The sequence below is a fragment of the Panulirus ornatus genome, chromosome 50, assembly GCF_036320965.1.
Source record: "Panulirus ornatus isolate Po-2019 chromosome 50, ASM3632096v1, whole genome shotgun sequence".
Classification (NCBI taxonomy): domain Eukaryota; kingdom Metazoa; phylum Arthropoda; class Malacostraca; order Decapoda; family Palinuridae; genus Panulirus; species Panulirus ornatus.
In genome coordinates, this window is record NC_092273.1 from 20,762,808 (window position 1) to 20,906,986 (window position 144,179).

The 144,179-nt window shown below is 41.2% G+C and overlaps 1 protein-coding gene and 1 long non-coding RNA gene across 7 annotated transcripts; both read left to right on the forward strand.

Moving 5' to 3' along the window:
* Positions 1 to 18,971: 18,971 nt before the first annotated feature.
* Positions 18,972 to 83,826, forward strand: LOC139764647 (uncharacterized). 5 transcript variants are annotated; one of them, XR_011716437.1, is made up of 14 exons: positions 18,972 to 19,162; positions 48,333 to 48,492; positions 52,028 to 52,191; positions 52,499 to 52,691; positions 59,306 to 59,418; positions 59,517 to 59,733; positions 74,119 to 74,285; positions 75,495 to 75,591; positions 77,764 to 77,923; positions 79,182 to 79,292; positions 80,706 to 80,864; positions 81,915 to 82,078; positions 83,148 to 83,270; positions 83,523 to 83,826. XR_011716437.1 is itself a non-coding variant. In XM_071691507.1 (8 exons), exons 1-7 carry the CDS (start codon positions 42,918 to 42,920, stop codon positions 74,238 to 74,240), a joined length of 990 nt encoding a protein of 329 aa, XP_071547608.1. In that variant the 5' UTR covers positions 42,847 to 42,917; the 3' UTR covers positions 74,241 to 74,285; positions 75,131 to 75,488. The 5 variants fall into 5 exon arrangements, 1 of the variants encoding a protein (XP_071547608.1); XR_011716434.1 differs by lacking the exon at positions 18,972 to 19,162 and adding an exon at positions 42,847 to 42,938; XR_011716435.1 differs by lacking the exons at positions 18,972 to 19,162; positions 77,764 to 77,923 and adding an exon at positions 42,833 to 42,938.
* Positions 83,827 to 86,828: 3,002 nt separating this feature from the next.
* LOC139764649 (uncharacterized) lies at positions 86,829 to 119,424 on the forward strand. 2 transcript variants are annotated; one of them, XR_011716438.1, is made up of 4 exons: positions 86,829 to 88,780; positions 90,059 to 90,202; positions 99,757 to 99,892; positions 118,354 to 119,424. It is a non-coding gene; the product is annotated as an uncharacterized lncRNA (long non-coding RNA). The 2 variants fall into 2 exon arrangements; XR_011716439.1 differs by lacking the exon at positions 118,354 to 119,424 and adding an exon at positions 100,875 to 101,009.
* Positions 119,425 to 144,179: the final 24,755 nt, after the last annotated feature.

A 144,179-nucleotide genomic window follows, 5' to 3' on the forward strand; every position in this document is an offset into this window, starting at 1 on the left:
GCTCTGTACATGCCTTCACCCTCTCAATCAATACCCTCCCATATAATCTACCAGGAATACTCAACAAACTTATACCTCTGTAATTTGAGCACTCACTCTTATCCCCTTTGCCTTTATACAATGGCACTATGCAAGCATTCCGCCAATCTTCAGGCACCTCACCATGAATCATACATACATTTAATAACCTTACCATCCAGTCAACAATACAGTCTCCCCCTATTTTAATAAATTTCACTGCAATACCATCCAAACCTTCTGCCTTGCCGGCTTTCATTTTCCGTAAAGCTTTTACTACCTCTTCTCTATTTACCAAATAATTTTCCCTAACCCTCTCACTTTGCACACTACCTCGACCAAAACACCCTATATCTGCCACTCTATCATCAAACACATTCAACAAACCTTCAAAATACTCACTCCATCTCCTTCTCACATCACCACTACTTGTTATCACCTCCCCATTAGCTCCCTTCACTGAAGTTCTCATTTGCTCCCTTGTCTTACGCATTTTATTTACCTCCTTCCAAAACATCTTTTTATTCTCCCTGAATTTTAATGATACTCTCTCACCCCAACTCTCATTTGCCCTCTTTTTCACCTCTTGCACCTTTCTCTTGACCTCCTACCTCTTTCTTTTATACCTCTTCCACTCATTTGCTTTTTTTTTTCCATGCAAAAATCGTCCAAATGCCTCTCTCTTCTCTTTCACTAAAAATCTTCTTCCTTCATCCCACCACTCACTACCTTTTCTAATCAATCCAGGAATAGAATGAATTGGAGCGATGTGGTATACCGGGGTTGACGTGCTGTCAGTGGATTGAATCAAGGCATGTGAAGCGTCTGGGGTAAACCATGGAAAGCTGTGTAGGTATGTATATTTGCGTGTGTGGACGTATGTATATACATGTGTATGGGGGTGGGTTGGGCCATTTCTTTCGTCTGTTTCCTTGCGCTACCTCGCAAACGCGGGAGACAGCGACAAAGCAAAAAAAAAAAAAAAAGAATTAATAATAATAATAATAATAGTAATAATAATAATAATAATAATAATAATAATAATAATAATAATAATAATAATAATCATAATGATAATAATAGTAATAATAATTATGATACATCATCTGGAGTCCATTTATTGTTGTCAGTATCCAACAATGGTGAGTTATCACTGTTATCAGCCAACAGTCTCTGTTTTGACTGGCCACTGCCAATATTGGATTGTTGGCTTCACTGGTCGATGGTGAATTTAGTTAGCTGTGGTTTTAGCCGCTAGCGACAATGTGCGTTGGCAACAATGGCCGGTGATGAGATCGGTTGGTCGCATGAATGATTATGGTAATGTTAGTCCCAGACAAAACTAGAGGTTGATACATTATAATTTTGGTCATAACACTCGTGTTGATTTTGATGTTTTCATCTTGCATATCATTCACTCATTTGTGATAATTTCATAACGATTTTTGTATATCTATAATTAATTTTATGACATCAGATCTAGACAATGGCTGACATTCAGAGTAAAAAGCTAAAACTATCATGAAAGAAACCGCAGAGAAATCATGCAATAGTATCTAGCGTAAGGCCAACGTGGCCCCGGCCTGGGAAGTCAGCCCCAGGGGTTCTGGTCTGTCAAATGTCAACATACCTCAGCCATCAGGGAAGAAGTCTTCATATGCTAGAATCATTTTCACTTTTGCCCTTGAGTCCTGATCCCAGTTTTCTCATACAAATTCTGCTCAGTACAAAAGCTGGCGCTGGTCTCGTTCACGAGGCCAGACGTGTTTGAGATGAAGTGGCGAGAGACGTGATATTGCTGATGTGGCGTGTATCAAGTGCCTGTCTCAAATGGTGGTTATCAAGGTGTAATAAGAGAGAGAGAGAGAGAGAGAGAGAGAGAGAGAGAGAGAGAGAGAGAGAGAGAGAGAGAGAGAGAGAGAGAGAGAGAGAGTGTGTGTAGGAGGGTTTATATCTTCACTTAACCTGGAATACCAGTAACCTATCATTATGTAATTTCAATCAACCTGGTTTATGTCCTCACATTTCAGTTACATCCTCAAGCTATTGGATGTCGTCCATAAGGATCATATTGTAACTCCCATCTAAATCTCTACGGTACCAGAGGCGCCATTTACCCATGGCCACAGTGCCAGTAACTTAAGCTATGCCTCGCATGGTATAGATTCTGTCCTCACCTCCACCATGGATAACCAAGATCATCCACGTACCAACGTAAGAGTTTTTCGTCGCCTTCATCGTTATAACCTTCCTCTGCAACACCATCCAACACACGGATCTGCAAAGTTTCTGTTGTACTTATTTCTTCAATTTGGACGTAGTTGTTTTGATCAATGTGAGGCAAGTAAATATGTTAACACCAACTTAATGATAATATTTCTATAATGTTCTGGGATCAGCTGGTGAATTGGTTATCGGTACTTAGGTTAGATTGAAAGTGCATGTGTATGTCCCTTAGTGTGTGTAAGTACCCATTTGTAATAGCTATTTCTTCTGTACAGGAAGGGAGTTTTACGTTCGCCTCTCCCCATCTCTTGAACATCCTCTGCTCTCCCATAACTTAACAAATGTATGTAGTCTGTCTGCATGAAGTATATCCTCAATCCTTCTATTCCATTTATCCACAGATGTTATACCATAGAAGTACTTCCTTACATCCCTATCAACAAATTTCTAGTTTAGTTTCTTGCAATGTCCTCTGGTTGTCCTAATCCTCTGTCTGTCTAAACATTGTTCGGTAGCGAGGATAGACATTCATATGAGGGTAGTGAGAAGTTGTTGATCCATGAGAAAAAATTCTGCCAAAAGGTTTGGATTCTCTGAGCAGAGGTGCTCAAAAATCGAAAAATGAGGCTTTTAAAACGCGCCTTTATAGAAAAATTCTAGAGCTGAAAATATGTTTATTCATAAGTAGGGAATGATTGATTTTATAGCAATACACTTAATTAAAGTAATGCTGAAATCTGGAAATAACTGAACAATCCTTTCAGTTCCTCACCGAAATTGAAAATATAGCATTTTTACTAAAAATACCAACTAAAATATAGCCAATGATGATAAGGGATATTGAGGAAAAAAGACAGAGGATGACGTAAGCATATGTGACCGAATAACAAGTTCAAATGTGTTTTCACAGTGGATGACACTATAGCTCCAACATCACTGAGGTGGAATGGCGAAGAGGCTTTGGAAATCATTGAAATATCTGGAACACGATATTAATTGAACACTAAAAGGACGTAACCCAAGACTCATAGTCATGATGAAATAACACCATATGTGCTTGGTAATCACTGGATGTCATTGGAGAAACAAAGTGTTATGGGGATGGAAAATTGCAAATGTCGTACCTATCTTTAAGAAAGAAGACTCAGAACAGACGCTAAATTACAGCCCTGTCTCACTACGAGTGTGGTGTGTAAGGTTCTGGGCAGATTATTAGAAAGAAAATAGACGACTCTTTACGGAGGAGAAATTACCGAATTGAGAGACAGCAAGGTGTTAGTGAAGGAAGGTTATCATGTGTAATTAATCTCTTCGGGCTCTACGAGAGAGTGAGCTCAGTACTAAGACATAATGTATGGCTGGGTGTGTTGTTTGTGTCGGGATTGCCAGAAAGACTTTGTGACACTGTGATGCATGGGTGACTGAATAAGAGGCTGGATCACCATGCAAGAAAAAATGGGAAACTCCCTCGATGGATAGAAGATTGCCTCTGTGGAGGGAAGAGAGAACGCATGTAATGGGAGTCTTCTCCAGATGGGTGAAGGTGACCAGCAGAGACACACAGGGTTCTGTTCTGGGACTATTACACTTCATGATCTTTTCTTCTTTTCTTTCGTACTATTCGCCATTTCCCGCGATAGCGAGGTAGCATTAAGAACAGAGGACTGAGCCTTTGAGGGAATATCCTCACCTGGCCCCCTTCTCTGTTCCTTCTTTTGGAAAATTGAAAAAAATGAGAGGGGAGGATTTCCAGCCACCCGCTCCCTCCCCTTTTAGTCGCCTTCTACGACACGCAGGGAATACGCGGGAAGCATTCTTTCTCCCCTATCCCCTATGTGAAGAAATGCCTGAAGATGTGAACTCCTACCTGAACATATCCGTAGGTAATACAAAGGTAATAAGGAAATTGAAAAGCTATGAGGATTACATCAGTTTACAGGGAAGCTAAACGGACTCCAAAGTTGCTCTGATACTTGGTTAATAGAATTCAAACTAATGAGGATGGGATAAAGTGAAAGAAGACTTCAGGATAATTGCTATCTATCAGGAAATGGGCTTCAGTATTCGGTGTATCAGAAAGGTTTAGGAGTCGACACCGTCCCAGATCTGCTGCTAATGGGAAAATCAATAAGGGGACAAACTGTCCACTGACGATGATTAGAATACATTCACATATATGATAACAATTACCAAGCTGCTCATATCTAACATAAAGTTGAAATATGATCCTGCTGCTTAAGTTTGGTCACTGGATCTCAAGGAGCACAAAGCTAATAGAGATGGTCCAGAGGAAATAAACGAAGGTAGTTTCGGAACTAGGAAAGCTGCACCACAGAGACTCTAAAGACTATAGATTTTTCTTCCTTACAAGAGAGAAGAGTAAGATGTGACCTGATCACAAACTTAAAGAGTTCACAACAGATCGCTGATGTAGACAGTGAACATTTCCTCAAGAGATGTTGGGATAGAACAACCAGAGGACATCACAGGAAATTATGCAACACTGTTGTTAAAATAGATGGACAGAAATACTTTTATATTATAAGAATGGTGGATCACTCGAATCAGATGACTGAAGATATGGTTAATGCAGACAGCATACACATGTTTAAGATGTGTATGACAGTGGAGGATGTTCAAGAGATGTGGGCCCACGAGCGTTAAACTTCTCCACATAGTACAAATAGGTAATGGTAAATAGATAATCACACACACACACACACACACACACACACACACACACACACACACACACACACACACACACATATACACATACACACACAAAAAATGTGTATATTCTGTTCGAAACAGACCGTTATATCTAACCATCCTCGAACATTCCTGTACTCACAAAAGATAACGTATTTTCTGGTTCACTTTTCACACCAGAGGGTCACATGATGTAAACATACCATACATCACCTCCAAAAGTAACCCTAATCAGAACACATTTAGAGTCTACCTGATAATGTAAAACTAAGTGGAACACTCTCAATTCCCGAATAGAAAATGTAGCTATGAAGAGTGAGGGTTATGTAAGACATGATACAATCTTCTCTTAAGCCACAACTATTCCATTCATTCTAGACTGTTTATCAAACCACCTGAACTCACTACTGTTGGCTCCTTCATATAAAGATGTGGTAAATTTCTAGTTCCAAGTAAATTATTGTTTGATCCAGCAACCATCTCTATCCTCACGTCAGCCGGCCACTCAGTCATTATGTATGTAGTGTCTTTTCACTCGGTGATATGTACATGCCCAACAAAGCTCCTGGTGCAGGACACATTCCTCCTCACATTCTGAAGGCAGGTTCCTCGGAGAGTCTCAGTCTTGTGTCATCAACCTCCAGACGAGAGACCCTCGCATCTCAGTCATCCTCTGAGTCACAGAGGAAACTTTCATAAACAAACAACTTTTCCATTACTTCGGAGCACACACACACACACACACACACACACACACACACACACACACACACACACAGTATTTTCTTCTTACCGAAGACGTTGTCCTTCAGATCTTTCTCTCTGCAATTACAACTTGGTCTCCGCTTTCAAAGACACAAGTGGATCTTTTCTTCACGTCTTTTCTTGACAAAGTTAGGCATCAGGCCTTTATGTCTGTGATAGACAGTTATTTACATCGGCAGCATCTCTTCTTTGTCCTGGTAAATGGCAGACATTCTATTTTGCCGCTGATTCTGGAGTGTCCCTTTACCAACTTTCTTTGATACGTCAGCCACATTTTCTAAGAACCCACACACATCAACGCAGTCTCTTTCACTGCTCTGCTCAATAGGGCTCCAGCCATCTCCCCAGAGAGATCATAAGCGTCATATCCACTCACTGTGTTTGGTGTCGGAGCCATTGATCACAAGAGGTTCACCAGCCTGGTAACATCTAACGGAAACACAAAGGCAAGTCATATCCTGCAATCAAGACAAACACTTGGTTTGTCTCTAATGCATTGAAGAAGTGATGATTCATGAGTCACACACACTCTGAAGGCCACTCCAGGTAAGAGAATAATTTGCATCTAACATAGAGATACCAAAATGTTATCGGTTTCAGTGTTCTTTATCGTATCATCTGCCTACGTCAGCCTCCAAAAATAAACACATCTCTGAATACGATGTTCAGTTCTATTCTTTTTCTTCCAGCTGTTCACACTTTTAAACAGTTTACTTCCTTCTCACACAAGATTCTGGTTCTACCTTTAAATGGTTACATTCTAGTCACTCGTGGTTTTAATTATTCTAATTTCGTCGTTTAACTGGTCTGTCTTCATCCATGAGATAAAGATATTCTTGTAAATGAAAGGTGCTTGTGTGTGTGTGTGTGTGTGTGTGTGTGTGTGTGTAGTGCGCGTCGCACTTGGCGTTCAGTGGACGTGTTAGGTAATGTGGTGGTGTAAGAGGCAAACTGCATCTCATCTCGTCGTGTGGAAGGATAAATTTGTTTCTTGCTACATCGAGTGATCTCAGGAGAAAACTTTTGATCACATATCAGCTGTGGTGAACTTGTGATCACATGTCGAGCACAGTGATCACTGTGGGTTGGAATCACTGTTGCAGGGGTCAAGTTACCTTGTCTCTGAGGGGGAATTACGTGACCTTTAATTAAGCTAACTTAACCTTTGAATAAAGGTAATGAACTGATGGAAATTGAAGCGATGCTTGAAAATTAACTTACGTTACTGAAAAACAGAACAATGACTCACGCCAACAAAATAAGAAAACCTATTTTTGTTTCTCGCTTTAAGTTACGAAGGTAATTGTTTGTGTTAGTGACAAACTTCCTGTACGTTAGGTTGCTTTAGACAATAAGCTGCTCTGGTCACCAAGCGAACAGCCTCTGTGCTGTATTCACGTATCTTCCCGTCTTAAGGAATACACGTAATCATAGGGAGAAGATGAGGGGGAATCTTAATGTTTTTAATGATTTTATTTGTGTATTTGCTTTCATATCTTGCGTGCAACATACGGATTCGTTTACATATTACAGATACGGGAATGTCACAATCATCGTTACACGTAGACATACAGTAGATTCACAATTACAAAATATAATTTCTTTCTTCTCGTCGCCGACATGGCACAGGTAAAGGTATGTGACAAATTTGATTGAAAAGGTCGGATAATGTGACAGCTTTAAACAAATGCAAATCCTAACAAAGAAGTGTTCTTAGTTACAGCCAGAGCAGTAAGAAGACACCTAAACAAGTTCCTTTCATAAAAGAGGCTTCTGGGGCTTGTTAAAACCCTCTGAATTTTATTAAGGTTTATATAGGAGGCAGGATTGGTAGGGAAGTAAATGGACTTTATGGGAAGAGAATTATCTCTTGCATTTCATGATGAAGATATCTATCTCAAGTAATTATTTAAACACCTTATCTTCCTATCATAAGACTGAAGACATACATAGTGATACCATAGTAACTAGTTTTCACACAGGAAATTCAAGCAACAGTGAGTTGTGTATCGTCAGGTAATATCAAATATGATAAAACATTATTTACTGAATATATAAAGAATTTTCGTTTATTGTGGAGGTTATTCTTCCCCTCAAAATATGTAAGCTCTACTTTTTTTTGCAAATCTGTCTCTTCTGCAAGTTGTTGTCTATGTGATATGTTTAGTGAGAGATTACACAGAGGAGGGAGTTTTCTGTGTTTTGCCTCTAATACTCAAGTTTACATTTTACATTCGCGTCTTACACGTCGAGTTTAATGTTCGACAGAACTTATGCAAGCTGTTCCTCAGCCCAGCAGTCGTTCCAATGGCTACTCATCTAAGTTCCCATTGCTAATCAGTTCCTCAACCCACCCCTCCAGTGGTTACTCGGCTCAGTTCTTACTGGTACAGTTGCTTTACTGAATTTTCAGTAACGTGTTGACACGTGATCATATAAGCATACCTCACTAATGTGACTCTCCCATGTGCTCTGAGTACTCGTCTTCCAGTACTCCACATCAATAAACTTTACTGATATTACTTACCCAAGTGCCCCTTCTAAGAAACTCTCCCAGGTGCTCAACTTTGGTAACTCCCCAAGTACTCTATTTTAAGTAGTTTTCCAAGTACTTTGACTAAGCTATCGTGGGAAGGTAACAGCCACAGATATAGAACCTCATCCCACGCTTGCCGTTTTGCCAAGATTGCATGGACGAAAATATGTCATCTGAATGTCAAGCCTCCAGCCGGAGCGTAATTCCGAAGAGCGTAAAGGCTGATGGAATTCGTCCTATGCAGGTGAATAAGAACAAGAAGAAAAACTCCAGATATCATGGCTGTATATGACTAGACCCCGAAAGAGAATCTATTATAACATTAATATGATGTCAAGTTATGGGATCATTATGGTCAGCAAGTATCGTTCTCAACTTTCCCACCATAAGTCAGGTGTGGTCTGAGGGCCTCCTCTTTCACGACCGTTACACAGGTCTTGGCTGTTTCCTGTGTGGCGGAATGGCTAAGGAAATGGATTAAGGCAGCAAGTATGCATATGTATACATACCGTGATATATATATATATATATATATATATATATATATATATATATATATATATATATATATATATATATATATATATATATTTTTCTTTATTATACTTTGTCGCTGTCTCCCGCGTTTGCGAGGTAGCGCAAGGAAACAGACGAAAGAAATGGCCCAACCCCCCCCCATACACATGTATATACATACGTCCACACACGCAAATATACATACCTACACGGCTTTCCATGGTTTACCCCAGACGCTTCACATGCCTTGATTCAATCCACTGACAGCACGTCAACCCCGGTATACCACATCGCTCCAATTCACTCTATTCCTTGCCCTCCTTTCACCCTCCTGCATGTTCAGGCCCCGATCACACAAAATCTTTTTCACTCCATCTTTCCACCGCCAATTTGGTCTCCCTCTTCTCCTCGTTCCCTCTACCTCCGACACATATATCCTCTTGGTCAATCTTTCCTCACTCATTCTCTCCATGTGCCCAAACCACTTCAAAACACCCTCTTCTGCTCTCTCAACCACGCTCTTTTTATTTCCACACATCTCTCTTACCCTTACGTTACTCACTCGATCAAACCACCTCACACCACACATTGTCCTCAAACATCTCATTTCCAGCACATCCATCCTCCTGCGCACAACTCTATCCATAGCCCACGCCTCGCAACCATACAACATTGTTGGAACCACTATATATATATATATTTATTATATGATCATTTTGCTTTGTCGCTGTCTCCCGCGTTTGCGAGGTAGCGCAAGGAAACAGACGAAAGAAATGGCCCAACCCACCCCGATACACATGTACATACATACACCTCCACACACGCAAATATACATACCCATACATCTCAATGTACACATATATATACACACACAGACACATACATATATACACATGCACACAATTCACACTGTCTGCCTTTATTCATTCCCATCGCCACCTCGCCACACATGCAATAACATCCCCCTCCCCCCTCATGTGTGCGAGGTAGCGCTAGGAAAAAACAACAAAGGCCCCATTCGTTCACACTCAGTCTCTAGTTGCCATGCAATAATGCCCGAAACCATAGCTCCCTTTCCACATCCAGACCCCACAGAACTTTCATTGGTTTGACCCAGACGCTACACATGCCCTGATTAAATCCATTGACAGCACGTCGACCCCGGCATACCACATCGATCCAATTCACTCTATTCCTTGCCCGCCTTTCACCCTCCAACATGTTCAGGCCCCGATCACTCAAAATCTTTTTCACTCCATCTTCCCACCTCCAATTTGGTCTCCCACTTCTGGTTCCCTCCACCTCCGACACATATATCCTCTTGGTCAATCTTTCCCCACTCTCTCTCTCTCTCTCTCTCTCTCTCTCTCTATATATATATATATATATATATATATATATATATATATATATATATATATATATATATATATATATATATATATATATATATATATATATATATATATATATATATATATATATATATATTGGGAGGTAAGTTTGAATGGAAAAAAACTGGCGGAAGTAAAGTTTTTTAGATATCTGGGAGTGGATCTGGCAGAGGATGGAACCATGGAAGCGGAAGTGGATCATAGGGTGGGGGAGGGGGCGAAAATCCTGGGAGCCTTGAAGAATGTGTGGAAGTCGAGAACATTATCTCGGAAAGCAAAAATGGGTATGTTTGAAGGAATAGTGGTTCCAACAATGTTGTATGGTTGCGAGGCGTGGGCTATGGATAGAGTTGTGCGCAGGAGGATGGATGTGCTGGAAATGAGATGTTTGAGGACAATGTGTGGTGTGAGGTGGTTTGATCGAGTGAGTAATAATAGGGTAAGAGAGATGTGTGGAAATAAAAAGAGCGTGGTTGAGAGAGCAGAAGAGGGTGTTTTGAAATGGTTTGGGCACATAGAGAGAATGAGTGAGGAAAGATTGACCAAGAGGATGTATGTGTCGGAGGTGGAGGGAACGAGAAGTGGGAGACCAAATTGGAGGTGGAAAGATGGAGTGAAAAAGATTTTGTGTGATCGGGGCCTGAACATGCAGGAGGGTGAAAGGAGGGCAAGGAATAGAGTGAATTGGAGCGATGTGGTATACCGGGGTTGACGTGCTGTCAGTGGATTGAATCAAGACATGTGAAGCGTCTGGGGTAAATCATGGAAAGCTGTGTAGGTATGTATATTTGCGTGTGTGGACGTATGTATATACATGTGTATGGGGGTGGGTTGGGCCATTTCTTTCGTCTGTTTCCTTGCGCTACCTCGCAAACGCGGGAGACAGCGACAAAGCAAAAAAAAAAAAAGAAATTATATATATATATATATATATATATATATATATATATATATATATATATATATATATATATATATATATATATATCCCTGGGGATGGGGGGGAAAGAATACTTCCCACGTATTCCCTGCGTGTCGTAGAAGGCGACTAAAAGGGAAGGGAGCGGGGGGCTGGAAATCCTCCCCTATCGGTTTTTTTTTTTTTCAAAAGAAGGAACAGAGAAGGGGGCCAGGAGAAGATATTCCCTCAAAGGCCCAGTCCTCTGTTCTTAACGCTACCTCGCTATCGCGGGAAATGGCGAATAGTATGAAAAAAAAAGATATATATATATATATATATATATATATATATATATATATATATATATATATATATATATTTCATTATACTTTGTCGCTGTCTCCCGCGTTAGCGAGGTAGCGCAAAGAAGCAGACGAAAGAATGGCCCAGTCCACCCACATACACATGTATATACATACACGTCCACACACGCACATATACATACCTATATATCTCAACGCATACATATATATATATATATATACATACACACACAGACATATACATATATACACATATACATAATTCATACTGTCTGCCCTTGTTCATTCCCGTCGCCACCCCGCCACACATGAAATGACAACCCCATCCCCCCGAATGTGCACGAGTCTCTAGCTGTCATGTATAATGCACCGAAACCATAGCTCCCTTTCCACATCCAGGCCCCACCAAACTTTTCCTGGTTTACCCCAGACGTTTCACATACTCTGGTTCAATCCATTGGCAGCACGTCGACCCCGGTATACCATATCGTTCCAATTCACTTTATTCCTTACAGGCCTTTCACCCTCCGGTATGTTCAAGCCCCGATCACTCAAGATCTTTTTCACTCCATCTTTCCACTTCCAATTTGGTCTCCCACTTCTCCTCGTTTCCTCCACCTCTGACACATATATCCTCTCCATGTGACCAAACCATTTCAAAATACCCTCTTCTACTCTCTCAACCACACACTTTTTATTACCAGACATCTCTCTTACCCTTTCCTTACTTAATCGATCAAACCACCTCACACCACATATTGCCCTCAAACATCTCATTTCCAGCACATCCACCCTCCTCCGCACAACTCTGTCTATAGCCCACGCCTTGCAACCATATAACATTGTTGGAACCACTAATCCTTCAAACATACCCATTTTTGCTTTCCAAGATAACGTTCTCGACTTCCACACAACTTTCGATGCTCCCAGAACTTTCTCCCCCTCCCCAACTCTATTTTCACTTCCGCTTCCATGGTTCCATCCGCTGCCAGATCCACTACCAGATATCTAAAACACTTCACTTCCTCCAGTTTTTCTCCAATCAAACTTACCTCCCAGATGACTTGTCCCTCAACCCTACTGTGCCTAATAACCTTGCTCTAATTCACATTTATTCTCAGCTTTCTTCTTTCACACACTTTACTAAACTCAGTCACCAGCTTCTGCAGTTTCTCACCCGAATCAGCCACCAGCGCTGTATCATCAGCGAACCACAACTGACTCACTTCCCAAGCACTCTCATCCACAACAGGCTGCATACTTGACCTTCTTTCCAAAATTCTTGCATTAACCTCCCTACCGACCCCATCCATCAACAAATCTAACATCCATAGAGATATCAAGCACCCCTGCCGGAAACCAACATTCACTGAGAATCAATCCCTTTCCTTTCTCTCTACACGTACACATGCCTTATATCCTCGATAAAAACTCTTCACTGCTTCTAACAACTTGCCCCCCACACCATATATTCTTAATTCCTTCCACAGAGCATCTCTATCAACTCTATCGTATGCTTTCTCCATATATATATATATATATATATATATATATATATATATATATATATATATATATATATATATATATATATATATATATTATATTATTATCATTATTATTTTGCCTAGTCGCTGTCTTCCGCGTTTGCGAGGTAGCGCAAGGAAACAGACGAAAAAATGGCCCAACCCACCCACATACATGTATATACATACACATCCACACCCACAAATGTACATACCTATACAATTCAATGCATACATATATTTACACACACAGACATATACATATATACACATGTACATAATTCATACTGTCTGCCTTTATTCATTCCCATCGCCACCCTGCCACACATGAAATACCAGCCCACTCCCCCCTAGCGTGCGCGAGGTATCGCTAGGAAAACAACAAAGACAACATGCATTCACACTCAGCCTCTAGCTGTCATGTAATAATGCAACGAAACCACAGTTTCCTTTCCACATCCAAGCCCCATAGAACTTTCTTTGGTTTACCCCAGACGCTTTACATGCCCTGGTTCAATCCATTGACAGCAGGTCGACCCCACTATACCACATCGTTCCGATTCACTTTATTCCTTGCACGCCTTTCACCCTCCTGCATGTTCAGGCCCCGATCACTAAAAATCTTTTTCACTCCATCTTTCCACCTCCAATTTGGTCTTCCACTTCTCGTTCCCTCAACCTCAGACACATATATCCTCTTGGGCAATCTTTCCTCACTCTTTCCCTCCAAATGGCCAAACCATTTCAAAACACCCTCTTCTGGTCTCTCAACTACATTCTTTTTATTACCACACATCTCTCTTACCCTATTATTACTTACTCGATCAAACCACCTCACACCACATATTGTGCGCAAACATCTCATTTCCAGCAGCGGATGTAACCATGAACCCGGAAGTGAATCATAGGGTGGGGGAGGAGGCGAAAATTCTGGGAGCCTTGAAGAATGTTTGGAAGTCGAGAACATTATCTCGGAAAGCAAAAATGGGTATGTTTGAAGGAAAAGTGGTTCCAACAATGTTGTTTGGTTGCGAGGCGTGGGCTATGGATAGAGTTGTGCGCAGGAGGGTGGATGTGCTGGAAATGAGATGTTTGAGGACAATATGTGGTGTGAGGTGGTTTGATCGAGTAAGTAATGTAAGGGTGAGAGAGATGTGTGGAAATAAAAAGAGTGTGGCTGAGAGAGCAGAAGAGGGTGTTTTGAAATGGTTTGGTCACATGGAGAGAATGAGTGGGGAAAGATTGACCAAGAGGATATATGTGTCAGAGGTCGAGGGAACGAGGAGAAGTGGGAGACCAAATTGGAAGTGGAAAGATGGAGTGAAAAAGATTTTGAGTGATCGGGGCCTGAACATGCAGGAGGGTGAAAGGCGTGCAAGGAATAAAGTGAATCGGAACGATGTGGTATAGTGGGGTCGACCTGCTGTCAATGGATTGAACCAGGGCATGTGAAGCGTCTGGGGTAAACCACGCAAAGTGTGTGGGGCCTGGATGTGGAAAGGGAGCTGTGGTTTCGGTGCATTATTACACGGCAGCTAGAGACTGAGTGTGAACGAATGGGGCCTTTGGTGTCTTTCCTAGCGCTACCTGGCACACATGAGGGGGGAGGGGGTTGTTATTCCATATGTGGCGAGGTGGCGATGCGAACAAATAAAGGCAGACAGTATGAATTATGAGCATGTGTATATATGTATATGTCTGCGTGTATATATATATATATGTGTACATTGAGATGTATAGGTATGTATATTTGCGTGTGTGGACGTGTATGTATATAATGTGTATGTGGGCGGGTTGGGCCATTCTTTCGTCTGTTTCCTTGCGCTACCTCGCTAACGCGGGAGACAGCGACAAAGCAGAATAGATAGAAATAATAAATATATATATATATATATATATATATATATATATATATATATATATATATATATATATATTTTTATTTATATTTTATTAACGCGTAATCCAATAACGCTCTGTTGTCATCTCTCCTACTTACATACGTATACTTATGTATATCTCGTTTTTTAAACCAGGTATTCCCAATCACCAGTTCTTTTTCAGCACATAAATCTACAAGCTCTTCACCATTTCCATTTACAACACTGAACACCCCATGCATACCAATTATTCCCTCAACTGCCACATTACTCACCTTTGCATTCAAATCACCCAAGACTGTAACCCGGTCTTATGCATCAAAACCACAACACACTCATTCAGGTGCTCCCAAAACACTTGCCTCTCATGATCTTTCTTCTCATGCCCAGGTGGATATGCACCAATAATCACCCATCTCTCTCCATCAACTTTCAGTTTTACCCATATCGATCTAGAATTTACTTTCTTACACTCTATCACATACTCCCACCACTCCTGTTTCAGGAGTAGTGCTACTCCTTCCCTTGCTCTCGTCCTCTCACTAATCCCTGACTTTACTCCCAAGACATTCCCAAACCACTCTTCCCGTTTACCCTTGAGCTTCTTTTCACTCAGAGCCAAAACATCCAGGTTCCTTTCTTCAAACATACTACCTATCTCTCCTTTTTTCTCATCATCGTTACATCCACACACATTTAGACACCCCAATCTGAGCGTTCGAGGAGGATGAGCACTCCCCGCGTGACTCATTCTGTTTCCTCTTTTAGAAAGTTAAAATGCAAGGAAAGGAGGGTTACTGGCCCCACGCTCCCGTCCCCTTTAGTCGCCTTCTACGACACGTGAGGAATGCGTGGGAAGTATTCTTTCTCCCCTCTCCCCAAGGATAGGGGAGAGAGAGAGACTTTTGGATGTTAATGTGCTGAGAGGTGCAACTGAAGGGATATCTGATCATTATCTTGTGGAGGCGAAGGTGAAGATTTGTAGTTTTCAGAAAAGAAGAGAGAATGTTCGGGTGAAGAGAGTGGTGAGAGCAAGTGAGCTTGGGAAGGAGACTGAGTACATAATGGAAAAAGGTGAGAACAAAGGAGGTAAGGGGAGTGGGGGAGGAATGGGATGTAATTAGGGAAGCAGTGATAGCTTGCGCAAAAGATGCTTGTGGTATGAGAAGCGTGGGAGGTGGGTTGATTAGAAAGGTAGTGAGTGGTGGGATGAGGAAGTAAGATTATTAGTGAAAGAGAAGAGAGAGGCATTTGGATGATTTTTGCAGGGAAAAAATGCAAATGAGTGGGAGATGTATAAAAGAAAGAGGCAGGAAGTCAAGAGAAAGGTGCAAGAGGTGAAAAAGAGGGCAAATGAGAGTTGGGGTGAGAGAGTATCATTAGATTTTAGGGAGAATAAAAGGATGTTTTGGAAGGAGGTAAATAAAGTGCGTAAGACAATGGAGCAAATGGAAACTTCAGTGAAGGGGGCTAATGGAGAGGTGATAACAAGTAATGGTGATGTGAGAAGGAGATGGAGTGAGTATTTTGAAGGTTTGTTGAATGTGTTTGATGATAGAGTGGCAGATATAGGGTGTTTTGGTCGAGGTGGTGTGCAAGTGAGAGGGTTAGGGACAATGATTTGGTAAACAGAGAAGAGGTAGTAAAAGCCTTGCGGAAGATGAAAGCCGGCAAGGCAGCAGGTTTAGATGGTATTGCAGTGGAATTTATCAAAAAAGGGGGTGACTGTATTGTTGACTGGTTGGTAAGGTTATTTAATGTATGTATGACTCATGTTGAGGTGCCTGAGGATTGGTGGAATGCTTGCATAGTGCCATTGTAAGAAAGGAAAGGGGATAAGAGTGAGTACTCAAATTACAGAGGTATAAGTTTGTTGAGTATTCCTGGTAAATCATATGTGAGGGTATTGATTTAGTGGGTGAAGGCATGTACAGAGCATCGGATTGGGGAAGAGCAATGTGGTTTCAGAAGTGGTAGAGGATGTGTAGATCAGGTGTTTGCTTTGAAGAATGTATGTGAGAAATACTTAGAAAAGCAAATGGATTTGTATGTAGCAATTATTGGAGAAGGCATTGATAGAGTTGATAGAGATGCTCTGTGGAAGGTATTAAGAATATATGGTGTGAGAGGAAAGTTGTTAGAAGCAGTGAAAAGTTTTTATTGAGGATGTAAGGCATGTGCACGTGTAGGAAGAGAGGAAAGTGATTGGTTCTCAGTGAATGTAGGTTTGCGGCAGGGATGTGTGATGTCTCCATGGTTGTTTAATTTGTTTATGGATGGGGTTGTTAGGGAGGTGAATGCAATAGTTTTGGAAAGAGAGGCAAGTATGCAGTGTGCTGTGGATGAAAGAGCTTGGGAAGTGAGTCAGTTGGTGTTCGCTGATGATATGTAAGACTCACGCATACTACCATTAATTTTTCATTAACTATTTGTTATTATCATTTTACTGTGAGTTACATAGAGTTAGATGCATGTTCCCACGGGCCCACTGTTCCCACGGGCTACTGTTACTCAGAATGTTTGAACACATAAGAGCTGACCTGTTATTTGAACACGTTGTTGAATGGGTGTTGACGGACTCCCATATAACTCCTGTCAGTGTGACCCGAGGGGACACACTGGCCAGCATCGTCACACTGTTCACTAGGGTGTGTCGTGGTGTGTCACAAGACTATATCCCAGAGTACTACAGATGTATGTACATATTCTTTTGTAATAAATCTACAAAGGCCGCCTGATCTTCATTGACTACCATCCACGAAGAAGACCTGTATTCATTCCTGACAACTCAACCTTACAAAATAACCTTACCAACCAGTCAACAATACAGTCACCCCCTTTTTCAATAAATTCCACTGCAATACCATCCAAACTGCTGCCTTGCCGGCTTTCATCTTCCGTGAAGCTTTTACTACCTCCTCTCTATTTACCAAATCATTTCCCCTAACCCTCTCACTTTGCACACCACCTCGACCAAAACACCCTATATCTGCCACTCTATCATCAAACACATTCAACAAACCTTCAACATACTCACTCCATCTCCTTCTCACATCACTACTACTTGTTATCACCTCCCCATTAGCCCCCTTCACTGAAGTTCCCATTTGCTCCCTTGTCTTACGCACTTTATTTACCTCCTTCCAAAACACCTTTTTATTCTCCCTGAAATTTAATGATACTCTCTCACCCCAACTCTCATTTGCCCTCTTTTTCACCTCTTGCACCTTTCTCTTGACCTCCCGCCTCTTTCTTTTATACCTCTCCCACTCATTTGCATTTTTTCCCTGCAAAAATCGTCCAAATGCCTCTCTTCTCTTTCACTAATAATCTTACTTCTTCATCCCACCACTCACTACCTTTTCTAATCAACCCACCTCCCACGCTTCTCATGCCACAAGCATCTTTTGCGCAAGCCATCACTGCTTCCCTAAATACATCCCATTCCTCCCCCACTCCCCTTACCTCCTTTGTTCTCACCTTTTTGCATTCTGTACTCAGTCTCTCCTAGTACTTCCTAACACAAGACTCCTTCCCAAGCTCACTTACTCTCACCACTCTCTTCACCCCAACATTCTCTCTTCTTGTCTGAAAACCCCCACAAATCTTCACCTTCGCTTCCACAAGATAATGATCAGACATCCCTCCAGTTGCACCTCTCAGCACATTAACATCCAAAAGTCTCTCTTTCGTATGTCTATCAATTAACACGTAATCCAATAACGCTCTCTGGCCATCTCTCCTACTTACATACGTATAGTAGGGAGAGGGATTAAAAGAAACATAAGTGGCGCCAAGCTATTGTTATTGTTCCAACAGTACAGAATTGCACCTTAATCTTGTGCATCATGACAAGTCCTTTTAAAAGAAATATGATATAATTGCCTGCTACAAAAGCAACAAATAATACAAATATGTCATATAATGAAAATATAATTTCCATATAAACTGAAATGATTATCATTACATCTGGAACATATCTTGAAATCTCAGAGAAATTGGAGAACAAAAATTTTTTGTTATTGACGTTTTCAGATTCTCTTTAAGAAATGAGAATGTGATTAGGTTTGTCCTGATTTTTTTCAGCTCTTCAAAGAATTGAAATGCAATATGGTTTAAATGCAGTTCTTTATTGTAGGGCTACAAAATTAATATTTTATATTGTGACATACGCACATGAAAGAAATGATCTACACCTCAGTAAGTAATCTTCATGCATTTCTTCAGGTGACTGCATGCTGCTGCCTTTTTCTTGCTGGTAAGGTAGAGGAAACACCCAAGAAATGCAGAGACATAATGAAGACTGCCAAAAGCCTTATGGATGAAGTGACGTGAGCTGAGTTTGGCACTGATGCACGTGAGGAGGTAAGATAACTTGGATTTAGTACCTTATTGGAGATGTCAGATAAAGCCAGGGTAGGCCTCACACTACTGTTAAGTTGTTATGAGTGCCCTCAGCCAATAGAGCACTGATTGGCACCACTTTCACTGAAGAGGCGCTGATCCACGTGAGGAGGTAAGATAACTTGGATTTAGTGCCTTATTGGAGATGTCAGATAAAGCCAGGGTAAGCCTCACACTACTCCTAAGTTGTTATAAGTGTCTTTAGCCATTATAGCACTGATTGGCACCACTTTCACTGCTGTCACCTCCTGCCACCTAGACCTCTCATTACCAAGTGGGAGTCTGGCAGCCCAGGTGCATCAAGCCCACCCAGGTTTGAACAAACCAATGCTAGAACAGCTGTATCCCCTCTTTTAAGAAAATCTTCAGTAGATAATAGACTGCACCCCTAGTTTTTGTATAGGCTGTTTAGTACACCATTACTTTATTTATTTATTTATTTTGCTTTGTTGCTGTCTCCCGCGTTAGCGAGGTAGCACAAGGAAACAGACAAAAGAATGGCCCGACCCACCCACATACACATGTATATACATACACGTCACCACACGCAAATATACATACCTATACATCTCAACGTATACATATATATACACACACAGACATATACATGTATACACATGTACGTAATTCATACTGTCTGCCTGCCTTTATTCATTCCCATCGCCACCCCGCCACACATGAAATAACAACCCCTTCCCCTCTCATGTGCACGAGGTAGCGCTGGGAAAAGACAACAAAGGCCACACTAGTTCACACTCAGTCTCTACCTGTCTTGTAATAATGCACCGAAACCACAGTTCCCTTTCCACATCCAGGCCCCACACCACTTTCCATGGATTGCCCCAGACACTTCACATTCCCTGGTTCAATCCATTGACAGCACGTCAACCCTGGTATACCACATGGTTCCAATTCACTCTATTCCTTGCACGCCTTTCACCCTCCTGCATGTTCAGGCCCCGGTCACTCAAAATCTTTTTCACTCCATCTTTCCACCTAAATTTTGGTCTCCCACTTCTCCTCGTTCCCTTCACCTCTGTCACATATATCCTCTTGGTCAATCTTTCTTCACTCATTCTCTCCATGTGACCAAACCATTTCAAAACACCCTTTGCTCTCTCAACCACACTCTTTTTATTACCACACATCTCTCTTACCCTATTATTACTTACTCGATCAAACCACCTCACACCACATATTGTCCTCAAACATCTCATTTCCAGCACATCCACCCTCTTGCGCACAACTCTATCCATAGCCCATGCCTCGCAGCCATATAACATGGTTGGAACCACTATTCCTTCAGACATACCCATTTTTGCTTTCCGAGATAATGTTCTCGACTTCCACACATTCTTCAATGCTCCCAGAACTTTCGCCCCCTCCCCTACCTTATGATTCACTTCCGCTTCCATGGTTCCATCCGCTGCCAGATCCACTCCCAGATATCTAAAACACTTTACTTCCTCCAGTTTTTCTCCATTCAAACTTACCTCTCAGTTGACTTGACCCTCAACCCTACTGTACCTAATAACCTTGCTCTTATTCACATTTACTCTTAACTTTCTTCTTTCACACACTTTACCAAACTCAGTCACCAGCTTCTGCAGTTCTCACATGAATCAGCCACCAGCGCTGTATCATCACGAACAACAACTGACTCACTTCCCAAGCTCTCTCATCCACAACAGACTTCATACTTGCCCCTCTTTCCAAAACTCTTGCATTCACCTCCCTAACAACCCCGTCCATAAACAAATTAAACAACCATGGAGACATCACACACCCCTGCCGCAAGCCTACATTCACTGAGAACCAGTCACTTTCCTCTCTTCCTACACGTACACATGCCTTACATCCTCGATAAAAACTTTTCACTGCTTCTAACAACTTGCCTCCCACACCATATATTCTTAATACCTTCCACAGAGCACCTCTATCAACTCTATCATATGCCTTCTCCAGATCCATAAATGCTACATACAAATCCATTTGCTTTTCTAAGTATTTCTCACATACATTCTTCAAAGCAAACACCTGATCCACACATCCTCTACCACTTCTGAAACCACACTGCTCTTCCCCAATCTAATGCTCTGTACATGCCTTCACCCTCTCAATCAATACCCTCCCATATAATTTACCAGGAATACTCAACAAACTTATACCTCTGTAATTTGAGCACTCACTCTTATCCCCTTTGCCTTTGTACAATGGCACTATGCACGCATTCCGCCAATCCTCAGGCACCTCACCATGAGTCATACATACATTAAATAAACTTACCAGCCAGTCAACAATACAGTCACCCCCTTTTTTTAATAGATTCCACTGCAATACCATCCAAACCTGCTGCCTTGCCTGCTTTCATCTTCTGCAAAGCTTTTACTACCTCTTCTCTCTAATTTATTTAGTACTCAAAAAGTCAATGGTGTGAGTAGGATATTGAAGTAAGCTAGGGAGGTACGGTGATGTATTGCAGTTAATTGGTTTTGAAGGCAATGTAAAAAATGTATAATAGCTTTATTAGTTGTATAGTAGGTGTATTACATTGGTAATATTAAGTTGAATGAATGAATGATGTCAAAAATGTATGAAGTACTGGAAGTGGGTCTTTTTAAGATGATAATGTAGCGCATAAGATTTTTTATCAGTAATTGATTTAGATGTGTAGAGGAAGTGATTTTACGGTGGTATTGGGGTGTGTTTTTGAGAGTGTCTTAACAGATGGAGAAAGTATATGGAAGTGTTAATTGTTGTGAAAGATCCGAGTGATGGGTGATATTAGTGAGGGCTGTGTAAAATATGGGTTAAGATTTGGTTTGTGATGTAAAATTAGGTAAAATAGTTGTATTGAATGAAGATGAGCTTTTGAAATTTGACCTAAGTTAACATCCGTGGTGACAAGTGCCAAAATTGACATGTTTAATGAATGTTTATATATATTATTATTTTGCTTTGTCGCTGTCTCCTGCATTAGCGAGGTAGCGCAAGGAAACAGACGAAAGAATGGCCCAACCCACCCACATACACATGTATATATATACACGTCCACACACGCAAATATACATACCTCTACATCCCAACGTATACATGTATATACACACACAGACATATACATATATACACGTGTACATACTTCATACTGTCTGACTTTATTCATTTCCATCGCCACCTCGCCACACATGTAATAACAACCCCCTTCCCCCCTCGTGTGTGAGGTAGTGCTAGGAAAGACAACAAAGGCCCCATTCGTTCACACTCAGTCTCTAGCTGTCATGTAATAGTGCACTGAAACCACAGCTCCCTCTCCACAGCCAGGCCCAACAGAACTTTCAATGCTTTACCCCAGACGCTTCACATGCCCTGGTTCAATCCACTGACAGCACATCGGCCCCGGTATACCACATCGTTCCAATTCACTCTATTCCTTGCACGCCTTTCACCCTCCTGCATGCTCAGGCCCCAATCACTCAAAATCTTTTTTACTCCATCTTTCCACCTCCAATTTGGTCTCCCACTTCTCCTCGTTCCCTCCACCTCTGACACATTATTCTCTTGGTCAATCTTTCCTCTCTCATTCTCTCCATGTGACCAAACCATTTCCAAACACCCTTTTCTGCTCTCTCAACCACACTTTTTATTTCCACACATCTCTCTTACCCTTACATTACTTACTCGATCAAACCACCTCTCCACATATTGTCCTTAAACATCTCATTTCCAGCACATCCACCCTCTTGCGCACAACTCTTATCCATAGCCCACGCCTCGCAACCATACAACATTGTTGGAACCACTATTCCTTCAAATATACCCATTTTTGATTTCCGAGATAATGTTTTCGACTTCCACACACTCTTCAACGCTCCCAGAATTTTTGCTCCCTCCCCCACCCTATGATTCACTTCCGCTTCCATGGTTCCATCCGCTGCCAAATCCACTCCCATATATCTAAAACACTTCACTTCCTCCACTTTTTCTCCATTCAAACTTACCTCCCAATTGACTTGACCCTCAACCCTACTGTACCTAATAACCTTGCTCTTATTCACATTTACTCTCAACTTTCTTCTCTCACACTCTTTACCAAACTCAGTCACCAGCTTCTGCAGTTTCTCACATGAATCAGCCACCAGCGCTGTATCATCAGCGAACGACAACTGACTCACTTCCCACGCTCTCTCATCCACCACAGACTGCATACTTGCCCCTCTTTCCAAAACTCTTGCATTCACCTCCCTAACAACCCCATCCATAAACAAATTAAACAACCATGGAGACATCACACATCCCTGCCGCTTTATAAATTCAAGAAAAGTTATTGAAACCTAACAAGAGTTCACATAGCTGTTGAAATATGATTATGAGTGTAGTAGGAATAATTTTAATTGCCATTTTGACACTTCTTTTTTATTAGTATTTGTGAGTGAAGGGTGTGGATTGTATATTGCAGTAGAAGATAGATTAACTGAGGTAGGCTATGTGAAAATGTATGTGCCTGGTTAGTGTTTTTGAATCAATAATTATTTCCTTTTGTTAATGTTATAAGTTACTGATTTGAATGTAGTTAAAATGTATTTGGTAATGTTTATTGAAGGAGGAGGTAAGGATGTATGAACTGCAATATTTGCCTGTGTTAGATTTAAAATTTACCAAGTATCACATAAAGAAATTATTATTTTACGTGATTTGTTGAGTTTTTTTATACTAATCGCCATTTCCCGCATTAGCGAGGTAGCGTTAAGAACAGAGGATGAGGACTGGGCCTTTGAGGGAATATCCTCACCTGGCCCCCTTCTCTGTTTCTTCTTGTGGAAAAAAAAAGAGAGAGGGGAGGATTTCCAGCCTCCTGCTCCCTTCCCTTTTAGTCGCCTTCTACGACACGCAGGGAATACGTGGGAAGTATTCTTTCTCCCCTATCCCCAGGGATATTTGTTGAGTTATCTTGTATAAATGTCGTATGGAATGTCTTGAGAATGTCTTGAGATGGAGAATATGAATGTAAGTGTTAATTGATAATGTTGTTAAGTGTAAAATGGTTATGGTTATATTAAATGAACAGTAGGTGAAATGTATAGATTTCAGAGAATGTAAAATTATGTATTTGATACAAAAAGTCCACCTAATCTCTTGAAACCTTATCAGACCTTATGTTGGAGGTAAATTATTATTAATCGAAATGTAGGGTGTAAGTTGTGTTTGTTGTGGGGTTAGTTGACGTAAGTGCATTTCAAATGTAACTTGTTGAAGAGTAGAAATTAAGCTGTCATAGGATTGTTATTGTTTTTTGAGGTAGAAGAATATTTTGCGCGTTACTGTTGCGTTATATTAATTGGAAAATATCATTATAAGATGTATTAAGTATATAGGTTGTAGTATTTTGATATGATTAGATGTAGGGATTGAGTAGGTGCAAATGTGTAAAAGTTCAATACATGGATATGTTTAATTTATTGACCAAGTATACTTTTTAGATAAGTAATGTACCTTTTTATTAAATGATTTATGTGTTGCATTGGTAGGTGTGTATATGTGTTTTGAGAATAAATGAAAGTGTTGATTTAGCATAAATGGTGATGATTTTTTCTTATGGGAAATGTTATGAATGTAAGATAATTATGTTTTTTAAAGTAATTTATTAAAGCGTTGCATGACCTGACCATTAATGCAGGACATGTACACAGTAAGAATAACACATTTAATTGTTAGTTATTATCGTAACCTATGTAATGGAAGATAAGGCAGTGAGATGTAACTTCCTGACATATGAGGTGAATTTTTAGTATTATTTATATATTTATTATTTATTTTGCTTTGCCGCTGTCTCCCGCGTTTGCGAGGTAGCGCAAGGAAACAGACGAAAGAAATGGCCCAACCCACCCCCATACACATGTATATATATACACGTCCACACATGCAAATATACATACCTATACATCTCAATGTACACATATATATATATACACACAGACACATACATATATACCCATGCACACAATTCACACTGTCTGCCTTTATTCATTCCCATCGCCACCTCGCCACACATGGAATACCATCCCCCTCCTCCCTCATGTGTGCGAGGTAGTGCTAGGAAAAGACAACAAAGGCCCCATTCGTTCACACTCAGTCTCTAGCTATCATGCAATAATGCCCGAAACCACAGCTCCCTTTCCACATCCATGCCCCACACCACTTTCCATGGATTACCCAAGACGCTTCACATGCCCTGATTCAATCCACTGACAGCACGTCAACCCCGGTATACCACATTAATCCAATTCACTCTATTCCTTGCCCGCCTTTCACCCTCCTGCATGTTCAGGCCCCGATCACTCAAAATCTTTTTCACTCCATCTTTCCACCTCCAATTTGGTCTCCCACTTCTCCTCGTTCCCTCCACCTCCGACACATATATCCTCTTGGTCAATCTTTCCTCACTCATTCTCTCCATGTGCCCAAACCATTTCAAAACACCCTTTTCTGCTCTCTCAACCACGATCTTTTTATTTCCACACATCTCTCTTACCCTTACATTACTTACTCGATCAAACCACCTCACACCACACATTGTCCTCAAACATCTCATTTCCAGCACATCCATCCTCCTGCACACAACTCTTATCCATAGGCCACGCCTCGCAACCATACAACATTGTTGGAACCACTATTCCTTCAAATATACCCATTTTTACTTTCCGAGATAATGTTCTCGACTTCCAAACATTCTTCAAGGCTCCCAGGATTTTCGCCCCCTCCCCCACCCTATGATTCACTTCCGCTTCCATGGTTCCATCCGCTGCCAGATCCACTCCCAGATATCTAAAACACTTTACTTCCTCCAGTTTTTCTCCATTCAAACTTACCTCCCAATTGACTTGACCCTCAACCCTACTGTACCTAATAACTTTGCTCTCATTCACATTTACTCTTAACTTTCTTCTTTCACACACTTTACCAAACTCAGTCACCAGCTTCTGCAGTTCTCACATGAATCAGCCACCAGCGCTGTATCATCAGCGAACAACAACTGACTCACTTCCCAAGCTCTCTCATCCACAACAGACTTCATACTTGCCCCTCTTTCCAAAACTCTTGCATTCACCTCCCTAACAACCCCATCCATAAACAAATTAAACAACCATGGAGACATCACACACCCCTGCCGCAAACCTACATTCACTGAGAACCAATCACTTTCCTCTCTTCCTACACGTACACATGCCTTACATCCTCGATAAAAACTTTTCACTGCTTCTAACAACTTGCCTCCCACACCATATATTCTTAATACCTTCCACAGAGCATCTCTATCAACTCTATCATATGCCTTCTCCAGATCCATAAATGCTACATACAAATCCATTTGCTTTTCTAAGTATTACTCACATACATTCTTCAAAGCAAACACCTGATCCACACATCCTCTACCACTTCTGAAACCACACTGCTCTTCCCCAATCTAATGCTCTGTACATGCCTTCACCCTCTCAATCAATACCCTCCCATATGATTTACCAGGAATACTCAACAAACTTATACCTCTGTAATTTGAGCACTCACTCTTATCCCCTTTGCCTTTGTACAATGGCACTATGCACGCATTCCGCCAATCCTCAGGCACCTTACCAACCAGTCAACAATACAGTCACCCCCTTTTTTTAATAAATTCCACTGCAATACCATCCAAACCTGCTGCCTTGCCGGCTTTCATCTTACGCAAAGCTTTTACTACCTCTTCTCTGTTTACCAAATCATTTTCCCTAACCCTCTCACTTTGCACACCACCTCGACCAAAACACCCTATATCTGCCACTCTATCATCAAACACATTCAACAAACCTTCAAAATACTCACTCCATCTCCTTCTCACATCACCAATACTTGTTATCACCTCCCCATTTGCTCCCTTCACTGAAGTTCCCATTTGCTCCCTTGTCTTACGCACTTTATTTACCTCCTTCCAGAACATCTTTTTATTCTCCCTAAAATTTAATGATACTCTCTCACCCCAACTCTCATTTGCCCTCTTTTTCACCTCTTGCACCTTTCTCTTGACCTCCTGCCTCTTCCTTTTATACATCTCCCACTCATTTGCATTTTTTCCCTGCAAAAGTCGTCCAAATGCCTCTCTCTTCTCTTTCACTAATAATCTTACTTCTTCATCCCACCACTCACTACCCTTTCTAATCAACCCACCTCCCACGCTTCTCATGCCACAAGCATCTTTTGCGCAATCCATCACTGATTCCCTAAATACATCCCATTCCTCCCCCACTCCCCTTACTTCCATTGTTCTCACCTTCTTCCATTCTGTACTCAGTCTCTCCTGGTACTTCCTCACACAAGTCTCCTTCCCAAGCTCACTTACTCTCACCACCCTCTTCACCCCAACATTCACTCTTCTGAAAACCCATACAAATCTTCACCTTAGCCTCCACAAGATAATGATCAGACATCCCTCCAGTTGCACCTCTCAGCACATTTACATCCAAAAGTCTCTCTTTCGCGCGCCTGTCAATTAACACGTAATCCAATAACGCTCTCTAGCCATCTCTCCTACTTACATACTATTTATTTATTTATTTTCTTTTTTTCCTGTCCTCCCCCCGTTACAAAGGTAGCCAAGGAAACAACAAAAGAATGGCCCAACCCACCCCCCCATCTAAAATTTAAAATTACATACCCCCCCAAAACACGCAAATTTACTCCCTTTAACATCTAACGTAACATATATATACAAACAACAGACTTATACATTTTTACACATGACAAAATTCAACGGGTTCCTGCCTTTATTCTTTCCCCATCGCCACCCCCCCACCAAAAATAAAAACCCCCCCACCCCTCTCATGGGGGCCCAGGTACGGGGGGAAAAAGACAACAAAGGCCACATTAGTTCACACTCAGCCCTCTACCTTTTCTTTAAAAATGCACCAAAACCCACACCCCTTTTCCCTTTCCGGGCCCCAAAATTTTCCCCCAGGGTTTCCCCAAAACCTTTCACTTCCCGGGGTTCAATCCATTAAAAACACGTCAACCCGGTTTTACCAAAAATCTTTCCCAATTACTCAAATTCCTTGCACGCCGTTTCACCCCCCGCATGTTCAAAGCCCCGTTCCCATTTCAAAATTTTTTTCCCACTCCATTTTTTCACCTAAATTTTTTGGTCCCCCCCCCAACCTTCCCCCCTTCCCTTCCACCTCGGGCCAAAAAACCTTTTGGGTTCAATTTTTTTTCCCTTCCTCATTCTCCCCATGTAAACCCAAACCATTTCAAAACACCCCTTTGCTCTCTCAACCAACCCCTTTTTTATTCCCAACATCCCCTTTTACCCTAATTACTTACTCGATCAAAACCCCTCACACCACATATTTTCCCCCAAAAAATCTCATTTCCAGCACATCCACCCCCCCTTGCCCAACTCATCCATAGCCCCTGCCTCGCAACCATATAACATTTGGGTTTGGGAAAAACTATTCCTTCCAAAAAACCCATTTTTGCTTTCCGGGGGAAAAAATTCTCGACTTCCAACCCTTCTTTAAAGCTTCCCCGAACTTTCGCCCCCCCCCCCAACCCTTTTGATTCACTTCCGCTTCCCTGGGTTCCCTTTCCCCCTGCCAGATCCACTCCCCAATATCTAAAACCCCTTTAAATTCCCCCCCAAATTTTTCTCCCCTTTAAACTTTCCTCCCCCCGTTTACTTTTTTCCCTCAAAAACCCCAAATGTACCAAAAAAACCTTGCTCTTATTCACATTTACTCTCAACTTTCTTCTCTCACACCCTTTTTACCAAACTCAGTCACCAGCTTCTGCGGGTGTCTCACAAGAATCGCCACCGCGCTGTATCATCAGCGAACGACAACTGACTCCTTCCCACGCTCTCATCATCCACCACAGACTGCATACTTGCCCCTCTTTCCAAAACTTCTTGCATTAACCTACCCGAAACCAAACGCCCATCCAGAAACAAATTAAACAACCATGAGACATCACACATCCCTGCCGCTTATAAATTACAAGAAAAGTGATTGAAACCTAACAAGATTTCACAATAGCTGTTGATAATAATATTATGAGTGTATAGAATAATTTAATCGCCATTTGTGACACTTCTTGTAATTAGTAATTTTGAGTGAAGGGGTGTGGATTGTATATTGCAGTAGAAGATAGATTAACTGTGGTAGGCTACTGTGAATATGTATGTGCCTGGTTAAGTGTTTTGAATCAATAATTATTGTCCTTTTTTGTTAATGTATAAGTTACTTACTTTGAATGTAGTTAAAATGTTATTTTGGGTAAATAGTTTATTGAAGGAGAGGTTAAGAATAGTATGAACTTGCAATATATGCCTTGTAAGAATTTTCAAATTTACCATATTCACATAAAAGAAATTATTATTTTTACGTGATTTGTTGAGTTTTTCATTTATACTAATCGCCATTTCCCGCTTAGCGAGGTAGCGTAAGAACAGAGGATGAGGACTGGGCGCTTGTGAGGAAATATCCTCACCTGCTCCCTTCTCTGTTTCTTCTTGTGTAAAAAAAAAAAAAAACGAGAGGGGAGATGTCCAGCCTACCTGCTACCTTCCATTTAGACGCCTTCTACGACAGAACGCAGGGAATACGTGGGAAGGTAATCCTTTCTCCCCTATCCCCAGGGATATTTGTTGAGTTATCTTGTATAAATTCTGTATGGAAGTGTCTTGAGAATGTCTTGAGATGGGAAATAGAATGTAAGTGGTTAATGATAATGTTGTTAAGTGTAAAATGGTATGGTTATATAAATGAACAGTAGGAGAAATGTATAGATTTCAAGACAAAAGTCAAAGTTATGTAATTGAACAAAAAGACCCACCTAATCTCTTGAAACCTTATCAGACCTTATGTTGGAGGTAAATTATTATTAATCGAAATGTAGGGTGAAGTTGTGTTTGTTGAGGGGTTAGTTGACGTAAGTGCATTTCAAATGTAACTTGTGAGAGTAGAATTAAGACTGTCATAGATTGTTTATTGCTTTTTGAGTTAGAAGAAAATTTTGTGCGTTACTGTTTATTTTTATTTTTTTTTTTGTTTTTGCGTTATATTAATTGGAAAATACATAATATGATTGTGATAAAGTATATAAGATGTTAGTAATTTTGATATGATTAGATGTAGGGATTGAGTTAGGTGCAAAATGTGTACAAGTTCAATACATGATATATTTAATTTAATTGACCAAGTAACTTTTAATAAGTAATGTACCTTTTTATTAAAAGATTTATGTGTTTGCATTGGTAGGATGTTTATATGTGTTTGAGAATAAATGAAAAGTGTGATTTAGCATAAATGGTGATTGATTTTTTCTATGGGAAATGCTAATGAAGTAAGATAATTATGTTTTTTAAAGTGATTTATTAAGCGGTTGCATGACCTGACCCTTAATAGCTGACATGTACACGTAAGAATAACACCTTTAATTGTTATTATTATCGTAACCTATGAAATGGAAGATAAGGCAGTGAATGTAACTTCCTGACAGAAGAGTGAATTTGTATGTATTATTTATATATTTTTATTATTGATTTTGCTTTGCCGCTGTCTCCCCGCGTTTGCGATGTAGCGCAAAGACACAGACGAAAGATATGGCCCAACCCACCCCCATAATCACCATGTATATACATACACTCCACACACGCAAATATACAAAACCTATACATCTCAATGTACAACATATATATATACACACAAGACCCATACTATATACCCATCACACAATTCCACACTGTCTGCCTTTATTCATATCCCATCGCCCACCTCGCCACACATGAATACAATCCCCCTCCCCCCTCATGTGTGCGAGGTAGTGCTAGGAAAAGACACAAAGGATCCATTCGTTCACAACTCATCTCTACTGTCCATGCAATAATGCCCCAAACCACAGCTCCCTCTCCACAGCCAGGCCCAACAGAACTTTCAATGGTTTACCCCAGACGCTTCACATGCCCTGGTTCAATCCACTGACAGCACATCGGCCCCGGTATACCACATCGTTCCAATTCACTCTATTCCTTGCACGCCTTTCACCCTCCTGCATGCTCAGGCCCCAATCACTCAAAATCTTTTTTACTCCATCTTTCCACCTCCAATTTGGTCTCCCACTTCTCCTCGTTCCCTCCACCTCTGACACATTATCCTCTTGGTCAATCTTTCCTCTCTCATTCTCTCCATGTGACCAAACCATTTCCAAACACCCTTTTCTGCTCTCTCAACCACGATCTTTTTATTTCCACACATCTCTCTTACCCTTACATTACTTACTCGATCAAACCACCTCTCCACATATTGTCCTTAAACATCTCATTTCCAGCACATCCACCCTCTTGCGCACAACTCTTATCCATAGCCCACGCCTCGCAACCATACAACATTGTTGGAACCACTATTCCTTCAAATATACCCATTTTTGATTTCCGAGATAATGTTTTCGACTTCCACACACTCTTCAACGCTCCCAGAATTTTTGCTCCCTCCCCCACCCTATGATTCACTTCCGCTTCCATGGTTCCATCCGCTGCCAAATCCACTCCCAGATATCTAAAACACTTCACTTCCTCCACTTTTTCTCCATTCAAACTTACCTCCCAATTGACTTGACCCTCAACCCTACTGTACCTAATAACCTTGCTCTTATTCACATTTACTCTCAACTTTCTTCTCTCACACTCTTTACCAAACTCAGTCACCAGCTTCTGCGGTTTCTCACATGAATCAGCCACCAGCGCTGTATCATCAGCGAACGACAACTGACTCACTTCCCACGCTCTCTCATCCACCACAGACTGCATACTTGCCCCTCTTTCCAAAACTCTTGCATTCACCTCCCTAACAACCCCATCCATAAACAAATTAAACAACCATGGAGACATCACACATCCCTGCCGCTTTATAAATTCAAGAAAAGTTATTGAAACCTAACAAGAGTTCACATAGCTGTTGAAATATGATTATGAGTGTAGTAGGAATAATTTTAATTGCCATTTTGACACTTCTTTTTTATTAGTATTTGTGAGTGAAGGGTGTGGATTGTATATTGCAGTAGAAGATAGATTAACTGAGGTAGGCTATGTGAAAATGTATGTGCCTGGTTAGTGTTTTTGAATCAATAATTATTTCCTTTTGTTAATGTTATAAGTTACTGACTTTGAATGTAGTTAAAATGTATTTGGTAATGTTTATTGAAGGAGGAGGTAAGAATGTATGAACTGCAATATTTGCCTGTGTTAGATTTAAAATTTACCAAGTATCACATAAAGAAATTATTATTTTACGTGATTTGTTGAGTTTTTTTTTATACTAATCGCCATTTCCCGCATTAGCGAGGTAGCGTTAAGAACAGAGGATGAGGACTGGGCCTTTGAGGGAATATCCTCACCTGGCCCCCTTCTCTGTTTCTTCTTGTGGTAAAAAAAAAAAAAAAAGAGAGGGGAGGATTTCCAGCCTCCTGCTCCCTTCCCTTTTAGTCGCCTTCTACGACACGCAGGGAATACGTGGGAAGTATCCTTTCTCCCCTATCCCCAGGGATATTTGTTGAGTTATCTTGTATAAATGTCGTATGGAATGTCTTGAGAATGTCTTGAGATGGAGAATATGAATGTAAGTGTTAATTGATAATGTTGTTAAGTGTAAAATGGTTATGGTTATATTAAATGAACAGTAGGTGAAATGTATAGATTTCAGAGAATGTAAAATTATGTATTTGATACAAAAAGTCCACCTAATCTCTTGAAACCTTATCAGACCTTATGTTGGAGGTAAATTATTATTAATCGAAATGTAGGGTGTAAGTTGTGTTTGTTGTGGGGTTAGTTGACGTAAGTGCATTTCAAATGTAACTTGTTGAAGAGTAGAAATTAAGCTGTCATAGGATTGTTATTGCTTTTTGAGTTAGAAGAATATTTTGTGCGTTACTGTTGCGTTATATTAATTGGAAAATATCATTATAAGATGTATTAAGTATATAGGATGTAGTATTTTGATATGATTAGATGTAGGGATTGAGTAGGTGCAAATGTGTAAAAGTTCAATACATGGATATATTTAATTTATTGACCAAGTATACTTTTTAGATAAGTAATGTACCTTTTTATTAAATGATTTATGTGTTGCATTGGTAGGTGTGTATATGTGTTTTGAGAATAAATGAAAGTGTTGATTTAGCATAAATGGTGATGATTTTTTCTTATGGGAAATGCTATGAATGTAAGATAATTATGTTTTTTAAAGTGATTTATTAAAGCGTTGCATGACCTGACCTTTAATGCATGACATGTACACAGTAAGAATAACACATTTAATTGTTAGTTATTATCGTAACCTATGTAATGGAAGATAAGGCAGTGAGATGTAACTTCCTGACATAGGAGGTGAATTTTTAGTATTATTTATATATTTATTATTGATTTTGCTTTGCCGCTGTCTCCCGCGTTTGCGAGGTAGCGCAAGGAAACAGACGAAAGAAATGGCCCAACCCACCCCCATACACATGTATATACATACACGTCCACACACGCAAATATACATACCTATACATCTCAATGTACACATATATATATACACACACAGACACATACATATATACCCATGCACACAATTCACACTGTCTGCCTTTATTCATTCCCATCGCCACCTCGCCACACATGGAATACCATCCCCCTCCCCCCTCATGTGTGCGAGGTAGTGCTAGGAAAAGACAACAAAGGCACCATTCGTTCACACTCAGTCTCTAGCTGTCATGCAATAATGCCCGAAACCACAGCTCCCTTTCCACATCCAGGCCCCACACCACTTTCCATGGATTACCCCAGACGCTTCACATGCCCTGATTCAATCCACTGACAGCACGTCAACCCCGGTATACCACATTAATCCAATTCACTCTATTCCTTGCCCTCCTTTCACCCTCCTGCATGTTCAGGCCCCGATCACTCAAAATCTTTTTCACTCCATCTTTCCACCTCCAATTTGGTCTCCCACTTCTCGTTCCCTCCACCTCTGACACATATATCCTCTTGGTCAATCTTTCCTCACTCATTCTCTCCATGTGCCCAAACCATTTCAAAACACCCTTTTCTGCTCTCTCAACCACGCTCTTTTTATTTCCACATATCTCTCTTACCCTTACATTACTTACTCGATCAAACCACCTCACACCACACATTGTCCTCAAACATCTCATTTCCAGCACATCCATCCTCCTGCACACAACTCTTATCCATAGCCCACGCCTCACAACCATACAACATTGTTGGAACCACTATTCCTTCAAACATACCCATTTTTACTTTCCGAGATAATGTTCTCGACTTCCAAACATTCTTCAAGGCTCCCAGGATTTTCGCCCCCTCCCCCACCTTATGATTCCCTTCCGCTTCCATGGTTCCATCCGCTGCCAGATCCACTCCCAGATATCTAAAACACTTTACTTCCTCCAGTTTTTCTCCATTCAAACTTACCTCCCAATTGACTTGACCCTCAACCCTACTGTACCTAATAACCTTGCTCTCATTCACATTTACTCTTAACTTTCTTCTTTCACACACTTTACCAAACTCAGTCACCAGCTTCTGCAGTTCTCACATGAATCAGCCACCAGCGCTGTATCATCAGCGAACAACAACTGACTCACTTCCCAAGCTCTCTCATCCACAACAGACTTCATACTTGCCCCTCTTTCCAAAACTCTTGCATTCACCTCCCTAACAACCCCATCCATAAACAAATTAAACAACCATGGAGACATCACACACCCCTGCCGCAAACCTACATTCACTGAGAACCAATCACTTTCCTCTCTTCCTACACGTACACATGCCTTACATCCTCGATAAAAACTTTTCACTGCTTCTAACAACTTGCCTCCCACACCATATATTCTTAATACCTTCCACAGAGCATCTCTATCAACTCTATCATATGCCTTCTCCAGATCCATAAATGCTACATACAAATCCATTTGCTTTTCTAAGTATTACTCACATACATTCTTCAAAGCAAACACCTGATCCACACATCCTCTACCACTTCTGAAACCACACTGCTCTTCCCCAATCTGATGCTCTGTACATGCCTTCACCCTCTCAATCAATACCCTCCCATATGATTTACCAGGAATACTCAACAAACTTATACCTCTGTAATTTGAGCACTCACTCTTATCCCCTTTGCCTTTGTACAATGGCACTATGCACGCATTCTGCCAATCCTCAGGCACCTCACCATGAGTCATACATACATTAAATAACCTTACCAACCAGTCAACAATACAGTCACCCCCTTTTTTAATAAATTCCACTGCAATACCATCCAAACCTGATGCCTTGCCGGCTTTCATCTTCCGCAAAGCTTTTACTACCTCTTCTCTGTTTACCAAATCATTTTCCCTAACCCTCTCACTTTGCACACCACCTCGACCAAAACACCCTATATCTGCCACTCTATCATCAAACACATTCAACAAACCTTCAAAATACTCACTCCATCTCCTTCTCACATCACCAATACTTGTTATCACCTCCCCATTTGCTCCCTTCAGTGAAGTTCCCATTTGCTCCCTTGTCTTACGCACTTTATTTACCTCCTTCCAGAACATCTTTTTATTCTCCCTAAAATTTAATGATACTCTCTCACCCCCAACTCTCATTTGCCCTCTTTTTCACCTCTTGCACCTTTCTCTTGACCTCCTGCCTCTTCCTTTTATACATCTCCCACTCAATTGCATTTTTTCCCTGCAAAAGTCGTCCAAATGCCTCTCTCTTCTCTTTCACTAATAATCTTACTTCTTCATCCCACCACTCACTACCCTTTCTAATCAACCCACCTCCAACGCTTCTCATGCCACAAGCATCTATTGCGCAATCCATCACTGATTCCCTAAATACATCCTATTCCTCCCCCACTCCCCTTACTTCCATTGTTCTCACCTTTTTCCATTCTGTACTCAGTCTCTCCTGGTACTTCCTCACACAAGTCTCCTTCCCAAGCTCACTTACTCTCACCACCCTCTTCACCCCAACATTCACTCTTCTTTTCTGAAAACCCATACAAATCTTCACCTTAGCCTCCACAAGATAATGATCAGACATCCCTCCAGTTGCACCTCTCAGCACATTTACATCCATAAGTCTCTCTTTCGCGCGCCTGTCAATTAACACGTAATCCAATAACGCTCTCTAGCCATCTCTCCTACTTACATACGTTTACTTATGTATATCTCGCTTTTTAAACCAGGTATACCCAATCACCAGTCCTTTTTCAGCACATAAATCTACAAGCTCTTCACCATTTCCATTTACAACACTGAACACCCCATGTATACCAATTATTTCCTCAACTGCCACATTACTCACCTTTGCATTCAAATCACCCATCACTATAACCCGGTCTCGTGCATCAAAACCACTAACACACTCATTCAGCTGCTCCCAAAACACTTGCCTCTCATGATCTTTCTTCTCATGCCCAGGTGCATATCCACCAATAATCACCCATCTCTCTCCATCAACTTTCAGTTTTACCCATATTAATCGAGAATTTACTTTCTTACATTCTATCACATACTCCCACAACTCCTGTTTCAGAAGTACTGCTACTCCTTCCCTTGCTCTTGTCCTCTCACTAACCCCTGACTTTACTCCCAAGACATTCCCAAACCACTCTTCCCCTTTACCCTTGAGCTTCGTTTCACTCAGAGCCAAAACATCCAGGTTCCTTTCCTCAAACATACTACCTATCTCTCCTTTTTTCACATCTTGGTTACATCCACACACATTTAGACACCCCAATCTGAGTCTACGAGGAGGATGAGCACTCCCTGCGTGACTCCTTCTGTTTCCCATTTTTTTAGAAAGTTAAAAATACAAGGAGGGGAGGATTTCTGGCCCCCGCTCCCGTCCCCTCTAGGCGCCTTCTACGACACGTGAGGAATGCGTGGGAAGTATTCTTTCACCCCTATCCCCAGGGACAATATATATATACACATACACACACACATACACACATATACACATATACACACACACATACACACACACACACATATATATATACATATGAAAAATATAAGAAATAATTTAGAAAACTGAAACTTCTAGCTTGAAATGAACTGAAAAATTAATGTCACATAATAGTTCAGCCTCTGGCTCTGGAAAAGGGAAATGTATAATTTATTTACACAAACGTCAATAGTAGTTTTCATCAATTTAACCACTGTATCCTACTGCCTGGTCCACTTCTCTTAACATGAAACTGGAATATTGGCTTATGATGTTTCTCAATTGTCTTCATTACACAAAGTACAACCATATCTTGGATACATAAGGGTAGGTAGTTGGTCATCCACCATAATAAAAGCCTTGACAGACCAAAAGTTTATATATATTTATATATATATATATATATATATATATATATATATATATATATATATATATATATATATATATATATATATATATATATATATATATATATATATATATGGTGAAATCGTACTTCAGTAGGAGTTCTGAAGTACGATTTCACCATATATATATATATATATATATATATATATATATATATATATATATATATATATATATATATATATGGTGAAATCGTACTTCAGTAGGAGTTCTGAAGTACGATTTCACCATATATATATATATATATATATATATATATATATATATATATATATATATATATATATATATATATATATATATGGTGAAATCGTACTTCAGTAGGAGTTCCTACAATCATATATAACATGTGATATTTCTCTCTATGTAGCACGACGTTTCATGGTGACAGTGCACCTCATCAGGAGATGCCAGGCAATACTTAAAGTTATTTACATCCTAACATCACACTCTAGATACCCGCCGTCTAGTGATGTTTGATGTGACCTTACGACTCTAGTGATGTTTGATGTGACCTTACGACTCTAGTGATGTTTGATGTGACCTTACGACTCTCGTGATGTTTGATGTGACCTTACGACTCTAGTGATGTTTGATGTGACCTTACGACTCTAGTGATCTTTGATGTGACCTTACGACTCTAGTGATGTTTGATGTGACCTTACGACTCTAGTGATGTCTGATGTGACCTTACGACTCTAGTGATATTTGATGTGACCTTATGACTCTAGTGATGTGTTTGATGTGACCTTATGACCAATAATGTGCTTAATGTGACCTTGTGACATGTGATGAGATTTTATGAATCTAGTGATATCTCTGACGAGGTCGTATAACCAGGTGATGTTTATCATGTGACCTTATGACTCAGGTGATGTTTATCATGTGACCTTATGACTCAGGTGATGTTTATCATGTGACCTTATGACTCAGATGATGTTTATCATGTGACCTTATGACTCAGGTGATGTTTATCATGTGACCTTATGACTCAGGTGATGTTTATCATGTGACCTTATGACGCAGGTGATGTTTATCATGTGACCTTATGACTCAGGTGATGTTTATCATGTGACCCTATGACTCAGGTGACGTTTATCATGTGACCTTATGACTCAGGTGATGTTTATCATGTGACCTTATGACTCAGGTGATGTTTATCATGTGACCTTATGACTCAGGTGATGTTTATCATGTGACCTTATGACTCAGGTGATGTTTATCATGTGACCTTATGACTCAGGTGATGTTTATCATGTGACCTTATGACTCAGGTGATACCTTATGACTCAGGTGATGTTTATCATGTGACCTTATGACTCAGGTTATGTATGTTATATGATTTCATCATAGTGATATTTGTGATGACCTTATAGTACTGATATTGATGTGTGACATTACATGGGAATGGCAGTAACGTTTGATGTATGTGGTTACAATAATGCTGGGTTGGGAGCTATATGTATCATGTTCAGGTAAATATGGGCATGACTTTATACGTCCTAGCAAACAAGTCAGGTAGGTATGGCTGAGAGGAAGCATTAACAATTCACTACAAAGTCCATCAAGGAGACTCCACTCTACCTACACACACACACACATACAAACACACACACACACACACACACACACACACACACACACACACACACACACACACACACACACACACACACAAACACTCACACACGATGGTTTTATTTGTTCAGTGACTTTATTTAGGAGGGATAACTGTGTCTACCGTTGTACTTGTCTACTGTATATGTATAGAATACGAATAGGTAAAGTGAGACAATACATTTTCGTTTTTGAAGGCTGGATGTTCAAGAAGACGGGACCTTAATGTGAGGTATGTTGATGTCATGAGGTAGTAAGTTGACCTCGGCTAACATGAGGAGAGACATGAGTGGTAACATTGTGATGATGGTGTATGTGTGTGTGTGTGTGTGTGTGTGTGTGTGTGTGTGTGTGTGTGACCAATGATGGCGAAGTTAATGTGTTGAACATGATAATGGGTCAGCCCACCATACATGTAGCCCACACCTGGTGTAGGCGGTCCACACCATGTGTAGGCGAGCCACACCAGGTGTACGCGGGTCACACCAGGTGTAGGCGGGCCACACCTGGAGTAGGCGGGCCACATCTGGTGTAGGCGGGCCACACCATGTGTAGGCGGGCCACACCAGGTGTAGTCGGGCCACACCCTGTGGACGCGGGCCACACCAGGTGTAGGCGGGCCACACCAGGTGTAGGCGGGCCACACCAGGTGTAGGCGGGCCACACCAGGTGTAGGCGGGCCACACCTGGTGTACGCGGGCCACACCAGCTGTAGGCGGGCCACACCAGCTGTATGCGGGCCACATCTGGTGTAGGCGGGCCACACCAACTGTAGGCGGGCCACACCAGGTGTATGCGGGCCACATCTGCTGTAGGCGGGCCACACCCGGTGTAGGCGGGTCACACCTGGTGTAGGCGGGCCACGCCAGGTGTAGGCGGGCCACACCAGGTGTAGGCGGGCCACACCTGGTGTAGGCGGGCCATACCTGGTGTAGGCGGTCCACACCATGTGTAGGCGGGCCACACCTGGTGTACGCGGGCCACACCAGGTGTAGGCGGGCCACAACATATGGTTGGGGTGAACCATACCAAATATATATATATATATATATATATATATATATATATATATATATATATATATATATATATATATATATATATATATATATATATAGGGAGAATAAAAAGATGTTCTGGAAGGAGGTAAATAAAGTGCGTAAGACAAGGGAGCAAATGGGAACTTCAGTGAAGGGCGCAAATGGGGAGGTGATAACAAGTAGTGGTGATGTCAGAAGGAGATGGAGTGAGTATTTTGAAGGTTTGTTGAATGTGTTTGATGATAGAGTGGCAGATATAGGGTGTTTTGATCGAGGTGGTGTGCAAAGTGAGAGGGTTAGGGAAAATGATTTGGTAAACAGAGAAGAGGTAGTAAAAGCTTTCCGGAAGATGAAAGCCGGCAAGGCAGCGGGTTTGGATGGTATTGCAGTGGAATTTATTAAAAAAGGGGGTGACTGTATTGTTAACTGGTTGGTAAGGTTATTTAATGTATGTATGACTCATGGTCAGGTGCCTGAGGATTGGCGGAATGCTTGCATAGTGCCATTGTACAAAGGCAAAGGGGATAAGAGTGAGTGCTCAAATTACAGAGGTATAAGTTTGTTGAGTATTCCTGGTAAATTATATGGGAGGGTATTGATTGAGAGGGTCAAGGCATGTACAGAGCATCAGATTGGGGAAGAGCAGTGTGGTTTCAGAAGTGGTAGAGGATGTGTGGATCAGGTGTTTGCTTTGAAGAATGTATGTGAGAAATACTTAGAAAAGCAAATGGATTTGTATGTAGCATTTATGGATCTGGAGAAGGAATATGATAGAGTTGATAGAGATGCTCTGTGGAAGGTATTAAGAATATATGGTGTGGGAGACAAGTTGTTAGAAGCAGTGAAAAGTTTTTATCGAGGATGTAAGGCATGTGTACGTGTAGGAAGAGAGGAAAGTGATTGGTTCTCAGTGAATGTAGGTTTGCGGCAGGAGTGTGTGATGTCTCCATGGTTGTTTAATTTGTTTATGGATGGGGTTGTTAGAGTTTTGGAAAGAGGGGCAAGTATGAAGTCTGTTGGGGATGAGAGAGCTTGGGAAGTGAGTCAGTTGTTGTTCGCTGATGATACAGCGCTGGTGGCTGATTCATGTGAGAAACTGCAGAAGCTGGTGACTGAGTTTCGTAAAGTGTGTGAAAGAAGAAAGTTAAGAGTAAATGTGAATAAGAGCAAGGTTATTTGGTACCGTAGGGTTGAGGGTCAAGTCAATTGGGAGGTGAGTTTGAATGGAGAAAAACTGGAGGAAGTGAAGTGTTTTAGATATCTGGGAGTGGATCTGGCAGCGGATGGAACCATGGAAGCGGAAGTGGATCATAGGGTGGGGGAGAGGGCGAAAATTCTGGGAGCCTTGAAGAATGTGTGGAAGTCGAGAACATTATCTCGGAGAGCAAAAATGGGTATGTTTGAAGGAATAGTGGTTCCAACAATGTTGTATGGTTGCGAGGCGTGGGCTATGGATAGAATTGTGCGCAGGAGGATGGATGTGCTGGAAATGAGATGTTTGAGGACAATGTGTGGTGTGAGGTGGTTTGATCGAGTAAGTAACGTAAGGGTAAGAGAGATGTGTGGAAATAAAAAGAGCGTGGTTGAGAGAGCAGAAGAGGGTGTTTTGAAATGGTTTGGGCACATGGAGAGAATGAGTGAGGAAAGATTGACCAAGAGGATATATGTGTCGGAGGTGGAGGGAACGAGGAGAAGAGGGAGACCAAATTGGAGGTGGAAAGATGGAGTGAAAAAGATTTTGTGTGATCGGGGCCTGAACATGCAGGAGGGTGAAAGGAGGGCAAGGAATAGAGTGAATTGGAGCGATGTGGTATAGCGGGGTTGACGTGCTGTCATTGGATTGAATCAAGGCATGTGAAGCGTCTGGGGTAAACCATGGAAAGCTGTGTAGGTATGTATATTTGCGTGTGTGGACGTATGTATATACATGTGTATGGGGGTGGGTTGGGCCATTTCTTTCGTCTGTTTCCTTGCGCTACCTCGCAAACGCGGGAGACATATATATATATATATATATATATATATATATATATATATATATATATATATATATATATATATATATGAGAGAGAGAGAGAGCGTTAGGGTGACCCTGGAATGAATAGGACCTGAAATTTCTTAATTATTTACAAGAGTATGTGAGGGGGATGCAAGAAATCGAGTGTCCTTTGATAATTTCCTTATGTTTTTATCGTGAAATTTAGAGAAGTATAGAAATATTCCGCGTTGTAAAATACGTTGTTGATTCATTAGGTGTATATGTTACATATGGTACCTTGAAATTTATCCAAGATTTGTTAATTGTGGGGTTTTTTTACCGACACTTGAATATAGCAATGTTTAATTGAAATAGTGGCTACTATGATAACTGAATTTTCAACATTTGTAGTTACTACGAATTACAGTAACTTAGATGAAATATTAAAAAAAGATACCCATCTATCAGCCATTTCCGGCAATAAAAACGATATATCTATTATAGTTGAGTTAGCGCTATAAGAACACAGTTTTCTCTGGGAAGGTTTCCATTTTCTTTAATGACGTCACGGCGTGAATCAAGTTGGAGGACAATACCCAGTCACTGGCGTTTCCTGGAAAATATTGTGTTTTCGGATGGTAATTAAGTGCTTAGAGGTAAAAAGAAATAACGTTGTAATGAGTATGAGGTGTTATTGACTATAATTAGTGTTTAATAGGTTACGGTTATAATAGAGCGTAGGGCAGAGGGTAAAGTGGATGATGGGTTTGGGGGATGGTAGTGATCGGAAGCCAAATGGTGGATTGTTTTGGTTTCGGCGTCGGGAGAAAATGGTTCCCTTTATGTGTTTTACATTTTATTGTTGTGAAAATAGATAAGGGTTGTGGCATGTGGTGTATTTTTGTTTTGTTTTTAGAAGGCAATGGGTCAGGAGTGAGTTGTGTGCGTTATGGGGGTTACGTTTTCCCTGATCTTCAACGAGTAATGAACACTTTGAGTCGAGTTATATATTTAAAGGTGGAATTTCCATCATGTGCATGTTGCAGGTGATGTAGTAATTGGTTTTTAAATTTATTGTTCTTTTAATAGCCAGTTTGTGGCATGTGAGGTGGTAATATGTAGGCCAGAAGCTGTATGTAGGAAATGTACATATTTCTTGTGGGGAAGGTGTTTGGGGTTACGTTTTCCCTGATCTTCAACGAGTAATGAGCACTTTGAGTCTAGTTATATATTTAAAGGTGGAATTTCCATCATGGGAAATATTTATAATGGAATAATTGTTTTTTTAATTGTTTTTTTTGGTTGATTTTGATTGAGTTTGTGGTATGTAATAGGGTAATAAGTAGGTCAGAGGCTGTATGTAGGAAATGTACATATTTGTAGTGAGGAAGGTGATAGGATCTGCTTCCTTGGTATGTTGTTAGTAATATTTAGATTTTTGACTCGACATTTTTCTAGAATGGAGACGGTTAATGGCTGGCTGGCATGTGTAAGTGGATTTATAATTTGTAATATAATTTGAGGTCACACATAAAATATTACACATTATATTAGTTTATTAGACCGTAATGAATGAATAGATAGGAATATAAGAAAACCGAAAAGTTGTATCATTTGAATATATATATATATATATATATATATATGTATATATATATATATATATATATTTTTTTTTTTTTTTGCCGCTGTCTCCCGCGTTTGCGAGGTAGCGCAAGGAAACAGACGAAAGGAATGCCCAACCCACCCCCATACACATGTATATACATACGTCCACACACGCAAATATACATACCTACACAGCTTTCCATGGTTTACCCCAGTCGCTTCACATGCCTTGATTCACTCCACTGACAGCACGTCAACCCCGGTATACCACATCGCTCCAGTTCACTCTATTCCTTGCCCTCCTTTCACCCTCCTGCATGTTCAGGCCCCGATCACACAAAATCTTTTTCACTCCATCTTTCCACCTCCAATTTGGTCTTCCTCTTCTCCTCGTTCCCTCCACCTCCGACACATATATTCTCTTGGTCAGTCTTTCCTCACTCATTCTCTCCATGTGCCCGAACCATTTCAAAACACCCTCTTCTGCTCTCTCAACCACGCTCTTTTTATTTCCACACATCTCTCTTACCCTTACGTTACTTACTCGATCAAACCACCTCACACCACACATTGTCCTCAAACATCTCATTTCCAGCACATCCATCCTCCTGCGCACAACTCTATCCATAGCCCACGCCTCGCAACCATACAACATTGTTGGAACCACTATTCCTTCAAACATAGCCATTTTTGCTCTCCGAGATAATGTTCTCGACTTCCACACATTCTTCAAGGCTCCCAGGATTTTCGCCCCCTCCCCCACCCTATGATTCACTTCCGCTTCCATGGTTCCATCCGCTGCCAGATCCACTCCCACATATCTAAAACACTTTACTTCCCCCAGTTTTTCTCCATTCAAACTTACCTCCCAATTGACTTGACCCTCAACCCTACTGTACCTGATAAACTTGCTCTTATTCACATTTACTCTTAACTTTCTTCTTTCACACACTTTACCAAACTCAGTCACCAGCTTCTGCAGTTTCTCACGTGAATCAGCCACCAGCGCTGTATCATCAGCGAACAACAACTGATTCACTTCCCAAGCTCTCTCATCCCCAACAGACTTCATACTTGCCCCTCTTTCCAAAACTCTTGCATTCACCTCCCTAACAACCCCATCCATAAACAAATTAACCATGGAGACATCACACACCCCTGCTGCAAACCTACATTCTTTGAGAACCAATCAATTTCCTCTCTTCCTACACGTACACATGCCTTACATCCTCGATAAAAACTTTTCACTGCTTCTAACAACTTGCCTCCCACACCATATATTCTTAATACCTTCCACAGAGCATCTCTATCTCTTATCTCCATCTCTTATCATATGCCATCTCCAGATCCATAAATGCTACATACAGGTCCATTTGCTTTTCTAAGTATTTCTCACATACATTCTTCAAAGCAAACACCTGATCCACACATCCTCTACCACTTCTGAAACCACACTGCTCTTCCCCAATCTGATGCTCTGTACATGCCTTCACCCTCTCAATCAATACCCTCCCATATAATTTACCAGGAATACTCAACAAACTTATACCTCTGTAATTTGAGCACTCACTCTTATCCCCTTTGCCTTTGTACAATGGCACTATGCACGCATTCCGCCAATCCTCAGGCACCTGACCATGAGTCATACATACATTAAATAACCTTACCAACCAGTCAATAATAGTCACCCCCTTTTTTAATAAATTCCACTGCAGTACCATCCAAACCTGCTGCCTTGCCGGCTTTCATCTTCCGCAAAGCTTTTACTACCTCTTCTCTGCTTACCAAATCATTTTCCCTAACCCTCTCACTTTGCACAACACCTTGACCAAAACACACTATATCTGCCACTCTGTCATCAAACACATTCAACAAACCTTCAAAATACTCACTCCATCTCCTTCTGACATCACCACTACTTGTTATCACCTCCCCATTTGTGCCCTTCACTGAAGTTCCCATTTGCTCCCATGTCTTACGCACTTTATTTACCTCCTTCCAGAACATCTTTTTATTCTCCCTAAAATTTAATGATACTCTCTCACCCCAACTCTCATTTGCCCTCTTTTTCACCTCCTGCACCTTTCTCTTGACCTCCTGTCTCTTTCTTTTATACATCTCCCACTCAATTGCATTTTTTCCCTGCAAAAATTGTCCAAATGCCTTTCTCTTCTCTTTCACTAATAATCTTACTTCTTCATCCCTCCACTCACTACCCTTTCTAATCAACCCACCTCCCACTCTTCTCATGCCACAAGCATCTTTTGCGCAATCCATCACTGATTCCCTAAATACATCCCATTCCTCCCCCACTCCCCTTACTTCCATTGTTCTCACCTTTTTCCATTCTGTACTCAGTCTCTCCTGGTACTTCCTCACACAAGTCTCCTTCCCAAGCTCACTTACTCTCACCACCCTCTTCACCCCAACATTCACTCTTCTTTTCTGAAAACCCATACAAATCTTCACCTTATCCTCCACAAGATAATGATCAGACATCCCTCCAGTTGCACCTCTCAGCACATTAACATCCAAAAGTCTCTTTCGCGCGCCTGTTTATTAACACGTAATTAATAACGCTCTCTGGCCATCTCTCCTACTTACATACGTTTACATATGTATACCTCGCTTTTTAAACCAGGTATTCCCAGTCACCAGTCCTTTTTCAGCACATGAATATACAAGCTCTTCACCATTTCCATTTACAACACTGAACACCCCATGTATACCAATTATTCCCTCAACTGCCACATTACTCACCTTTGCATTCAAATCACCCATCACTATAACCCGGTCTTGTGCATCAAAACCACTAACACACTCATTCAGCTGCTCCCAAAACACTTGCCTCTCATGGTCTTTCTTCTCATGCCCAGGTGCATATGCACCAATAGTCACCCATCTCTCTCCATCAACTTTCAGTTTTACCCATATTAATCGAGAATTTACTTTCTTACATTCTATCACATAATCCCACAACTCCTGTTTCAGGAGTACTGCTACTCCTTCCCTTGCTCTTGTCCTCTCACTAACCCCTGACTTTACTCCCAAGACATTCCCAAACCACTCTTCCCCTTTACCCTTGAGCTTCGTTTCACTCAGAGCCAAAACATCCAGGTTCCTTTCCTCAAACATACTACCTATCTCTCCTTTTTTCACATCTTGGTTACATCCACACACATTTAGACACCCCAGTCTGAGCCTTCGAGGAGGTTGAGCACTCCCCGTGTGACTCATTCTTCTGTTTCTCATTTTAGATATTGATAGGTGTGTTATTTTTATATGTATATTGTGTGTGTATTCTATTACGTGTATTTGTTGTATTTCAGCTGTATTATTTGTTTAATTACAGTTGCATTTGTATTGAATATTAAGTGTATTAGTTTGATATGATTATAAGTAGTATGTTAGTATGTGTCTTACTTGTATATTAGCGTAAGTGTAACTTTCATATTATAAGGTATATTGTAATTGCTATATATAGTGAAATATTTGCATTTATTGTATACTATTGTAGATGATTTTATTATTTGCTGATATGTAGTAATTGAATAATATTAATATGATGTTTATTGGTGTTATATTATCATGTGTATTACTGTTTTCAAATGTATTATGTTTTTTGCAAGGTTTATTGCTGTTTTATTTTGAATGTTACAAATTGTAAAATTTATAATGAATAATGTATTTTAAGAGCTTATGTACATTTGTGTTTGTATATATGTACTTGGATGGCATTGCAGTGGAATTTATTAAAAAAGGGGGTGACCATGTTGTTGACTGGTTGGTGAGGATATTCAATGTATGTTTGGTTCATGGTGCAGTGCCTGAGGATTGGCGGAATGCATGCATAGCGCTGTTGTACAAAGGCATAGGGGATGATAAAGGTGAGTGTTCAAATTACAGAGGTATAAGTTTGTTGAGTATTCCTGGGAAAGTATATGTTAAAAAGATTATTAAACCAATGGAAATTTTTTTGAGAATTTGAGGTGATATCACTTTGTAAATGTGGATTCAAGTAGGCATACTTCTTGTATTGCAAACCAGTATGACACTGGTGTCCTTTATATGGCTAATACTGCTTTATACTGGCTACTTAACATGTTGTGTTATATACATAGGATGTCTATATTTGGTTTCCTGTTTATCGAATAGATCACGTGCACAGTTGGCTAACTCGTGTATTCCTGCACTTTAAGTCGATGTATGTGAGCAAACCAAAGCTGTATGCTCATGATTTAATACATAATTGGGAACCAAAAACTGTCGTGTTGGCCTTCATAATTTTAGACAAACTAGCAGGCATAGCTGTAGATGAGTGGTGTTCAGTGGTAATGATAGGAATAGTTGAGGAAATGGAGTTTAGTGGTTCTGACATGTTGGGGTAAAGGAATATAATCAATAGTATGTGGTTGCTTTTGGTTAAGCATTTCACTTTGCAGGTGAATGGCCACTCGCTAGACAGCATAACCCGGGAGTTCCTACTAGATGGTGTAGATCAGAATGTACAGGAAAGTTGGCGTGCAAACTACATGGAAGTGGATGTATTCACCATCCGTGGCAGTCCCATAGCAGGAATGATCTCTGGAGTGCTAACTAGTGGTAGGTTTTCTGCTACATAATGGTCTCGTTTTGATCTAGTTGGGCATAGGAACGGGATAAGGAACCTCCTAATTTTTCTGATGGAAAGTTCCACTATTTCCTAATATTTTCTAACCATAAAAGTGTGCTGCGAGGTGCAACTGGAGGGATGTCTGATCATTATCTTGTAGAGGCGAAGGTGAAGATTTGTATGGGTTTTCAGAAAAGAAGACGGAATGTTGGGGTGAAGAGGGTGGTGAGAGTAAGTGAGCTTGGGAAGGAGACGTGTGTGAGGAAGTACCAGGAGAGACTGAGTACAGAATGGAAAAAGGTGAGAACAATGGAAGTAAGGGGAGTGGGGGAGGAATGGGATGTATTTAGGGAATCAGTGATGGATTGCGCAAAAGATGCTTGTGGCATGAGAAGAGTGGGAGGTGGGTTGATTAGAAAGGGTAGTGAGTGGTGGGATGAAGAAGTAAGATTATTAGTGAAAGAGAAGAGGGAGGCATTTGGATGATTTTTGCAGGGAAAAAATGCATTTGAGTGGGAGATGTATAAAAGAAAGAGACAGGAGGTCAAGAGAAAGGTGCAAGAGGTGAAAAAGAGGGCAAATGAGAGTTGGGGTGAGAGAGTATCATTAAATTTTAGGGAGAATAAAAAGATGTTCTGGAAGGAGGTAAATAAAGTGCGTAAGACAAGTGAGCAAACGGGAACTTCAGTGAGGGGCGCAAATGGGGAGGTGATAACAAGTAGTGGTGATGTGAGAAGGAGATGGAGCAAGTATTTTGAAGGTTTGTTGAATGTGTTTGATGATAGAGTGGCAGATATAGGGTGTTTTGGTCGAGGTGGTGTGCAAAGTGAGAGGGTTAGGGAAAATGATTTGGTAAACAGAGAAGAGGTAGTAAAAACTTTGCGTAAGATGAAAGCTGGCAAGGCAGCAGGTTTAGATGGTATTGCAGTGGAATTTATTAAAAAAGGGGGTGACTGTATTGTTGACTGGTTGGTAAGGTTATTTAATGTATGTATGACTCATGGTGAGGTGCCTGAGGATTGGCGGAATGCTTGCATAGTGCCATTGTACAAAGGCAAAGGGGATAAGAGTGAGTGCTCAAATTACAGGGGTATAAGTTTGTTGAGTATTCCTGGTAAATTATATGGGAGGGTATTGATTGAGAGGGTCAAGGCATGTACAGAGCATCAGATTGGGGAAGAGCAGTGTGGTTTCAGAAGTGGTAGAGGATGTGTGGATCAGGTGTTTGCTTTGAAGAATGTATGTGAGAAATACTTAGAAAAGCAATTCGATTTGTATGTAGCATTTATGGATCTGGAGAAGGCATATGATAGAGTTGATAGAGATGCTCTGTGGAAGGTATTAAGAATATATGGTGTGGGAGACAAGTTGTTAGAAGCAGTGAAAAGTTTTTATCGAGGATGTAAGGCATGTGTACGTGTAGGAAGAGAGGAAAGTGATTGGTTCTCAGTGAATGTAGGTTTGTGGCAAGGGTGTGTGATGTCTCCATGGTTGTTTAATTTGTTTATGGATGGGGTTGTTAGGGAGGTGAATGCAAGAGTTTTGGAAAGAGGGGCAAGTATGAAGTCTGTTGTGAATGAGAGAGCTTGGGAAGTGAGTCAGTTGTTCGCTGATGATACAGCGCTGGTGGCTGATTCATGTGAGAAACTGCAGAAGCTGGTGACTGAGTTTGGTAAAGTGTGTGAAAGAAGAAAGTTAAGAGTAAATGTGAATAAGAGCAAGGTTATTAGGTACAGTAGGGTTGAGGGTCAAGTCAATTGGGAGGTAAGTTTGAATGGAGAAAAACTGGAGGAAGTAAAGTGTTTTAGATATCTGGGAGTGGATCTGGCAGCGGATGGAACCATGGAAGCGGAAGTGAATCATATGGTGGGGGAGGGGGCGAAAATCCTGGGAGCCTTGAAGAATGTGTGGAAGTCGAGAACATTATCTCGGAAAGCAAAAATGGGTATGTTTGAAGGAATAGTGGTTCCAACAGTGTTGTATGGTTGCGAGGCGTGGGCTATGGATAGAGTTGTGCGCAGGAGGGTGGATGTGCTGGAAATGAGATGTTTGAGGAAAATATGTGGTGTGAGGTGGTTTGATCGAGTAAGTAATGTAAGGGTAAGAGAGATGTGTGGAAATAAAAAGAGCATGGTTGAGAGAGCAGAAGAGGGTGTTTTGAAATGGTTTGGGCACATGGAGAAAATGAGTGAGGAAAGGTTGACCAAGAGGATATATGTGTCGGAGGTTGAGGGAGCGAGGAGAAGTGGGAGACCAAATTGGAGGTGGAAAGATGGAGTGAAAAAGATTTTGTGTGATCAGGGCCTGAACAAGCAGGAGGGTGAAAGGAGGGCAAGGAATAGAGTGAATTGGATCAATGTGGTATACTGGGGTTGACGTGTTGTCAGTGGATTGAATCAGGCGTTTTTCCTAGCACTACCTCGCACACATGAGGGGGTTGTTATTCCATGTGTGGCGAGGTGGCAATGGGAACAAATAAAGGCAGACTATGAATTATGTACATGTGTATATATGTATATGTCTGTGTGTGTATATATATGTGTACATTGAGATGTATAGGTATGTATATTGTGCGTGTGTGGACGTGTATGTATATACATGTGTATGTGGGCGGGTTGGGCCATTCTTTCGTCTGTTTCCTTGCGCTACCTCGCTAACGCGGGAGACAGCGACATAGCAAAATAAATAAATAATAAATAAATAAATCTGATGCCTGTGCCTTTTGGGAACTCCCTCAAGGGGGTGGCCATGGATAAAGTCTCTATGACTGGTGAATTCCAGAGCCACTTCTTATCTGTTTAGTGTCTTGTCCTTAACAGGCTACTGGCAGAGGGCAACTCTAGATAGCGCAGTGTTTTCAGAGGTTCCTACCTGCTGTTCTTACCAAATACATGTAATGTGTATACCTAATGTTCTTCCATTATTTTCCACCCTACTACTTACACCTAATGCTCCTTCCTATTGTTCATTTTAACTCCTATCAATTACCCCTACCATTTTGCCAAAAGATAGGGATAGTGCATAGCACTTACTGCATAAATCTAGTTATGAAGACTGAATTGTCTGTGTTGTCAAATGTTGTGTGACAAGTAGATTGTATGTTTGTGGACCGAATGCTGGAAGTCCAGATGTGGGTGAGGCAGAAAGATATAGCTGCGTGTGTTAGAGCGGTAAAACTAGACGACTATTGAAGTTCTGGCTTGTTGTGCAGCTGTGAGTAACCTTCCCAATACCCAAGCAGGTAGTACCAGTAATTTACCTCCATGGTTGGTGGCCACCTACCAGCTACTACCTACCCATCTAGTTCTATGACACTTACTAGACTGTTTCTACCTTTTGATAATGCAACACTAGCTGAAGATTAAGTTGGTGCTGCACTTTCCCAGTGAACACTTGTAGCCTAACTACACAACTCCCCCGAAAGGCACCCACTTTCTCTATTACCTGTATCCACATGATGTTATTTTTCATGTATTAAGAATATTTTTTATATTTACAACATATCTTTTATCGTTAATCTTCCAGAGGATTTGTATGCTCCAGTGATTGATGGAGTTAACATGGACACAATTATGTTGGTGGATGAAGCTGGACATGTGGAAGGAAAGGTGACATTTACTGAGGATCTTAATCTTCTTGATGGACTTTCATCTGACTCAAACGTACTGGATGGCTGCAATATAGCAGAGGTATTACAAGCTAAACACGACATTCAACACTTTTGTTAGGGATAGATAATTATAACCATGCTTGTGGTCACAGCATATTGGTATGCTCTTATCTAATTGGATAACTGATCAGTTAACTATTTGCATATTCCCGTAACAAAGTGTCACATGGGAACTTTCTTCTCTTTGCTGCTGCATGAAGTACAATCGATGCCTGTCACCCAGATAAAACTTCTTTTTCCTGGACTGGTGATGTAGAATGTGAATTTAATTACCTTATATCATTTGTAAAAAAAAAAAAAAATAATCCAACTTTTATCTTTGTCAGCTTCAGAATGGAGCAATCTGGAAGGATGAGGGTGATGTGACAGTTGACTCTGATGTAATTGTCGACACCTTAATAATTGAGGGAAATGTAAAAGCTAGTTCTGATATTACTGCGGTTAAGGCTGGAAATATGGTTGATGTCAAACATTTCTTAAATTCTCTGGTCTTGAAATCATCTGATCAGAGTATTACAGGTAAGAACTTCAATATCATTATGTACATTTTGTAAGACAAGTGATATTTGAATCTTAGAAGTGGCAACTGTCCTTTGATACCAAGGATAGATATTGTACCTTGGTTGTTGATATAGGGTTTGAAGGATTGTCATTATTTGTATAGAACAACTTTTGCATGAAGATCCACATTGTGTTCAGATGTTAAGAGGCATGTTTCTTGCTGTATGCTTGATAATGTTTTGTGTCAACTGTCATGTAGTGCAAACACTTCATAAGTGTATGTCCCCTTTGAACCCACCCTTGATGAAATGAGAAGATTGGAAAAATCTGCCCAAAGAGCTGGTTGTGGTGATTTGAGAAGTTCTTGCAGAGGCTCCTACCTAATGCTTGCACTGAGTACTTGTATCTAATGCTTTTGCCTAATGTCCTTATTGTTTCTACCTAATGCTCCTGCTTATATGTTCTTGCATGTTACTTCTATCAATTGTTCCTTTGATTTTGCCGGAAGGGAGAGCTAGTGCATAGTGCTCACTGCGTGAAAATCTGGATATGAAGAATGAGATGTAAGAGTTGTGTTGTGTGCTACAGATTGTTTGTGGACAGAATGCAAGTAGTCCACTTGCGGGTGAGGCTGAAAGAAAGACAGCTACCTGGGTCAGAGGAGTTTAACTTGACAACCACTGCAGTGCTGGCTCACTAGGCAGCCATCACTAATCCTCCCAGTACCGAGTTGGGTACGACTGGTAATATACCTCCCTGGTCATTGGCTGCATAGTAACTATTCCAATTGCATAATTGAGATAAAAATGGCTGTTGCTGTGATTTTGTTTTATGAGCTCATTACTGTTCTTGTTAATTATCTTTTTTTAGTTACTTCTTATACACAGGAGAAAAAAAAAGGGGAAGGGGACCCAGTAAAATTGTTTGCTGTAGGGCTTGTGCTGACACTCGGTGCCCCTGTACCTCTCTTGCACTACCATTCCTCACACAATCAAACCTGCTTGTGCTGCATTTTGTCCTTCATCTTTTTTCAGTACACCCGTCTTCTGTTCCTTTCTGTCCAGGGCCCGCAACTCTAATTCATACCATTGGGACTACTGTATCACCAAACATCCATCTTTGCCCTTACTAATAGTGAACTCTCCACATACTTCAAAATTCACTCTGTGCTTCTACACACACACACACACACACACACACACACACACACACACACACACACTGATCATTTCAACAACCATACTTCCAAGAGAAAACCTTGAGAAAAGTCTGTTGAGCTAAAAGACCCCATAAACAAAAGTTTATGGGGCCAGTTGTGGATAGGAAAGCTGTGGTTTTGGTGCATTACACATGATGGCTAGAGAATGGATGCTAGTGAATGGGACCTTTGTTCTTGGTGATACCCAGATAATGCAGAAAATGGCAAACAAATATTAAAGACAGACAGACTGATGTGGAAAAAAAACATTGTAGCATTATACATCAAACAGATTGTGATAGGAGGTAGCATCATAGCATAATCTCATTGGTACTTATAGATTGGTGCTCCCAAACACACTCCTCTATAATTTGCTCTTTCAATTAGGTGCTCCTTACACACATCACCATGGAAGTCTAATTTGTACCAGGCGCACTATCATTCTTACCGACATCACTCTGAAACTCTCTTACTCGCACTCTTTAACCCATATCCACAGCTTCTCCTTCGACTGAAGTGCCATACTCTTCTTTGCCCTCACCCTCATATTTAACGCTTGAACATAACCAAACCATCCTTCCCCTTGAGGTTAGTTTCCCTCAGAGCTAGAACATCCAGGTTCCTCTTCCCAGACACTTCCTCTCTTCATAGCTTTCATCCTGGTTACATCCATGCCCATTCATACGCCACAGTCCAAGCATTTGTTTTTGTATTGTTACCACTTTTAGAAAGTGAAATGTGTGGAAGGGAGGGTTTCCATCTATCTTTCCAGCCCCTTGCTTCTCCTTTTAGTAACCTTCTATGACATTTTAGTATTTTCTTGTCATAAGAAAATAGTGAAATTGAAAAAGAATGTAGCTTAGACATTGAAGCTTATTCTTTCATTGATATGCGAACAAAGGGAGCATTTTTTCAAAGTGATAGAGCTGGAAAGCAAAAAGGCATTTTTCATGAATGTACTGGAAAAGTTGAGGTCCAGATAAACTTTTGGTCTGTCAAGACTTTATTATGGCGGATGACCAACTACCTACCCTCATGTATCCAAGATATGGTTGTACTTTGTGTAATGAAGACAATTGAGAAACATCATAAGCCAATATTCCAGTTTCATGATAAGAGAAGTGGACCAGGCAGTATGATACAGTGGTTAAATTGATGAAAACTACTATTGACGTTTGTGTAAATAAATTATACATTTCCCTTTTCCATAGCCAGAGGTTGAACCATTATGTGACATTCATTTTTTCATTTCATTTCAAGCTAGAAGTTTCAGTTTTCTAAATTATTTCTTACATTTTTCATATGTATATATATGTATGTGTGTGTGTGTGTGTATGTGCGTATGTATGTGTATGTATATATATATATATGTATATATATATATATATATATATATATTATCCCTGGGGATGGGGTGAAAGAATACTTCCCACGCATTCCTCGCGTGTCGTAGAAGGCGACTAGAGGGGACGGGAGCGGGGGGCCAGAAATCCTCCCCTTCTTGTACTTTTTTAAGTTTCTAAAATGGGAAACAGAAGAAGGAGTCATGCGGGGATTGCTCATCCTCCTTGAAGGCTCAGACTGGGGTGTCTAAATGTGTGTGGATGCAACCAAGATGTGAAAAAAGGAGAGATAGGTAGTATGTTTGAGGAAAGGAACCTGGATGTTTTGGCTCTGAGTGAAACGAAGCTCAAGGGTAAAGGGGAAGAGTGGTTTGGGAATGTCTTGGGAGTAAAGTCAGGGGTTAGTGAGAGGACAAGAGCAAGGGAAGGAGTAGCAGTACTCCTGAAACAGGAGTTGTGGGAGTATGTGATAGAATGTATGAAAGTAAATTCTCGATTAATATGGGTAAAACTGAAAGTTGATGGAGAGAGATGGGTGATTATTGGTGCATATGCACCTGGGCATGAGAAGAAAGATCATGAGAGGCAAGTGTTTTGGGAGCAGCTGAATGAGTGTGTTAGTGGTTTTGATGCACGAGACCGGGTTATAGTGATGGGTGATTTGAATGCAAAGGTGAGTAATGTGGCAGTTGAGGGAATAATTGGTATACATGGGGTGTTCAGTGTTGTAAATGGAAATGGTGAAGAGCTTGTAGATTTATGTGCTGAAAAAGGACTGGTGATTGGGAATACCTGGTTTAAAAAGCGAGATATACATAAGTATACGTATGTAAGTAGGAGAGATGGCCAGAGAGTGTTATTGGATTACGTGTTAATTGACAGGCGCGCGAAAGAGAGACTTTTGGATGTTAATGTGCTGAGAGGTGCTACTGGAGGGATGTCTGATCATTATCTTGTGGAGGCTAAGGTGAAGATTTGTATGGGTTTTCAGAAAGAAGATTTGTAGGGGTTTTCAGAAAAGAAGAGTGAATGTTTGGGTGAAGAGGATGGTGAGAGTAAATGAGCTTGGGTAAGAGACTTGTGTGAGGAAGTACCAGGAGGGACTGAGTACAGAATGGAAAAAGGTGAGAACAATGGAAGTAAGGGGAGTGGGGGAGGAATGGGATGTATTTAGGGAATCAGTGATGGATTCTTTTGGAAATGGTGAAGAGCTTGTATATTTATGTGCTGAAAAAGGACTGGTGATTGGGAATAACTGGTATAAAAAGCGAGATATACATAAGTATTCGTATGTAAGTAGGAGAGATGGCCAGATAGCGTTATTGGATTACGTGTTAATTGACAGGCGGGCGAAAGAGAGACTTTTGGATGTTAATGTGCTGAGAGGTGCTACTGGAGGGATGTCTGATCATTATCTTGTGGAGGCTAAGGTGAAGATTTGTATGGGTTTTCAGAAAAGAAGAGTGAATGTTGGGGTGAAGCGGATGGTGAGAGTAAGTGAGCTTGGGAAGGAGACTTGTGTGAGGAAGAACCAGGAGGGACTGAGTTCAGAATGGAAAAAGGTGAGAACAATGGAAGTAAGGGGAGTGGGGGAGGAATGGGATGTATTTAGGGAATCAGTGATGGATTGCGCAAAAGATGCTTGTGGCATGAAAAGAGTGGGAGGTGGGTTGATTAGAAAGGGTAGTGAGTGGTGGGATGAAGAAGTAAGATTATTAGTGAAAGAGAAGAGAGAGGCATTTGGACGATTTTTGCAGGGAAAAAATGCAATTGAGTGGGAGATGTATAAAAGAAAGAGACAGGAGGTCAAGAGAAAGGTGCAAGAGGTGAAAAAGAGGACAAATGAGAGTTGGGGTGAGAGAGTATCATTAAATTTTAGGGAGAATAAAAAGATGTTCTGGAAGGAGGTAAATAAAGTGCGTAAGACAAGTGAGCAAATGGGAACTTCAGTGAAGGGCGCAAATGGGGAGGTGATAACAAGTAGTGGTGATGTCAGAAGGAGATGGAGTGAGTATTTTGAAGGTTTGTTGAATGTGTTTGATGATAGAGTGGCAGATATAGGGTGTTTTGGTCGAGGTGGTGTGCAAAGTGAGAGGGTTAGGGAAAATGATTTGGTAAACAGAGAAGAGGTAGTAAAAGCTTCGTGGAAGATGAAAGCCGGCAAGGCAGCAGGTTTGGATGGTATTGCAGTGGAATTTATTAAAAAAGGGGGTGACTGTATTATTGACAGGTTGGTAAGGTTATTTAATTTTAATTTTCCAAAAGAAGGAACAGAGAAGAGGTCCAGGTGAGGATATTCCCTCAAAGGCCCAGTCCTCTGTTCTTAACGCTACCTTGCTATCGCGGGAAATAGCGAATAGTATGAAAAAAAAAAAAAATGTCTCATGGTGAGGTGCCTGAGGATTGGCGGAATGCGTGCATAGTGCCATTAAACAAAGGCAAAGGGGATAAGAGTGAGTGCTCAAATTACAGAGGTATAAGTTTGTTGAGTATTCCTGGTAGATTATATGGGAGGATATTGATTGAGAGGGTGAAGACATGTTCAGAGCATCAGATTGGGGAAGAGCAGTGTGGTTTCAGAAGTGGTAGAGGATGTGTGGATCAGGTGTTTGCTTTGAAGAATGTATGTGAGAAATACTTAGAAAAGCAAATGGATTTGTATGTAGCATTTATGGATCTGGAGAAGGCATATGATAGAGTTGATAGAGATGCTCTGTGGAAGGTATTAAGAATATATGGTGTGGGAGGCAAGTTGTTAGAAGCAGTGAAAAGTTTTTATCGAGGATGTAAGGCATGTGTACGTGTAGGAAGATAGGAAAGTGATTGGTTCTCAGTGAATGTAGGTTTGCGGCAGGGGTGTGTGATGTCTCCATGGTTGTTTAATTTGTTTATGGATGGGGTTGTTAGGGAGGTGAATGCAAGAGTTTTGGAAAGAGGGGCAAGTATGAAGTCTGTTGTGGATGAGAGAGCTTGGGAAGTGAGTCAGTTGTTGTTTGCTGATGATACAGTTCTGGTGGCTGATTCATGTGAGAAACTGCAGAAGCTGGTGACTGAGTTTGGTAAAGTGTGTGAAAGAAGAAAGTTAAAAGTAAATGTGAATAAGAGCAAGGTTATTAGGTACAGTAGGGTTGAGGGTCAAGTCAATTGGGAGGTGAGTTTGAATGGAGAAAAACTGGAGGAAGTAAAGTGTTTTAGATATCTGGGAGTGGATCTGGCAGCGGATGGAACCATGGAAGCGGAAGTGGATCATAGTGTGGGGGAGGGGGCGAAAATCCTGGGAGCCTTGAAGAATGTGTGGAAGTCGAGAACATTATCTCGGAAAGCAAAAACGGGTATGTTTGAAGGAATAGTGGTTCCAACAATGTTGTATGGTTGCGAGGCGTAGGCTATGGATAGAGTTGTGCGCAGGAGGATGGATGTGCTGGAAATGAGATGTTTGAGGACAATGTGTGGTGTGAGGTGGTTTGATCGAGTAAGTAACGTAAGGGTAAGAGAGATGTGTGGAAATATAAAGAGTGTGGTTGAGAGAGCAGAAGAGGGTGTTTTGAAATGGTTTGGGCACATGGAGAGAATGAGTGAGGAAAGATTGACCAAGAGGATATATGTGTCGGAGGTGGAGGGAACGAGAAGTGGGAGACCAAATTGGAGGTGGAAAGATGGAGTGAAAAAGATTTTGAGTGATCGGGGCCTGAACATGCAGGAGGGTGAAAGGAGGGCAAGGAATAGAGTGCATTGGATCGATGTGGTATACCAGGGTTGATGTGCTGTCAGTGGATTGAATCAGGGCATGTGAAGCGACTTGGGTAAACCATGGAAAGCTGTGTGGGTATGTATATTTGCGTGTGTGGATGTATGTATATACATATGCATGGGGGTGGGTTGGGCCATTTCTTTCATCTGTTTCCTTGCGCTTCCTCGCAAATGCAGGAAACAGCGACAAAGCAAAAAAAAAAAAAAAACATTTCTTGCCAATCTTTAGGGGTATAATTAGTTCTTTTAACTGCCTGAAGTGTTCTGTATGGACAGCATTTCAATGATGTATATTTTTTCAAGCTTCCTGTATCAATTATGGTATATTTTTTCTTCAACAGCTAAGGTACAGTTCCTTAATGATATATACATTGGTGTTCTTAAAGTGGATACCATCAACAATGTGAATATTGATGAGCTGTACCGTTTGGCTGTTCTTCAGAATGAAGATGTGGTATGTTGCTCTCTTCTGATCTATATGACATTTGCAATTTTTGTATATGAATATAACCTAAGTGAACCATCTGATTTGACAGTACATTTGTGTTGCAGGTAATAAAATGTGACTTAAGTGTCACAAAAGGTCTAACTGTGAGGAATCTCAAGATAAATTCAACCCTTTCTGGTAGAGGCAGCAAAGGGGTGCTGGTAAATGATGTAGATGTGTCTGAAATAAGAAACCAAGCTGTCCTGACTTCTGGTCGTTCCTCTGTTATTAGAGGTAGAAAGACATTTGTCAATGCATTCACAGCTGATCACCTTAATGCTGGTAAGCCTAGATAATCTCAGATGACATTATACATGTTCTTCATATTTTCTCTTGACAACAGCACGTCACACTTGTCTTGCTCTGTCTTCTCGCCACCTCTGCTGTATATTCTTATGATATTTTGGTGAAAGGCTATATTTACAGCATGTATGCCACATACCCTGTTAATATCTGGTACTGTACCAGTTGCCACTTATCCTTTATACTCTTACCAATTTTTTGTTACCCATCATAGCGAGCCTCTACCCTAATTCCACTTCAGCAATTTATTTAAGGTATCGGGAGCGGGGGGGCCAGAAATTCTCCCCTCCTTGTATTTTTAACTTTCTAAAATGGGAAACAGAAGGAGTCATGCAGGGAGTGCTCATCCTCCTTGAAGGCTCAGACTGGGGTGTCTAAATGTGTGTGGATGTAACCAAGATGTGAAAAAAGGAGAGAGAGGTAGTATGTTTGAGGAAAGGAACCTGGATGTTTTGGCTCTGAGTGAAACGAAGCTCAAGGGTAAAGGAGAAGAGTGGTTTGGGAATGTCTTGGGAGTAAAGTCAGGGGTTAGTGAGAGGACAAGAGCAAGGGAAGGAGTAGCAGTACTCCTGAAACAGTTGTGGGAGTATGTGATAGAATGTAAGAAAGTAAATTCTCAATTAATATGGGTAAAACTGAAAGTTGATGGAGAGAGATGGGTGATTATTGGTGCATATGCACCTGGGCATGAGAAGAAAGATCATGAGAGGCAAGTGTTTTGGGAGCAGCTGAATGAGTGTGTTAGTGGTTTTGATGCACGAGACCGGGTTATAGTGATGGTTGATGTGAATGCAAAGGTGAGTAATGTGGCAGTTGAGGGAATAATTGGTATACATGGGGTGTTCAGTGTTGTAAATGGAAATGGTGAAGAGCTTGTAGATTTATGTGCTGAAAAAGGACTGGTGATTGGGAATACCTAGTTTAAAAAGCGAGATATACATAAGTATACGTATGTAAGTAGGAGAGATGGCCAGAGAGTGTTATTGGATTACGTGTTAATTGACAGGCATGCGAAAGAGAGACTCTTGGATGTTAATGTGCTGAGAGGTGCAACTGGAGGGATGTCTGATCATTATATTGTGGAGGCTAAGGTGAAGATTTGTATGGGTTTTCAGAAAAGAAGAGTGAATGTTGGGGTGAAGAGGGTGGTGAGAGTAAGTGAGCTTGGGAAGGAGACTTGTGTGAGGAAGTACCTGGAGAGACTGAGTACAGAATGGAAAAAGGTGAGAACAATGGAAGTAAGGGGAGTGGGGGAGGAATGGGATGTATTTAGGGAATCAGTGATGGATTGCACAAAAGATGCTTGTGGCATGAGAAGAGTGGGAGGTGGGTTGATTAGAAAAGGTAGTGAGTGGTGGGATGAAGAAGTAAGATTATTGGTGAAAGAGAAGAGAGAGGCATTTGGACAATTTTTGCAGGGAAAAAATGCAATTGAGTGGGAGATGTATAAAAAAAAGAGACAGGAGGTCAAGAGAAAGGTGCAAGAGGTGAAAAAGAGGGCAAATGAGAGTTGGGGTGAGAGAGTATCATTAAATTTTAGGGAGAATAAAAAGATGTTCTGGAAGGAGGTAAATAAAGTGCGAAAGACAAGGGAGCAAATGGGAACTTCAGTGAAGGGCGCAAATGGGGAGGTGATAACAAGTAGTGGTGATGTCAGAAGGAGATGGAGTGAGTATTTTGAAGGTTTGTTGAATGTGTTTGATGATAGAGTGGCAGATATTGGGTGTTTTGGTCGAGGTGGTGTGCAAAGTGAGAGGGTTAGGGAGAATGATTTGGTAAACAGAGAAGAGGTAGTAAAAGCTTTGCGGAAGATGAAAGCCGGCAAGGCAGTAGGTTTGGATGGTATTGCAGTGGAATTTATAAAAAAAAAAAGGGGGTGACTGTATTGTTGACTGGTTGGTAAGGTTATTTAATGTATGTATGACTCATGGTGAGGTGCCTGAGGATTGGCGGAATGCGTGCATAGTGCCATTGTACAAAGGCAAAGGGGATAAGAGTGAGTGCTCAAAATACAGAGGTATAAGTTTGTTGAGTATTCCTGGTAAATTATATGGTAGGGTATTGATTGAGAGGGTGAAAGCATGTACAGAGCATCAGATTGGGGAAGAGCAGTGTGGTTTCAGAAGTGGTAGAGGATGTGTGGATCAGGTATTTGCTTTGAAGAATGTATGTGAGAAATACTTAGAAAAGCAAATGGATTTGTATGTAGCATTTATGGATCTGGAGAAGTCATATGATAGAGTTGATAGAGATGCTCTGTGGAAGGTATTAAGAATATATGGTGTGGGAGGCAAGTTGTTAGAAGCAGTGAAAAGTTTTTATCGAGGATGTAAGGCATGTGTACGTGTAGGAAGATAGGAAAGTGATTGGTTCTCAGTGAATGTAGGTTTGCGGCAGGGATGTGTGATGTCTCCATGGTTGTTTAATTTGTTTATGGATGGGGTTGTTAGGGAGGTGAATGCAAGAGTTTTGGAAAGAGGGGCAAGTATGAAGTCTGTTGTGGATGAGAGTGCTTGGGAAGTGAGTCAGTTGTTGTTCGCTGATGATACAGCGCTTGGTGGCTGATTCATGTGAGAAACTGCAGAAGCTGGTGACTGAGTTTGGTAAAGTGTGTGAAAGAAGAAAGTTAAGAGTAAATGTGAATAAGAGCAAGGTTATTAGGTACAGTAGGGTTGAGGGTCAAGTCAATTGGGAGGTAAGTTTGAATGGAGAAAAACTGGAGGAAGTAAAGTGTTTTAGATATCTGGGAGTGGATCTGGCAGCGGATGGAACCATGGAAGTGAATCATAGGGTGGGGGAGGGGCGAAAATCTGGGAGCCTTGAAGAATGTGTGGAAGTCGAGAACATTATCTCGGAAAGCAAAAATGGGTATGTTTGAAGGAATGGTGGTTCCAACAATGTTGTATGGTTGCGAGGCATGGGCTATGGATAGAGTTGTGGGCAGGAGGGTGGATGTGCTGGAAATGAGATGTTTGAGGACAATGTGTGGTGTGAGGTGGTTTGATCGAGTAAGTAATGTAAGGGTAAGAGAGATGTGTGGAAATAAAAAGAGCGTGGTTGAGAGAGCAGAAGAGGGTGTTTTGAAATGGTTTGGGCACATGGAGAGAATGAGTGAGGAAAGATTGACCGAGAGGATATATGTGTCGGAGGTGGAGGGAACGAGGAGAAGTGGGAGACCAAATTGGAGGTGGAAAGATGGAGTGAAAAAGATTTTGTGTGATCGGGGCCTGAACATGCAGGAGGGTGAAAGGAGGGCAATGAATAGAGTGAATTGGATCGATGTGGTATACCGGGGTTGACGTACTGTCAGTGGATTGAATCAGGGCATGTGAAGCGTCTGGGGTAAACCATGGAAAGTTGTGTGGGGCCTGGATGTGGAAAGGGAGCTGTGGTTTCGGGCATTATTGCGTGGCAGCTAGAGACTGAGTGTGAACTAATGGGGCCTTTGTTGTCTTTTCCTCGTGCTACTTCACACACATGAGGGGGGAGGGGGATGGTATTCCATGTGTGGCGAGGTGGCGATGGGAGTGAATGGGGCAGGCAGCGTGAATTGTGTGCATGGGTATATATGTATGTGTCTGTGTATGTATATATATGTGTACATTGAGATGTATAGGTATGTATATTTGCGTGTGTGGACGTGTGTGTGTGTATACATTGTGTATGGGGGTGGGTTGGGCTATTTATTTCGTCTGTTTCCTTGCGCTACCGCGCAAACGTGTGAGACAGCGACAAAGCAAAATAAATAGAAATAAATCTGCAAAGTTTTATTTTGTACATCTTTGCATGATTGATAAAAAGTATTTTGAATGTTTGTTGGTGTTTGATGATAGAGTGGCAGATATAGGGTGTTTTGGACGAGGTGGGGTGCAAAGTGAGAGGGTTAGGGAAAATGATTTGGTAAATAGAGAAGAGGTAGTAAAATCTTTACGGAAGATGAAAGCCGGCAAGGCAGCAGGTTTGGATTGTATTGCAGTGGAATTTATTAAAAAAGGGGGTGACTGTATTGTTGACTGGTTGGTAAGGTTATTTAATGTATGTATGATTCATGGTGAGGTGCCTGAGGATTGGCGGAATGCTTGCATAGTGCCATTGTACAAAGGCAAAGGGGATAAGAGTGAGTGCTCAAATTACAGAGGTATAAGTTTGTTGAGTATTCCTAATAAATTGTATGGGAGGGTATTGATTGAGAGGGTGAAGGCATGTACAGAGCATCAGATTGGGGAAGAGCAGTGTGGTTTCAGAAGTGGTAGAGGATGTGTGGATCAGGTGTTTGCTTTGAAGAATGTATGTGAGAAATACTTAGAAAAACAAATGGATTTGTATGTAGCATTTATGGATCTGGAGAAGGCATATGATAGAGTTGATAGAGATGCTCTGTGGAAGGTATTAAGAATATATGGTATGGGAGGGAAGTTGTTAGAAGAAGTGAAAAGTTTTTATCGAGGATGTAAGGCATGTGTACGTGTAGGAAGAGAGGAAAGTGATTGGTTCTCAGTGAATGTGGGTTCGCAGCAGGGGTGTGTGATGTCTCCATAGTTGTTTAATTTGTTTATGGATGGGGTTGTTAGGGAGGTGAATGCAAGAGTTTTGGAAAGAGGGGCAGGTATGTAGTCTGTTGTGGATGAGAAAGCTTGGGAAGTGCGTCAGTTGTTGTTCGCTGATGATACAGCGCTGGTGGCTGATTCATGTAAGAAACTGCAGAAGCTGGTGACTGAGTTTGGTAAAGTGTGTGAAAGAAGAAAGTTAAGAGTAAATGTGAATAAGAGCAAGGTTATTAGGTACAGTAGGGTTGAGGGTCAAGTCAATTGGGAGGTAAGTTTGAATGGAGAAAAACTGGAGGAAGTAAAGTGTTTTAGATATCTGGGAGTGGATTTGGCAGCGGATGGAACCATGGAAGCGGAAGTGAATCATAGGGTGGGGGAGGGGGCGAAAATTCTGGGAGCCTTGAAGAATGTTTGGAAGTCGAGAACATTATCTCGGAAAGCAAAAATCGGTATGTTTGAAGGAATAGTGGTTCCAACAATGTTATATGGTTGCGAGGCATGGGCTATGGATAGAGTTGTGCACAGGAGGGTGGATGTGCTGGAAATGAGATGTTTGAGGACAATATGTAGTGTGAGGTGGTTTGATCGAGTAAGTAATGTAAGGGTAAGAGAGATGTGTGGAAATAAAAAGAGCGTGGTTGAGAGAGAAGAAGAGGGTGTTTTGAAATGGTTTGGTCACATGGAGAGAATGAGTGAGGAAAGATTGACCAAGAGGATATATGTGTTGGAGGTGGAGGGAACGAGAAGTGGGAGACCAAATTTTAGGTGGAAAGATGGAGTGAAAAAGATTTTGAGTGATCGGGGCCTGAACATGCAGGAGGGTGAAAGGCGTGCAAGAAATAGAGTGAATTGGAACGATGTGTTATACTGGGGTCGACGTGCTGTCAATGGATTGAACCAGGGCATGTGAAGCGTCTGGGGTAAACCATGGAAAGTTGTGTGGGGCCTGGATGTGGAAAGGGAGGTGTGGTTTCGTTGCATTATTACATGACACTTAGAGACTGAGTGTGAACGAATGGGGCCTTTGGTGTCTTTTCCTAGCACTACCTCGCACACATGAGGGGGGAGGGGGTTGTTATTCCATGTGTGGCGATGGGAAGAAATAAAGGCAGACAGTATGAATTATGTAGACTATGAATTATGTACATGTGTATTTATGTATATGTCTGTGTGTGTATATATATGTGTACATTGAGATGTATAGGTATGTATATTTGCGTGTGTGGACGTGTATGTATATACATGTGTATATGGGCAGGTTGGGCCATACTTTCGTCTGTTTCCTTGCACTACCTCACTAACGCGGGAGACAGCGATAAAGCAAAATAGATAAAATAAAAATAAAAAAAATCTTTGCATGATTGATAAAAAGCTGTTTAATCAGTTTCATTTTAACTAGTAACCTACATCTTTTGTATTTGTAATAGACCATCTATTCAGACTACTTAACCTAAATATCTTGTTGATAATTGTTTTTCAAACCAGTTGTCAAATTTTCCACACCTTGAAATACATAATGTAGCCAGTTGACATGCTTTTATTGGACTGAACCAGGGCATGTGAAACAGCAGGGGGAAACCATGGCAAGATGTGCAGGCTGTGGTTTTGGTGCTTTGCACATGTCATGTAGAGAATGGATGAGTGAATGTAGCCTTACTTTTTCTGTTCCTGGTACTGCCTCACAAATACAGGAAACTGCGACCAAGTATGAAAAAGTGTAGTCATCCATAGACAAAGCCTGAGTTTCTACCACTCTCTCACTGTTTGGGTAAAATGTTCCAATCTCCATATTATTATATAAATAGTTTGCACACTTATGCCCTCAGTTGCTTCAATAAAACAAATTTAATTGCCCTTCCTTAATATGCATTTCCTACATCAGTGTTAGGTTAGATTTTTTTGGCTTTGCTGGCTTTTTTTTTTTAAATCGTAATTTTTACTGTTTTGTTATATTATTTGATGTCATATAAAGTACTAAAAGTATTAAAAAGCGAGATATACATAAGTATACGTATGTAAGTAGGAGAGATGGCCAGAGAGCATTATTGGATTACGTGTTAATTGACAGGCGCGCGAAAGAGAGACTTTTGGATGTTAATGTGCTGAGATGTGCAACTGGAGGGATGTCTGATCATTATATTGTGGAGGCTAAGGTGAAGATTTGTATGGGTTTTCAGAAAAGAAGAGTGAATGTTGGGGTGAAGAGGGTGGTGAGAGTAAGTGAGCTTGGGAAGGAGACTTGTGTGAGGAAGTACCAGGAGAGACTGAGTACAGAATGGAAAAAGGTGAGAACAATGGAAGTAAGGGGAGTGGGGGAGGAATGGGATGTATTTAGGGAATCAGTGATGGATTGCACAAAAGATGCTTGTGGCACGAGAAGAGTGTGAGGTGGGTTGATTAGAAAGTGTAGTGAGTGGTGGGATGAAGAAGTAAGATTATTGGTGAAAGAGAAGAGAGGCATTTGGACGATTTTTGCAGGGAAAAAATGCAGTTGAGTGGGAGATGTATAAAAGAAAGAGACAGGAGGTCAAGATAAAGGTGCAAGAGGTGAAAAAGAGGGCAAATGAGAGTCGGGGTGAGAGAGTATCATTAAATTTTAGGGAGAATAAAAAGATGTTCTGGAAGGAGGTAAATAAAGTGTGTAAGACAAGGGAGCAAATGGGAACTTTAGTGAAGGGCACAAATGGGGAGGTGATAATAAGTAGTGGTGATGTGAGAAGGAGATGGAGTGAGTATTTTGAAGGTTTGTTGAATGTGTTTGATGATAGAGTGGCAGATATAGGGTGTTTTGGTCGAGGTGGTGTGCAAAGTGAGAGGGTTAGGGAAAATGATTTGGTAAACAGAGAAGAGGTAGTAAAAGCTTTGCGGAAGATGAAAGCCGGCAAGGCAGTAGGTTTGGATGGTATTGCAGTGGAATTTATTTAAAAAGGGGGTGACTGTATTATTGACTGGTTGGTAAGGTTATTTAATGTATGTATGACTCATGGTGAGGTGCCTGAGGATTGGCGGAATGCGTGCATAGTGCCATTGTACAAAGGCAAAGGGGATAAGAGTGAGTGCTTAGATTACATCTGGCAGCGGATGGAACCATGGAAGCGGAAGTGGATCATAGGGTGGGGGAGGGGGCGAAAATTCTGGGGGCCTTGAAGAATGTGTGGAAGTCGAGAACATTATCTCGGAAAGCAAAAATGGGTATGTTTGAAGGAATAGTGGTTCCAACAATGTTGTATGGTTGCGAGGCGTGGGCTATGGATAGAGTTGTGCGCAGGAGGATGGATGTGCTGGAAATGAGATGTTTGAGGACAATGTGTGGTGTGAGGTGGTTTGATCGAGTGAGTAACGTAAGGGTAAGAGAGATGTGTGGAAATAAAAAGAGCGTGGTTGAGAGAGCAGAAGAGGGTGTTTTGAAGTGGTTTGGGCACATGGAGAGAATGAGTGAGGAAAGATTGACCAAGAGGATATATGTGTCAGAGGTGGAGGAACGAGGAGAAGTGGGAGACCAATTTGGAGGTGGAAAGATGGAGTGAAAAAGATTTTGTGTGATCGGGGCCTGAACATGCAGGAGGGTGAAAGGAGGGCAAGGAATAGAGTGAATTGGAGCGATGTGGTATACCGGGGTTGACGTGCTTTCAGTGGATTGAATCAAGGCATGTGAAGCGTCTGGGGTAAACCATGGAAAGCTGTGTAGGTATGTATGTTTGCGTGTGTGGACGTATGTATATACATGTGTATGGGGGGGGGGGTTGGGCCATTTCTTTCGTCTGTTTCCTTGCGCTACCTCGCAAACGCGGGAGACAGCGACAAAGTATAAAAAAAAAAAAAAAAAAAGTTTGTTGAGTATTCCTGGTAAATTGTATGGGAGGGTATTGATTGAGAGGGTGAAGGCATGTACAGAGCATCAGATTGGGGAAGAGCAGTGTGGTTTCAGAAGTGGTAGAGCATGTGTGGATCAGGTGTTTGCTTTGAAGAATGTATGTGAGAAATACTTAGAAAAACAAATGGATTTGTATGTAGCATTTATGGATCTGGAGAAGGCATATGATAGAGTTGATAGAGATGCTCTGTGGAAGGTATTAAGAATATATGGTATGGGAGGGAAGTTGTTAGAAGCAGTGAAAAGTTTTTATCGAGGATGTAAGGCATGTGTACGTGTAGGAAGAGAGGAAAGTGATTGGTTCTCAGTGAATGTAGGTTTGCGGCAGGGGTGTGTGATGTCTCCATAGTTGTTTAATTTGTTTATGGATGGGGTTGTTAGGGAGGTGAATGCAAGAGTTTTGGAAAGAGGGGCAAGTATGAAGTCTGTTGTGGATGAGAGAGCTTGGGAAGTGAGTCAGTTGTTGTTCGCTGATGATACAGCGCTTGTGGCTGATTCATGTGAGAAACTGCAGAAGCTGGTGACTGAGTTTGGTAAAGTGTGTGAAAGAAGAAAGTTAAGAGTAAATGTGAATAAGAGCAAGGTTATTAGATACAGTAGGGTTGAGGGTCAAGTCAATTGGGAGGTAAGTTTGAATGGAGAAAAACTGGAGGAAGTAAAGTGTTTTAGATATCTGGGAGTGGATCTGGCAGCGGATGGAATCATGGAAGCGGAAGTGAATCATAGGGTGGGGGAGGGAGCGAAAATTCTGGGAGCCTTGAAGAATGTGTGGAAGTCGAGAACATTATCTCGGAAAGCAAAAATGGCTATGTTTGAAGGAATAGTGGTTCCAACAATGTTGTATGGTTGCGAGGCGTGGGCTATGGATAGAGTTGTGAGCAGGAGGGTGGATGTGCTGGAAATGAGATGTTTGAGGACAATGTGTGGTGTGAGGTGGTTTGATCGAGTAAGTAATGTAAGGGTAAGAGAGATGTGTGGAAATAAAAAGAGCGTGGTTGAGAGAGCAGAAGAGGGTGTTTTGAAATGGTTTGGGCACATGGAGAGAATGAGTGAGGAAAGATTGACCAAGAGGATATATGTATCGGAGGTGGAGGGAACGAGGAGAAGTGGGAGACCAAATTGGAGGTGGAAAGATGGAGTGAAAAAGATTTTGTGTGATCGGGGCCTGAACATGCAGGAGGGTGAAAGGAGGGCAAGGAATAGAGTGAATTGGATCGATGTGGTATACCGGGGTTGACATGCTGTCAGTGGATTGAATCAGGGCATACGAAGCATCTGGGGTAAACCATAGAAAGTTCTGTGGGGCCTGGATGTGGAAAGGGAGCTGTGGTTTCAGGCATTATTGCGTAGCAGCTAGAGACTGAGTGTGAACGAATGGGGCCCTTGTTGTCTTTTCCTAGTGCTACCTCACACACATGAGGGGGGAGGGGGATAGTATTCTATGTGTGGCGAGGTGGCGATGGGAGTGAATGGGGGCAGACAGTGTGAATTGTGTGCATGGGTATATATGTATGTGTCTGTGTATGTATATATATGTGTACATTGAGATGTATAGGTATGTATATTTGCGTGTGTGGATGTGTGTATGTGTAATATTTTTTTTTTTTTTTTCTTTTTGCTGTCTCCCGCGTTTGCGAGGTAGCGCAAGGAAACAGATGAAAGAAATGGCCCAACCCACCCCATGCACATGTATATACATACGTCCACACATGCAAGTATACATACCTACACAGCTTTCCATGGTTTACCCCAGACGCTTCACATGCCCTGATTCAATCCACTGACAGCACGTCAACCCTGGTATACCACATCGATCCAGTTCACTCTATTCCTTGCCCTCCTTTCACCCTCCTGCATGTTCAGGCCCCGATCACACAAAATCTTTTTCACTCCATCTTTCCACCTCCAATTTGGTCTCCCACTTCTCCTCGTTCCGTCCACCTCCGACACATATATCCTCTTGGTCAATCTTTCCTCACTCATTCTCTGCATGTGCCCAAACCATTTCAAAACACCCTCTTCTGCTCTCTCAACCACGCTCTTTTTATTTCCACACATCTCTCTTACCCTTACGTTACTTACTCGATCAAACCACCTCACACCACATATTGTCCTCAAACATCTCATTTCCAGCACATCCTCCCTCCTGTGCACAACTCTATCCATAGCCCATGCCTCGCAACCATATAACATTGTTGGAACCACTATTCCTTCAAACATACCGATTTTTGCTTTCCGAGATAATGTTCTTGACTTCCAAACATTCTTCAAGGCTCCCATAATTTTCGCCCCCTCCCCCACCCTATGATTCACTTCCGCTTCCATGGTTCCATCCCCTGCCAGATCCACTCCCAGATATCTAAAACACTTTACTTCCTCCAGTTTTTCTCCATTCAAACTTACCTCCCAATTGACTTGACCCTCAACCCTACTGTACCTAATAACCTTGCTCTTATTCACATTTACTCTTAACTTTCTTCTTCCCACACACTTTACCAAACTCAGTCACCAGCTTCTGCAGTTTCTCACATGAATCAGCCACCAGCGCTGTATCATCAGCGAACAACAACTGACTCACTTCCCAAGCTCTCTCATCCCCAACAGACTTCATACTTGCCCCTCTTTCCAAAACTCTTGCATTCACCTCCCTAACAACCCCATCCATAAACAAATTAAACAACCATGGAGACATCACACACCCCTGCCGCAAACCTACATTCACTGAGAACCAATCACTTTCCTCTCTTCCTACACGTACACATGCCTTACATCCTCGATAAAAACTTTTCACTGCTTCTAACAACCTGCCTCCCACACCATATACTCTTAATACCTTCCACAGAGCATCTCTATCAACTCTATCATATGCCTTTTCCAGGTCCATAAATGCTACATACAAATCCATTTGCTTTTCTAAGTATTTCTCACATACATTCTTCAAAGCAAACACCTGATCCACACATCCTCTACCACTTCTGAAACCACATTGCTCTTCCCCAATCTGATGCTCTGTACATGCCTTCACCCTCTCAATCAATACCCTCCCATATAATTTACCAGGAATACTCAACAAACTTCTACCTCTAATTTGAGCACTCACACTTATCCCCTTTGCCTTTGTACAATGGCACTATGCACGCATTCCGCCAATCCTCAGGCACCTCACCATGAGTCATACATGCATTAAATAAACTTACCAACCAGTCAATAATACAGTCACCCCCTTTTTAATAAATTCCACTGCAATACCATCCAAACCTGCTGGCTTGCTGGCTTTCATCTTCTGCAAAGCTTTTACTACCTCTTCTCTGTTTACCAAATCATTTTCCCTAACCCTCTCACTTTGCACACCACCTCGACCAAAACACCCTATATCTGCCACTCTATCATCAAACACATTCAACGAACCTTCAAAATACTCACTCCATCTCCTTCTCACATCACCACTACTTGTTATCACCTCCCCATTTGCACCCTTCACTGAAGTTCCCATTTGCTCCCTTGTCTTACGCACTTTATTTACCTCCTTCCAGAACATCTTTTTATTCTCCCTAGAATTTAATGATACTCTCTCACCCCAACTCTCATTTGCCCTCTTTTTCACCTCTTGCACCTTTCTCTTGACCTCCTGTCTCTTTCTTTTATACATCTCCCACTCAATTGCATTTTTTCCCTGCAAAAATCGTCCAAATGCCTCTCTCTTCTCTTTCACTAATAATCTTACTTCTTCATCCCACCACTCACTACCCTTTCTAATCAACCCACCTCCCACTCTTCTCATGCCACAAGCATCTTTTGCGCAATCCATCACTGATTCCCTAAATACATCCCATTCCTCCCCCACTCCCCTTACTTCCATTGTTCTCACCTTTTTCCATTCTGTACTCAGTCTCTCCTGGTACTTCCTCACACAAGTGTCCTTCCCAAGCTCACTTACTCTCACCACCCTCTTCACCCCAACATTCCCTCTTCTTTTCTGAAAACCCATACAAATCTTCACCTTAGCCTCCACAAGATAATGATCAGACATCCCTCCAGTTGCACCTCTTAGCACATTAACATCCAAAAGTCTCTCTTTCGCACGCCTGTCAATTAACACGTAATCCAATAACGCTCTCTGTCCATCTCTCCTACTTACATACGTATACTTATGTATATCTCGCTTTTTAAACCAGGTATTCCCAATCACCAGACCTTTTTCAGCACATAAATCTAGAAGCTCTTCACCATTTCCATTTACATCACTGAACACCCCATGTATACCAGTTATTCCCTGAACTGCCACATTACTCACCTTTGCATTCAAATCACCCATCACTATAACCCACTCTCGTGCATCAAAACCACTAACACACTCATTCAGCTGCTCCCAAAACACTTGCCTCTCATGATCTTTCTTTCTCTTATATCAGATTTTTTCGGTTCATTGCTCCAAACACTTTCCTTCTTGAATGTTCAAGCCCTTGTACCTGAAACCCTTATACTATCCCTTGCTTATATCCTTTCCTTAGTCTCCCTATCCCTTTGTCCCTCCACTTCTGACACTGATCTAAATTTTTTTTCATATCTTCATGTCAGTTATAGCACACCCTGGTCAGCTTTGATTGCACTTGCTACCACTTCTTTTAACACTCCTATCCATTCACCATATTAGGACCACTGTATAAATATAGCCTTCTTATCCCAAGCTGTTAGTCTCATCTTTCACATGATCCTTAATGCATGTAGGACCATTGCTCCCTCACTCCAGCCCCATGGTTTTATGTTGCCATATCCTCTACCAGTTACCTGAAGCCCTTCTCTTACTCTAGGTCCTCTGCATCCTGAAACTCAAACCATTCTGTCTAATCCTCACATTTTCTTGAATTTCCTCTGTCTTGAATATCACAAGCTAGAGATGTTTTTGGAATCTGCCACCAGAGCTGTATCATCTGCATAAAGCGGCTAGTTTATCTCCCATGCCATTTTAACCCCAAGCATATTGTAGTCCTTCCCTCTACCCAAAGATGTTCCCTCACCCCCTCCATCTATCTATCTACCTATATCTCTTAAGCCTATTCCTTCCTGAAGCTCCCTGTTCATGAGTTGAGTATTCTTGTATAGAGAAATCTCATGTTTAATGCAGACCCACTTTTTCTTGGAAGCATTCCACCTCCTCCCTCTCCACTTGAACACATGTCTTAACTTGCCAGGTAAAATCCTCCTCATTCTGTTGTATAACATTAGTTTTAACCCACATGCCCCTTGTCTCAAACATGCCACTGCTGCTACCCTATCATCAAACATTCAGCTGTCCAGCATACTCGTACCAACGTTTTTTCACTGTTTGCTTATCTGTATCTCCATTTGCTCATTTTACTGTTGCTTTCATTTGTTCTCTTGCTTTCATCACTATGATACTCATTTCAAAAATTTCTTTATATATTTTCATGACTTCTTTTGCTCCTATATTCGGCACATTAACCTTTCTCTTAACATCTTGTTGCTTGCAGTTTTACACTTCCTGGTCTTGCACACCTTTCCTGCAGATGATATCCATATGCTTCTTTCACTTGCATCTTCACTCCATCCCAATTTTCATATATCCACATCCCACCTTTTGCATACCAAACATGTGACCTGCACAGGTAAGCAGTGCTTCCCTAAATGCCCTCCACTCCTCTTTCACCCCTTGTTTCATATACTTGCCCTATGTTGCTCTTGATTCAGTTTCTCGTTATTTCTGTAAGCAGGCTTTCTTTCAAGCTGAATCTCCCTCACCACTTCTTTCATGTCATTTCATTTTTCCTTGACACCAAAGTCAAATGCTGAGTATCACCATTGTTCAGATTGTTGTGTTTAAGATGCACTATGTACCTCTACAAGAGTTCAGGGTTTTTAAGTGGCTGAAAATGATATAAACTGACATGCCAGTTATTGAAAAATGAACTTTGTATGTTTCAGGTCGCATAAAGTTTAGAAAGTCAGTAAGTGTGGGCAGTGCAGAGGGTGTAGTGATGGAGGAGGGAGGTACTGTTAATGGTATAGATCCATCCAACCTTCATGTAACGCTTGCAGAAGTGTAAGAAATTATTATTGCAGAAGAAATTAATTTCACAAGCCCACTACATGTGAGTATGATATTCATTTCTTTGGAGGTCTTCTCAAATTGTTTGAGGTAGTTATTTCAGTCTACTAGAAAAGAAATAATGGCTTGTTTCAGCATTGTATGTATATTAACCAAAATAATAAATGCTTTAGAATATGAATATACCAGGGTTGACGTGCTGTCAGTAGATGAACCAGGGCTTTTGACATGTCTGGGGTAAACCATGGAAAGGTCTGTGGGCCTAGATGTGGATAGGGAGCTGTGGTTTTGGTGCATTACACAAGGCAGCTAGAGACTGAGTGTGAACGAATGTGGCCTTTTTTGTCCGTTTTCCTGACGCTACCTTGCTGAAGCAGGAGGTAGTGATGCTGTTTCCTGTGGGGCAGGGTGTTTTGCTAGGAATGGATGAAGGCAAGCATGAATATGTACATGTGTATATATGTGTCTATGTATGAACATAGACACATATATGCTTATGTGCATGTATGGGCATTTATGTTTGTGTATATAAGTGGATAAGCTGTTCATCTGCTTCCTGGTGCTACCTCATTGATGTGGGAAATGGCGATCAAGTATAATGAAATGTAAATAATTCATTTTTGCTTTTGTTATTACCACCCTACCACTTAATTTCATAATTGTTTTTCCTTACTTGGACTGCCAGTTTTGTATGTACATACAAGTGTTGCGTTGTTCATTTGTATGTGCTGGCTGCTTTGCCTTCTAATTAAAGTTTCTTGTTGGAGATTTCCAGCTTGTTTGTTTTACTAGATGTCATGTTCCAGTTTGCCCAGGTTTTGCTTATTTCTAAAACATAGATTTAGTATAATTTTGTGAAAAAAAAGAAATTTACCTTGCAACCCCAAGATATCTGGCAATGTAACGGCAGTAAACATAAACAACCTGGTGTTGGAGGGATTGGGTGACCGCTACTGGCGAAGATCGGCTTATCAAGACATTACCATCCCTGTCCAGTTGCAGAGCGCTGTATTTGATTGAGTATAATAACAGTAAATAAAGTCTGTACTCGAGTATTTTGTTTTCCATTTCTTGAATACCATCATACAATCTCTTGAATTTATGTATGCTGTCTATTAAAGTGGATAGGTATATGTGCCATGTTGTATCCATATTTGATGATACTTGCTTTTGGGGTTCATCTTGAAAGGATGGATAAATTTTTTTGTAGGAATATTATGTACGTTCTCTATAATAGTATTTTTATTTGCAGAGGCCCAGTGGTGGGAGAGACATTGAATGGCTATCCATTGAGTGAATACCTTCACAAGACTGGCCAGGCGAGTGTTTTTGGTAACAACATATTTCAGGTGAGTTATGAAATAAAACAGATTTGCTATGAAATTAACATGAGAAATGGAAATATTTACTGCCTTATTGAAAAAAGGGTGTAATAATAAATTGAGATTCCTTCATTCCATGTGAACTACTGCTTCAGGTTATGGACACACGTGTTATGAGATGTTATTTTTATTTATTTTTCCTTTAAGTCAGATGCTTGGAAATGTATGAGGAATTTGTGTTTTGTAGATATCTCCCATGAACAAAATTTTAATGTCTTACAAAAGTAGGGAGAATAAAAAGATGTTCTGGAAGGAGGTAAATAAAGTGCGTAAGACAAGGGAGCAAATGGGAACTTCAGTGAAGGGCACAAATGGGGAGGTGATAACAAGTAGTGGTGATGTGAGGAGATGGAGTGAGTATTTTGAAGGTTTGTTGAATGTGTTTGATGATAGAGTGGCAGATATAGGGTGTTTTGGTCGAGGTGGTGTGCAAAGTGAGAGGGTTAGGGAAAATGATTTGGTAAACAGAGAAGAGGCAGTAAAAGCTTTGCAGAAGATGAAAGCCGGCAAGGCAGCAGGTTTGGATGGTATTGCAGTGGAATTTATTATAAAAGGGGGTGACTGTATTATTGACTGGTTGGTAAGGTTATTTAATGTATGTATGACTCATGGAGAGGTGCCTGAGGATTGGCGGAATGCTTGCATAGTGCCATTGTACAAAGGCAAAGGGGATAAGAGTGAGTGCTCAAATTACAGAGGTATAAGTTTCTTGAGTATTCCTGGTAAATTATATGGGAGGGTATTGATTGAGAGGGTGAGGACATGTACAGAGCATCAGATTGGGGAAGAGCAGTGTGGTTTCAGAAGTGGTAGAGGATGTGTGGATCAGGTGTTTGCTTTGAAGAATGTATGTGAGAAATACTTAGAAAAGCAAATGGATTTGTCTGTAGCATTTATGGATCTGGAGAAGGCATATGATAGAGTTGATAGAGATGCTCTGTGGAAGGTATTAAGAATATATGGTGTGGGAGGCAAGTTGTTAGAAGCAGTGAAAAGTTTTTATCGAGGATGTAAGGCATGTGTACGTGTAGGAAGAGAGGAAAGTGATTGGTTCTAAGTAAATGTAGGTCTGCGGCAGGGATGTGTGATGTCTCCATGGTTGTTTAATTTGTTTATGGATGGGGTTGTTAGGGAGGTGAATGCAAGAGTTTTGGAAAGAGGGGCAAGTATGAAGTCTGTTGGGGATGAGAGAGCTTGGGAAGTGAGTCAGTTGTTGTTCGCTGATGATACAGCGCTGGTGGCTGATTCATGTGAGAAACTGCAGAAGCTGGTGACTGAGTTTGGTAAAGTGTGTGAAAGAAGAAAGTTAAGAGTAAATGTGAATAAGAGCAAGGTTATTAGGTACAGTAGGGTTGAGGGTCAAGTCAATTGGGAGATAAGTTTGAATGGAGAAAAACTGGAGGAAGTAAAGTGTTTTAGATATCTGGGAATGGATCTGGCAGCGGATGGAACCATGGAAGCGGAGAGAAAGAATACTTCCCACGTATTCCCTGCGTGTCGTAGAAGGCGACTAAAAGGGGAGGGAGCTGGTGGCTGGAAATCCTCCCCTTTCTTTTTTTTTTTTTTTTTTTTAATTTTCCAAAAGAAGGAACAGAGAAGGGGGTCAGGTGAGGATATTCCCTCTAAGGCCCAGTTCTCTGTTCTTAACGCTACCTCGCTAACGCGGGAAATGGCAAATAGTATTAAAAAAAAAAATCACTTTGTAAATATGGGGTAGGCATACTTCTTGCATTGCAAACCAGTGTGAAACTGGTGTCCTTTATATGGCTAATGCTGCTTTATACTGGCTACTAAACATGTTGTGTTATATACATAGGATGTCTATATTTGGTTTCCTGTTTATCGAATGGATCAGGTGCACAGTTGGCTAACTCGTATATTCCTGCACTTTAAGTCGATGTATGTGAGCAAACCAAGGCTGTATGCTCATGATTTTATACATATTACTTGGAACCAAAAACTGTCGTGTTGGCCTTCATAATTTTAGACAAACTAGCAGGCATATCTGTAGATTAGTGGTGGTCAGTGGTAATAATTGTAATAGTAGAGGAAATGGAGTTTAGTGGTTCTGACATATTGTGGTCAAGGAATATAATCAATAGTACGTGGTTGCTTTTGGTTAAGCATTTCACTTTGCAGGTGAATGGCCACTCGCTAGACAGCATAACTCGGGAGTTCCTACTAGATGGTGTAGATCAGAATGTACAGGAAAGTTGGTGTGCAAACTACATGGAAGTGGATGTATTCACCATCCGTGGCAGTCCCATAGCAGGAACGATCTCTGGAGTGCTAACTAGTGGTAGGTTTTCTGCTACATAATGGTCTTGTTTTGATCTAGTTGGGCATAGGAATGGGATAAGGAACCTCTTAATTTTTCCGGAGGAAAGTTCCACTTTTTCCTAATATTTTCTAACCATAAAAATGATATCAATGTTAAATGAAGGCGAGCTTGGGATGGGGGCGAGTTGTCTAGGCAAGGTGGTAGAATAGGGTCAGTGCAAGGATTACCTTACTTGATGCTAGAAGCTTTATTAGTTATTGTTGTACACACATGATGACACTCAATATGTCTAGATGGGATGATAAGGGGCGTAAATGCAAGTCTTTGAGAGAGGGATGAGTATTCAGCCTGTGGGGATGAAAGGGCCTGGGAAGCAAGTGTGTTTAATGATGATACAGTACTGGTGGCAGATTCAAGTGAGAAACTGCAGAAGTTGGTGACGAGTTTGGAAAAGTATGTGAAAGGAGAAAGCTGAGTGAATGTTAATAAAAGTAATCCCTACTAGTATGGCATCATAACATAAACCATACTAGTTTAATTGGGGTCCTTTATAGGTTAAATGAAAATGTAATGCAAATTTGATATGCAGTGCAGACTAACAGGTCTTCCGACAGCAAAAGTGTATGTGCAACCATAGTTTGGGCCATAAAGCTCATTTCTCCAGGTATTGGTAGGTTAGGTGAGGTCATGTGCCTTGACCTGCCACCTAGTCAAGGTGCCGTTAGAAGGGTGCCCTGCTATATGCCCCACATCATTCAGTGGCTAATTAGCACGTCTTTGGTGCACTAATTATAATATGAAAGTTGAACTGTTAGCATTGAGAATAGTTCTCTCTCAATAATCAATTGGTGGTGACAGAGAAGGGACAAAGAGTTGGCAAAATTCAACAAACTTGATAGGCAAACTTAGTGCTCCAAATTTAAGTGTGTGTGTACAGCAATAAATATAGACAGTTTGCTCATTTTCCCTTTTCAGTGTAACTTTTCTTGCCGCATTCCTTGGGACCACCCAAAATTTCCATGGCTGGGCTACTTAAGAGATAAAAGTGTATTAAAGGGAAAATATTTTTCAGCAGATTTTGGTTGCAATGAATATACTAGGTAAGGGGAAACAGGATTGAAAATACTGCAGGTGTCTCTCCTGTATCATAAAAGGCAACTACTAATTATGAATGAATAGTAAAGATGTAAATTTCAGAATTAACATTTGCTGCTCATTGTTTTTCTTGCACAATATCTTTCATTATTACGGTACTACAATTTGATGTAAATTTCAGGTTGATGACACTTGGTTCATGTTGGTGGCTAATGACTATGATCCTGAAGACTTTCTTGACCCATACACTGTAACATCAGAGGTCTTTGCCTGGAACAGTTTCCCAGAATCGGTAAGGTTAAGTGTTTTTGTTAGTATGTATAATTGAAGGTCAGGTACCTGAGGACTGGTGGAATGCTTGTTCAGTGCCATTGTATAAATGCAAGGGGAACAGAAAGTGAATATTTGAACTAGAATAGAGGAAGTTTGTCTAGGATACTTGGAAAGTTGTATGAGACTTGTGATATAGGGTAGCATGCACAGAGCATCAGATTGTGGAGGAACAAAGTGGCCTCAGAAGTGGGAGACGCTGTTTCGATCAGGTGCTTGCTTTGAAGAATCTTTGATATACTTAAAGAAAACACTTGTGTGTGGAATTTATAGATCAGGAAAATATATGATGTGGTTGACATGCTTTGTGTATGCTCTGAATGTATGGTGTTGGAGGAAAGCTACAAAAACTAGCTTAGATTTTCTATCAAATGAGTAAGGCATGTGTGTTAAGTGACAGAGAAGGAGTGGTGGTGCCAGGTGAAGGTAGCTGTCATATGTAATGCACCAAAACCACTGCATTATATATTGAACCAGGTCATGTGAAGTGTCTGGGGTAAACCATGGAAAGTTTAGTGGGGCTTGGATGTGGAAAGGGAGCTGTAGTTTTGGTGCATTACACATGACAGCTAGCAGACCGAGTGTGAACGAATGTGGCCTTTGTCGTCTTTTCCTAGCGCTACCTCGCGCATGTGCGTGGGAAGGTGTTGTTTCATGTGTAGTGGGGTGGCAGTGGGAATGGATGAAGGCAGCAAGTATGAATATGTACCTGTGTATGTATGTATTTGTTTATATACGTTGAAATGTATAGGTATGTATATATGCGTGTGTGGGCATTTATGTATATGCATGTGTATGTGGGTGGGTTGGGCCATTCTTTTGTCCATTTCCTTGTGCTACCTCGCTAACGCGGGAGACAGCGACAAAGTTTAATAAATGTATGAAATATTTACTTTTTTTAATCATACTTTGTTGCTGTCTCCCGTATTGGCAAGGTAGTGCAAGGAAACAGACGAGGGAGTCCAACCCACCCTCATACACAAGTAATACATGAACGCCCATACACGCACATATACATACATGTACATTTCAACATATACATACACAGACGTACATACATGTACATATTCATATATGTACATATATGGAAATGGAGGGAGGAAGAACAAGGACAAGTTGGAAGGATGGAGTGAGATGTAAGAGATGGACATGCAGTCAACAGGCTGGATCAGGGCATGTGAAGCTGTTAGGAGAAACTGTGAATAAGGACATGTAGTTTCTGTGCATTATGCATGAGAGGTAGTGTATGGGAGCAAATGGGGCCATTTTTTCCTCTGCTCCTGATGCTGCCTCGGAGTGTGGAGAAATTGTGTACATAAACGATATATATTTTTTTCATATTGTGTATGTCATGTATGCATACTCTTCTTCACAGTTTACTGTAGTGGCAGAATATGTGGCAGACCACACCACCTCTGGGATGTTCATGACATCCAACCTTCCAGTCAAGGAAAGTTTCTTTACGTTAGCTCAGCTTAAGGTTGCAGACCATCCCCACTTTGAAGACAATATAAAGTACACAGCAGGAGTCTTGGTAAGTTCTTTCTTTATTCCTAGTAGTGTTAGGGCATACAAATGAAATTCTGAAGTCACAGTCACCAATTTATTTTCATGTGGTAATGAATATCTAAAGCATATTTTAACATACTTTATGACAAAGGATATTAAATTCTTTGCACTTGTCTCTTATTTGGACAAGTATGCCTTTATACTAGTTAAATTGTACAATCAGACTGTAAATTACTTTTAATTCTAAGGTGTCAATATGACAAACTGGAGAAAAATCCTGAAGAAAGCCTTTGCTATTAGTCTCGTATTGCTTTCCTCGTATGGGAATCTGTGGAGCCATCAGTGACACTATACCAGTCTCTTGCTATAATGAATGACCACTTAACCCTACTGAGAGGAGAGCAGAGGTTGAATTCAATTTGATATCAACTGCACCCAGGGTAAAAGCAATTTATGCTGTGATTGTACATTGTTTCTTTACTAAAGTTAAGCAAAAACTTGCGTGGATATGGTATTGTCTCGTACTTAAAAAGTCTGTAAACTTGTCATGATGACAGTTACCTGTAGTTTGCCTAATAATCTGCAAATAGTTTGTGTGGGAAAACAAGGGTACATAAAGTTGCAATCATGGTGCAAATATAGTATCTCGTGTAGGACTTTGCTCCTGATTAGAAAACCTTCCCTTGAGACATGTAGAAATTGCTTAGCCTTTTTGGTCTTAAAAGCTCTCAGCTGGGCAGAGATTAAGTTCATAAAAAAAAAAAGCTTGTTACAAAAAATACTTTAGTTTTGTTCAAGAATGTTGGTTCCATTTATAAAATTTAGTTGCGGATATTTACAAAACACATTGTTGCCCACTTAGAACCCTATTGACAGTATTGTATTGGTTACGGAAGAATTTTGCCTTTTTTTTTTTCCTATGACTTTTATATTAAAAAAGATGGCCAAATTCATCATCCATCCTTACTGACCAGAGGTTTTTTTGCATTTTACAAAATGATGTAAGGGAATCTGTATGTGCGCGAAAGTTGAAAACCATTGCAATATGGGAATACTTAAAAATTCCAATTTTCAGGTATACCGATACAATAAAGTGACAGAATTTTGAAATGCTCCAACATTTGACTGCTTATGGAGTGGTTGACCAGTCAGTGCTTCAATGTGGATAACAGCCTTTATTTGCTCCTTGTTTCCAGTGCTGAAGCCAAGTTGTATGTATATGAATATCACCATCCTGAGGTAAGTTGAATGTTCTGGAAAAATAGAAAAATGTCAGTACCAGTAAATTTACCTTAGTCTCTCCTTTAATGAAACTAATTCCTAACTACATGCCCTGGTTCAATCCATTGACAGCATGTCGACCCTGGTATACCAAGTCATTCCACCAATGCCATCCTCCATCAAGCCACCTCACAACACATATTGTCCTCAAACATTTCATTTCCAACACATCCACCCTCCTCCGCACAACTTGACCTATAGCCCACGCCTTGCAACCATATAACATTGTTGGAACCACTTTTCCTTCAAACATACCCATTTTTCCTCTGAGATGCCATCCTCCAGCACTTCCTCACATTGCCCTCTCCCTCCCTCTCTCATTCCTTCACCAAGGTCCCCACCCCCCACCAGTGCCACCCTCCCTCCCTACTTCACCAAGGTGACCACCCTCCACCATCGCTTCACTCCACAAGAGATACGCCTCCAGATTTAGGGCCACACTGGGGTATTTTGACACCAGGATCTTATTGAAGTTTGATACACATAAATCTCTGCCATCTTAGGTTGGTATGGTTCAGTGGGTGGAGACTGAACGATGTTGGTGATAAGCATTGGAGACACAGTAGGGGTAATGGTGGTAGTGGTGAAGGTCACCAGGGGATTCTCTGATGGGGTTAATTCCAGAACAAAAGTGGAAACATGGTCAAGCATTAAACAGCAGATAAATGTAGCTTTCCCCTTGCTTTTCAAGAACTGTGGAACAACGGGTTCAGAAGAGGTATCACAACATTATATCCTCAGGAAAGAATAAGATTGCTACTCATAAGAGGCTCTTCTGTAAAACAGATAAGTAACTTATGAAACTATTCCCATTTTGTAAGAGGCTAACAGATAACACTTTCCAGAATGGAGGACCAGTAGGTCGCTCTTTATGGAGCAAAAATGGAAATAAGACAGTTTCATAGTCTCAATGTGAAATAGGTTAGGCATAAGCTAAGTTGTATGAAAAAGACTTGCATAGGCTAGGCTAAGTTATTGCCATACAATGCTTGTGAATTTGTCTTAATTGCTGTATGTATTTTTACAGGTGATGGTCCACTACATGATAAGCCTCTGCTTGATCCTGTCACATGCAGTAGCAGGTATTCTTGGTGCTGACAGCCCAAGCATCACAGGAATTTCAGCTACGATTCTGTGACTAATGATTCCTGTGAGGATACCACTAGTTTAGCAATTTGGATATTTTCTTTGTTCACCAGAAGTAACCATTTGTGGTGCTGAAATTTGTATTTACTTATAATTTTTTCCCATATGACTTGGCTTAAGTCAAGAGGGCTTTTTATAGTATTACAGAAAAGTATTAAAGTTTAGTAAATCAAATGAGGTTACAATTTAGTTCATATTACAGCCAAAGTTTTAAACTTACATTTTACAGTTAACTTGATTCCTATCTCTCCCACAGGACGCGCACCATGATGATACCTCCACCTCAGTCCTCACATGAATCCCTGCCTTCAGGTTCAGTGCTGATGCATAGGCCTACGTCTACAGACTTGGGACAATCTATCAAAAAAAATAGACCTAAAAATTAGAGAACTGCAAAACAAGTGCAATCTACTTGCAGTTAAAATTCCTAACCAATAATTCGTCTATTGTTTCTTTGAAACAACTTTTTAACACATCTCAGATTTGCTGATACTCTTATCTCCAAATCATAGTGTGTGGACAAGTTAATGTATTTCTTTACTGGAAAAAAATGTTTACAGAACTGAATGTTTGATTTCCCAGGTAGAAATAATTTATAACAATCCACAGATTGTTGTGACAAAGGTATGATATGGTTATGAAACATCTTTGGAGTTTGTGTGATGTCTTTTATCAAATAAGGAATGTATACCGTATAATGGTCATTATTTATTTATTATACTTAGTTGCTGTCTCCCGCGTTAGTGAGGTAGTGCAAGGAAAAAGACAAATGAATGGCCCAACCCACCCACACACACATACATAAATGACCACACATGTACATATTCATACTTGCTGCCTTCATCCACTTTCATCGCCACCCTGCCACACATGAAATAGCACCCCACAATCTCCCCATGCGGTAGCACCAGGAAAAGACAACATATGCCACATTCGCTCACATTTGGTCTCTAGCTGTCATGTGTAATGCACCAAAACCACAGCTCCCTTTTCACATCCAGGCCCCACAAAACTTTCCATGGTTTACCCCAGACACTTCACATGCCCTGGTTCAATCCATTGACAGCACATCGACCCCAGTATACCACATCATTCCAATTCACTATTTCTTGCACGCCTTTCACCCTCCTGTATGATCAGGCCCAAATCGCACAAAATCTTTTTCACTTCATCCTTCGACCTCCAATTTGGTCTCCCACTTCTTGTTCCCTCCACCAATGACACACATATCCTCTTTGCCAATTTTTCCTCGCTCATTCTCTCCATAACTACTAAAGAATTCGACACCTTAAAACCCATCCAAAAAAAAATACCCCCTCCAAAAAAAAAAAAAAAAAATGATAGTTAACAAAAATCACCAATCTCTCAAACCTACTGAATGCAATAACCTTGCTTTTATTCACATTTACTCTGCTTTCTTCTTTCTCACACTTTACAAAGCTCGGTCACCAACTTCTGCAGTTTCTCACCCGAATCAGCAACCAGCTCTGTATCATCAGCAAACGACAACTGACTTGCTTCCCAAGCCCTCTCATCCACAAGAGACTGCATAATTGCCCCTCTCCAAAACTCTTCCATTCTCCTCCCTAACAACCCCATCCATAAACAAATTAAACAACCATGGAGACATCACACACCCCTGCCGCAAACCTACATTCACTGGGAACCAATCACTTTCCTCTCTTTCTACTCTTACACATGCCTTATATATCCTTGATGAAAACTTTTCATTGCTTCTAACAACTTGCCACCCACACCATATATTCTTAATACCTTCTACAGAGTATCTCTATCAACTCTTATCATATGCCTTCTCCAGATCCATAAATGCTACATACAAATCCCTCTGCTTTTCTAAGTATTTCTCATATACATTCTTCAAAGCAAACACCTGATCCACACATCCTCTACCACTTCTGAAATCTGATACTCTGTACATTACTTTACCCTCTCAATCAATACCCTCCCATATAATTTCCCAGAAATACTTGACAAACTTATACCTCTAACTTGAACACTCGCCTTTACCACCTCTGTATAATGGCACTATGCATGCATTCTCCCAATCCGCAGGGTTTTCACCATACATACATTGAATATCCTTACCAACCAGTCAACAACACAGTCACCCCCTTTTTCAATAAATTCCACTGCAATACCATCCAAACCTGCCGAATTGCTGGCTTTCAACTCCTACAAAGCTTTAACTACCTCTTCTCTATTCACCAAACCATTCTCCCTGACCCTTTCTCTTCACACACCATCTTGCAAAGCACCCTTTATCTGCCACTCTATCATCAAACACATCCAGCAAACCTTCAAAATACTCACTCTTATCTCCTCACTTCCACTACTTGTTGTTACCTCTCCGTTTAGCCCCCTTCACTGATGTTCCCATTTGTTCTCTTGTACACTTTATGTACCTCCTTCCAAAACATCTTTTTATCCGCCAACAATGCCCATTCTTCACTAAGTTTTCAGTTTGAAAAAGTGTGCATGATACTGAATCGCTGTTCTGCCATGAAGTGCAAATTAGCAAAGTAGTCTCTGCAACACAAACCTAGAGGTGCATCTCCTGGGTATAAGTGATTTGAGTGTGCTGCTGCATCCAAATTATATCCAAGAAAAATGTCGAGGTCACTTTCATCTCGAAGGTGTAAATTCACTTTGCATATATTATGGAGAACAACACACGCCATGATTATATGATAGATTTGTTCTGTCTTGACCCCGAGTCACTTCTCCATGCAAAACATGCCACCTTCGTTTCAGCTGTCCAATCCCCCTTTCCACAGTACATCTAGTTTTCTTCTTGTGTCCTGTAATACATGAATCTTATTAAGTACAAATCTGAGTTTGGACGTTAGTCCCAGGCTAATCATCTAGCTTGTTTTCTCATAATCTAGAAATCTTTTGCACACTGGGTTAGGTTAGGTCAATTTTGGATTGTGGAAACACTTAAAAGACATGAAACCTGTTTCTTCTACAGCCTATGTAGATATGTAAATAATATTGACATTTTGTCAAGTAAACATGCAAGAAAACGTTAAACGTTACCCATTACAAGCTGTCTGAGAACCATCTTCAGGTTTTAGGTAAAGCATCAAAAGCCAACACTTGCAATGGTAATTACTATCACCAATAAGATCTACAGCACCCACACCACCACCTAATCTGCATAAATTCTGTTTTGTCTACCATCTGTCTGTGCAATAACCCTACTTCCAGTAGATTGTGTTGGTCCACAACATGATCTTTTCCAGTTGCAATATAACGCAAGGTCATCATCATCACTCAGTTCCGGCGTGATATTGAGCCATGTTCCTTGCTGTAGTACTTTCTATTTCCCGCTAAAGCTCTGATCTATTTCTCAATCTGTGACCACCTGTCTTCCCGCACAGTCAAGCCGGTATCTTCTGACATCCATCCCCTCATACACACCCCCAGAACAACGGAGCCTGAAAGTTTTCAGCTGAACAAGTGTTTCTTGTCCCAGCCATGTTTGCCTCACTAAGCAAATTCTTAACTGCTTTTGAGGCTTCTCCATCCCTGAGGCATCAACCAGGAATCTGGAAAAAAAGAAAAAACTTTGATATGTATTATGCAAAATACAAACATGTTTATTATACTTAATCGCCATCTCCCGTGTTAGCGAGGTAGCGTAAGGAAACAGACGAGAAGTCCAACCCACCCACATACACATAAATGCACCACATATACATACATATACATTTCAGTGTATATATCTGTATAAGAGTGGATGAGCCTTTCTTCGTCTGTTTCCTGGCGCTTCCTCGCTGGCGAGGTAAACTGCGATTATAATAATATGAATGTATATGTAATATAGGTAATGTATACATGTATGTATTCATACTTAAAATAATAAAGTATACGATATAAACAAAGATCGACAATTATTCAACCCTTTGTATCTCCATTGTTTTAGCAACTTGGACTAGTGAGCAAGGTTGCAAACATGTCCTTTTCACCATCTTCCTATGTCACTGATGTAATGTAATGCAATAAATATTTGTTTACGGAAGTGTATGTTTCATTTATAGAAATAAGACTCCCTGATAAAAGCCATTATCTTGTCTGACTAAAATCAATTATCAAAAATCAGGATAACTAAAAAAAACCCGCTTAAAACTGATTATCTAAAAGATCTAAGATCCACACTTACATAACTTTAAAAGAGCCATTAAATTTAATGATCTGTGATGATAAAAATAAAAAAAAAGCATTTTGTTTTGGTCATTTTATAAGTAGTTTACAAAAGCCTATATAAGCTCAGCGGACAGACAGTTACAACCGTCCAACCCCTCTGGTGTCTGACCCCAGACTGAGGCTGACCCAGTTCTAAGGGCCTAGGTCAGCAGCTAGATCATAGCACTAAATCAAGGGTCGGCACATAAGGCCCTGAAGTGTACAACCTAAGTTCAACACACTTCACAATACAATTATCAATAAACTCACAAATAACACGAGAGCTACTAAATACATTATCAAAAAAAAAAAAAAAAAAAAAAAAAAAAAAATTCCAACCACCACAAATAACTGAGTTAATGATTGAAAGTTACGTTTTCTTTTAGTGATCTTATGATTCGTTTTCCTTCTTGGCAAGAAAAAGTGTCTAAGTAAATAATTTTCAAAGCCACTATCTATCTATCTATCTATCTATGACGCCCTATGACTCCCTTCTGCAACCACCTCCCCAAATAAAGATATGTCCATGGAAATAGTCTCCATAACTAGTATACATCAGTGCCACTTTTTAACTTTTAGTGGCTCACCCTTATTTCTGGTCATAATTTCTCATAAGGAACTTTCTTAAGTGAGTTTGGACTGATGTACTAACTGCGTTTTGGCTGTGTTTCGAAGCCTCATTGAGTCAGTTGAATCGGAACAGCTTCATTCAGGCGAGTCTCGTATTTTCCACTGCTGTACTACAGAATGAAAGGAAAAGACGTCTTAAAAATAACTATAAAAGCTTCAGAATTGTACTATTGAGTTACCTTCCTCTTTAAAACGTAATTTCTGGTATAAAAATCCAAGTTCTGTACGTTATTTCATACTTTATGAGACAGGTTCGAACTTTACTGCTTCACACAAGTAAGAAGAGAACGTATGAAACACTGCCATCTATGTTTTGGATATGGTACTAAAACTGCCACCTATGTTTTGGATATGGTACTATCACAACACTTCATTAAATCGTGATCTTGATATCATTTACAGTTATATAACCATCAAAGACATTGAAAACCATCTTAATTCCACGCCTGGCATCTAATTAAGGACTCTCAACACCATCAGGAGGATAGAAAACAGATAATTCCTGTATTTCCTCGTGATGTTGAGTTACCAGCTAGGAATTTGACGCCGTGGCCAGGTCGTGCCAGAGTTTCCAGGGATGGTATAAATTCCATGAGCCAAGATGGCCATTTGCTGGTAGGAGCCGCTGACGGGGAGGACCTACGCGTGACACACCCTCCATCAAACCCTTATTTTAAGGTTAGTATATGCAAATTGTTCGAGAAATTTATTGACCAGTTGTAATGTTATGCATAAGGGTCAAAGTGGGGTGTCGTAAAGTGTCATTTTTACGGTAATTAGCAGAGATATGGCTGGCTTGACGTACGGTCCTTCTGTTAACCCATGCGGGAAGTGGCGCACACACACACACACACATATATATATATATATATATATATATATATATATATATATATATATATATATGCGTGCATCTGATCCTGAGTATGAGTTCATTTAAATCAAGTTTGACGACATTGGAGAGGCTCTCGTGTGTGTGTGTGAACCATCGTAATGATCGTTTGGTAGTTTCGTTGGAGGTTGTTGTTCTGCAGCTAAAACGAAGCGCCAAGTTTATTTTCCACTTGATATTCACACTACACCTCATGTTCGGCCATGGCTCAAGACAGTTGTTATCCTAACGAGGATAAAATGGGTCATTTCGACCACCTAAAGCTAAGATAAGGCTTGATCGCCCGCCATCTTGTTTCCGACAAGGGCCCAAATGTCATTGTTTACGTTATTACTATTACAAAATAACACACCCAATCCTTTCCTATCTTCATCTTGCCGTCGATAATGACCTAATGACCAGAATTACCAGCAAAATGCAATGATATAATAGTGCGGTGATGATGAGGGAATAAAGCCAGTGGCTGAGAGCAATAATTGTACTTACGTTAACACCGATGACGGTTAATGAAGAACAAGTTAATATCTAAGGTTAATGTGTTTAATTACCTTGTTATTTTAACGTTAATACCTAAGGTTAATGTGTTTAATTACCATGTCATTTTAACGTTAATATCTAAGGTTAATGTGTTTAATTACCATGTTATTTTAACGTTAATATCTAAGGTTAATGTGTTTAATTACCATGTCATTTTAACGTTAATATCTAAGGTTGTGTTTAATTACCATGTTATTTTAACATTAAAATGTTAATGTAAATCATGTGATTATTGCTGCTGGTTTTCACACTGGGGTCAAGGTTGAGTGTTGCCGCAGTAGTGTTGCCTTAGTTTGTATATATTACTACACACAACACAAATGATCATCATCTCGGGTTCCAGGATGATGAGGCAGGCGGGCCCACACCAAGGAGTCGACCCCAAGCCTGGGGCTGGATCCCAACCTGATCCCTCACACCACTTAACATCCTCGTATATACTCGAGATTATTGACATGACAACACACATCACTTACGTCAATCTGGTTCACGAAGAATTGACACCTCTTTGTTTCCCTCCCCCGCAGGTCACTGTGACTCCTTGAACCGGCTTGTGGGCTCGAGCACGACTTCTACTACTACAACTACGGAGGTCCACGTCCACGTCTTGACAAGTTCTCCTCCACCTCACAAGTGATCAGATCCTGAACCTGTTGACTCGTATAAATAATGTAAGTATAAGAAACAGCATCCGATCCCATGTAACAACATTGGATCTCTTTACTTTGGCTCGGATCCCATTGAATCCGATAGGCTCGTACGTCTTTTGATGGGTGACGTAGAATCACCATGTATTTTGTTATAATGAGCTCTATTTAAACTTTTTCATTGGATTTTATTATTAAATACCTCAAAATGTGTTACTAATAAATTGTTTTAAACAATTTTTTTATATAGTTGGTACACAGCCAACATGGTGCATTTGACCATAGCCTATTGTGATTGATGTCAACACAAAAATAATTTACATATGAAAACCATACAGAGATGACCCTTATGGTGTGATCGGCCCTTACTCTTAGCCTCCTTCTCTCAAATACTCTTCCAAACTCAGTCACAAAATTCTGCACTCGCTCAAATCTATCAATGCTGTATCATAGCAAACAATAACTGACTGACTTTTCATGTCCCTCTCATCCCCTACAGACTTCATATTCGCCCTTCTCTCTTAGATTCTTACATATTCTTGTCACACCAACTCATATATAAACAGCCATGGGGACATCACACCCTTCCCCCTGCATAATCCAGTCATTCCTGACCATCTTTCCTAATCACATATGTACACTTGTGTATATCCCTCTTTCCAAACTAGATATTCCCAATAACCAGTCCTTTTCCAGCACACAACTGCACAAGCTGTACACCATTTCCACTGATAAAACATTTCCAGCAATTTGTCGAAGTGGATAATTACACCAGTGTTGGCCTTCCACCTGAGCAGCCTCCTGTGCCTCTGGTGACCTAGACTTTCCACCCAACCTCTGGGATCCTGGACTCTGAGCCAGGTCAGTGACGTGGCCACCTTGGTCATCTCCTGGACCCCTGGATTGCCATATTCTTGGTCTTGGACACCCTAGTCTTAGCTGATGTATCAGATTAATTTCCTGATGAAGTGCCTGACAACCCTGGTATACACCAACACTATCTAATTCTACAGTAAAATTTCATTCAGTATCATCAAAAAATTTTACAATGATAATTGTTGTTTAATTTGTTTATGGATGGGGTTGTTAGGGAGGTGAATGCAAGAGTTTTGGAAAGAGGGGCAAGTATGAAGTCTGTTGGGGATGAGAGAGCTTGGGAAGTGAGTCAGTTGTTCGCTGATGATACAGCGCTGGTGGCTGATTCATGTGAGAAACTGCAGAAGCTGGTGACTGAGTTTGGTAAAGTGTGTGAAAGAAGAAAGTTAAGAGTAAATGTGAATAAGAGCAAGGTTATTAGGTACAGTAGGGTTGAGGGTCAAGTCAATTGGGAGGTGAGTTTGAATGGAGAAAAACTGGAGGAAGTGAAGTGTTTTAGATATCTGGGAGTGGATCTGGCAGCGGATGGAACCATGGAAGCGGAAGTGGATCATAGGGTGGGGGAGGGGGCGAAAATTCTGGGAGCTTTGAAGAATGTGTGGAAGTCGAGAACATTATCTCGGAAAGGAAAAATGGGTATGTTTGAAGGAATAGTGGTTCCAACAATGTTGTATGGTTGCGAGGCGTGGACTATGGATAGAGTTGTGCGCAGGAGGATGGATGTGCTGGAAATGAGATGTTTGAGGACAATGTGTGGTGTGAGGTGGTTTGATCGAGTAAGTAACGTAAGGGTAAGAGAGATGTGTGGAAATAAAAAGAGCGTGGTTGAGAGAGCAGAAGAGGGTGTTTTGAAATGGTTTGGTCACATGGAGAGAATGAGTGAGGAAAGATTGACCAAGAGGATATATGTGTCGGAGGTGTAGGGAACGAGGAGAAGAGGGAGACCAAATTGGAGGTGGAAAGATGGAGTGAAAAAGATTTTGTGTGATCGGGGCCTGAACATGCAGGAGGGTGAAAGGAGGGCAAGGAATAGAGTGAATTGGAGCGATGTGGTATACCGGGGTTGACGTGCTGTCAGTGGATTGAATCAAGGCATGTGAAGCGTCTGGGGTAAACCATGGAAAGCTGTGTAGGTATGTATATTTGCGTGTGTATGGACGTATGTATATACATGTGTAGGGGGTGGGTTGGGCCATTTCTTTCGTCTGTTTCCTTGTGCTACCTCGCAAACGCGGGAGACAGCGGAAAAAAAAAAAAAAAAAAAAAAAAAAATTGTAAAAATTTATTTTTTTATGTTACTGAATGAAATTTTACTGTAAAAGTAGATACAGAGTTGGTGTATACCAGGGTTGTCAGGCACTTCATCAGGAAATCAATCTGATGCATCAGGTAAGACTAGGGGGTCCAAGACCAAGAATATGGCAATCCAGGGGTCCAGGAGACGACCAAGGTGGCCACGTCACTGACCTGGCTCAGAGTCCAGGATCCCAGAGGTTGGGTGGAAAGTCTAGGTCACCAGGAATCCAGGTCACCAGAGGTCCAGGAGGCTGTTCTGGTGTCCATAGGTAAAAGGAGCTGCTCGGGTGGAAGGCCACCACCATTCAATATTAGCAAGCGCTTCTTATAGAGGCTTATGACCAACATCACCTTGCTTGGTACATTCTCGAAAAAAGGTCACTTACATTCTTGTGGATATCAACAAAGAAGCTGCTTGTTAATAAAAAAAAACATGCTATGATACACTGTAATAAGCATAAATACTGTTCCTTCTCATTTTAAAGAATTACTATTGTACTGTATATTTGTACATCAATTTAGAAAATATTCTTTTATCACAAAAATACAATAGCACTATGATATAAATTGATCATTTATGGTAAAAATATATATGTACTGTTATGTGGTGTGTGAAGTGAGAGGGTCAGGGTGAATAGTTTGGTTAAGAGAGGTGGTGAAAGCCTTGCGGAAGATGAAAGCCAGCAAGGTGGCAGGTTTGGAGGGTAATGCAGTTGAATTTATCAAGAAATGGGGTGACTGTGTTGTTGATTGGTAATGTATGAGTGAATCATGGTAAAGTGGCTGAGGATTGGCAGAATGCATGTACATTGCCATTGTACAAAGGCAAAGGGGATAAAGGTGAGTGTTCAAACTACAGAAAATTGTATGGGAGGGCATTGATTGAGAGGGTGAAGACATGTACATAGCATCAGACTGGGGCTGAGCTGTAAGATTTCAGAAGTGGCAGCAGATGTGTGGATCAGGTGTTTGCTTTGAAGAACGTGTGTCAGAAATACTTAGAAAAACAGATGGATCTGTATGTAGCATTTATGGATCTAGAGAAGGCATATGATAGGATTGATAGAGATGCTCTGTGGAAGATCTTAAGAATATATGGTGTGGGAGGTAAGCTGCCAGAAGCAGTGAAAATTTTTTATCAAGGCTGTAAGACATATGTACGAGTTGGAAAAGAGGAGAGTGATTGGTTCCCAGTGGTCAGTCTGCTGCAGGGGTGTGTGATTTCCCCATGGTTGTTTAATTTGTTTATGGATGGGGTGGTTAGGGAGGTAAATGCAGGATTTTGCAAAGATGGGCAAGTATGCAGTCGGTTGGGGATGAGAGGGTCTGGGAAGTTATTTGGTTTCTGTTCACAGATGATACAGCACTGGTGACAGACTTGATTGAGAGACTGCAGAAGTTGGTGACAGTTTGGAAAAGTGTGTGAAAGGAGAAAATTGAGAGTAAATGTGAATAAGAGCAAGGTTATTAGGTTCAGCAGGGTTGAGGGACAAGTTGGATGGGATGTCAGTTTGAATGGAGAAAAACTGAAGGAAGTGAAGTGTTTTAGAAATCTGGAAATGGACTTAGCAGCGAATAGAACCACAGAAGCAGAAGTGAGTCAAGTGGGGAAGGGGGCAAAGGTTCTGGGACTGATGAAGAATGTGAGGAAAGAGAACATTATCTCTGAGGGCAAAAGTGGATTTAATGTTTGAAGGCAAAAGTGGATTTAATGTTTGAAGGAATAATAGTTCCAACAGTATCATATGGTTGCGAGGCATAGGGTATATACTGGGTTGTACGAAGGAAGGTGGATGTCTTGGAAATATTTGAGGACAGTATGTGGTGTGAGATGGTTTGACTGGGTAAGTAATGAAAGGGTAAGAGATGTGTGGTAATAAAAAGTGTAGTTGAGAGAGAGCAGAAGAAAGTGTGTTGAAATGCTTTGGATACAAACTGGAGAGAATGAGGAGGGATAAGTTGACAAAGAGGATATATGTATCAGAGGTGGAGGCAACAAGAAGCAGGAGACCAAATTGGAGGTGGGAGGATGGAGTGAAAAAGATTTTGAGCAATTGGGGCCTGAACATACAGGAGGGTGAGAGGTATGCAAAGAATAGAGTGAACTGGAATGGCATGGTATACCAGGATCGACATGGTGTCAATGTACTGAATCAGGACAAGTGAAACATCTGGGGTAAACCATGGAATGGTCTCTGAGGCCTGGATGCGGATAGGGAGCTGTGGTTTTGGTACATTACACATGACAACTAGAGACTGAATGTGAACAAATGTGGCCTTTTTTTGTCTGTTTTCCTGGCACTACCTTGCTGACATGGGGAAGCAATGCTGTTTCCTGTGGGGTGGGGCACCTGGAATGGATGAAGGCAAGCAAGTGTGAAAATGTACTTGTATATGTGTATATGTTGATATGCATGTGCATGTGCATTTATGTATATAATGAGTATATGAGTGGATGGGTCATTCTTTGTCTTTTTCCTGATGCTACCTTCTAACTGGCAGCACATTTCTGTAGTCTTACACTAAGTAAGTCCACCTGCTGCACTAGAAACATCTCTATGACCTATTTCATCCTTATCCTAGTTCTACACACTACTTGGCACACACACACACACACACATCTGTATTCACATTGTCCTCCAAACCTGAGTTTGTATCTAACCCTCTTTCAATTTGTACATCTGTTATACTGTTTTGTGGTCTTTCTTCATTGTCCAAGTCTCATTCACTAGTCTTTCTTAAAACCTGTTTACTGCATCATATAGTCCCTGAATTTATCATCTTCTCGTATGAACTCATCCAACCTCTGATTTGCTGTTTCTTTATGACAGGTCTTGTCTCTAAGAGTATTTGCTTTGATCATTAACATGTTTCCTTCTAGTGGGTCAAGATCTTTAGCTGTCTTATTGTGGCACCATGCACTTTTCAAATTCCTGATTCTTCTCTTTTTCTTTTCAAGTGAGACACCTATCTCTGTAGAATTCCACATATACAAACTAAATTACGGGGCTTTAACTGTCTGTCAGGCATCATTAGTTGAGGAATAACATTCATGCTTGTCCCACAGTCAACCTTATTGCTTACCTCCATTGATGTCATGGTCGTGATGGCTTCATTGCTGAGTCGTGGTGAAAGCTTCATAAAATACACGACATCAGGGTCATCCTTCGTGGATGCCATAATGGCCTCATCGGTGCATCATGTCGAAAGCTTGTAACACACAGGAAACTGGGGTTGGCTTTTCCATCTGCATCCTCTTGAATACCATTGACCATACTTCTAAAACCCTTGCCTGGTTTCGATCTACAAGTAAATGCAAAGTGATTCTTCTCCATGCGTATGCTACAGGTCTTGCTATATGCCGGGCATTCTTCTGTCTTCCCAAATGTGCTTGTTGCTAAAGAATTTGCATTCCTTCATTGGCGTGTGTGACCAGGCATGGTCCTCATGTTTAATGTCTTTCATTTCATTTGTCTTCCTTCATGGGTTTCTAGGTCACCTTGTGGTCATACACCAAGATATACTGCCATCTGCTGCTTATGTGCCATACATATTTTCATCCTCTTTAAAGAATTTCTCACAGAGCAAGTCATCTGGGTGTCTAAGTACTAATTAATCTTTCATCTCATTTTCTTTCTGATCTCCATATTCACATTCCTTGGATGGATTGCCGAGTCTGGTGAAAGGTGAATCTTGCAATTCTCCTGTCTGTTCTCCACACTTTCAAAATCTATTTCTGTCTGCCAGTTCATTCTTCATTGCTGGTAAAATTTGCCATCAAATTTGGCAAGTACATTTTTTAGCCACTTGTTTAGGCTGGTTATCTATCTACTGGTGCTGGGAACATAATGAATTACACATCTCTTATAATTGGTATACATGGGGTGTTCAGTGTTGTAAATGGAAATGGTGAAGAGCTTGTAGAATTATGTGCTGAAAAAGGACTGATGATTGGGAATACCTGGTTTAAAAAGTGAGATATACATAAGTATACTTATGTAAGTAGGAGAGATGGCCAGAGAGCGTTATTGGATTACGTGTTAATTGACAGGCATGCGAAAGAGAGACTTTTGGATGTTAATGTGCTGAGAGGTGCAACTGGAGGGATGTCTGATCATTATCTTGTGGAGGCTAAGGTGAAGACTTGTATGGGTTTTCAGAAAAGAAGAGTGAATGTTGGGGTGAAGAGGGTGGTGAGAGTAAGTGAGCTTGAGAAGGAGACCTGTGTGAGGAAGTACCAGGAGAGACTGAGTACAGAATGGAAAAAAGGTGAGAACAATGGAAGTAAGGGGAGTGGGGGAGGAATGGGATGTATTTAGGGAATCAGTGATGGATTGCGCAAAAGATGCTTGTGGCATGAGAAGAGTGGGAGGTGGGTTGATTAGAAAGGGTAGTGAGTGGTGGGATGAAGAAGTAAGAGTATTAGTGAAAGAGAAGAGAAAGGCATTTGGACAATTTTTGCAGGGAAAAAATGCAATTGAGTGGGAGATGTATAAAAGAAAGAGACAGGAGGTCAAGAGAAAGGTGCAAGAGGTGAAAAAAAGGGCAAATGAGAGTTGGGGTGAGAGAGTATCATTAAATTTTAGGGAGAATAAAAAGATGTTCTGGAAGGAGGTAAATAAAGTGCGTAAGACAAGGGAGCAAATGGGAACTTCAGTGAAGGGCGCAAATGGGGAGGTGATAACAAGTAGTGGTGATGTGAGAAGGAGATGGAGTGAGTATTTTGAAGGTTTGTTGAATGTGTTTGATGATAGAGTGGCAGATATAGGGTGTCTTGGTCGAGGTGGTGTGCAAAGTGAGAGGGTTAGGGAAAATGATTTGGTAAACAGAGAAGAGGTAGTGAAAGCTTTGCGGAAGATGAAAGCCGGCAAGGCAGCAGGTTTGGATGGTATTGCAGTGGAATTTATTAAAAAAGGGGGTGACTGTATTGCTGACTGGTTGGTAAGGTTATTTAATGTATGTATGACTCATGGTGAGGTGCCTGAGGATTGGCGGAATGCGTGCATAGTGCCATTGTACAAAGGCAAAGGGGATAAGAGTGAGTGCTCAAATTACAGAGGTATAAGTTTGTTGAGTATTCCTGGTAAATTATATGGGAGGGTATTGATTGAGAGGTTGAAGGCATGTACAGAGCATCAGATTGGGGAAGAGCAGTGTGGTTTCAGAAGTGGTAGAGGATGTGTGGATCAGGTGTTTGCTTTGAAGAATGTATGTGAGAAATACTTAGAAAAGCAAATGGATTTGTATGTAGCATTTATGGATCTGGAGAAGGCATATGATAGAGTTGATAGAGATGCTCTGTGGAAGGTATTAAGAATATATGGTGTGGGAGGAAAGTTGTTAGAAGCAGTGAAAAGTTTTTATCGAGGATGTAAGGCATGTGTACGTGTAGGAAGAGAGGAAAGTGATTGGTTCTCAGTGAATGTAGGTTTGCGGCAGGGGTGTGTGATGTCTCCATGGTTGTTTAATTTGTTTATGGATGGGGTTGTTAGGGAGGTAAATGCAAGAGTTTTGGAAAGAGGGGCAAGTATGAAGTCTGTTGGGAATGAGAGAGCTTGGGAAGTGAGTCAGTTGTTGTTCGCTGATGATACAGCGCTGGTGGCTGATTCATGTGAGAAACTGCAGAAGCTGGTGACTGAGTTTGGTAAAGTGTGTGGAAGAAGAAAGTTAAGAGTAAATGTGAATAAGAGCAAGGTTATTAGGTACAGTAGGGTTGAGGGTCAAGTCAATTGGGAGGTGAGTTTGAATGGAGAAAAACTGGAGGAAGTGAAGTGTTTTAGATATCTGGGAGTGGATCTGGCAGCGGATGGAACCATGGAAGCGGAAGTGGATCATAGGGTGGGGGAGGGGGCGAAAATTCTGGGGGCCTTGAAGAATGTGTGGAAGTCGAGAACATTATCTCGGAAAGCAAAAATGGGTATGTTTGAAGGAATAGTGGTTCCAACAATGTTGTATGGTTGCGAGGCGTGGGCTATGGATAGAGATGTGCGCAGGAGGATGGATGTGCTGGAAATGAGATGTTTGAGGACAATGTGTGGTGTGAGGTGGTTTGATCGAGTAAGTAACGTAAGGGTAAGAGAGATGTGTGGAAATAAAAAGAGCGTGGTTGAGAGAGCAGAAGAGGGTGTTTTGAAGTGGTTTGGGCACATGGAGAGGATGGGTGAGGAAAGATTGACCAAGAGGATATATGTGTCGGAGGTGGAGGGAACAAGGAGAAGAGGGAGACCAAATTGGAGGTGGAAAGATGGAGTGAAAAAGATTTTGTGTGATCGAGGCCTGAACATGCAGGAGGGTGAAAGGAGGGCAAGGAATAGAGTGAATTGGAGCGATGTGGTATACCGGGGTTGACGTGCTGTCAGTGGATTGAATCAAGGCATGTGAAGCGTCTGGGGTAAGCCATGGAAAGCTGTGTAGGTATGTATATTTGCGTGTGTGGACGTATGTATATACATGTGTATGGGGGGGGGTTGGGCCATTTCTTTCGTCTGTTTCCTTGCGCTACCTCGCAAACGCGGGAGACAGCAACAAAGTATAATAAAAAATAAATAAATATCTCTTATAAATAGCTCCACCAAAGGTTACAAGTACTGCAGCTTTCTCCTCATCGGGTTTCTTCTTTAAAACCTTCTTCTATAATAGAGGTCAATACATTTTTGTTTATAGGTCTTCAGAGATCTTAAAGTGTCACCTGTTAGGTTCACCACAACATAAGCTTGTCATTTTTCTCCAGTTATTTCTAGTCTGTCATGACAAATGGTGCTTTTACAGCTGACAGTATGTTTTTGTACAGGTTTGTGCATCTCCCAGAGGCATAATATTCTGGAGGAGATAGAGAGATGAACTGAAATGGGTTGACATTCTCCATAAACAGGTCACTTATATTCTTTTGGATGTGACCAAAACAGCTGATTGATTCTAAAAAACATGATAATAGAATGTAATAAACACAATTATACTGTTGTAAATCCTAAGGTAGCATACAGGATAGGAGTAGGTCATTTTAATATATAAATAGGATCACTTCTATTGTAAATTCTAAGGTAACATATAGAAAAGGAGTTGGTCATTTTAATATAAAAACAGGATAATTTCTATGATAGTCTTATTAGTATTGTAAATCCTGACGTAACATATAGGATAAGAGTTGGTTACCTTAATATATAAATAGGATAATTTCTAATATAGCTTATTAGTATTGTAAATTCTAAGGTAACATACAGGATAGGAGTTGGTCATTTTAATAAATGAATAAGATAATCTATGATAGTCTCATTAGTATTGTACATCCTAAGTTAACATATAGGGTGCATTTTCATATAAAGTAGTTGTAGTTATTTGCCAAATTTTATCCACTTGCTTCATAAATTTGATAATATATTCAAAATGGAAAAAAATTTGTGTTGCAGGCAATCATTTCTACAAGATGGCAATGAAGATGAGAAGGAAAACGTTCAAGAAGAATGTCTCAGAGTGCTGCAAATTATACAGTCAAGACACTGCAAGGAATGTTGGCCATGATTTCACCATGGACTAAAAAAAATGGTGAGTATGGGAGCTGCTCCTCTAGTTACACTCTTGGTATCAAAGTGTATATTTTGCCATTTCTCAGATGTGGATATGAATTTTCTGTCCCCCTCCACTCCTTATTAGTATTGTAAATCCTAAGGTAACATACAGGATAGGAGTTGGTCATTTTAATAAATAAATAAGATAATCTATTCAAAATGGAAAAAAATTTGTGTTGCAAAAATTTGTGTCCTCCATCCTTTCTTGACCTATCTCCTGGACCACCAACCTTTGGGATCCCTGACTCTAGAAAATTTGGTAAGCAAGGAGAAGAATAGCAGTGAAATTGCTGTGGAGTGGGCCTGGAAAGGCATGGTATAATGGTCAAAAGCCTGATAATTTGACAAAAGCAATACAGAATAAGATCCTTTGTATAAGGAAAAGGGGATGGAGATTGAATGTAAGAATTATAGGGGAATGTCTAACAGAATAGAAGTTAAGTAATAATGTGAATTCCAAATGCAGTTCTGTTAAAAGTGTACTTGTCTCAGTGGTATTTGTACTCTAAATTGTAATGATATAGGAAAGAGAAGCCTTGTCATGTTTCAGAGGATGAGGAAATTTTATATTTGAGCCTTCTTTTTGGGAAGCTGGGTGACAATTCTACCTCAGGGAACTGGGCGTCCCTGCCCTTTGCCAGCCTGCAGGATTAGTAGCAGGAATGCTAGCTCTGTAAATTCAAATCCTTCAAAAGATGTATAACTAAAAGCACTTGATACCCACTTTGTTTAATGAGAATGGAGCAAATGATGATAGATGCTATGCTTCACTATTTAAGGGCAATCGATGAGAACTAGATGCCACCGTAAAACTGTGGGCTCAAGTCCATACATTGAACTGATCAGGTAATATCTAATGGCAAACAGAGGTCCTTGTAGCAGTCTTAAATATAATTTTGTATGTATACAGTTTATATACTCTTAAAATGATTATACTAACTGCATTTGGTGCTTGTCAGGTGGATGAGTACGCCACTGTTGGTAAACCATCTTAGCAGCCTCGTCGTCCCATGGTCAACTGGACTCCAAGCCAACCAGACCCATGGCCATTGGGCCCCTGGCCAATTGGACCCTTGGCCAACTGGACCCTTGGCCAACTGGACCCTTGGCCAACTGGACCCCTGGCCAACTGGACCCCTGGCCAACTGGACCCCTGGCCTACTGGACTCCTGATCAACTGTACCTCTGCTGTTAATGGTCAAGCTGAAAGGAAAGATGATAAGTTCTCTCTCTCTCTCTCCCCCAGCGGCTGCTGCTTCTGCAGGGTGGTGGCAGTGTTCATACTGAAAGCAAAGATTATTATTACCCTTTACTCCCACCATAGCCACCAACTACTTCATCCCCCAGTGACCTAAACCTGTTGTTGCTGCTGCAGTTGTTGTTGCAGCAGTGGGGGTAGAGCAAGGGTGTTATTACCCTCCCTCCTGCACCTCTCCCTCTCCCCTGCCCCCATCCACCTTCCCCTGCCCTCCTTCCACCCTCCCCCCCCAAAGTCCTCTCCCCCTCACCCCTACCCCCCATTCCCTGGGACCCCTCCCACCCACCCACCACCTCCCCCTTCCTACCCAACCCCCATCTCCTTCCCCCCACCTCCTCCCCTCAACCCACCCACTCCAACCCCCCTTTCTCTACCCCCGCTGTGGCTAATGATGCTGCTGCTGTTGCTACTGCTCAATCTGTAAACATACATAAAATCAGTGTCCCCTTCACCCACCCTCTTGCTCCATTTTTGCCCCAAACCTTCCACCTCTTCCTCTTACTGCTGCTGCTGCTGTTGTTGTTCAATCTGTTAACGTAAAGAAGTAAATTAATATCTTCTTCCACACACTTGCTCTGCTCTCGTCTCCTTCACTCATGCCCATCCAGCTGCTGCTACTGGTGTTGAGATTTCTGGTGGGGATAAATATAGCAAAGTATTCATTATGATACCAGGGGTGTAACCATAAGGAATACCCCTGATTCCTCCTTTATGAAGTCCTGGTAAGATGGACATTTATGTTCCTTGGAGTACACCTGAACCTTCTTCCTCAGAGTGGTTGCCATCATCAACACTGCTCTACTGAAGGCCTCCTCCTCAACTCGACCCCTCACCTACTGGACCCCAAGAAAACTGGACTCTTGGCCAACTGGATATACCTGACACCAGATCCCTCCTGGAACTCCCATCCTTACATGCCTCCCTTGCATGCACCATTCCAAGCAGTCTTCCACTATTTCTCTCCCACCAGTATTCCTCCACCCTATTTCTCCATGTCACACCAACCCCTTTAATTGTACTATTATACAGTGCACTTTCCTTGTAAACTCCCAGTCTTCCATTCTTTCCACATGCCCAAGCCACCTTAAAGTATTATGTTTCACCCATTCTACAACTCCATAATTCATTCCCTATACACCCTTTCATTTTCTTCATTCCATCTAGTCACATCACAAGCTCTTCTCAAATAATTCATTTCCATGGCCTGAATTCTTGACCTCTGTGACACATTCCATGCCAACATTTCAGTTGCATAGGTCAGGGTTGGGAAAACTATGCTGTCCCTTAATCCTCTCCTCACTTCCATACTTATACCTCTACCCTTCATTCTTCTATTAAGGGTCTCAATTACTTTTGTACCCTGAACTGCTCTCTCCCTTGTCTCTCCTTCCATGTCACCACACTTACCCAAGATGGCTCCTACATACTTAAATTCTCTCTTCCAGTCTCTTTCCCCCCATATCCAAAGCATAATTTAGCCCACAAAATCTATACTTTCACTCTGTTTCCTTTCAAACATCATTACTTTACTTTTACTTGCATTTACCTTTAATTGCCTATCCTTACACACAATAAAACACAACTTCTGCAACTCCTCTTCCCTCTTCGCAAACAACTCAGTATCATCTGCAAACAGCCTTGCTACTAGCCACCATATCTCACTGCCACATTCCATCTCTGCACCCCTTTTCCCGAGTTTTGCTTTCATCTCTGATTCAGGTGAGAAACTGAAGTTGTTGACTGAGTTTGGTAAAATGTGTGAAAGAAGAAAGTTGAGAGTAAATGTGAATAAGAGCAAGGTTATTAGGTTCAGTAGGGTTGGGGGACAAGTTAATTGGGAGGTAAGCTTGCAGGAAAAAAACAGAGGAAGTGAAGTGTTTTAGATACCTGGGAGTGGATTTAGCAGCAGATGGAACCATGTAAGCAGAAGTGAGTCACAGGGTGGGGGAGAGGACAAAGGTTCTGGGAGCATTGAAGAATGTGTGAAAGGTGAGAAAGTTATCTTGGAGAGCAAAGATGGGAATGTTTGATGGAATAGTGGCTCCAACAACAATACATGGTTGCAAGGCTTGGGCTATAGATAAGGTTTTGCGGAGTAGGGTGGATGTGTTCGAAATGAAATGTCTGAGGACAATATGTAGTGTGAGGTGGTTTGATTGAATAATTAATGAAAGAGTACGAGAGATGGGTGGAGATAAAAAAAAAAGTGTGGTTGAGAGAGCAGAAGAGGGTGTGCTGAAATGGTCTGGTCACATGGAGAGAACAAGTGAGGAAAGATTGACAATGAGGATATATGTGTGGAGGGAATGAGAAGTGGGAGATTAAGTTGGAGGTGGAAGGATGAAGTAAAAAAGATTTTTAGCGATCAGGGCCTGAACATACAGGAGGGTGAAATATGTGTAAGGAATAGAGTGAACTGGAACAATTTGGTATACTGAGGTCGACATGCTGTCAATGGATTGAACCAGGACATGTGAAGCACCTGGGTAAACCATGGAAAGTTTTGTGGGGCCTGGATGTGGAAAGGGAGCTGTGGTTTTGGTGCATTACACGTGACAGCCAGACTGAGTGTGAACGAATGTGGCCTTCGTTGTGGCAGGGTGGCAGTGGGAATGGATTGAAGGCATGTATATGTCTGTGTATGTATGTACACGTTGAAATGTATAGGTATGTATATGTCCGTGTGTGGATGTTTACGTATATACATGTGTATGTGGGTGGGTTGGGCCATTCTTTCGTCTGTTACCTTGCACTACCTCGCTAATACGGGAAACAGTGACAAAATATATCAAAATAATAATATAATGTGTGTTTGTGTGTGTGTGTGTGTTTGTGGAGGGTGAGAACGATATCTCAGAGCAAAAATGGGTATGTTTGAATGAAGAGTAGTCTCAACAATGTTATGAGGTTGCAAGGCATGGGTTATAGATGGGTAGACGTGTTGGAAATGAAATGTCAGAAGACAATATGTGATGAGGTGGTTTGATCGAGTAAGTAATGAAAGGGTAAGAAAGATGTGTGGTAATAAAAAGAGTGTGGTTGAGAGAGCAGAAGAGGGTGTGTTGAAATGGTTTGGACACATGGAGAGAATGAGCAACAAAAGATTGACAAGGAGGATTCATGTGTCAGAGGTGCAGGGAACAAGAAGCAGGAGACCAAATTGGAGGTGGAAGGATGGACTGAAAAAGATTTTGAGCGATCGGGGCCCGAGCATACAGTTGGGTATAAGGCATGCAAGGAATAAAGTAAATTGGAACGATGTGGTGTACCAGGGTCAACATGCTGTCAGTGGATTGAACCAGGGCATGTAAAGTGTCTGGGGTAAATCATGGAAAGGTCTGTGGGGCCTGGATGTGGAAAGGGAGCTGTGGTTTCGGTGCATTACACATGACAGCTAGAGACCGAGTGTGAACGAATGTGGACTTTTTGTCTTTTCCTGGCACTACCTCGCTGGAGAAGGGAAGGGGGGATGCTGTTTCCTGTGTGGCGAGAGAGTGACAGGAATGGATGAAGGCAGCAATTATGAATAAGTACATGTGTATTTCTCTGTGTTTGTATATGTATGTATATTTTGAAATGCATATGAATGTATATGTGCGTTTATGTACACATGTGTACGTGAGTAGTTAGGTGACTCTTCGTCTGTGCAACCTTGCTGATGCGTGTCATAGAAGGCGACTAAAGGGAGTGGGAGCGGGGAGCTAGAAACCCTCCCCTCCTTGTATTTCAACTTTCTAAAAGGGGAAACAGAAAAAGGAGTTACGTGTGAGTGCTCATCCTCCTTGAAGGCTCAGATTGGGGTGTCTAAATGTGTGTGGATGTAACCAAGATGAGAAAAAAGGAGAGATATATGGTATGTTTGAGGAAAGGAACCTGGATGTTTTGGCTCTGAGTGAAACGAAGCTCAAGGGTAAAGGGAAAGAGTGGTTTGGGAAAGTTTTGGGAGTAAAGTCATGAGCTGGTGAGAGGACAAGAGCAAGAGAAGGAGTAGCACTACTCCTGATACAGGAGTGGTGGGAGTATGTGAGAGAGTGTAGGAAAGTAAACTCTAGATTGATATGGGTAAAACTGAAATAGGAGTGGTTCTTGGTGCATATGCACCTGGGCATGAGAAGAAAGATCATGAGAGGCAAGTGTTTTGCGAGCAGCTGAGTGAGTGTGTTAGTAGTTTTGATGCACTAGACCGGGTTATAGTGATGGGTGATTTGAATGAAAAGGTGAGTAATGTGGTAGTTGAGGGAATAATTGATGTACATGGGGTGTCCAGTGTTGTAAACGGAAATGGTGAAGAGCTTGTAGATTTGAGTGCTGAAAAAGGACTGGTGATTGGGAATACCTGGTTTAAAAAGAGATATAAGTATATGTATGTAAGTAGGAGAGATGGCCAGAGAGTGTTATTGGATTACATGTTAACTGATAGGCGCACGAAAGAGGGACTTTTGGATGTTAATGTGCTGAGAGGTGCAACTGGAGGGATGTCTGATCATAATCTTGTGGAGGAGAAGGTGAAGATATGTAGAGGTTTTCAGAAAAGAAGAGAGAATGTTCGGGCAAAGAGAGCAAGTGAGCTTGGGAAGGAGACTTGTGTGAGGAAGTACCAGGAGAGAGTGAGTGCAGAATGGAAAAAGGTGAGAGCATAGGACCTAAGGGGAGTAGGGGAGGAATGGGATATATTTAAGGAAGCAGTGATGGCTTGCGCAAAAGATGCTTGTGGCATGAGAAGCATGGGAAGTGGGCAGATTAGGAAGGGTAGTGAGTGGTGGGATGAAGAAGTAAGATTATTAGTGAAAGAGAAGAGAGACATTTGGACGAGTTTTGCAGGGAAATAGTGCAAATGACTGGGAGATGTATAAAAGAAAGTGGCAGGAGGTCTAGAGAAATGTACAAGAGGAGAAAAAGAGCAAATGAGAGTTGGGGTGAGAGAGTATCATCAAATTTTAGGGAGGATAAAAAGATGTTTGTGAGGCCTGGATGTGGAAATGGAGCTGTGGTTTTGGTGCATTATAAACGACAGCTAGAGATTGAGTGTGAACGAATGTGGCCTTTGTTGTCTTTTCCTAGCGCTACCTCGCGCACATGCGGGGAGAGAGGTTGTCATTTTATGTGTGGCAGGGCGGCGACAGGAATGAATAAGGGCAGCAAGTATGAATAATGTACATGTGTATATATGTATATGTCTGTGTATGTATATATATGTATACGTTAAACTGTATAGGTATGTATATGTGCATGTGTGGACGTGTATGGATATACGTGTGTATGTGGGTGGGTTGGGCCATTCTTCGTCTGTTTCCTTGCACTACCTCGCTATCGCGGGGGACAGCGACAAAGTGTAATAATATAATAATAATATGTTGAGGCATTTGGATGAGTTTTGCAGGGAAATAGTGCAAATGACTGGGAGAAGTATAAAAGAAAGAGGCAGGAGGTCAAGAAAAAGGTGCAAGAAATGAAAAAGAGGGCAAATAAGAGATGGGGTGAGAGAGTATCATTAAATTTTAGGGAGAATAAAAAGACGTTTTGGAAGGAGGTAAATAAAGTGCATACGAAGGAGATGGAGTGAGTATTTCGAAGGTTTGTTGAATGTGTTTGATGATAAGAGTGACAGATATAGGGTGTTTTGGACGAGGTGGTGTGAGAAGTGAGAGGGTTTGGGAGAATGATTTGGTAAACAGAGAAGAGGTAGTAAAAGCTTTGTGGAAGGTGAAAGCCAGCAAGGCTGCGGGTTTGGATGGTATTGCAGTGGAATTTATTAAAAAAGGAGGTGAATTTGTTGTTGACTGGTTGGTAAAGATATTTAAAGTATGTATGACTCATGGTGAGGTGCCTGAGGATTGGCGGAATGCATGCACAGTGCCATTGTACAAAGGCAAAGGGGATAAAGGTGAGTGCTTAAATTACAGAGGTATAAGTTTGTTGAGTATTCTTGGGAAATTATATGGGAGGGTATTGATTGAGAGGGTGAAGGCATGTACAGAGCATCAGATTGGGGAAGAGCAGTGTGGTTTCAGAAGTGGTAGAGGATGTGTGGATCAGATGTTCGCTTTGAAGATTGTATGTGAGAAATACTTAGAAAAGCAAATGGATTTGTATGAAGCATTAATGGATCTGAAGAAGGCATATGATAGAGTTGATAGAGATGCTCTGTGGAAGGTATTAAGAATATATGGTGTGGGAGGCAAGTTGTTAGAAGCAGTGAAAAGTTTTTATCGAGGATGTAAGGCATGTGTGCGAGTGGGAACACAGGAAAGCGATTGGTTCTCAGTAAATGTAGGTTTGCGGCAGGGGTGCGTGAGGTGTCCATGGTTGTTTAATTTGTTTACGGATGGGAATGTTAGGGAGGTGAATGCAAGAATTTTGGAGAGAGGGGCAAGTATGCAGTCTGTTGTGGATGAGAGAGCTTGGGAAGTGAGTCAGTTGTTGTTTGCTGATGATACAGTGCTGGTGGCTGATTCATGTGAGAAACTGCAGAAGCTCGTGACTGAGTTTGGTAAAGTGTGTGAAAGAAAGCAGGGTAAATGTGAATAAGAGCAAGGTTATTAGGTATAGTAGGGTTGAGGGACAAGTTAATTGGGAGGTAAGTTTCAATGGAAAAAACCGGAGAAAGTGAAATGTTTTTGATATCTGGGAGTAGATATCTGGGCATAGATATCTCGGACTTTATTTTGGCAGTGGATGGAACCATGGAAGCAGAAGTGAGTCACAGGGTGGGGGAGGGGGCGAAAGTTCTGGGAGCATTGAAAAATGTGTGGAAGGCGAGAACATTATCTTGGAAAGCAAAAATGGGTATGTTTGAAGAAATAGTGGTTCCAACAATGTTATATGGTTGCGAGGCGTGGGCTATAGATAGAGTTGTGCAGAGTAGGGTGGATGTGTTGGAAATGAGATGTTTGAGGACAATACGTGGTGTGAGGTGGTTTGATCGAGTAAGTAATGAAAGGGCAAGAGAGATGTGTGGTAATAAAGAGTGTGGTTGAAAGAGCAGATGAGGGTGTTCTGAAGTGGTTTGGTCACATGGAGAGAATGAGTGAGGAAAGATTGACAAAGAGGTTTATGTGTCAGAGAAGGAGGGAATGAGGAGAAGTGGGAGACCAAATTGGTGGTGGAAAGATAGAGTGAAAAAGATTTTGAGTGATCAGGGCCTGAACATGCAGAAGGGTGAAAGGCGTGTAAGGAATAGAGTGAATTGGAACAATGTGGTATATTGGGGTTGATGTGCTGTCAATGGATTTATCCAGGGCATGTGAAGCATCTAGGGTAAACTATGGAAAGTTTTGTGGGGCCTGGATGTGGAAAGGGTGCTGTGGTTTTACATGACAGCTAGAGACTTGAGTGTGAACGAATGTGGCCTCTGTTGTCTTTTCCTAGCACTACCTCGTGTGCATGCAGGGGGAGGGGGTTGTCATTTCATGTGTGGCGGGGTGGTGACGGGAATGAATAAAGGCGGCAAGTATGAATTATGTACGTGTGTATGTATGTATATACATGTCTGTGTATGTACATATATGTATACGTTGAAATGTATTGGTATGTGTATGTGCGTGTGTGGACGTGTATGTATATAAATGTGTATATGGGTGGGTTGGGCCATTCTTTCATCTGTTTCCTTGCGCTACCTCGCTAATGTGGGAGACAGCGACATAGTATAAAAAAAAATAGGTAGTATATTTGAGGAAAGGAACCTGGATGTTTCGGCTCTAAGTAAAACAAAGCTCAAGGGTAAAGGGCAAGAGTGGTTTGGGAATGTCTTGTTTGTAAAATCAGGGGTTGGTGAGAGAACAAGAGTAAAGGAAGGAGTAGCACTACTGAAGCAGGAATTGTGGGAGTATGTCATAAGAGTGTAAGAAAATAAACTAGATTGATATGGGTAAAACTGCAAGTGGTTGGAGAGAGATGGGTGAATATTGGTTCCTCTGCACCTGGTCATGAGAAGAAAGATCATGAGAGGAAAGTGTTTTGGGAGCACCTAAATGAGTATGTTAGCAGCTTTGATGCACAAGACTGGGTTATTGTGATTGGTGATTTGAATGCAAAGATGAGTAATGTGGCAGTTGAGGGTATAATTGGTGTACATGGGGTGTTCAGTGTTGTGGGGACATTACCTCGGACCGCAAAAATGGGTATGTTTGAAGGAATGGTGGTTCCAACAATGTTATATGGTTGTGAGGCATGGGCTATAGGTAGGGTTGTGCGGAGGAGGGTGGAAGTGCTAGAAATGAAATGTTTGAGGACAATATGTGGTGTGAGGTGGTTTGATTAAGTGATGAAAGGGTAAAAGAGATGTGTGGTAATAAAAAGAGTGTGGTTGAGAGAGCAGAAGAGGGTGTTTTGAGATGGTTTGGTCACAAGGGAGAATGAGTGAGGAAAGATTGACGAAGAGGATATGTGTGTCATTGGTGGAGGGAACAAGAAGTGGGAGACCAAATTGGAGGTGGAAGGATGGAGTGAAAAAGATATTTAGCGATCAGGGCCTAAACATACAAGGGGGTGAAAGGCGTGCAAGGAACAGAGTGAGTGATATACAATGTGATATACCGGGGTTGACATGCTGTCAATGGATTGAACCAAGGCATGTGAAGCATCTGGGGTAAACCTTGGAAAGTTTTTGGGACCTGGATGTGGAAAGGAAGCTATGGTTTTGGTGCATTACACATGACAGCTAAAGACTGAGTGTGAACAAATGTGGCCTTTTGTTCTTTTCCCAGCACTACCTCACACATGCATGGGGAGAGGGGGGGTGCCACTTCATGTGTGGTGGGGTGGCAACGGGAATGGATGAAGGCAGCAAGTATTGATATGTGCATGTGTATATATATGTATATGTCTGTGTATGTACATGTATGTATATGGTGAAATGTATAGGTATGTATATGTTAATGTGCTGAGAGGGGCAACTGGAGGGTGCCTGATCATTATCTTGTGGAGGCGAAGGAGAAGAGCTGTAAAGGTTTTCAGAAAAGAAGAATGTTGGGGTGAAGAGAATGGTCAGAGTAAGTGAGCTTGGGAAGGAGACTTGTGTGAGGAAGTACCAGGAGAGATGAAGTGCAGAATGGAAAAAAGTGAGAGCAAATGACATAAGGGGAGTGGTGGAGGAATGGGATGTACTTAGGGAAGCAGTGATGGCTTGCGCAAAAGATGCTTATGGCATGAGATAGGTGGGAAGTGGGCAGATTAATAAAGGGTAGTGAGTGGTGGGAGGAAGTAAGTCTGTTAGTGAGAGAGAAGAGAGAGGCGTTAGGAAGATTTCTGCAGGCAAGCAGTGCAAATGATTGGAAGATGTATAAAATAAAGTGGCAGGAGGTCAAAAAGGTGCAAGAGATGAAAAAGAGGGCAAATGAGATTTGAGGTGAGAGAGTATCATTAAATTTTAGGGAGAATAAAAAGATTTTTGGAGGAGGTAAATGAAGCACATAAGACGAGAGAACAAATGGGAACATCAGTGAAGGGGGCTAATGGGAAGTAATAACAAGTAGTGATGGAGTGAGTATTTTGAAGGTTTGTTGAACGTGTCTGATGATAGAGTGGCAGAAATAGGGTGTTTTGGTAGAAGTGGTGTGTGAAGTGAGAGGGTCAGCGAGAATGGTTTGGTAAACAGAGAAGAGGTTGTGAAAGCTTTGTGGAAGATGAAAGCTGGCAAGGTGGCAGGTTTGGATGGTACTGCAGAGGAATTTATTGAAAAAGGGGGTGACTGTGTTGTTGATTGGTTGGTAAGGATATTCAGAGTATGTATGGTTCATGGTGAAGTGCCTAAGGATTGGCGGAATGCATGCATAGTGTCATTGTACAAAGGCAAAGGGGATAAAGGTAAGTGTTCAAACTACAGAGGTGTAAGTTTGTCAAGTATTCCTGGGAAATTATATGGGAGGGTATTGATTGAAAGGGCAAAGGCATGTACAGAGCATCAGATTGGGGAAGAGCAGTGTGGTTTCAGAAGTGGTAGAGGAAGTGTGGATCGAGTATTTGCTTTGAAGAATGCATGTGAGAATTACTTAAAAAAAAAAAAAGATGGATTTGTATGTAGCATTTATGAATCTGGAGAAGGCATATGATAGGGTTGATAGAGATGCTTTGTGGAAGGTATTAAGAGTATATGGTGTGGGAGGTAAGTTGCAAGAAGCAGTGAAAAGTTTTCACCAAGGATGTAAGGCATGTGTATAAGTAGGAAGAGAGGAAAGTGACTGCCAGTTTGCAGCAGGGGTGCGTGATGTTGCCATGGTTGTTTAATTTGTTTATGGATGGGGTGGTTAGAGAGGTGAATGCAAGACTTTTGGAGAGAGGGGCAAGTATGCAGTCTGTTGTGAATGAGAGAGCTTGGGAAGTGAGTCAGTTGTTGTTCACTGATGATACAGTGCTGGAAGCTGATTTGGGTGAGAAACTGCAGAAGTTGGTGACTGTAAAGTGTGTGAAAGAAGAAAGCTGAGAGTAAATGTGAATAAGAGCAAGGTTATTAGGTTCAGTAGGGTTGAGGGACAAGTCAATTAGGAGGTAAGTTTGAATGGAGAAAAACTGGAGGCAGTGTTTTAGACATCTGGGGGTGGATTTAGCAGTGGACGGAACCATGGAAGTGGAAGTGTGTCACAGGGTGGGGGAGGGGGCGAAGGTTCTGGGAGCGTTGAAGAATGTGTGGAAGGCAAGAATGTTATCTCAGAGAGCAAAAATGGGTATGTTTGAGGGAATGGTAGTTCCAACAATGTTATATAGTTGCGAGGCATGGGCTGTAGATAGGGTTGCGCGGAAGAGGGTGGATGTGTTGAAAATTAAATGTTTGAGGACAATATGTGGTGTGAGGTGGTTTGACCGAGTAAGTAATGAAAAGGTAAGAGAGATGTGTGGTAATAAAAAGAGCATGGTTGAGAGAGAGCAGAAGAGGGTGTGTTGAAATGGTTTAGTCACATGAAGAGAACGAGTGAGGAAAGATTGACCAAGAGGATATATGTGTCAGAGGTAGAAGAAACGAGAAGAGACGGGAGACCAAACTGAAGGTGGAAGGATGGAATGAAAAAGATTTTGAGCAATCGGGGCCTGAACATACAGGAGGGTGAAAGGTGTGCAAGGAATAGAGTGTATTGGAACGACGTGGTATGCCGGGGTTGACATGCTGTCAATGGATTGAACCAGGGCATGTAAAGCATCTGGGGTAAACCATGGAAAGGTCTGTGGGGTCTGGATGTGGAAAGGAGTTGTGATTATGGTGCATTACACATGACAGCTAGAGACTGAGTGTGAACGAATGTGGCCTTTTTGTCTTTTCCTAGCGCTACCTTGCAGGGGGTTGGGGGTGGATGCTATTTCATGTGTGGCGGGACAGTGAGGGGAATGGATGTAGGCAGCAAGAATGAATATGTAAATATGTATATATGTATATATATACATATGTATATATGGTAAACAGAGAAGAGGTAGTAAAAGCTTTGCGGAAGATGAAAGCCAGCAAGGCAGCAGGTTTGGATGGTATTGCAGTGGAATTTATTAAAAAAGGGGGTGACTGTATTATTGACTGGTTGGTAAGGTTATTTAATGTATGTATGACTCATGGTGAGGTGCCTGAGGATTGGCGGAATGAGTGCATAGTGCCATTGTACAAAGGCAAAGGGGATAAGAGTGAGTGCTCAAATTACAGAGGTATAAGTTTGTTGAGTATTCCTGGTAAATTATATGGGAGGGTATTGATTGAGAGGGTGAAGGCATGTACAGAGCATCAGATTGGGGAAGAGCAGTGTGGTTTCAGAAGTGGTAGAGGATGTGTGGATCAGGTGTTTGCTTTGAAGAATGTATGTGAGAAATACTTAGAAAAGCAAATGGATTTGTATGTAGCATTTATGGATCTGGAGAAGGCATATGATAGAGTTGATAGAGATGCTCTGTGGAAGGTATTAAGAATATATGGTGTGGGAGGCAAGTTGTTAGAAGCAGTGAAAAGTTTTTATCGAGGATGTAAGGCATGTGTACGTGTAGGAAGAGAGGAAAGTGATTGGTTCTCAGTGAATGATGGTTTGCGGCAGGGGTGTGTGATGTCTCCATGGTTGTTTAATTTGTTTATGGATGGGGTTGTTAGGGAGGTAAATGCAAGAGTTTTGGAAAGAGGGGCAAGTATGAAGTCTGTTGGGGATGAAAGAGCTTGGGAAGTGAGTCAGTTGTTGTTCGCTGATGATACAGCGCTGGTGGCTGATTCATGTGAGAAACTGCAGAAGCTGGTGACTGAGTTTGGTAAAGTGTGTGAAAGAAGAAAGTTAAGAGTAAATGTGAATAAGAGCAAGGTAATTAGGTACAGTAGGGTTGAGGGTCAAGTCAATTGGGAGGTAAGTTTGAATGGAGAAAAACTGGAGGAAGTAAAGTGTTTTAGATGTCTGGGAGTGGATCTGGCAGCGGATGGAACCATGGAAGCGGAAGTAGATCATAGGGTAAGGGAGGGGGCGAAAATCCTGGGAGCCTTGAAGAATGTTTGGAAGTCGAGAACATTATCTCTGAAAGTAAAAATGGGTATGTTTGAAGGAATAGTGGTTCCAACAATGTTGTATGGTTGCGAGGCGTGGGCTATGGATAGAGTTGTGTGCAGGAGGATGGATGTGCTGGAAATGAGATGTTTGAGGACAATGTGTGGTGTGAGGTGGTTTGATCGAGTAAGTAACGTAAGGGTAAGAGAGATGTGTGCAAATAAAAAGAGCGTGGTTAAGAGAGCAGAAGAGGGTGTTTTGAAATGGTTTGGGCACATGGAGAGAATGAGTGAGGAAAGATTGACCAAGAGGATATATGTGTCAGAGGTGGAGGGAACGAGGAGAAGTGGGAGACCAAATTGGAGGTGGAAAGATGGAGTGAAAAAGATTTTGTGTGATCGGGGCCTGAACATGCAGGAGGGTGAAAGGAGGGCAAGGAATAGAGTGAATTGGATCGATGTGGTATACCGGGGTTGACATGCTGTCAGTGGATTGAATCAGGGCATGTGAAGCGTCTGGGGTAAACCATGGAAAGCTGTGTAGGTATGTATATTTGCGTGTGTGGACGTGTATGTATATACCTGTGTATTGGGGTGGGTTGGGCCATTTCTTTCGTCTGTTTCCTTGCGCTACCTCGCAAACGCGGGAGACAGTGACAAAAAAAAAAAAAAAAAATATATATACATATACAGAAAAGAAGAGAGAATGTTGGGGTGAAGAGAGTGGTGAGAGTAAGTGAACTTAGGAAGGAGACTTGTGTGAGGAAGTACCAGGAGAGGCTGAGTACAGAATGGAAAAAGGTGAGAACAAAGGACATAAGGGGAGTGGGCGTTGGAATGGAATATATTTAGGGAAGCAGTGATGGCTTGCGCAAAAGATGCTTGTGGCATGAGAAACATGGGAGGTGGGCAGATTAGAAAGGGTAATGAGTGGTGGGATGAAGAAGTAAGATTATTAGTGAAATAGAAGAGAGAGGCATTTGAACGATTTTTGCAGGGAAATAATGCAAATGACTGGGAGATGTATAAAAGAAAGAGGCAGGAGGTCAAGAGAAAGGTGCAAGAGGTGAAAAAGAGGGCAAATGAGAGTTGGGGTGAGAGAGTATCATTAAATTTTAGGGAGGATAAAAAGATGTTTTGGAAGGAGGTAAATAAAATGCGTAAGACAAGGGAACAAATGGAACTTCAGTGAAGGGGGCTAATGGGGAGGTGATAACAAGTAGTGGTAATGTGAGAAGGAGATGGAGTGAGTATTTTGAAGGTTTGTTGAATGTGTTTGATGATAGAGTGGCAGATATAGGGTGTTTTGGTCGAGGTGGTGTGCAAAGTGAGAGGGTTAGGGAGAAAGCCAGCAAGGCAGTGGGTTTGGATGGATTGCAGTGTAATTTATCAAAAAAGGGGGTGACTGTATTGTTGACTGGTTGGTAAGGTTATTTAATGTATGTATGACTCATGGTGAGGTGCCTGAGGATTGGCGGAATGCTTGCATAGTGCCATTATACAAAGGCAAAGAGGATAAAAGTGAGTGCTCAAATTACAGAGGTATAAGTTTGTTGAGTATTCCTGGGAAATTATATGGGAGGGTATTGACTGAGAGGGTGAAGGCACGTACAGAGCATCAAATTGGGGAAGAGCAGTGTGGTTTCGGAAATGGTAGAGGATGTGTGGATCAGGTGTTTGCTTTGAAGAATGTATGTGAGAAATACTTAGAAAAGCAAATGGATTTGTACGTAGCATTTATGGATCTGGAGAAGGCATATGATAAGAGTTGATAGAGATGCTTTGTGGAAGGTATTAAGAATATATGGTGTGGGGGCAAGATGTTAGAGGCAGTGAAAACTTTTTATCGAGGATGTAAGGCATGAGTACGTGTAGGAAGAGAGGAAAGTGATTGGTTCTCAGTGAATGTTGGTTTGCGGCAGGGTTGTGTGATGTCTCCATGGTGGTTTAATTTGTTTATGGATGGGTTTGTTAGGGAGGTGAATGCAAGAGTTTTGGAAAGAGGGGCAAGTATGCAGTCTGTTGTGGATGAGAGAGCTTGGGAAGTGAGTCAGATGTTGTTCGCTGATGATACAGCAGCTGGTGGCTGATTCATGTGAGAAACTGCAAAAGCTGGTGACTGAGTTTGGTAAAGTGTGTGAAAGAAGAAAGCTGAGAGTAAAAGTGAATAAGAGCAAGGTTATTAGGGATAGTAGGGTTGAGGGACAAGTCAATTGGGAGGTAAGTTTGAATGGAGAAAAACTGAAGGAAGTGAAGTGTTTTAGATATCTGGGAGTGGATTTGGCAGCGGATGGAACCATGGAAGCGGAAGCGAATCATAGGGTGGGGGAGGGGGCAAAAGTTCTGGGAGCGTTGAAGAATGTGTGGAAGTCGAGAACATTATCTCAGAAAGCAAAAATAGGTATGTCTGAAGGGATCGTGGTTCCGTCAATGTTATATGGTTGCAAGGCATAGGCTATAGATAGAGTTGTGTGGAGGAGGGTGGATGTGCTGGAAATGAGATGTTTGAGGACAATATGAGGTGTGAGGTGGTTTGATTGAGTAAGTAATAATAGGGTGAGAGAGAGGTGTGGTAATAAAAAGTGTGGTTGAGAGAGCAGAAGAGGGTGTTTTGAAATGGTTCGGTCACATGGAGAGAATGAGTGAGGAAAGATTGACCAAGAGGATATATGTGTCAGAGAGGAGGGAACTAGAAGTGGGAGACCAAATTGGAGGGGGAAGAATGGAGTGAAAACGATTCTGAGCAATTGGGGCCTGAACATGCAGAATGGTGAAATACGTGCATAGAATAGAATGGTTTGGAATGATGTGGTTTACTTCGGGTCGACATGCTGTCAGTGGACTGAACTAGGGCATGTGAAGTATCCGTAATAAACCATGGAGAGGCCTGTGGGACCTGGATAGGGAGCTGTGGTTTTGGTGCATTACACAACAGCTTGAGAATGAGTGTGAGTGGATATAGCCTTTTTTCGTGTTTCCTGTGAGGTGGGATGGTACTGAGAATGAAGACAAACAAGCATGAATATGTATATATGTATATGAATATCCCTGGGGATAGGGGAGAAAGAATACTTCCCACGTATTCCCTGCGTGTCGTAGAAGGCGACTAAAAGGGGAGGGAGCGGGGGTCTGGAAATCCTCCCCTCTCATTATTTTTTTTTAATTTTCCAAAAGAAGGAATAGAGAAGGAGGCCAGGTGAGGATATTCCCTTAAAGGCCCAGTTCTCTGTTCTTACCGCTACCTCGCTAACGCGGGAAATGGCGAATAGTTTGAAAGAAAGTATATGAATATGTATATGCATATATGTATGTATATATACAAGTGGATGGGTCTTTCTTCATCTGTTTCCTGGCACTTCCTCGCTAATGCAGGAAACAGCGATCAAGTATAATTCAGACATGAGTGCGTTCCTACATTCACTGCAGTTACCTACCTTTCATATTCCTCCCTGCATTTCTTCTAGTTCATCTTCTGGCTTGCCATTACTTTTACCTCTACATTCTTCCTTGCACCATGCCTCCACCGGACTCCTGGCCGAAGTATTCTGATGAAACGCTCGATGACCATGGTACGTACCTGCAAAATGTTCAGTTTTATAGCTAAATCAATGGATATAATTACAATACATCCAGGCTGTTATATTTGAGTAATAGTCTTAAGGAAACATAATGGATGGGATTGTGTCATTTTGTTGTATATGTGGATTGTTTCTAGCCTAGGAATATCAGTAATTGCCATTTTGTCGGAAAAAGTATGTTTTTTTCTTCCAGAAACTTCATATGATTTGACGTTATCAATATTTTTTCTCCCTTTTGCAGGATTGGTTCTGCTTGAGACCTTCAGGAGAGCAGTGTTGATGATGGCACCCACTCTGAGGAAGAAGGTTCAAGTGTTCTCCATGGAACATAAATGTCCATCTCATCAGGACTTCATAAAGGAGGAGTTGGGGGTGCTCCCTATGGTTACAACCCTGGTATCATATGTACATTGTCATGTTTATCCCCACCAGAAATCTCTCGACAACAATAGCATCAGCTGGATGGGCATGAGTGAAGATGAGAGCGGAGCAATTGGTTGCAAGAAGATACTAATCAATTTTCCTCTTTACGTTGACAGATTGAACAGCAACAGCAGCAGAAGCAGTAAGGGGAGGATGAGAGTTTGGCACGAGAATGAAGAAAGAGTGTGGGGTAAAGGGGATGCTAATTCTATTTGTGTTTACAGACTGAGAAGCAGCAACAGTGGCAGCAGCGGCAGCAGCGGAGTAACAGGAAGGGAGTTGGTTTGGGTGGGAGGGGGGTGGAGGAGGGTGGGAGGGGGGTGCGGGAAGGTAGGCAGGGGGATGGGGGGGTGGGGGGGTGGGGGGCAGGGGGGTGGGGGAGAGGGCAAGGGGGGAGGTTTGGGAGGGGGGTGGGGGAAGAAGGGAGGGGGTAGTAGGAGAGTGGGAGGTGTGAGAGGGAGGGTAATAACCCCCCCATGCTCTACCCCCACTGCTGCAGCAACAAGAGCAGCAGCAGCAGCAGGTTTAGGTAGTGAGGGGGTGAAGGTAGTGGTGGTCTGGTATAGCAGGTAAAGGGTAATAATAATCTTTGCTTTCAGTATGAACACTGCCACCACCCTACAGCAGCAGCAGCAGCCACTGGAAGAGAGAGACAGAGTACTAGTCATCTTTGCTTTTAGCTTGACCATCAGCAACAAATCTGCTGAGAACATCAATATCTAATGGTCTTGCTTTACATTTTTCAGATTGTGAAGTGGCTGTGAGAGGGAGGGAGAGAGGTCCAGGAAACAGGCTGCAGTGATGAGAAGAACCAAGAATACATTTGATGTAAAAATGAAAAGATCAATAAAAAAATGAAAGGGAGATACATATTTCATTGATCCACAGTACAATGAACTTAGAAAAATACTTATGAAAGCACTGATCGGAAAAATGAGTCTTTGATAGATACTTATGAACTAAAGCCAAGTATTGGAGTTATTTATGAAGAAATTTAATACAATGGGACTTATATGAATTCTTGAGTTATAAATACTTAGGATAAATTCAACATACTTATATTGTGTAAACATTAGCCTCCTACTTGTCTAAATTATATAATTAATTTCTTAGTATAAAAGAGCCACAGTAATGTGTGAGCAAGTCCCCATTGTCATCATTTACTGACTTAGTACTTTATTGAAAGTTTATAGCAGGTTTTATCTTACAAATTTAATTACATGCCATTATCTCTGGCTGTTATCAAAGTTATTCTATTTCAACTTGAGTAAGTCTTAGTGTGCTCCTTTCCCCACTTATTCTCAGTGATGGGCAATCTCATAGCCTGTAAATTCATAATCATCCCCTGTAATTTAGGTGCCATTAGGCATCTTATGGGATAATTTAATTGTAATGCCCATGTAATTAGCTTCCTTATGTACTTCTAATGCTTCCCTAATAGCATCCATTAGGTAACTTCAACATTCTGCTATGGGATCTCATAAGGTGATTACTCCCTCAGTCTTACCGCAGCTGCCCTTTAATCAAAAATAGCCAGCTCACTTGTAGTTTAAGCTGCTAAGCATGTATGTCATCTGGTGCAAGGGAGTTAATGGCAGACAGCCAAATATCTTTAAAATTTCATTGGTTTTTCTTTAAACTGTTTAGGATATAAGTGCTCTACAGCCAATTTCCCTAATCTTTATTTTGGAATTCATACAAAAGGTACTTTTAGAAATAAGTATTTTTACAGACTTCAGTGCAAACATTTTTAACAAGATATACAAATTCAATGATCAAGGTTTCTTCAGTGCAACTGCATACAGATTTACATGGCAGAATTTCCTTTTTCATAAAGCACAGTAGAAAGACTCATCTTTACAACCATTCCCTCATCGTTGCATAATGCATCCTGTATAATTTTACAAGTGACAATGTACATCTTAAAAAAAAATATACACGAATAAGGTGTCAAGGAATAACATACACCAATTTCATTGTTAGATAGCTAGTAAGGCAGTTAATTCAAAATGATCTATCAAGGCAAGGCTTACTTGGGGAAAAAAAATTCATATTGGTTTCATTTACGTGTAACTCAGTTTAACATATTCCTTTTCTTTGGCTTGGTACAAGATTAGATAGCAGGAAAAGCTTTATTATTTGGCTCGGATATGCAAAATCACTGGTTCCACAAAAGGTCCTCCAAGATATTTCACTGGAATTACTTTAATGACGTGAAAATATATAAACTGATCAGTATTGGACCAAAGATCTGTGCATCTCATGTAGTTTAAAGCCATTCATATAGGATCATCTTTAGCTGCCATCTTCTGTCCCCAGGATCCCCTTGCACAACATAGAGGGGAGGGGACCACCAAATAAAAAGGTATTGTGGTGACATGTAGTCATCCTTGTGAGGAAAGTAAACAATGGAGGAGTAGATGTACAGCATCTTCAGTGGGGAAGCTGCGTCTTGGACATGCAGGACCTTGCAATATTTCCAAAGGGAACATTCATAGAGTCCAGAACACACAAGATCTAATAATTTTCATATTTGAGGAGTTTAGTTTCAAGTGAACATGTGCCTGGGTTGGAAACATTGCCTATTAAGCCATTAATTTGTAAATAATCTATGTTTTGTCAATATACTGCATTTCTAGGGTAGGGAAGAGGGTACTACAAGTACAGTTTACAGCGATTGAGAGCGGAATTGGGTTTGTCAACATCGCAACAAGATTTCCTGTTCAATTCTACCATAAAAATTCTACAAGCATAGACGGGAAAAGTAAACATGGTGGATAAAATTGTCTGGTAACTGTATGCTTTTCCACAGTGAAATATTAGAGCTTTCCAGTCACTTAAAATCTAGATTATAACTTTTACTCAAACTATCATCCTTGTTTCTGGATGGCAGACAATATGAAGTGGTTTTCACAATTGATTTATACAACAGAATAATGATATTTAATCAGTCTTATGTCTTAAAAATACTTTTTGATGCAAAATACAAACTGTCATCATTGCCATCATTCAATGACAACAACTAAAGCTTTATCCAACATGTTACATGCTTCCCTGAACAAAATAAAAATTGCCACTTTCTCTTCCTAACACAAATATCACTACTTCTCACCATCATTCACCTTTTGAATTTATCTCCAAGAATGTAGAGGTAAAACTTGGTATGGTTAGCACGGTTCCATGTGTGATGCATGGTGAATGAAAAGCAATTTTGTCATTTATATCTCCTATATAAAGATATGTAAATTGATTGATAGGCAGGTAAAAGAAAGACTTGTGGATGTTAATGTGCTGAGAGGGGCAGCTGGAGGGATGTCTGATCACAATCTTGTGGAGGCAAAAGTGAAGATTTGTAGAGGTCTCCAGAACAGGAGAGAGAATATTGGGGAAAAGATCGTTGTGAGAGTAAGTGAGCTTGGAAAGGAGACTTGTGTGAGGAAGTATCAGGAGAGATTAAGTGTAGAATAGCAAAAGGTGAGAGCAAATGACGTGAGGGGAGTGTGGGAGGAATGGGATGTATTTGGGGAAGCAGTGATGGCTTGCACAAAATATGCATGTGGCATGAGAAAGGTGGGCCAATCAGAAAGGGTTGTAAGTGGTGGGATGAATGAAGAAGTAAGGTTGTTAGTGAAAGAGAAGAGAGGCGTTTGGACGATTCCTGCAGGAAAGTAGTGCAAATGAAAGATGTATAAAAGAAATAGGCAGGAGGTCAAGAGAAAGGTGCAAGAGTTGAAAAAGAGGGCAAATGAGAGTTGGGGTGAGAGAGTATCATTAAATTTCAGGGAAAATAAAAAGATGTTGTGGAAGGAGGTAAATAATGTACATAATACCAGAGAACAAACGGGAACATCGGCAAAGGGGGAGTTAACAAGTAGTTTTTAAGCAAGGAGGAGATGGAGCAAGTATTTTGAAGGTTTGTTGACATGTTTGATGATAGAGTGGCAGATATAAGGTATTTTGGTCGGGGAGGTGTGCAAAGTGGTACAGGGGCTGAAAAAGAGAGCAAATGAAAGATGGAACGAGTGTGTCCGTAAACATCAGGATAATGTTTAGGAAAGATTTAATCATTCATGAAAACAAAGCAAATGGGAACTTCAGTGAAGGGGCCAATAAAGTGGTAACAGGAAATGATGAGAGATCGAGTATTTTGAAGGATTGTTGAATGTTTGATGATAGGGCAGCAGATGTAGGGTGTTTGGGTCAGGGAAGTATGTGAAGTGATCCAGCCATGGATAAGAGTTTGGTGAAAAAAGAAGAGAAATTGAAAGCCTTACATGTGATGAAACATAGCAAGGTAGCGGAAGTGATGACATTGCAGATGAATTTCTTATGACAGGACAATTGTTTTAGATTGTTTAGATAGGATTTCCAATGTACATATGGATCATGGAAAGGTTCCCAAGGATTGGCAGAATGCATGTATAGTGCCACTGTCTAAAGGCATGGGGAACAAAAATAGTTTTCAAAATACAGAGCGTACGTGGTAAGCTGTAAGGAAGAGTGGTGACATGGCAAAGGCAGGTACAGAACAGTACACTGGGGAAGAGCAACATGGTTTCCCAAGTGGTAAAGGATCTAGGGATCAAGTGTTTGCATTCAAGACTGTGAAAAACAAATATGGGTATGTGGCATTTATGGATATGGATAAAGAATTTGATAAGGTTGACAGATGCTTTGTGGATGGTCTTACAAATACTTGGTCTAGGAGGAAGCAGCTAGAAGCAATGAAAATTATGATGGGTGTAAGGTACGTGTGTGTGGGTGGGTAGGAAGAAAGGAAAGTGGCTCCATGTGAAAGTTTATGTTATGGGTCTGGGGTGTCACTATGACTGAAGTGGTAGGAATATAAATACAAAGGTCTTGAATAGAGGGGCAAGTATGCATTCTGTAGGTAGTGAGGGCCTGGGAAGAGATTCAGTTTGCCAATGACACAGCAGAAGTGGCAGATTATTAACTGAAACTGCATAAGTTGGTGACTGAGTTGGTATTGTGTGTTAAAGACGGCAGTTGCGAGTAAATGTCAATAATTGCATGGTTATTAGGTTTAGTAGGATAGAGGGACAGGTTTGCTAGGGTGAAAGTACGAATTGAGAAGATTTGAATTGTCTTAGTTACCCCTGTGTGGTGTGCGCGTGCATGCATACATGCATGGGTATGTGTGCTCATGCATGCACACATGTGCACATGCATGCATACATGCACACGTATGTGCACATGCATGCATACATGCACACGTATGTGCACATGCATACATGCACGCATAAGTGCGCATGCATGCATACATTCACGCATATGTGCGCATGCATGCATACATACATGCACGCATCTGTGTGCATGCAGGCATACATGCACGCATGTGTGCGCATGCATGCACGCATATGCGTGCCTGCACACATACATGCATGCATATGTGTGCATGCATGCATGTATGCATGCGTGTGCACATGCATGCATGCTTGTGTGCATGTGCATGAGGGGAGGGGCAAGAAACAAGAACGAACTTCTTATACCAATAGTTGCAATCACTGCACTATCCTTCTACAGTCTATCCCTTGCTACTTTTCAATTAGAAAATATTTTACTACATACAGTGCACTAATACATCCACTACAATCTATGCTACAATACTCATGCAGTATTAATGAAATTAACAAAACATGCACAATATCATATCTAAATTGATAAACCATAGTCGTCAGTCAAGTCAGTCCACCAAACAGCTGTTTGTTTCTGCCGGAGTCATACACACAATACCAAGCAGTGAAAGTAATCAAGATGAGAGATGGTGCATTTCAGCAAAGAAACAGGGATGTTCTCGCCGAGTGAAACAAAGCTCAAGGATAAACAGTAAGAATGGTTTGGAAATGCCATTGCAGTAAATTCAGGGGTTGCATTGCAGTAAATTCAGGGGTTGGTGAGTGGATAAGATCCAAGGCAGTAGCAGCATTACTCCTGAAGTTGTGGAGCCATTTGAAAGAATAAGAAATTGAATTCTAGAATGATGTGGGTTGATCATTATTGCTCATGCACCTGGCAACATGAGTTTGGAAGTGCATGTTAAAGAAACTGATCAAATGTGAATAAAAGCAAGGTTATTAGATTTGACGGAGTTGTGAATGTGAATGAAGAAAAATTGAAGGTGAAGACTGGACATGGCAGCAAATAGAAACATGGAAATAAAGTGAATCATAGGGTGGGCGAGGGTGTGAAGGTTCTGGAAGTGTTTAATGTATGGAGTGAGAGATCATCTAGGAGGGAAAAAATGGTTGAAAGAATATTAGTTCCAGCAACGTTATATGGATAAGGGTCATGGGGTATAGATAAGGATGTGCAGAGGGTGGTGGATGTGATGGAAATGAAATGCTTCATAAGAATAATATGTGGTGTGAGGTGGTTTGATTAAGCAAGTAATGAAAGGGTAAGAGAACTGTGATAAGTGTGGTTAAGAGAGCTGAAGAGGGTGTGCTAAAATGGTTTGGGTATATGGAGAGAATGAGTGAGGGAAGGTTGACAATGAGGATATATGGGCCAAAGGAGTATGGAACAAAAGAACAGGAAGACCAAGTCAAATGGAAGGATGGAGTGAAAAGACTAAGCAATCAAGGCCTGAACATTCAAAAGGGTTAAATGAGTGTACAGGATAGAGTGAACTGGAATCATATGGTATACTGGGGTCAACCTGCTGTCAGTGGATTGAACCAGGGCATGATTGAGCAAGTAATGAAAGAGAACAGATAAAAAATGTGGATGAGACAGCATATATGGAGAGAACAAAAGGAAAAGTTGACAACGAGGATATATGGGCCAGAGGTGGATGGAACAAGGAAAATGCAGAGACCACATTGGAGATGGAAGGATGGAGTGAAAAGATTTTGAGCAATCAAGGACTGAACATTCAAGAGGGTTAAATGTGCGTGCAGGATAGAGTGAACTGGAACTATGCGGTTTACTGGGGTCAACCTGCTGTCAATGGATTGAACCAGGGCATGACTGAGCAAGTAATGAAAGAACAGTGATGATAAAAAGTGTGGTTGAGAGACATGAAGAGGGTATGCTAAAATGGTTTGGATATATGGAGAGAACAAGAGGAAAGGTTGATGAGGATATATGGGCCAGAGGTGGATGGAACAAAGAGAACGGGGAGACCAAATTGGAGATGGAAGGATGGAGTGAAAAGATTTGAGCGATCAGGGCCTGAATATACAAGAAGGTGAAATGCATGCAAGGAATAGAGTGAATCGGAATGATGTGGTATACCAGGGTGTACATGCTGTCAATGGATTGAACCAGGGCATGTGAAGTGTCTGGGTTAAACCATGGAAAGGTTTGTGGGGCCTGGATATGGAAAGAAAGCTGCAGTTTCAGTGCATTATACATGACAGCTAGAGACAGTGTGAACGAATGTGGCCTTTTTTGTCTGTTCCTGGTGCTGCCTCACTAGATGGGGGGAAATGGTATTTCATGTGTTGCAGGGTGGCGAAAGGAAATGGATGAAGGTGGCAAGTATGGATATGTACATGTGTATATATGTATATGTCTGTATGTACATACATGTATATGTTGAAATGTATATGTATATATGCGTGTGTGGGTGTTTATGTATGTGTATGTGGGTGGGTTGGGCCATTCCTCGTCTGTTTGCTTGTACTACCTCGCTAAAGCGAAGAGACAGTGGTTAAGTATAATAAATAATACATATATATTTTCAGAAGTACCTAATCTCATGCCTTGAAAGCCATTTTCTATTGAATGCATTTTGTTCAATAAACACTCAAATCTTGCAATTAATATTGGTCTCCCTTAAAACAATTTTCAGTATATATTAACCAATTACCACAAATCATTTGTTATATCCATAGTAGTACCAACAATGCTATTGAAGAAAATTTCTTTTTCCAAATTGCTGGTGTGCTACACAGTGTACCTGAAAGTCAATGCTAAATATTAATTTCTACAACTGAGCAACAGAAAGTTAAATCAACTATTCAACAAAGTTCAAATATGTTTTCTTCCCTAATTTAATTTTCAACTTAAATCTTTAATATATAGACAAGATCATTTTTATGTGCAAGAAAATGCTCTCTAAGCTCTGTAAAGTATGTTTTAACCTAAGCCCTGCTGGACCATATCTATAAAAGTCTTCATTGCATTTACAACTATGTAAGAATCATCTTTCGATGAACTTCCATGCAAATAAAAATTCTATTCTTGCTGGATTCATTTTATAGATTTATCACTAAATCCTCAAGTATTTGGAAGACTGGTAAACTAAACTAAACTTACAGTTATACAAAAGCATACTTCTATTATCAACTAAGTTCTCTTGAGTCTATGATGACCATGTAAAGTATCTTCAAACATAAGCAACACTGGATCATATCTATGAAAGTCTCTCGATCGCATTTACAACTATGATTAAAAAATTATCTTTTAATGAACTTCTATGCAAGTAAAAATGTTATTCCTCATTCAAAAATTATCTTTTAATGAACTTATTTTCTATTTTTATATATTTTGCTTTGTAGCTGTCTCCCGCGTTTGCGAGGTAGCACAAGGAAACAGACGAAAGAAATGGCCCAACCCACCCCCATACACATGTATATACACACACGTCCACACACGCAAATATACATACCTATACATCTCAATGTACACATATATATATATACACACACAGACACATACATATATACCCATGCACACAATTCACACTGTCTGCCTTTATTCATTCCCATCACCACCTCACCACACATGGAATACCATCCCCCTCCCCCCTCATGTGTGCGAGGTAGTGCTAGGAAAAAACAAAGGCCCCATTCGTTCACAATCAGTCTCTAGCTGTCATGCAATAATGCTCCAAACCACAGCTCCCTTTCCACATCCAGGCCCCACACAACTTTCCATGGTTTACCCCAGATGCTTCACATGCCCTGATTCAATCCACTGACAGCACGTCAACCCCAGTATACCACATTGACCCAATTTGCCCGCCTTTCACCCTCCTGCATGTTCAGGCCCCAATCACTCAAAATCATTTTCACTCAATCTTTCCACCTAAAATTTGGTCTCCCACTTCTCGTTCCCTCCACCTCCGACACATATATCCTCTTGGTCAATCTTTCCTCACTCATTCTCTCCATGTGCCCAAACCATTTCAAAACACCCTCTTCTGCTCTCTCAACCATGCTCTTTTTATTTCCACACATCTCTCTTACCCTTACATTACTTACTCGATCAAACCACCTCACACCACACATTGTCCTCAAACATCTCATTTCCAGCACATCCACCCTCCTGCGCACAACTCTATCCATAGCCCACGCCTCACAACATTGTTGGAACCACTACTCCTTCAAACATACCCATTTTTGCTTTCCAAGATAATGTTCTCGACTTCCACACATTCTTCAAGGCTCCCATGATTTTTGCCCCCTCCCCCACCCTATGATTCACTTACACTTCCATGGTTCCATCCACTGCCAGATCCACTCCCAGATATCTAAAACACTTTACTTCCTCGAGTTTTTCTCCATTCAAACTTACCTCCCAATTGATTTGACCCTCAACCCTACTGTACCTAATAACCTTGCTCTTATTCACATTTACCCCTACTGTACCTAATAACCTTGCTCTTATTCACATTTACTCTTAACTTTCTTCTTTCACACACTTTACCAAACTCAGTCACCAGCTTCTGCAGTTTCTCACATGAATCAGCCACCAGCACTGTATCATCAGCAAACAACAACTGACTCACTTCCCAAGCTCTCTCATCCACAACAGACTGCATACTTGCCCCTCTTTCCAAAACTCTTGCATTCACCTCCCTAACAACCCCATCCATAAACAAATTAAACAACCATGGAGATATCACACACCCCTGCCGCAAACCTACATTCACTGAGAACCAATCACTTTCCTCTCTTCCTACACATACACATGCCTTACATCCTCGATAAAAACTTTTCACTGCTTCTAACAACTTGCCTCCCACACCATATATTCTTAATACCTTCCACAGAGCATCTCTATCAACTCTATCATATGCCTTCTCCAGATCCATAAATGCTACATACAAATCCATTTGCTTTTCTAAGTATTTCTCACATACATTCTTCAAAGCAAACACCTGATCCATACATCCTCTACCACTTCTGAAACCACACTGCTCTTCCCCAATCTGATGCTCTGTACATGCCTTCACCCTCTCAATCAATACCCTCCCATATAATTTACCAGGAATACTCAACAAACTTATACCTCTGTAATTTGAGCACTCACTCTTATCCCCTTTGCCTTTGTACAATGGCACTATGCACGCATTCAGCCAATCCTCAGGCACCTCACCATGAGTCATACATACATTTAATAACCTTACCAACCAGTCAACAATACAGTCACCCCCTTTTTTCATAGATTCCACTGCAATACCATCCAAACCTGCTGCCTTGCCGGCTTTCATCTTCCACAAAGCTTTTACTACCTCTTCTCTGTTTACCAAATCATTTTCCCTAACCCTCTCACTTTGCACACCACCTCGACCAAAACACCCTATATCTGCCGCTCTATCAAACACATTCAACAAACCTTCAAAATACTCACTCCATCTCCTTCTCACATCACCACTACTTGTTATCACCTCCCCATTAGCGTCCTTCACTGAAGTTCCCATTTGCTCCCTTGTCTTACGCACTTTATTTACCTCCTTCCAGAACATCTTTTTTATTCTCCCTAAAATTTAATGATACTCTCACCCTAACTCTCATTTGCCCTCTTTTTCACCTCTTGCACCTTTCTCTTGACCTCCTGTCTCTTTCTTTTATACATCCACTGAATTGCATTTTTTCCCTGCAAAAATCATTCAAATGCCTCTCTCTTCTCTTTCACTAATAATCTTACTTCTTCATCCCACCACTCACTACCCTTTCTAATCAACCCACCTCCCATGCAAGTAAAAATGTTATTCCTCCTAAACTCATTCTGTAAGAATGACTCATCACTAAATCCTAAAGTATTTGGAAGCCTGGTAAATAAACTAAACTGGCACTTATATACAAACGTACTTCTATTATCAACTAAGTTCTGTCAAGTCGGCAGTGGTCACGTGTGTTTCTTGCTGCTGCTGCTGCTCCATATCATGCACTAAGGCCATTCCACATTCGTACAGAAGACACCTGGAAAATAAGTCAACAATGAAAAGAGCTTGATAAAACTAAGTGCAAGGAGCGCTGCTACTGCTATCAAGTTATAACTCACGTATAATACTGCACCTCTCCCCTCTCGTTTTTTTTTTTTTTTTTTTTTCTTTATTTTCCAAAAGAAGGAACAGAGAAGAGGGCCAGGTGAGGATATTTCCTCAAAGGCCCAGTCCTCTGTTCTTAACGCTACCTCGCTGTCGCGGGAAATGGCGGATAGTATGAAAAAAAAAAAAAAAAAAAATACTGCACCTATCATTTGTTGCCATATATATGTACTCCACCCAGTGCTGTAATTCTTACATTAACATGTATACCAACATGAGCTTGCTACATCATCATCTCTTCCCTAATCGCCAAATATTTTCATAGTTTCAGATGCTAAAAGCTACCAAAACTAAGCCCTCTCACAAATATAATCAAAATCAGAAAACACAGCCTCAGCAGCACACACAAAAACAAAATCAAGAGTTTATACGTATCTGATTGCACAGATCATGGTTTTCCAAATCTTCAAGCCTCACCTACATGTGGACTGCAGGCACTATGTCCATAAACATATAATCTCTCCTTGTCACACACAACACTAAACACTTGGCTCACACATCTCATTCTTTGCAACTCTTATATTTTCCTGTGGTAAGCACTTTGAGTTAGCCCTGACTTTTGGCAAAATGGTAGGATCAATAGATATTAGAAATAGCTATGAACGTTATTGCAGAAGTAGGAGATACGAGCATTAGCTAGAAGCATTAGACAGAAGCAGTAGGTTGGAAAATTAAGCAGGAATATTAAGTAAACACATTAAGCAATGAAAAAAGGTGAGAACAAATGCGGTAAGGGGAGTGGGGGAGGAATGGGATTATTTAGGGAAGCAGTGATGGCTTGTGCAAAAGATGCTTGTGGCATGAGAAGCGTGGTGGGTGGGTTGATTAGCAAAGGTAGTGAGTGGTGGGATGAAGTAAGATTATTAGTGAAAGAGAAGAGAGGCATTTGGACAATTTTTGCAGGGAAAAAATGCAAATGAGTGGGAGAGGTATAAATGAAAGAGGCAGGAGGTCAAGAGAAAAGTGCAAGAGGTGAAAAAGAGGGCAAATGAGAGTTGGGGTGAGAGAGTATCATTAAATTTCAGGGAGAATAAAAAGATGCTTTGGAAGGAGGTAAATAAAGTGCGTAGGACAAGGGAGCAAATGGGAACTTCAGTAAAGGGGGCTAATGGGGAGGTGATAACAAGTAGTGGTGATGTGAGGAGGAGATGGAGTGAGTATTTTGAAGGTTTGTTGAATGTGTTTGATGATAGAATGGCAGATATAGGGTGTTTTGGTTGAGGTGGTGTGCAAAGTGAGAGGGTTAGGGAAAAGATTTTGTAAATAGAGAAGAGGTAGTAAAAGCTTTACGGAAGATGAAAGCTGGCAAGGCAGCAGGCTTGGATGGTATTGCAGTGGAATCTATTAAAAAAAAGGGGGTGACTGTATTGTTGACTGGTTGGTAAGGTTATTTAATGTATGTATGATTCATGGTGAGGTGCCTGAGGATTGGCGGAATGCTTGCATAGTGCCATTGTACAAAGGCAAAGGGGATAAGAGTGAGTGCTCAAATTACAGAGGTATAAGTTTGTTGAGTATTCCTGGTAAATTATATGGGAGGGTATTGATTGAGAGGGTGAAGGCATGTACAGAGCATCAGATTGGGGAAGAGCAGTGTGGTTTCAGAAGTGGTAGAGGATGTGTGGATCAGGTGTTTGCTTTGAAGAATGTATGCGAGAAATACTTAGAAAAACAAATGGATTTGTATGTAGCATTTATGGATCTGGAGAAGGCATATGATAAGAGTTGATAGAGATGCTCTGTGGAAGGTTTTAAGAATATATGGTGTGGGAGGCAAGTTGTTAGAAGCAGTGAAAAGTTTTTATCGAGGATGTAAGGCATGTGTGCGTGTAGGAAGAGAGGAAAGTGATTGGTTCTCAGTAAATGTAGGTTTGCGGCAGGGGTGTGTGATGTCTCCATGGTTGTTTAATTTGTTTATGGATGGGGTTGTTAGGGAGGTGAATGCAAGAGTTTTGGAAAGAGGGGCAAGTATGCAGTCTGTTGTGGATGAGAGAGCTTGGGAAGTGAGTCAGTTGTTGTTCGCTGATGATACAGCGCTGGTGGCTGATTCATGTAAGAAACTGCAGAAGCTGGTGACTGAGTTTGGTAAAGTGTGTGAAAGAAGAAAGTTAAGAGTAAATGTGAATAAGAGCAAGGTTATTAGGTACAGTAGGGTTGAGGGTCAAGTCAATTGGGAGGTAAGTTTGAATGGAGAAAAACTGGAGGAAGTAAAATGTTTTAGATATCTGGAAGTGGATCTGGCAGCGGATGGAACCATGGAAGCGGAAGTGAATCATAGGGTGGGGGAGGGGGCGAAAATTTTGGGAGCCTTGAAGAATGTTTGGAAGTCGAGAACATTATCTCGGAAAGCAAAAATGGGTATGTTTGAAGGAATAGTGGTTCCAAAAATGTTGTATGGTTGCGAGGCGTGGGCTATGTATAGAATTGTGCGCAGGAGGGTGGATGTCCTGGAAATGAGATGTTTGAGGACAATATGTGGTGTGAGGTGGTTTGATCGAGTAAGTAATGTAAGGGTAAGAGAGATGTGTGGAAATAAAAAGAGTGTGGTTGAGAGAGCAGAAGAGGGTGTTTTCAAATGGTTTGGTCACATGGAGAGAATGAGTGAGGAAAGATTGACAAAGAGGATATATGTGTCAGAGGTGGAGGGAACGAGGAGAAGTGGGAGACCAAATTTTAGGTGGAAAGATGGAGTGAAAAAGATTTTGAGTGATCGGGGCCTGAACATGCAGGAGTGTGAAAGGCGTGCAAGGAATAGAGTGAATTGGAACGATGTGGTATACCGGGGTCAACGTGCTGTCAATGGATTGAAACAGGGCATGTGAAGCGTCTGGGGTAAACCATGGAAAGTTGTGTGGGGCCTGGATGTGGAAAGGGAGCTGTGGTTTCGGTGCATTATTACATGACAGCTAGAGACTGAGTGTGAACGAATGGGGCCTTTGGTGTCTTTTCCTAGCGCTACCTCGCACACATGAGGGGGGAGGGGGTTGTTATTCCATGTGTGGCGGGGTGGCGATGGGAACAATTAAAGGCAGACAGTATGAATTATGTACATGTGTATATATATGTATATGTCTGTGTATATATATGTGTACATTGAGATTTATAGGTATGTATATTTGTGTGTGGACGTGTATGTATATACATGTGTATGTGGGTGGGTTGGGCCATTCTTTCGTCTGTTTCCTTGCGCTACCTCGCTAACGTGGGAGACAGCGACAAAGCAAAATAAATAAATATAAATATTAAGCCGGCAAGGCAGCAGGTTTGGATGGTATTGCAGTGGAATTTATTAAAAAAGGGGGTGACTGTATTGTTGACTGGTTGGTAAGGTTATTTAATGTATGTATGACTCATGGTGAGGTGCCTGAGGATTGGCGGAATGCGTGCATAGTGCCATTGTACAAAGGCAAAGGGGATAAGAGTGAGTGCTCAAATTACAGAGGTATAAGTTTGTTGAGTATTCCTGGTAAATTATATGGGAGGGTATTGATTGAGAGGGTGAAGGCATGTACAGAGCATCAGATTGGGGAAGAGCAGTGCGGTTTCAGAAGTGGTAGAGGATGTGTGGATCAGGTGTTTGCTTTGAAGAATGTATGTGAGAAATACTTAGAAAAGCAAATGGATTTGTATGTAGCATTTATGGATCTGGAGAAGGCATATGATAGAGTTGATAGAGATGCTCTGTGGAAGGTATTAAGAATATATGGTGTTGGAGGCAAGTTGTTAGAAGCAGTGAAAAGTTTTTATCGAGGATGTAAGGCATGTGTACGTGTAGGAAGAGAGGAAAGTGATTGGTTCTCAGTGAATGTAGGTTTGCGGCAGGGGTGTGTGATGTCTCCATGGTTGTTTAATTTGTTTATGGATGGGGTTGTAAGGGAGGTAAATGCAAGAGTCCTGGAAAGAGGGGCAAGTATGAAGTCTGTTGGGGATGAGAGAGCTTGGGAAGTGAGTCAGTTGTTGTTCGCTGATGATACAGCGCTGGTGGCTGATTCATGTGAGAAACTGCAGAAGCTGGTGACTGAGTTTGGTAAAGTGTGTGGAAGAAGAAAGTTGAGAGTAAATGTGAATAAGAGCAAGGCTATTAGGTACAGTAGGGGTGAGGGTCAAGTCAATTGGGAGGTGAGTTTGAATGGAGAAAAACTGGAGGAAGTGAAGTGTTTTAGATATCTGGGAGTGGATCTGTCAGCGGATGGAACCATGGAAGCGGAAGTGGATCATAGGGTGGGGGAGGGGGCGAAAATTTTGGGAGCCTTGAAAAATGTGTGGAAGTCGAGAACATTATCTCGGAAAGCAAAAATGGGTATGTTTGAGGGAATAGTGGTTCCAACAATGTTGTATGGTTGCGAGGCGTGGGCTATGGATAGAGATGTGCGCAGGAGGATGGATGTGCTGGAAATGAGATGTTTGAGGACAATGTGTGGTGTGAGGTGGTTTGATCGAGTAAGTAACGTAAGGGTAAGAGAGATGTGTGGAAATAAAAAGAGCGTGGTTGAGAGAGCAGAAGAGGGTGTTTTGAAATGGTTTGGGCACATGGAGAGAATGAGTGAGGAGAGATTGACCAAGAGGATATATGTGTCGGAGGTGGAGGGAACGAGGAGAAGAGGGAGACCAAATTGGAGGTGGAAAGATGGAGTGAAAAAGATTTTGTGTGATCGGGGCCTGAACATGCAGGAGGGTGAAAGGAGGGCAAGGAATAGAGTGAATTGGAGTCATGTGGTATACAGGGGTTGACGTGCTGTCAGTGGATTGAATCAAGGCATGTGAAGCGTCTGGGGTAAACCGTGGGAAAGCTGTGTAGGTATGTATATTTGGTGTTGTGGACGTGTGTATGTACATGTGTATGGGGGGGGGGGGGTTGGGCCATTTCTTTCGTCTGTTTCCTTGCGCTACCTCGCAAACGCGGGAGACAGCGACAAAGTATAAAAAAAAAAAAAAAAAAAAAAATCGCCAAATTTTTTCCCATAGTTTTCCAAAAAGGGCCAAAAAAGCTCCCCAAAAAACTAAGCCTTTTCCCCAAAAAAAATTTTAAAAAACAAAAAAACAAAACCCCCCCAAGCAGCACACACAAAAAAAAAAATAAAAGAGTTTATACGTATTTGGTTTTTTGCCCCAAAAATCAGGTTTTTTTCCCCAAACCCTTCCCCAACCTAAACCAAACATGGGGGGCCCCCTGCAGGCCCCAAATTGGCCCCCATAAAAAAATAATCTTTTTCCCTTGGGCCCACAAAAACAAACCCCAAAAAAACACTTGGCCCCCCACAAAACCCCTCCCCCCCTTTGCAACTTTTTATATTTTCCTTTTTGGGTAAGCCCCTTTGATTTAACCCCCCGGGGAACCTTTGGGGGCAAAATGGAAGGAAATCAATAGTTTATTAAAAAATTTTTTATAAAACTTAAATTGCAGAAGTAGGGGGAAAAACGGCCCCTTTAAATTTGGAAGGGCATTGGACAAAAGGGAAAGAAAAAGGGTTTTTGGAAAAAAAAAAGCGGGAAAAAAAAATTAAGAAAACCAACTTTAAAAACCCCAAAAAAAAAGGGTTTTTGGAACAAAGGGGAAAAGGGGAGTGGGGGGGGAAAAGGGGAAAAATTAAATTTTAAGGGAAGCATTTGGATGGTTTTTGGGGCAAAAAAAATGCTTTTTTGGAAAATGAAAAAAGCCGTGGGGGGGGGTTTTTTAAAATTAAAGAAAAGGTAGGGGATTTGGTGGGATAAAAGGTAAAAAATTAAAAAGTGAAAGAGAAGGGGAGGAAAAATTTGGAAAATTTTTTTTGCGGGGAAAAAAAATGAAAAAGGGAGGGGGGGAGGGGTTTTAAAAAATTGAAAGGGGCCCAAAAAAGGCCCAAGAGAAAAGGGGCAAAAAAGGTAAAAAAAAGGGGGGAAAATTTGATTTTTGGGGGTTTGAGGGGAGAAAAATAAATTAAAATTTTTGGGGAAATAAAAAGAGGGTTTGGAAGGAGGTAAATAAAGTGCAAAGGCCCAAGGGGGGAAAAAGGGGAAAAATTTAAAAAAAGAAAAGGGGGGGCTAAGGGGGAAAGGGTGATAAAAGTAGTGGTGATTTTTAAAAAAAGGAGAGGATTTGATTTTTTTTGGAAGGGGTTTTTTTTTGAATGTTTTGATAAATAAAATGGAAAAATAAAAAAGGGTTTTTTTTGGTTGGGGGGTTTTTGTCCCAAAAGGGGGAAAAGGGGGTTAGGGAAAAGATTTTGAAAAATAGAAAAAGGGGTTTAAAAAAAAAAAGTTTTTAAGGAAAAAAATGAAAGCTGGCAAGGAAAGCATTTTTTGGATAAAAAAAATTGAAAGTGGTTTTTAAATTTAAAAAAAAAAGGGGGTAAACTGAAATTTTTAAACGGGGGTTGGTGGGGTTTTTTTTAAATGTTATGTAAAAACCCCCAGGGGGAGGTCCCCCCTTAAAAGGAAATTGGGGGAAAAAAATGCTTCCCCAAATTTTTTCCCCCCTTTGAAAACAAAGGAAAAAGGGGAAATAAAAAGGAGTCCCCTCAAATTAAAAAGAGGTAAAAAATTTTTTTTTTGAGTTTTTTTCCCGGGGAAAAATTATAGGGGAAAGGGTTTTTGTTTTTGAGGGGGTTTGGGGGCCCAGGGAACAAAGCATCAGTTTGGGGGGAAGAGCAGGGGGGGGTTTCCCAGAAGTGGAAAGGGGTTTTTTGGGGAAAACCGGGTTTTGGTTTTGGCCTTTGGGAAGAATGAAAAATGGGAAAAAATACTTTGAAAAAAAAAAAATTTGGATTTTTTTAAATGAAAAGCAATTTAGGGAAATTCGGAAAAAAAGGAAAAAATGAAAAAGAGTAAAAAGGAAATGCCCCCCCTGGGGAATTTTTTAAGAATAAAATGGGGGGGTGGGAGGCAAGTTTTTTTTAAAGCAGTAAAAAGGGTTTTTTAATCGGGGGAATTTTAAAAGGCTTTGGGTTTTTCGTGGGGGGAAGAGAGGAAATTTTAATTGGGGTTTCCCCAATTTAAATGTAGGTTTGGGCGGAAAAGGGGGTTTTGGAGGGGCCCTTCCAAAGGTTTTTTTTTTTTTGGGTTTATGGAGGGGGGTTTTTTTTAGGGAGGTAAAAAGGGAAAAAGGGGTTTTGGAAAGGGGGGGGCAATTTTATGCAGCCCCTTTGGGATAAAGAAAAAACCGGGGGAAAAGGGGAGCCCCCCAAGTTTTTTTTTTCCCTTTAAAGGGGATCCCGGGGCGCTGGGGGGCCCGGGAACCCATGTAAAAAAAACTCCCAAAAAGCTGGGGGAACGGGAATTTTTTGGGGAAAAAAGTGGTAAAAAGAAGAAAGTTAAGAGTAAATGTAAAAATAAGAGCAAGGTTTTTTTAAAGGTTAAAAGAAAGGGGTTTAAAAGGGCCCCAATTTTAAATTTTGGGAGGTAATTTTTTTTTAAAAATGGAAAAAAAAACGGGAAAAGGGAAAAAAAAATGTTTTAGATACCCGGGGGAAGGGGAAACCCTGGCAGGGGAAAGGGAAAACCATGGAAGGGGAATTTGGTTTCCATAGGGGGGGGGGGAAGGGGGCGAAAATTTTGGGACCCCCTTTGAAAATGTTTGGGAAAAAGGTTCCGAAACATTATCTCGGAAAGCAAAAAGGGGTTTAAGGGTTTGGGGAAGGAATAGGGGTTTTTTCCAAAAAATTTTTTTGGTAGGGTTTGCGAGGCGTGGGAAAGGGATAAAATTTGTCCCGAAAGGGGAAGGGGTGGTTGTGGGGGGAAAAAGAAAATTTTTTGAGGACAATGTTGGTTTTTGGAAAAGGGGGGTTTGATAGATTTTAAAGGTAAGAAAAAGGGTAAGAGGGGGATGTGTGGAAAAAAAAAGAGTGGGGTTTTTGAAAAAAGCAAAAAAAGGGGTTTTTTTTTTAAAATGGTTTTGGTTTCACATGGAGAAAATTTGAGGGGAGGAAAAAAATTGCCCCAAAGAGGATAAATTTTGTCGGAGGTGGGGGGAAAAAGAGGAAAAAAGGGGAGCCCCAAATTTTTAAAAAGGTGGAAAGAAGGGGGGTTGGAAAAAGTTTTTTTAGGGGACCCGGGGCCCCTAAACCCATGCAGGAGGGGGTTGGAAAGGGGAAAAAAGGAATAAAAAATTTTAAAAATTGGAACGATGTGGTATACCGGGGTACAACAAAGGACCCATTTGTTCACACTCAGTCTCTAGCTGTCATGTAGTAATGCACCAAAACCACAGCTCCCTTTCCACATCCAGGCCCCAAAGAACTTTCCATGGTTTACCCTAGACGCTTCACAAGCCCTGGTTCAATCCAGTGACAGCACGTCCACCCCGGTATACCACATCATTCCAATTCACTCTATTCCTTGCACGCCTTTCACCCTCCTGCATGTTCAGACCCAGATCACTCAAAATCTTTTACACTCCATATTTCCACCTCCAATTTGGTCTCCCACTTCTCCTCATTCCCTCCACCTCTGACACATATATCCTCTTGGTCAATCTTTCCTCACTCATTCTCTCCATGTGACCGAATCATTTCAAAACACCCTCTTCTGCTCTCTCAACCACACTCTTTTTATTACCACACATCTCTCTTACCCTATTATTACTTACTCTGTCAAACGACCTCACACCACATATTGACCTCAGACATCTCATTTCCAGCACATCCACCCTCCTGCGCACAACTTTATCCATAGCCCACGCCTCGCAACCATATAACATTGTTGGAACCACTATTCCTTCAAACATACCCATTTTTGCTTTCCGAGATAATGTTCTCGACTTCCACACATTCTTCAATGCACCCAGAATTTTCACCCCCTCCCCCACCCTATGATTCACTTCCACTTTCATGGTTCCATCTGCTGCCAAATCCACTCCCAGATATCTAAAACACTTCACTTCCGTCAGTTTTTCTCCATTCAAACTTACCTCCCAAATGACTTGACCCTCAACCCTACTGTACCTAATAATCTTGCTCTTATTCACATTTACTCTCAACTTTCTTCTTTCACACACTTTACCAAACTCAGTCACCAGCTTCTGCAGTTTCTTACATGAATCAGCCACCAGCGCTGTATCATCAGCAAACAACAACTGACTCACGTCCCAAGCTCTCTCATCCACAACAGACTGCATACTTGCCCCTCTTTCCAAAACTCTTGCATTCACCTCCCTAACAACCCTCCATAAACAAATTAAACAACCATGGAGACATCACACACCCCTGTTGCAAACCTACATTCACTGTAGGTGTGCTTCTGGGAAAGGGAAGGTTCATGGTCCAGTATGCACTGTCCATTACTGGAGGAAAAATTATTTGAGGATGGTATGTAGGATTCCAAGAAAACCTGTGAAAATGTAAGGTACAGTAAGACAATGGGTTGGAGTAGTAAGGGAACACGGGGAAGCCTTGGGAGAATGTAAGGGACAATAAGACGAACTCAGCCAAGATTATCTCTGATATGCATTCAGCCCATGGCATCCCTAACAGAGAAATACTAACCATCCCAGGAAGTCCATAAAAACAGTGGGTAAGGAGGACCACCACTGGCGGTACCAGTGTTGGAATTTCATGGGAGGAGGGCACATAGAGGAAAGGTGTACCCAATTAGAAAAGAAACAAGACAGCACTCACAAGACCTGAAAGTTCAAATGTAAAAGAAAAAAATGCATTGGTGGAGTGGTTTGTGTTGATCAGGAACTTTGGATCAGTGTTTAATTATTTGTTCTGGGTCATTATAAAGGGAAAAAGAAAAGACCTCAGCTCCACTAGGCTCTTCCAGTTTTCAGAGCTAGCCAATCCTTACCATTAACATCAACAACTCACCCCCATTATGATGGTTCTTCTCCTGCTGGCCAAATCCTGCTTCAGCAATGCTGTCAAGGGAGGAAGAAGGAAAGACTGTCAGTATATCATCATGACACAACTGCACATGGAAGCCACTTGCCATTATGGGCTGTAGTGTGACTAACATGTATTATTGTAAATGCAAGTAAATGTTTCAAAAGATAATGGTTTAAATATTACAAAGAGTATAAAAAAAAAGTAATTCAATTTAAACATTTAAAAAGTTGCATATTGCCGCTTTTCACAAAATGCTTGTGAAAGAGAAAAGATGCATTTCGGAATGAATGCAGGCAGCAGGTCAAGAGGAAGGTGCAGGGATTGGAAAATAAGGCAAATGAGAGTAAGGGTGAGAGAGTATCTTTAAACTTTAGGGAGGGGGAAAAAAGATGTTTTGGAATGTACCAATCTTACCCAGTGGGCCAAAATTGTCCACAAATATTAACACTATCAATTTTGACATATTATGCAATGATACTTTCTTGTCTGAATTTGATTCACTCAATAACAAAAACAAAGAAATATTCAATCAACAAGAAACTGTAAATAACAAGAATAAACATTCCAAAATCCCTTTATCTATAAACTAAAAATTCCCTGATAATAAACGAGACTTTCATGGGGGGAGGGCTAAAATATTTGAGGAAAATATGGGATACATTGGAAGTTAAAAAACCATTGTAGACATCATCAGAATCTATAAAGACCTTGCCTAACTTCTCTTAAAGGCCAACACTTAACTAGTTTGCATTGGTATTAATAAAATCTAACATATCTATTGGTAAACTGTGGCAGAAAGCTATGTGGTCCTCCAAACATTCCCTAAAAAGATGTTAAAAGTTTGGTTGTGAGGAAAAAATGTCAGCAAGTGGATGAAAATAGAGCAAAATGTACAAAGAATTTTTAGCCACTAACAATGTTAGAATGTTTTCAGACTTTCTATTTCTAGAATTATTTCACCCATTCTTATATTATTCAACTTATCCCTGGTTTTAGAAGGAGGTAAATAAAGTGCATAAGACAAGGGAACAAATGGAAACATCAGTGAAGGTGGCAAATGGAGAGGTGATAACAAGTAGTGGTGATGTGAGAAGGAGATGGAGTGAGTATTTTGAAGGTTTGTTGAATGTGTTTGATGATAAAGTGGCAGATATAGGGTGTTTTGGTTGAGGTGGTGTGCAAAGTGAGAGGGTTAGGGAGAATGATTTGGTAGACAGAGGAGAGGTAGTAAAAGCTTTGTGGAAGATGAAAGCCGGCAAGGCAGCAGGTTTGGATGGTATTGCAGTGGAATTTATTAAAAAAGGGGGTGACTGTATTGTTGACTGGTTGGTAAGGTTATTCAATGATGAGGTGCCTGAGGATTGGTGGAATGCTTGCATAGTGCCTTTGCACAAAGGCAAAGGAAATAAGAGTGAGTGCTCAAATTACAGAGGTACAAGTTTGTTGAGTGTTCCTGGGAAATTATATGGGAGGGTATTGATTGAGAGGGTGAAGGCATGTACAGAGCATCAGATTGGGGAAGAGCAGTGTGGTTTCAGAAGTGGTAGAGGATGTGTGGATCAGGTGTTTGCTTTGAAGAATGTATGTGAGAAATACTTAGAAAAGCAAATGGATTTGTATGTAGCATTTATGGATCTGGAAAAGGCATATGATAGAGTTGATAGAGATGCTCTGTGGAAGGTATTAAGAATATATGGTGTGGAAGGCAAGTTGTTACAAGCAGTGAAAAGTTTTTATCAAGGATGTAAGGCATGTGAACGTGTAGGAAGAGAGGAAAGTGATTGGTTCTCAGTGAATGTAGGTTTGGGGCAGGGGTGTGTGATATCTCCATGGTTGTTTAATTTGTTTATGGATGGGGTTGTTAGAGAGGTGAATGCAAGAGTTTTGGAAAGAGGGGCAAGTATGCAGTCTGTTGTGGATGAGAGAGCTTGAGAAGTGAGTCAGTTGTTGTTCGCTGATGATACAGTGCTGGTGGCTGATTCATGTGAGAAACTGCAGAAGCTGGTGACTGAGTTTGGTAAAGTGTGTGAAAGAAGAAAGCTTAGAGTAAATGTTAATAAGAGCAAGGATATTAGGTACAGTAGGGTTGAGGGACAAGTCAATTGGGAAGTAAGTTTAAATGGAGAAAAACTGGAGGAAGTGAAGTGTTTTAGATATCTGGGAGTGGGTTTGGCAGTGGATGGCACCATGGAAGCGGAAGTGGATCAAAGAGTGGGGGAGGAGGTGAAAGTTCTGGGAGTGTTGAAGAATGTGCAGAAGTCAAGAACGTTATCTTGGAAAGCAAAAATGGGTATGTTTAAAGGAATAGTGGTTCCAACAATGTTCTATGGTTGCAAGGCATGGGCTATAGATAGAGTTGTGCAGAGGAGGGTGGATTTGCTGGAAATGAGATGTTTGAGGACAATATGTGGTGTGAGGTGGTTTGACTGAGTAAGTAATGAAAGGGTAAGAGAGATGTGTGGTTATAAAATGAGTGTGGTTGAGAGAGCAGAAGAGGGTGTTTTGAAGTGGTTTGGTCACATGGAGAGAATGAGTGAGGAAAGATTGGCAAAGAGGATATGTGTGTCAGAGGTGGAGGGAACGAGGAGAAGTGGGAGACCAAATTGGAGGTGGAAAGATGGAGTGAAAAAGATTTTGAGTGATCGGGGCCTGAACATGCAGGAGGGTGAAAGGCATGCAAGGAATAGAGTGAATTGGAACGATGTTGTATACCAGGGTGGATGTGCTGTCAATGTATTGAACCAGGGCATGTGAAGTGTCTGGGGTAAACCATGGAAAATTTTGTGGGGCCTGGATGTGGAAAGGGAGCTGTGGTTTCGGTGCATTATACATGACAGCTAGAGACTGTGTGAATGAATGTTGCCTTTGATGTCTTTTCCTAGTGCTACCTCGTGCACATGCGGGGGGGAAGGGACTGTTATTTCATGTGTGGCGGGGTGGCGACAGGAATGAATAAGGGCAGACAGTATGAATTATGTACATGTGTATATATGTATATGTCTGTGTGTATATATGTGTACATTGAGATTTATAGGTATGTATATTTGTGTGTGGACGTGTATGTATATACATGTGTATGTGGGTGGGTTGGGCCATTCTTTCGTCTGTTTCCTTGCGCTACCTCGCTAACGTGGGAGACAGCGACAAAGCAAAATAAATAAATATAAATATTAAGCAATAGTAGTTGGTGGAAACATTAAGCAGGAGCCTCTGAAACAGTGAACCAGAGTTCCCTCTGCCAATGGCCTGTTAAGACTGAGGCAACAAATGGTAAGCAGCAGCACTGGATTCACCGGTTATGAAAAGAACTACAGTTTATACTGTAGAGTAAATGGTCCAACAATGTTAAGTTCTTTTAAATATATATTTTCATTAAGTTCCTTTACATATTTCAACATATTACAACAAAGGCCCCATTCGTTCACACTCGGTCTCTAGCTGTCATGTAATAATGCACCGAAACCACAGCTCCCTTTCCACATCCAGGCCCCACACAACTTTCCATGGTTTACCCCAGACGCTTCACATGCCCTGGTTCAATCCATTGACAGCACGTCCACCCTGGTATACCATATCGTTCCAGTTCACTCTATTCCCTGCACGCCTTTCACACTCCTGCATGTTCAGACCCAGATCACTCAAAATCTTTTTCACTCCATCTTTCCACCTCCAATTTGGTCTCCCACTTCTCCTCGTTCCCTCCACCTCTGACACACACATCCTCTTGGTCAATCTTTCCTCACACATTCTCTCCATGTGACCAAATCATTTCAAAACACCCTGTTCTGCTCTCTCAACCACACTCTTTTTATTACCACACATCTCTCTTACCCTTTTATTACTTACTCGATCAAACCACCTCAAACCACATATTGTCCTCAGACATCTCATTTCCAGCACATCCACCCTCCTCCGCACAACTTTATCCATAGCCCACGCCTCGCAACCATATAAAATTGTTGGAACCACTATTCCTTCAAACATACCCATTTTTGCTTTCCGAGATAATGTTCTCGACTTCAACACATTCTTCAACGGACCCAGAATTTTCGACCCCTCCCCCACCCTATGATTCACTTCTGCTTCCATGGTTCCATCTGCTGCCAAATCTACTCCCAGATATCTAAAACACTTCACTACCTCCAGTTTTTCTTTCTTGTTTCACACACTTTACCAAACTCAGTCACCAGCTTCTGTAGTTTCTCACATGAATCAGCCACCAGTGCTGTATCATCAGCAAACAACAACTGACTCACCTCCCAAGCTCTCTCATCCACAACAGACTGCATACTTGCCCCTCTTTCCAAAACTCTTGCATTCACCTCCCTAACAACCCTCCATAAACAAATTAAACAACCATGGAGACATCACACACTTCTGTTGCAAACCTACATTCACTGTAGGTGTGATTCTGGGAAAGGGAAGGTTCATGGCCCAGTATGCACTGTCCATTGCTGGAGGAAAAATTATTTGAAGATGGTATGTAGGATTCCAAGAAAACCTGTGAAAATGTAAGGTACAGTAAGACAATGGGTTGGAGAAGTAAGGGAACACGGGGAAACCTCGGGAGAATGTAAGGGACAATGAGATGAACTCAGCCAAGATTACCTCTGATATCCATTCAGCCCATGGCATCCCTAACAGAGAAATACTAACCATCCCAGGAAGTCCATAAAAACATTGGGTAAGGAGGACCACCACTGGCAGTACCAGTGTTGGAATTTCATGGGAGGAGGGCACATAGAGGAAAGGTGTACCCAATTAGAAAAGAAACAAGATAGCAGTCACAAGACCTGAAAGTTCAAATGTAAAAGAAAAAATGCATTGGTGGAGTGGTTTGTGTTGATCAGGAACTTTGGATCAGTGTTTAATTATTTGTTCTGGGTCATTATAAAGGGAAAAAGAAAAGACCTCAGCTCCACTAGGCTCTTCCAGTTTTCAGAGCTAGCCAGTCCTTACCATTAACATCAACAACTCACCCCCCCATTATGATGGTTCTTCTCCTGCTGGCCAAATCCTGCTTCAGCAATGCTGTCAAGGGAGGAAGAAGGAAAGACTGTCAGTACATCATCATGACACAACTGCACATGGAAGCTACTTGCCATTATGGGCTGTAGTGTGACTGACATGTATTATTGTAAATGCAAGTAAATGTTTCAAAAGATAATGGTTTAAATATTACAAACAGTATAAAAAAAAATGTAATTCAATATAAACCATTTAAAAAGCTGCATATTGCGGCTTTTCACAAAATGCTTGTGAAAGAGAAAAGATACATTTCGGAATGAATGGAGGCAGCAGGTCAAGAGGAAGGTGCAGGGATTGGAAAATAAGGCAAATGAGAGTAAGGGTGAGAGAGTATCTTTAAACTTTAGGGAGGGGTAAAAAGATGTTTTGGAATGTACCAATCTTACCCATTGGGCCAAAATTGTCCACAAATATTTACACTATCAATTTTGACGTATTATGC

What these genes read in the sequence shown, in the direction of transcription:
- LOC139764647 (XM_071691507.1), top strand. Translation starts at nt 42,918, where the DNA reads ATGGTAATTAAGTGCTTAGAG. An exon ending in TGGTAATTAAGTGCTTAGAG is followed by an intron (nt 42,939 to 48,332) that starts GTAAAAAGAAAT and finishes TTCACTTTGCAG; the next exon opens with GTGAATGGCCACTCGCTAGA. An exon ending in TTCTTCAGAATGAAGATGTG is followed by an intron (nt 59,419 to 59,516) that starts GTATGTTGCTCT and finishes TTTGTGTTGCAG; the next exon opens with GTAATAAAATGTGACTTAAG.